The sequence below is a fragment of the Poecilia mexicana genome, unplaced genomic scaffold (assembly GCF_051168715.1).
Source record: "Poecilia mexicana isolate PSO_F unplaced genomic scaffold, ASM5116871v1 scaffold_2, whole genome shotgun sequence".
Classification (NCBI taxonomy): domain Eukaryota; kingdom Metazoa; phylum Chordata; class Actinopteri; order Cyprinodontiformes; family Poeciliidae; genus Poecilia; species Poecilia mexicana.
This window is the reverse complement of record NW_028263371.1, coordinates 14,270,354-14,414,532: the sequence shown is the minus strand read 5'-3', so window position 1 is coordinate 14,414,532 and position 144,179 is coordinate 14,270,354. Positions and strand designations below refer to the sequence as shown.

The 144,179-nt window shown below is 40.6% G+C and overlaps 2 protein-coding genes across 4 annotated transcripts; both read right to left on the bottom strand.

Moving 5' to 3' along the window:
- Positions 1-1,541: 1,541 nt before the first annotated feature.
- Positions 1,542-17,939, bottom strand: tent5c (terminal nucleotidyltransferase 5C). Of its 2 annotated transcripts, XM_088011411.1 has the most exons (3): positions 17,846-17,939; positions 8,589-8,670; positions 1,542-6,109 (listed from the first exon to the last, which is right to left on the bottom strand). In XM_088011411.1, the coding sequence occupies exon 3, from the start codon at positions 6,085-6,087 to the stop codon at positions 4,936-4,938; it is 1,152 nt and encodes a 383-aa protein (XP_087867537.1). In that variant the 5' UTR covers positions 6,088-6,109; positions 8,589-8,670; positions 17,846-17,939; the 3' UTR covers positions 1,542-4,935. The 2 variants fall into 2 exon arrangements, with proteins under 2 accessions (XP_087867537.1, XP_014852221.1); XM_014996735.2 differs by lacking the exon at positions 17,846-17,939 and having other exon boundaries at positions 8,594-8,772.
- Positions 17,940-29,028: 11,089 nt separating this feature from the next.
- man1a2 (mannosidase, alpha, class 1A, member 2) lies at positions 29,029-139,677 on the bottom strand. 2 transcript variants are annotated; one of them, XM_014996737.2, is made up of 14 exons: positions 139,033-139,677; positions 135,573-136,111; positions 114,409-114,670; positions 99,327-99,423; positions 80,478-80,596; positions 72,531-72,611; positions 57,122-57,216; positions 53,836-53,959; positions 52,515-52,608; positions 47,122-47,237; positions 46,807-47,026; positions 43,958-44,130; positions 33,101-33,216; positions 29,029-30,241 (listed from the first exon to the last, which is right to left on the bottom strand). In XM_014996737.2, exons 2-14 carry the CDS (start codon positions 135,884-135,886, stop codon positions 30,106-30,108), a joined length of 1,947 nt encoding a protein of 648 aa, XP_014852223.1. In that variant the 5' UTR covers positions 135,887-136,111; positions 139,033-139,677; the 3' UTR covers positions 29,029-30,105. The 2 variants fall into 2 exon arrangements, with proteins under 2 accessions (XP_014852223.1, XP_014852222.1); XM_014996736.2 differs by having other exon boundaries at positions 139,084-139,677.
- Positions 139,678-144,179: the final 4,502 nt, after the last annotated feature.

The window sequence follows — 144,179 nt, the reverse complement described above, 5'->3', positions numbered from 1 at the left end:
AACGGGGAGCAGAAAGTGAGTTCAGTGGACCGCAGCAGAAAGTGAGGATGAGGATGAACTCTTTATTAGTCGCACTTAAATGATCCGGCTGGTTTGGTTTTAAAGTGGACCGTAAATCCCGGAGAAACAAAAAGGAAGAAACGAACCTGCAGACAGCATTGCAAAGGCAAAGGCAAAGGCAAAGCTTCCTTCGCGTGTTTACATTGTGGGGAGCCGAAAGTACACCTCAAACATCTTGAGAGAAAAGCAACATTCAGCTTATTACCCAATAAAAAAGTCTGGAAGGGGGCCTCGGCCCTTTCGGTTCTTGAGTACTGCGGAGCCAATGGAGCTCCCCGCTAACCGCTTCTGCGGCGATGCAGACGGAAAACATCTCTGGTTTGGGTTCCCGTCAGGAGGCCGAGGAGAAGTCAGGACTCCGGCCAAGGCGGGAGACGCTGGAACTGGGATAAACAACGGCGGATTAACACCGTGAGGAGGGACGAGTGGCGATGAGCAGCTGGGATAACGTGGAACGAGGTCACTCAGATGTCGGCCAAATTCCCTGGCTTAGCTAATCACCAAGTCGACCTTAGGAAGATGAACTATTCCCATGAAGAAAGATGAGTCTGCTGAAACAACGTGAAGTCATTAGCTAAAGGCTCACTCTTCAGGTTAACACTTAGCAAAAAGTAGATTATTCAAATGTACGCCTAGTACACTTATACTAAAACTATATTTGATACAGAGGTGCAGAATGTAACATTTATAAAAGACACATACAGAAAACCTGATTTTTTACATATTTGTTAAAACCGTCACCACGTGGTGACAGTCTGGTTGTGAAAAGATCGATCTCCTCCACCTCTTCCCTGAGGCTATGCTAGCTGCAGCGTAGCAGAAAACAAAGGGGAAGAGAGACTATTCTAATGTGCTCAGTATGGTTTATTATTGAAATTCAGCTGACCAGGAAGTGTGATTTTTAACATTAAATTGGGACATTTAAAAAAAAATCGTATCAACGGAAAAATGTGGAGTTGCGGTTTCCATTGGTATTTGACAATCTTTAAACATCAGACTCAAGTCAGGACATTTTTATTTCAACTGTCTGATCTCTGGCGATTAGCTAAAAAGTAATGTTTGTAAATTACAGGATCAAAATGTGAGGACAGACGAGCTTTACTTTATAAAGCGTCTGGATAATCTTCCTAAAATAATCACTTCTGCTCATATTTCACCAGAAGTGATCTCCTCCCCCCCCCACACAAAAAAAATGGCGTCGGCACCGTTATTTTAGAAAGGTGACGATGTGAGTCACGTCTCTTTAACATCCTGCTCTGATTTTGGTGAAAGAAACCTTAGATCAAGAATCAGATTTAGAGATTTCAGAATATTTGTCAAATATTGACCCTTTTTCTTTTTAAACAAATTTAACAGTTTCAAAAAAATCCAATTTTATGTTGAATTTAATTTAATTCTTCAAAAAAAAAAGTCAACCTGTTATAGTCTATAGGACTTCAGTTTTGTAAAAGTCATGGGAAAAAAAAAACACCAAGAAGTAATGCATTTAAAAATCTTTTTATTCATAATTTCTTCTTCAAAACACACTTTTCTGGTGTACATTTACGTTTTCCGTTCAAAAAAAAAAAAGGAAAACTCAAGTGAGGTAAAAGTGCTGAAAAAAGAAATAGTACCATCGTAACCATCAGTCATCGTCTCCATCACAGAGCTGACAGAAATGCTGGTCTGCATTTACTATTTCAAAGAGAGAGAAAAAAAAAAGTGCGACAAATTTCATGTTTTTCCTCACTTTTTATATATTTTTTTTTAATTCACCACACCCATCCCTTCATACACACATGCTGACGTGCGCTCACACACACACACACACACACACACACACACACACACACACACACTTCCACGCATTTAGGTAAACACAGATCTGCCGGGGGGGGGGGGAAAAAAAATTATTCACAACTCTTTACAAAGAAACTGTAGGAGAGCGTAGATCCTCCCATCACATTCTTGAGACTTTCACTTCAGACAAGCAGAATCACTAAATATCTACACTGTAGAGCACTGTACGCTCCCCGCCCCCGAAAACAATAATACATCTACAGGTGTCGAATGAAAAACACTCTGTACTGATAAACAATGGCCCAAACAAAGGGAGGGGAGTGACACTGAAGTGACAAGCTTACAGCAGAAAGGTGGGAGCCAAAAAATTTACACCAAAAAAAAAAAAAAGCAACCTATACACCTCATTCTGTTTAATTCTCCTACAGAGTCCTTCACAAAGAGTTTCTACATCCAGATGCGTCACCAGCCCCCTTTAAGGAAGGGGCGCAAGACCCGACTGCTATGGGGGGAAAGCTTTCGCCGACGCCAACCGTAAACACAAGAAAGCAGACTGGCAACGAACCCCACCCCCCAAAAAAAGCACAAGACTGACATTCTAGGCTGTGTTCATCCTCAACTCAAAAATGCAAAAATTTAATTTAATGCATTTTCTTTGACTTCGCTTAAAAACGAGCGTTAACGAGCGACGCCAACAAAGGCCTGGCGCTCATCGGCGAGCAGGAGTCGGGCCGAACAATTATTCACAGAATATACGCAGACAGCGGAGAGATTTCAGGCTGCTGTTCGCACCCCCAACTTAAAGGTCTGTTATATGGGAAGTGAAGCAGTTTTAGTGATAAAAAGCACAGACTGTCCTCAGAGTAATGTCAAAGTTAAATCTGGGGTCTCCCACTGCATCACCGTTTAAATGCTGAGGGAAGAGGACTGCCACAGTTGAGGAAAGCTATGGACAAGAGTTAAAAGAAAGGTGAGAAACATAAAAAAATTAGTCACGATTTTAATCCAGAGACCGTCCCAAATGATCAACTCCCTCTACTGCGGCCATTAGCTACTCTCCATGCCTCACAGGTGGCTGGGTGTGAAGTACAAGGTCTCTGCACAACACGTCAGGCAGTTTGAGATCAGGAAACCAAACTAAGTGTTGGCTCATCAGGAGGCGCTCTGATGGAAGACTGACAGCTAAACAGAGATATAAAATATGAAACATTTCCTCTGTGAATGGAACAAACTAGATTTCTTGGCGCGTCCGAGGCTGAAGCGCAGCGTGGACCGTAAAACCAAACGACTGAAAGGCCCGGCAGGAACGGCTGTACAGGCGGGCTCGAGACCAAACAGAAAATCTATTTTTCTCGCTACAAAACTGGACAAAAACGTATGAAGTTACCCATAAAAGAAAAATGGCAACAGTTCTACGATAGTTTTGTTGAGTTTTAAGAAACAAAATACACTCCTGCCTCCTGATTAGCATTAAAACCCCTTTAAAAATATTCAGCTCTCCAAAAAACAAAACAAAAAAAAAAAAAAAACATGTGACAGGCACTTGATTGTTTCAGTTGCTGGTTGTGAAGCTGCCTTTGGTCCAGAGCTGACAGCAGGGAACATAATGATCATAAATAAACAGGAGCCGGCCTCCACGCGACCTGCAGGCGAGAGGCCGGTCGTCCTCCGCTACGCGAGCCTGATAAGGTTATCTGCCTCCGCCACCAGGCGCAGAGACGAGCGGCAGCAGGAATCTGACTTCCAAGAAACCGCGTGGATGTGGGCGTAGCCGCTGACGCGAGTCCGACTGTCATCTGCTCTGTGGCGATATCGGGAAGAGACGGCACTCTGCAGCACTCGGCTTCCAGCGTTAACAGCTAATAATAGGGGTCACTGGAAATAGAAGTGTGGAGGTTTGCAGCCGGTGAGGAGGGCTGCCTGTCGCCTTCACATTCATCAATACTCAAGTCTGAGAGGGGGAGACGTTCCGTCTGTCCTCCCACGACCACAAAAGGGGGTTCAAACGCAGCGTGCACCTGCCGGACAGGAAGTGACTCAGCACAGACGCATGTAAGGCCGAGCCGGTCCCCAGGAGGGCTCGGAGGATAATAATAGCTGGAGTCGAGCTGTGCGTCAGAGGAGGATCCCGTTTCAGGGAGCCTGCGAGGGACAAGCCCTGCGGGGCCCCACCGTGTGCGGCGCCTTTTAAGGGAAGAGCTGCCGGTCGGCGGGCACGTCACGCCGCTCCCCCGCTACGGGTCACCATCTGACCAGAACAGACTGCAGGTCACTCGCAACTTCTTCTGAAAGCAACTTAAAAACAGAGGCAAAGAAACGATGAAAAACAACAAGACATTTCCACTCCAAGCCGGGCTCAACTGGGAAAACTGAACCCCGTGATTCTGGGCCTGAAGTTCACAGTGGAAAATCTTAATACATAATAAAGTTTTGCATTGTGTACAAATATCAGGCACTGCTGGCATGTATAGGGCTGGCACATTGTCAAAGATGAAAACAAACCGCTGACTAATCCTTACTTCCTGTCTTTTAGCAAGCGCATCCCAAATCCTCCCCAATGTAATTTTGCTTAATTTTTTTCAGCCTTTTTCTGATTTTTTTTTTTTTAAACAAACAAGAAGGAACCCAAACTGAAGGCTACAGCATTTACATTTTCCCTTTTCTTCTAACAGTCCATACTCAAAACTCTGGAGGAGTAAACCTGATACCTCTAGGTTAAGGCACAAACACATCTCCATTAAGATTAAAGGCATATACCAAGTCAAAAAAAAAAAAAAAAAAGAAAAAAAAAAACACTTAAAAATGTTAAACACCTCTGCAGAAAAGGAATGGGAAAGAATAAAAAAAAAAGAAAACACCAAAAGAAAAAGAAAAAAAAAAAGCAAAACATTTGTCCACTGAAAAATGTGCCTTAAGAGAAACATAGCATTTATTGCCACTGGGTAATTTTTTTCAGACATTTTTCCCCCTTTTAATTTTTTTTTATATCTTTTTATGCCAAATCAATTCCTCCTCCTCCTCCTCTGTTGAAAAGCAGCATCCGCAGCCAAAACAAGCCTTCCCGGGTCGCCCCGCCGGAACCCTGTTTCCGTTTGGTCAGTTACACGGCAGCCATGTTGGAATGTTCTGGTTCGCCACATAGTAGTTGCTGAAGTTGTGGTCTCTGATGTAGGGCGCCGGCTGGTAGTAGCAGGTGACGCAGGACGCATCCGGGATGGCGCTCTGCTCCGCCAGGACCCGGAAGGCCATCAGCGACAGCAGGTGCAGCGTCTGCCGCCGCTCGTGGCCCATCAGGCACACGGTGCTCTCGTTCACCACCTTGCGGAGGATCTGCAGGTAGTCGTACTTGCTTTTCTCCTCGCCGATGAAGTGGCTCATCAGGTAGGCCTCCACCTTGCGCTGCTGCTCTCCGATGTCGGGAAAGTCTATGAAGAAGCGGGAGCACATGTAGCGCTCCAGGGCCTTGAACTCCTCCTGATTGGCCGGCCGGAAGTCGCGCACCAGCAGGTTGCAGTACTTGAGCAGGCCGCCGCCGCGGATCTCCTCGGGCCGCTTGGTGGCGATGAGCTTGTTGCGCAGGTGGCCGAGCGCGGCGTTGAAGTCTCCGTACACGCTCTCGCCTCGGACGGCCGGGTGGAATTGCTCGGACATGGCCGCCGCCGGCTCCTCGTAGTGGGACAGGACGGAGTCCAGCACGATCTGAAACGAGTCCACGCTGAACTCAAACTGCCGGCGTATCGAGTCGACAAACTTCAGCTCCACGTTGCGGCCGTTGTTGTTGGACAGCGAGATGAGGCTCCAGCGGTCCTGCTCTGTGTTGACCTTCACCAGCTTCTGGACGTAGGCCTCCTTCAGCGTCATGGGGGTGATCTTCTCCTTGTTGACGCCCTCGGGCAGGAAGTCCAGCAGAATCCCCAGCACCACGTCTTTGACCAGCCGGAACTCGGCCTCGGTGGGCAGGTCCACCCGGAAGATGAAGTCCAGGTCCTTGTAGCTCCAGCCGATGTCCTGGACCAGCACGTGGCTGGCCGTGGAGCCGTTGAGCCGGATGTCTTTGACCCGGATGCCGCTCAGCTCCAGGTGGGAACGCACGCGCGCCACGATGTCCTTCAGCTGCACCTCCAGGGTGGGGAAGTTCCCCCGGCCGTGGACCGGGACCACCTCTGTGAGAACGTCGTTCAGCCGGCTCACCTGCTCCCAGGTGAGGTCGCTGACGGAGCTGCAGCTGGATTCTTCCTTGTTCTCCATCCTCACGCAAGCTTCAAATTTACTGAGGTGGAGAAACAAGCGACTGTTAGCAGGAGGGTCAAAGAGGTCAATCAGAGCAAGCAACACGAAACGTACGAGCTGGATTCAAACCCAAAAACCAGACCCAATCAGCTGATCTAAAGTAAACAGGCAAAATTAACTTTTAGTTTTATGCCTTCAGTTTCTCAACTACGTCCCAGGTGGAGGTTGATAATAAAGGATTATTAGAAATCTTGTACTTTGACACTTGCAGCCTGTCATTTGTACTTTGCGGCCACATTTTATTTTATTTTGAAGGAGGAATATGTAGATCACACTCCATGTTGTTGGTTGTTGTGTTTACAGTGGGTGGGACTTAACATTTTTAATGGAGTTACTATAGGGTCTAATTAATCAATAAGATTTTAATTGAAAACTAAGAGAATAAGCAACATTTTAAATTCAAAAGCCAGTTTTAATGCTAAATTATTGGATAGACAGACGTATAAGAACAACAAGTGTACATGTTTTTAATCTGTTTTTTAGGTCATTGAACCATCAGATTGGTGCAAAGTACTACTACTACTAGACCCATTCAGTTTAGTATTTCAGGAAGTACTGATCACTCATGGAACTGCTTAATAAATGTGGACTGTGAGCGCCGACATCAGCGTTGGGGACGTCTGTGCTGCCACATCAAGTTTAGCATTGAGATGCTAGTTCAGGCGTGAATAGCTGCGCTGATAGGATAACTCCTGTAGCACAACAATAGTCTTTTCCAGCGTCCAATCAGATTGTTTTTTGAAACAAAAATTAACCCCCAGAGGGCCAAGAGAAGCAGCTTTGTCACTTGTGCATCAGATTTACAGACGTACCAGAAACACGCTGCTTACATACAAGGGTCCGGGCCTGAACCTTTGTATGTATAAAAAAAAAAAAGAAATTAATTTAGTTAAAAATCGATGTAATTATTCCAAAATTAATGTGCTAAAGTCTTAGTTTAATGCACTTAATGAAGCAGGAGAAAAAGAAAAAAAAAGCTAATCTGCTGATCACAGAACAGAATAATTGTTGCATCTCTGGCTTCCATCTTCATAAATATTCCACTTTTTTCTTTTTCCATGTAAAAAGAAAAAAAGGCCAATAGTGAAGACTCCTGCTACCTAAAAGTTCAAACTTTAATGAATTATTGGAAAAAATAAATAGAATTGAGCATTTCATCATACTTGTATTAACCCTTTTATCTCTTTAATCAGTTTATCCATTTGTCACTTTTTTCATCATTTTAGAATGTCATAAAATGTCGCATCTAAAATGTCTAAAGGTCGAAATTGGCTCGTTTTTAAATCTTGTTCTGCAGCTGTCTAACCCAGGACACTCTTTCAAATGAGATTTTTAATATCATGAGCTTTTTTCCCTCATGATATTAAAAATAAAAAGTTGAAAAGAAAGCTGCACATTCATACAACCCCAGTAAAATGCCTATCAGCACATGATCAGACCATGTTTTATTGATAGAGAGGAGCAGATCAGCTGTAAATGCAGCCTGGTAACGTAAAGTTGATTTTTGGATGTAGCACATTATGAAGCTCTGTTCTTGCTGCGTTTGATTGCCTCAACAGTTTGATGACATCTGACTGCGAGGTTTACCGTGTGGTTCATTCGCCATGAACTGCTGCCCAGGGAAGGATTCAATGTTACGCCGACAGATGGTTGACATTACATTAAAACATGAAGGCTTCTGGAAGATGTCACGACAGTTTACTGGAGTGTATGCCTCAACTGCGCAGCGCCGTTTCACATCAGAAACTAAACACCCAGTTTAAAAACACACCGACTTCAAAAACGAACAACTCTACCAGTTTCGCAAGTTAGCCTTAGCTGAGGTCGAAAGTTGTAAAACAAAACCCAGTCCGCACGAGCGGAGCTGAATGTGAGAACGACACGAGCAGCTCGCGCTCGCGGGACACACAGAACAGAGCTCGTGAGCCTTCTAGAAAAGTTCACCGCGCGAGCCTGGCTTTCATTCCAGAACGGCTGAGAGACAAACACGAGCTGCTATCAAACCATCCGCTAAACGACCCCGACGGGCTCCGTGGAGCCGCTGCGAGTAAATTCAACTCTACAGACGTTCACAGACCAACTTTAATACGTGGTGACTCAATAATGTCACGAGAAAACGCGCTTTTAATCAATTAAACCTGCTTGCGCACGACATATGCTAAAAGTATCAACGCAGACACCTTACTTTGAAGGTAGCATTGATATCAAAGTTGCTAATTATAAACTCAACTCCAGCCATATGGCAACGAGTCTGAAGCTGTTTAGCAAGTTAAGCGTAAGGAGCAAACCAGAGAGGGATTCTTATGTTAAAAATATCCAAACGGTGTCACATTTTATTGTCAGGGAATTGTTAAAGTAACCACACAAATTTATGTAAAGCATTTTTTGGAGGGTATATAAAGTTAGCACAGTTTCGCCTGAATAAATAAATAAAAATAATAAGAAAAAGCAGTACATACGTTACCAAGAGAGTGCAGTGGAAGCATTCAAAGTCCGAAAAAGATGTTGAATTCACCCACACGCCTCCACATAATCCACTATCTGAAAGAGAGGAACACGGTGAGCTTGCAAGTCAGCGTTTGAACCACAACCTCTCTGCACAAGACACGCCTATTTTATAAAGCCGAAGTACTACCCGTTGAAATAAATGCGCCGTAGTACGACACAGTCCCTCTTCCCAACCCGGCCGCCATTTGGTAACGCCAAACAAAGCTATGAACCACACAGCGGCGAATAATTTGTGTAATTAGTATAATTACCTAATAATCCAAACACTTATCTTCGACAAGTCATATCAGATGTTTGAGTTGAACTGTTCCATTATACCAATGCGCCAAACAAAGCCTTTGATTGGTCAAGGATGTTTTTTGCGTTGCCAAGTTACCAGAAGCGTCCACAGGCAGCCGGGGTTTGTGACGTCTACTGTCACGTGGTGCAAGTTAAAGAGCAGCTGTGCGGCTCGGGCAAATTACTTTTATGAGACTTTGCTTTTATTTGTTTGTTTCTTTTTCGCGCTTTAACTCTATTGCGTTATTAGCTGCTTGTTAATCATAGATATTTTGCTGCTAAAAGTACAAGTTCTTCCATTATTCAGCTAAATATTTAAACTTGATTGAAGGCTCTTTTTTATTTTAATTTCCCTTTGGGGTCAATAAAGTTTTTCAGATTTAATTTTACATATATTGAGCCATATTCATAAATCTATTCATAGCTATTTAGTTGTCTTAAACCCAGTATGTGTATATCAGGGGTGGTTTTGATATGGTTCATATGGGCGGTTGCCCAGGGCAGCATTAGAAAGGGAAGTGCATCAACACCAGATAACTACAAATGAAACTTATCTGTCAGATGTTCCTTAAACAAGTATTCTATTGCTTTTATGCACTCCTGATATTGAAATGCTTCTAGCAAATGTATTTTAAATGAAATTTCCAGCTTATTATGTCACCCATATTTTCACCAAGGAACTTGTTTTCATACATTCTTTTAGTTTTCACATAACTCAACTGTATCTCTATCTTTCTTTTTCTGTTACTATACACCATGAATTCAGTTTAGATGTTAATTTGACACTATCAAACTGCATTTCTGAATTTACGTGTAAAGTAAGTCTCTTCCTGAGCAGAAAATAAGCGCTATATGCAAACCTATGTTGTATTATGTAACAATCAAATATATCCTCGAAGGATTAATTTTTTTATTTCACTGCAAACAAATTAATTTGCAGAATTTTTCCAGACAAATAATGATAGCATGCTTCATTTTTACTATTGAACAGAGGACTGTCCAGGAGATTCTGCTGATGGCCCTGAAAAAGCTTTTTCTGACACACGGGAAACAACAGACCCAGAAACCTGGTTGTGGGGGAAACTCTTCACATTCTAAGGAAGACAGGTTGTTTCATTCGGTCACTTCCTCAGAACACACATCCAAAAAAACAAAAACAAAAACACAAACATAACTCATCTGGATTCACTTTTGAAACATAATGGTTTGACAACTACTACAGCTATAAAAGCACGATGGCTCAAAGTACTAAAACTTACTAGGAACTGTTCAAACACTTCCCAGTTGACACACGTGCGCCTCTATGTGTGAGTGAAGCAGGAAGTCAGAAGAAACTGGCCTCAGACAGGATGCAGTTTCTTGCGCAGTAATGGGAAAACCAGAAGGTGAGTTGAAACCACTGAGTGAGAGGGGGAAAGCTTGAGGCGTGTTGTGGTTGTGTGCTGTGGGGAGCCCCTAAAGGAATGGGTTACACACCATGTCAGAGTGCATAATAACAGCAGAGAGTGGGAAGTGGCCAGAAAGGGGATCCCCGCTCAGCCTCTCACTGTAAAACTGTTAGCACCAGCAGTTCCACAGCAAAGACATGAAGCTAACCTGCTGACATCATTGCAGTGTAAAACGAAAGCATTTCTTTGAGTTCTTCTTGATGAAGTGCAAAGAAAGGAGAAAAAAATTGTCTGGATGTGAAATTGAGTAAAATTATTTTTGTTTGCGTTTCAACAGAGACCGCTGCAATGTTCCTCTATAAGCTCCACAATGTGATTTAGGGATGAATGACTGTGTGATCAGCATAAAAATATAAATATTTGAAGTTAGTTATTGTTCTAACTCATTAGTAAATATAGAGAACAAAATGGGGGCCCAAACAAGGCCCTGTGGAACCCCCTAACTAAGTGGTTGTATTATTTTCTTACAGTAACACGCAGAGTTCTGCTGGATAAAGAATTTCCAAACCCACCAAAGATCATTTTGGTGAGTCCTTCAGAAATAAATCTTTCAAGGGTGCATAGAGTAACCACTGTAATAAATATCCTCAATTTCTACTCCAGTAAAAATCCTAAAGGGGTAATGTCTTCACTTCAGTCAAACCTTGGGTGTTGACGTCACACTGGACAAGAATACTCTGGTATACCAAATAGTTTATGGTCAGCTCCATGACTGCAAGGTGCCCAGGTCATGAGGCTGTGCAACAAGCCCAAGTCATTTCCCCTACACTTCCTTGCTTGCAGTAGCACATAGTTAGCTGATGTGCTACTGCTGCCTTCATATCGCCGAGTATGCCCGAACATGTTCTTATCTGTCCAAAGGACGTTGCTCCAGAACTATCGTAGTTCATTCAGATACTTTATCCTAAACTTGCCATGTTCTCTTTATGTTCATTTTGTAGCAAACAGGCTTTCTCCTGACAACCGTTTCAAAGATCGTACTTTAGTCTTTGTCTATCTTCATACTGTCATAAATCCTAATACTCACATACTAACTGAGCCATACAGAGTCTCAGTATGAGTTTTTGAACTTTTTCTCAGTCTGCCTTTGGGGCAAATTTGCTGGGAAGGATGCCAACTCCTGGGTGGATTGGGAACTGCCTCATTTATTTTGCACTTGCAAATAATCGCTCTCTTATTATAGAACAATGGAGTTTGGATTGCCTTTCTCCGGTCATTCCTGATGTCTTTCCACATTTGGGCAATATCCTAACACACACCAGTAAGCTGCAGCCCAGCAAAGTTGACAAAAGTTGACAAAAAGTCCTGCTTTTTGCTGATAATGCTATTTCATTTGATTAGCAGTACCTAGCTGCTACGATCCCTTGTGAATCCTACAGCAGGCCTTAACTGAGTTTGTCAATCTTGGCTTCTCTGGTGTTGCCCGTTTTTAGTTACCAAATAATGACAGGGTGGCGTCTTTAGTGGGTTTTCCATACTCAAGGTTGGATTTACCTAATTTTAAAACTGGGTAAAAAAAAACTTCATTTTTGTTGCCTGAAATGGTATCAAATAAAACGGTGTGTACCGTTTAACGAAGTCCATGTTAAAAAAGATTACAGTTCTGAATCCCAGTCCAAACCAAGAACAATCCGACCAATTCCACTTAAACCCAATTCAGATGAAAAAGAGCGCGTCACTTTATGTGAATACAATGCTGCATTGTGTAGTAAATGTACATAAAATTTAATAAAATATAAGAAACTAACAACTGGAATTGTTCAAACGTCAGTCCAACCATCATGGCTACCAGTGCGCGGTGACCTCTCAGTGGGACAAGGCGTGCCAGAACGGGGGACAAACTTTTATGAACTGAACTGTTCCCACAAAATCTGAATCACAACAGAGTCCAAGATGTGGTGGGGTCAGTCGGAGCCTGGAACAGGCTGCACATCATAATTTACGTACGAAAAGTTGTCACCGAAGGGAGGTTTGGGCCAGGCACTTCCTCCGTTTGCATGTTTGACTTCAACCAAAACAAAACTATTATGCACAAAATATAAATAATGAGGTTCCTGCACCACTGCAGCTTAAAGCGGAGCGGATTGTACAATCTATTTTTGCTCAACCGAGGATCTTTGCACAAACTCTAAACACACCTTGGTAAACGTAAACATATCTGTGAAAAGCATGCAAGTGTCAGCGCTGGCAGCAACATGTATACATTGAGTTTTACTCAATAAGTCTTAGACTGTATAAAGTAGAAAATAGTTTCGACATAAATAGATGTCGAGACTATAGATATCTAAACGAAGGAGTCCAGAAGGAGGAATTTGAAGAGATAGTTCAGGTCTTTTTAGGTTGGGTTCTGTAAAAAGGGTCTAGCTGACTTGAAAAACGGTGAGTATTCATACAATTACTTAATTTATGTTAAATATATTTTTGGGGAAATAATTTTTTGCTTTGACATTGAGGATGTTTTCTTTCTCTTTTTTTGCCAAAAACATAACTGTTTCTCCTGACAGATGTGTCTCCTTTAAGGACCTTTAGTGATCCCGTTCTCCGACTCCGACTAAGTGTAGTCCAGCAAATAGCAAGTTATATCTACAAGACAACTTGTTGTATTGTAAAAAAACAACAACAATACAAGTTGACTTTTTTTGAGCATCCTTTAAAAAGCTTCAGGAAATGGATGCCAACTTCTGAATTTGAAGAAAGTTAAAAGATCGTCTCTCCTTATTCTGGTGTTTATCAAGAAGCAACTCTGGTAATTTGGTAATCTGACCTAATCTATGTATGAAAACCACAACATACATCAGCCTACAGTAGGCGACTTTATGGCTCAACAACAACAAAAAACGATGCAGGTGTTACTTCACAGATTCTCCTTAGTGCCGTTCATTCAACTACCTGATTAGACATATAGATGTATTATACTGGTTGAGAACTAACAAATGTTAATAGACATTAGACCAACCCGAGCTTGGAAAGTAGAGTGAGGCTGCTCAGCTGATTTCCATGTCGTGTGAGGAACTGATAAAATGCAAAGTATGCAAAGGTTGTACGGCACCTAAGATGATTAAAACAAACCATAATGGCAGGCCAGTGCGGCTTCAAACATGTTTTATGTTAGATTTCCTAAAGTTTGGTAGTGAGGTACGTCATATTTCACATGAAAATACGTGGACAAACCAAAGCATGTCTTGTTTCCAGTAAGTCGTTCTCTGTGACATTGGCTAAGTCTTCCTTTGGATCCATCTAAGCTGCTTGCTGGCTTACATGTAGGTCCAAACCTCACGACAATACTTTTGTGATTTTATTGCAAACACATTATTGGTTGGGTGCTGCTTTGATCAGGTTCTGATGTCTAAATCAACATTTTCAAAGGCTTTTTTTTGGTTTTACCCTCATTGTAGATCAAAAGTGTTCAGAGATCTCAAAAGCAGAGCGCCGATGCCTGGCGTACGAACAAGCTCTTATTAATGTTTTCTTCACACAAACAGAACTCTGGGCTCGGTTCATATGCTTTAAAAGACTTGATCATAATTAGCAAATGTGGCTTGTGGTTTGTGTTTGCCAATAATATAACTTATCCAAAACCTCCCAGGGTTTTAGAAGAATACCTTCCTATGTTGTCATTTGCAGGTTACCCTTTGGTAATGATCTGCTCCTCTTGAGAACTGTTCCAAGCATTTATCTAATTTACTACAAGATAACAACTAACAATAGCAAGTGTTAGCTGTCAGAGTGGTAAAATACAAGGCATGAAGGAACAGTTTGAACCAGTGTCTTTTTGATGGTGCAACACATGAGAACCACTAATTGTCCTCTTGACTGTCTTCCAACTATTGATCAAAGAGGGTTTTATTACTGTTGGGAAAGCTTCCCTAACTTTTATTAACTTTGTTCTCAGGACCCAAGCCAAGCATGCTGCTGTAGGCCTCTTTCTTAAAAAAAAAAAAAAGAAAAACATACCTAGATCACTCAGTTTTATTTAATTTTAGACCATTTATCTCTTTAACCGAGGTTTTAGAAACAATATTTTTCATTTAGCTTCAACCTTTAGATCAGGACGTAGTACAGACTCTAGTTTATAAATAGTACACATTGTTGATCAAAGGTCCCTTGTGGTTCTGATTTCCTTGGACCTCAGCTTTTGACAGTGGGTCATTCAGTCCTGCAAAAGAAGCAGGTAGAACTCCTTCTGTCAGGGTGAATAATTTAGTATCTTCTCATGCTCCTGTTTCATGTGGGGTCCCTCAAGGCTTCACTCTCATCCCTCTTCTTTTTCACTTTACATGCTGCCATGTGTAGCAATTATAACTCAGTACTAGTTATCAGATATGCAGATGAGATCTTGATCGACATGTTCATGACCCATGGCTCAGGTAAATGCTCTCTAATCTCTACTAAGTTGGATTCCTGTTGTCGGACGGTGGTTGAACCTGATTTTCTCATGTTTCTAAACATGGAAAAGGCTGAATGTGTTTCGTCTGGCAGCAGCAGCACAACAGATGTCGGAGCTTTGACTTTTAATCTAAACAGAGTTAAAAATTTACGGGGTAATATTTTGGAAGGATTTTACATTTAAGAATCAAATCGACTCCATGGTCAGGACAAGGTTGTTTCTGGTGTGTCTTTTGTCCAAAGGTTAGCATTTTTAAAACCAACCCAACCTGAAGAAGGCCATCTATGCTTTTATTAGCTCCAGACTCGACTGTTGTGACTGAAATGTAGCCAGTTAGCTAAGACCTCCCAAAGTCTGGACACTGCCCGTTTGTTATCCTTCACACCGGCTTCCTGTTTGCTTTAGAACTGATTTTAAACTTTATGCTACTCCCTTTAAGCTTCTAAGGGCTTCGCACCTCCTTATTTGTCTGAACTTTTACGTGTTTGTGTGGGGCTCAGCTCCTTGAAGTCATAACTGGATGTTACGAGGAGAAAGCTCCAACACTGGGCTGAACGGGCCTTTCCGCCGGTGACCTACAAATCACCAGCTTCCTTTGAATCTTCGTGCCATCAGGAAATCTGAAGACACATTTATCCAATAAGAGCTTTAATGTTTTGTTTTTAGCAGATTCCTTTATTTCTGTGATCTTTCTGAGTGTCGTTTTGATTTTATTGTTATGCTCCTTTATCTCCTTATTTGAAAAGCGTCTTATAAATCAATAAAGGAAAGGAAACGACTCAACCGCTGGCAAACGGACAACAGAACTAACAGTGTGGTATATAAAACTTTTCATTGGCTGGTTTTGGGGAGATCAACATCTCAGTGTGGGAACGAGAGACCGACAGACAGCTATCAAGGGCTTGGCAGGAAAACTGAAATGCCACAAGGCTGTTTAGTTAATCTTGCAAAACGCTCACGCTATTTGGTTTCAAAGTAAAAGACCACAACAACATCAAACAACTCAGAAGGCATAAGTCGGCGTTTCATTTCAACCTGGAGCTAGACGTTTCCACCCTCGGCCTAGCCGGATTTCTGAACGCAGGGCCGAGCAGAGAGACAAGCAGACTCTAGCAAGCTGTTTGCGCTGAGCCATCTGCGTGGTGATTATGGAAATAAAGATGAATGGAGCTGCTCTCCGAGGAATGAGCGGGTGTTATTGTAGCGCTCCTGGTTATGGATGAGTGGCGGCAGGCCTGCGTTGGCTCTGTGTATTCCCATCCGGCTTCTGCTACCTGCAAAGCCTCTTGTGCCATTTGAGAAGTGACTCAGTGTGTCCAGGCCATGGCTCGGTAAGCAGCAGGGGCCATTAACACATTAAACACAGTGACACACACAAACACGATTGATTTGCATGTGCCTTGAAGCACATATTGTACCCATGCAAGCAAACAGACGGCCGTGGAGTGGAGTGCCATTAAAGGTTCCACTACGTCCGCCGACGAGAACACATCCTAATCTTTTCTGTGACTCAGACTCTGACATCATGTTTTGGCCATCACTTCCAGTGTAGGCCTGACTTTTCCATCATATAACACATCATCACAGGTCAAGCAAGCATTTTCAGGTGATCTGAATCGCTACTGAAGACAATGCTAACGCAGAAATGTTGGCATTTTTGCTAGGATTAGCCAAAAGATCACGTCTGTTGGCTAATGAAGTGTGGCACTGCTTGTCTAATAAAAAAAAAGAAGAAGATTCTGAGCCAAAGTGAGCATCCTGTCTTTAGATTTGATGTGACAATTTTAGCAAATTTGAGGACAATGGTTAGGTGTTTGGATCAGAGCAACCCCACAATTGCAGCTCTTACGATTTGTTTCCAGTGATCAGATTCCACACCGCCGGTCCAGTGAGGGAAAAACAAAAACGCCTTTTGGCCTTACTGATGCAAAACTTTAGCTGAGTTGGCTGAAAATGTTAACGCTGGATCTGATAGAAAGGCGAAAATTTGCTGCACATGTCCAACCAGTACTTCATAGAGCGTCACCATCAAAGTTTGTTCTGATTCAGGAGTTTAACTCCTTACTATGGTTTTCTACATCTCTTATCTTTCTTCCCACCTTTGGTAAATGTTTTGTTTCTCATGTTGTGTAGTTTTTATCTTAAAGTACTGTAAAGAGATGGAGGTGTCTTTCCTTTTTCACAGCTGTACAACTATTCTGAAACAACAAAAGAAACAAAGGTAGGAATTTCTAAAAGAATAAAGGTGCCTTAAGACAATTTAAACCTATCGTAGTGTTTTCCAACATTTTGTTTAATTTATTGACTTTAGTTCATATACAGGTACAGCTCAAAAAATGACTATAATCAAAAAGTTAAATATTTTTTCACTCAATTCAGAAAGTGGGATTCATAAAATAATAGAGGTCCGTCACACTTAAAATGAAATATTTTGCTCCTTAAATTTTTTGTCATTTTGATGCGCTTGACTTACAGATAATGAAAACTGCCAGCGCCTCAGAAAATGAGAATGTTATCAATAAAAAGGATATATTGCTTGAAATGTGAAAGTTGAAGTTCTCACATGCTTTTATATCCATATCTGCTGTAGAAAAGAGAGTAGTAAAGACTAGCACCATATTTGTTGGCTTTTCAGAGGATTTTTTTAAAAATAAAATGTTAAATCAGAAAAGCATCTGAAGTGATTAAAAACAATGCATTTCCTCTGTGTACAATCACAAAAGACAAAACGCCAAGAGAAACGTTCAGTGACCCTTTGACAGCCCTGTGTAGATCTCTACAGCATATAAACTGAATCTGAATGGAGTTAACTTTGTGACCGAACATTCTCATCATTTCCGCCAGCTGTAAAGCTGTCAAAGAAATAATGAACTTCATGAGCGGACGAGTTCAAAAAGCATCCAGATCCTAATCACAGAGGGTTTTTATTTATTTATTAAAATTTAAATATAATTCTTCCCAGTAGTGAACGTTTTTGGTTGACTGTCTTCCCTCCACGCCGTCATCAGAGCGAAGCACCACGGCTAAATAAATCCCCAAACGTCGCGGAGGCTTCTGGGAGTCGGCCCTGACTCACCGCTCAGTTCGTGCTCACCTTCAGCCCTTCCCGCTGCTCCGGCCCATCTCTCTTTGTTCGTGTAAACAGCTGAGATAATCCGTGACTCCAGCAAACCGCCGTCCTCCTCCGTGACAGAGACCAATCGCTGTAAACAAGCCTGAATAAGCTCGGGCTGTCATGAGTCAACAGCTAAATAAACACCTGAATTATTAGCTCTGCTGAAATCACGGCTTGCAACAAACAAACAAACAAAAACAAGTTATCCAACAAACCCTTTAGCAACTCCTTCCAAGTTTGCTACGACTCTAACGTCAATATTTTCTCTTAAAGTGTGGAAATAACTTTATAAAATTATTGTAATTTATTTACTGCAAACTCTAGGTGAGCAACTCCAGTCTCTATAGCTCTAGTTTGGTCTGAGTCAATGTTAGCCCCGCCCACTAGCTAACGCCGGCTAGCTAGTGCTCTCTCGTGAATTTACTGGAGATATTTCAGACCAAACCAGAGATATAGAGGTTAGAATTGCTCACACACCGTTTGTGGTAAATAAATATAAACTATTTAATTATTTTATGTTATTTCACAGCAAAGAAATTGATCTCAGAATTATAGCAACCCTGGTCGAAATTGTCTTTACTTGCGGCTTGAAGCAGCCAATCAGTCGTCGGGGCCTCTGCAGAAGTAGCCAATCAGCTGTCGGAGCCGCTTTAGAAGGAGCCAATCAGCCGTCGGCGCCTGTACAGAAGCAGCCAATCAGTCGTCAGCTCTAATCCCGCCTACAGAGTTTTAGATGGGTGAAGTTGACCATATAAATTAATTCATGATGTGCGTCTGCGCAACACGAAATCATTTATTAAATCGTTAAATAATTGTGTCTAGCTTTAAAATCAGATTAATACATAATTCTATTTTTAATCATTTATTTCTGTATTTAGTTCCAGTTTTTAAAAAATGACATTTAAATAATTACTTTATAAGCCATTTGTTATCGTTAGGCACTCTTTACTATTTATATAATGTAATGTGTGATTCACAGAGTCCCTTGTTGGGTAACAGAATGAGATGGAATCTCAGGCGGATGGAGGCGGTAACAGAATCCTCGGAGACGGATGGAAACATGTTGGTTTTCTGTGACATTTTTGGAATGACTGATTGTTGTGGTCGCGACGCAGGTGCCAAATGTCGCACAGGGACGCTACAGAACGTGTGTTGTTGTTGATGCATAACAAAAGCAGAGAGTAATCCTGCTGTGTTGGGAAGCAGAGCTCATAGAAAATCATTCTGTTGGTGCAAAGCATGAAAGCAGGGAAAGTCACAACTCAGGAAGGTTTTCAATATTAGGTGTCACAAAAACACTGGGCTTCGCTTTGATTAAAATGTAAAAGATTACAGATTAGTTTTTTTTTATCTTCCATGTTGGGCAATCATTTGAAGAAAATAAAAATGAAAATTAGACAAAAATTTTGAAAATAGACAAATACTTTCATATTTTGTACCCTTTGCTCAGAAACCTCTAAACCAAATAAAGTACAATCAGTAGCTTTAAGCATGGTGGTGGCTACATCATGCCGAGGGTCTGTTTTGCTATCAGTGGTGTAAAAGGTGAGTTGGTGGAAGAACAACACCTCAAACAGTTGGTTGAAACAAGACGATGATCCCAAACACATCCAAACTACTGTCACTTTGGATAAACCAGGCGGACATTAAACTTCCTGGTGAAGTTTGTAGGAACAGAAGTTACATTTTTTTCATGTAGATGACTTCAACAATTAACTTTTCTACAAGATCTTATTGGTCTTATGCAAATTACGTATGTTGCTATATCAGAAACAGAGTTTCTTTAAATCAAGTCTAAAGCCCAGTTTTGTTTAGAGTTGCTTCTGATTGATCAATGTTCCAGCTGCTGGTCATCAAAGGCGACGCAAAACTAATTGATTTAAAGGAAAACCTGAACAAACACCCCGTTTCTGGAAGTTGTATAAATCTTTGAGATTAGTTCAAGCTCAGAGAATAGACTTTAAAATACCTTGGTTAGTTTATGAATCACAGAACAGTTTAGCACCAAAATATATTAAAGGTCATCTGGTTCTGGTGGAGCAGAACCAGAACCAAACATGGAGAAGCACCATTCAGCATCTATGCACCACAAATCTGGAACAAACTTCCAGAAAACTACAAAAACACCGATTCCTTTAAATCAAGGCTAAACCTGTTGAAGTTGCTTTTAACCTCAGCATATATCAATATATCTGAAATATGTTTGCTTGGTGAAGGCATTTGACAAAAATGTAATGTTTACTGCTTGTTTCATTCTTGGTTACTTTATTATGTCTTTATGACGTAAAACGCTTTGAACTGCTTTGTCGCTGAAATGTCCGATACTTGACTTCTGGAGTGTTTAAAAGAGCGTCACCATTTCTGCCACCACGAAGGAGCACGTGTAAACGTTTACCCCCGTCAGGACTGCAGCGTGTCAGCAGTTACAGTGGTCGGTCCTCATGTGTGCAGCAATGTGCTTCAGTAGAATATTATGACAGGGACAGTTCTGTGTAAACAGCAGGCGTTCGGTGGTAAACCTGTCACCCAGATTATCATGATCAACTTCCAGATAATATGACTTGTCTCGCAAGTCTTCACATGTCAAATGTGTTTACTGTTGCTAAAAAGCTTCTTCCCAAGTAAGAGGAGGAGCCGCCTCACGGTCACTGAACCCTTACAGATGGAACAGCTTTTGTACGAAGACGACGTCAACAACTGTGAAATCACATCTTCATAAAAATGTCCTGTAAATTTCATAGCATTTCGAAAAGAAAAATAGTAAAGCAGGTTTTAGTTATTTTTGCACTGATGCCATCAGTCGGACACGTCCATCACGTCTTTAGAAACAAAATGTATCTAAATTATTCATGTTTTCTTTGCCCTAACTGTGTTTTTGACTGAATAGTGTTATTTTAATACTTTCTTTGGATTGAACATAATTCCAAAGTATTCGTGAAACATTTACTTATTTGTGGTTTTATTCACGGAGCATGTACACAATATCAAAAGAAAATGCAACTTAAGTTAAACTACATAAACATCATGCTATTTGACACACTGTTGGCTGGTGTTGGGAAAGCAGCCAATCCAGGAGCGACATTCATCTTCCTTGGCCCTGATTGGCTGCATGAGCAAAGATAAGGAAGGCTGTAGATATCATCTTCTGGTAATGTCAAGATGGCTACCACTGTGTGTATTGATGCATGTTAATTAACTGACAGTTCAAAGTGCTTTACATCATAAAAACACACAAATAAAAAACGTCATGAAAACAACAACCACCGATTGAGAAACTAGTAAACAGACTTTGATGAATATCATCATCAAAATCATCAATGCACATCTGATATGTTGGTCAGTGTTACAATTATTTTTGTTCAAAAGCAACTCCAGAGCAAACTATTACTGGAATTAACTCTGCATTTCCTTCTACATAGAAAGTATTCCTAGAACAATGCTTCTGATATATATAAATGTTTTTAATATGCATACCACAAATTGCCATCTTCCTAAAATAAAGGCCAAAGTCTTTTTTTTGTTGTTGCCAAAAGTCATTTTGACAAGACAAAAAGAAAGAAAAAAACAACACATATGCCATTATTTCAGGGCAGTGATGAAATGCAGGTTTTGACAAAAACTGCATTGGTTTTTCACAACAGAATTGCATTAAAAGAACCAGTAATGTATTTTAGATTAGGCTGTTTTTCGTATTACAGTGGAAACTGTTCTTCCAAGGAGCTTCCCCACAAAATTCTCTAGAATAAAATTTATAGGGCGTGATATTTTTCCTGGGGTTAAGAACATAATCCAGTTAAACAGGCTCCTTACGGTCTCTCTCCAGTCAGGGATCTAGATGTGGATCGATCACAGAGAAACCTGACTGATGTTGTGAAATCTAATGTTTTTCCACTGAAGTGCTTGAGAAAGGAGCAGCCTTGTCTCGTCGTTGAAGAGTGCTATCACAATGCAACACACACTGTTTGTTGATTTACATCAGTCAACTGTGAAGTTTTCACAAACGGCCCAGAACTGAAACAGCTTCTATTGTAAATGGTTAAAAACAGGAGGCATGATGGGTGTTTTAGGTTGAACTGACTTTTTGTGATTGCTGCTTCAAAAGCAACAGAACAATGAACTAAACCCACATGAAGAGAGTCAGTTACATTAATGATGTTTTTATTCACTGCATTTCAACTTTTATTCTCTTCGTACTGTGCTCTGTAGCATTTCACTTTATCTCAAAATTTCTTGGAAAAGCTTTTCTTTAAATGTGCTGCAGAAAGAAACGACACCGAGAATGAATGCGACTGCAGCATCTTTGATTTAGTGGAAAAAATGGGTTACTTTCTTTAATGAGTTGAACAAGGTTTATTTCAATATCAATGTTATCTTTCTAAAGTAAAGGGTGAAGTCAGAAGTGATTTTTGTGATTCAGGCAAATTTAGGACGATGATTTAAAGAATACATATAAAAAAAATCACTTGGCAAAAAATGAGTTAGGCTATTATTTTAGGAAGGTGACAAAATGTGATTATCCTTTTCACATTTAAATTTGCTGGAATAAAACATTAAAATCTACAACCAACCAATATATTCTTGCTCCTGACACCATTAGGTTGCTATGGGAATTTGTTAAACAGTCATATTAAAAAAACTAGAATATGCACTCCAATGAGACTGAATTTTCACAATAAACAAACCTTTTAAAAATAAAAACTGTTAAGCAGGTATTAAACATACATAAAGGCTACATTCTAGTAAAAACTGGATCGAAGAGCTTTTTCCATTAAAAATGTGTTATTTTTCTATTTGTCTGATGTAGAGTTGGAAATATGGCAAATCATATGATCATAATTGTGCATTTACTTTGTGGTTATTAAACCCCTTAAGGGTAGGACGTTTTATTACAATAGGCCAGGAGGCCAGACTTGTCGTTTGATTAAAGGACAAAATGGTTTGCCGTATCATGTGGCAGCATTAATCACCCAGCCATAAGAATTTCATTTTGCACGAAGCAAATAAAATTCTTCACAAAGATTTGTTGGATATTTGTAAAAACAAATTAGCTTCAAGTTGGAAAATGATCATAGTAAACAGAAATAAAGGCTTGAAAACGTCCATCTGTGTGTAATTAAATTATACATAACGTGTTTCACTTAGTGACAAAATTTCTGAAATAAATGGATTTCTAATATTACAACTTATTGAACGAGTCTGTGAACAGCTGTCTGTGAACCAGACGGTGGCGCTACAGGAAAGGTCCAAACCTCGATTCTTCCGGCGTTTTAAGCTCACATTCAGCTTGTATTGCATTAACATTTATTATTTTATTCCAGAAGTTAACATTTGTGTCCTAAAACGGCAACAAACAATGACATTTCCTCTACTCCACAGATACTGGAGCTCAAACTGTCCATAAAAGACGGAGCAATGTGCCTGGTTCAATTTTAACAAGTTTATCTCGTTCGTGACGGCCTCAGTCGATCCACACGAACCAGAAGTGGGTTTGGCGCCGATCCGCCGTCGGTTCTGTTACAACCGAGCCGAAGAGGCTTTACTCAGGAGATGCTTTGAGAAATGCTGCTGATATTCCAGCTGCCTGCCTGACTCAGCGATGCTCGGAGTTAAATAGCAGTCCTTCCGTTCTCATCACAGCGACTACGTCAGCGCCATCTGAAAGCTGCTCAACAGCCATCTCTCAACCATCAAATGCAGCTGGAACGACTGCAGATGATGTTTCACTTAAAAAGGTCAATTAAAGCGGAATTAGCTGCCTGGATTCAGCAGGAGACGCTGAAGAAGCTCAAACTGAGCTTTCCTTGAAACGAAATATTTTTCTGTGGTTAAAATATGATCTAATGTTGCTACCCGGTCGATTTTCTTTTGAAGTCCCAGAAGTCTTTTCGGGAAAATAAATTAACAGAGACGAGAACTGCATTAAAAACAAAACTTAAATGAAATGGTGGAAATTTAAGGATCACAAAAAACACAAAGAAATGCTGAAATGTAAATTTCCATGTCACAGCAATTGTAGCCCCACCAACACAAATACGGCTCTTGAAAAACATTTCCTTTTGTAACACGCTTCTTTAGGGCATCAGTCACATAAAGAAGTGTGATTTGTCTCCCCAAACTGCTCTGCAGTTTCACATATATTGGTATTGATTGATGCCTCCATTGAACAGACAGTGGAGAGAATAGCAAACCTAACAATCTTGACAATACGGACAGTTTTGGGTGGTTTTAAACATCATTAATAGGGATTTATTGTGGCAATGAACTAAAATTTCTATCAGGAGAAATTTATCACGATAAATTATACACAATACGATAAATACTCACTAGTCAAGAATATGGCACCAGAGTTCATCTAATAAAATTTGTTGTTTATAAAAAAACCAGCTGCAATGTTTAAATATTTACTGTCGAGTTTAATATAAAACACGAATGGGAAACGGATCACTTTTCATAACAGCTTTATTGGATGTGTCTCACTTTTAAACATATTTACAGATACTTTAATCTTACTTTGTAGCTCAGTAAAAATACAAATACAGAACACTCAGTTGTGTCAAAATCAACGTCGCTGCAGCGACTTGATGGTTTCCTCCTCAGCATGGACTCGGTGGTGATGATGTGGCGTTCAGGGGGAGGCGAGAGCAAAGTCTGCACTGCATCAATGAAGTGACTGATGGGTAAGATGAAATGAATTCAACTCTATCGACGTGTTAAACGATGAGCACACATGAAAAAGAGAAGGAAGAGACGAGTGGGGGAGAGAAGAAACCACCTCCTAATATGGTGGTTTCAACGCTTCAATTAAAACTTCAGAGGAAATCCTCAGCTTTTACGATGCAGCTGCTAACTTGTGTACATAATGTAACCACGTCTGGCTGCGCTGCCACCTATTTTGGTGAAAAAGAAAAAAAAAAATATTCTCAGCAAGATCTGTTCCTAGTTATCCGCAAAGGAAACGGCGATTTAGAGTTTAAATCTGGGCCAGGTTTACCTGAACCGATCAGAAGGAAAGACGACCCAAAGAGAGAGAGAGCAGAGCGGGTCCGGCTTGATGAAAATACTTACAGTGCCTTAAAAAAACGTAATCACACCCCCTGAACGTTTTCCACACGTTGTCACTAACTTCCAAAAGCATTTTACTGGGGTGTTTTCTGGTAAGTGTAAAGGGAAAGATATGTTATGCTTGGTTCTAGACATGTTTTACAAAAAAAAAAGAGTGTGCCATGTATATGTATGTATTCAGCACAGCTAAATAACAGTGGCTTTAAAGGTCTCCGTATCGGTAAACAGTCCATCTGATATTTATGTCGAGTATTAGGGCTATCCTGATCCGATACGGACATCGGGAATTGGTCCGATTAGATATCAGGCCAAGAAATATATCGGATTCCATCGTTATGCAGCTAAAACCTCAGATAGAAGCACTCCGCTCCAGGACTCCGCTCCAGGATTTAGTCCGACCCGACATTTTAAGTCAGTAATTACCCAATACTGATATTTTTAAAAAGTACTGGCAGATTTTTTTCACCCCCGACTTAAAACATTTTTCCCATGTGTTACGTGAAATAATCTGCCAGTGGAAGTGCCGTAGTACATTTTATTTTTTTTGTAAATCAAAGTAATTATTGACTTAAAACAAGCTCTTATATCTTGCTGAAAAGTGAGTTAGTTTTGTCTTATTTCAGTTGTACTAAGATATTTGCAATGGAAACTGGAGTAAAAATATTTGGTTAGATTTTGTGTTTTTAGTCTCATCTAATCAAGAAAACTGAAAACCCTGAAAAGGGAGCAGGATAAATCCGCCCCTCTCTCAATAATGATTTTCAGGGCCATATGCAATAAATCAACACCAGCTGAAACCAATGTATGGTTCTCCTTATTAAATCAGAAGTGTACAAGACTTGATAATTCTTCCTTATAAATTGTTTTGAATGGATTTATAGTAAACCATTTTTCATCTCCTCATCCAAACAGTTCTGTAATTTTACTCCATAAACCGAAACACACCTTTGTTGTAAACAGTTTCCTTCTGTTATTTCCATTTAAGACAAATAACTTTTTGGAAATTAGTTGGCAATAATCTCTTTCTAGCTTTAAACACAATTAGTCGCATTTTTAAATAAACCAAATCCATTAGTTTGACAGAATAGATTATTGTTAGTATGTTCTATAAGATTTACCTTATATAAAATTCTGACAGCTTTATTTAGTGTCACTAAGGTTTAGTGTTGGTTTTATATTAATTTGATATGGAACAAGAAATTAATATGTACGGAGTGTTTTAAATAAAGTGAAAAGTCTGTTAGAAGTCCTATCGTTTTGACAAGTTTTCGCTTTATGTATTTTATATAAACTTTTCAGACATTTATGATCCTAAATAATCTCTATGGATATTATCACAGAATCTGACTGAGCTTAAGAGCAGAAGGTTGTTTAAATGGCTAAAGCTGATAGCAACTCAAAACACCAAACTAAACAAAGTAGCATTTTCCTTCTACTTCACAATTTACACACTTAAAAAAAAAGCATTAAAGTTCACATAAAAGAGAAAATGTAAAAAGATTCAAGGGGGCATCAACACTTTTGGAAGGCACTGACTGACATGAACAGTGTGGCTGAAACAGGATGAAAACCGGCTCCGCTGGCCTGGTTTCACATCTGAATTTAAAAGCGGTTCAAAGGTCAGGACCTGACCGAGCCGGGCGTTGACGTCACACTGGTGTGAAGTTGTAGTCAGCGTGACGCGGGGCGACGGAAACCACGCGTGAACCTCCTGAGGTTTCATGTCGGTGCCAACACCACCAGGTGCAGCTGGGAAGCCGGGTGACCGGCTCCGACGTCACCAAGGAGCGAAACACTAATAATGAAAACAATAAAAATCCCAGCGTTGCTTCATCACTGCATTTAGTTTGCAGCTGTAGGAATGACATCGATCTGGACGTGCCTTACTGAAGTAAACATTATTTAGCATTGTTCAGCTAAACGTGTCTTCTGCGTGTGGAAAGCTTGAAATGGGAAAAATATTTTCTTTGGAGCTCTAATCAAAGGAAACATTTAAATAATAACGAACAGAAGTGAAATGATTTGATAATGGAACACATGTTGACAGGAGAGTTCCCCGTTTCTGTTTTATTTATAGATTCCTGCCTGGCGCTCGCCCGCTTCCCCCTGTAATCGGTTCACCGCGGTTCATTTTTGGCGGTTATCGTTCCGTTTTATTCCCCCTCTCGCATCGTTTTACACCATCTGGCTTGAGTCCGGGTTTCTTTTTATTCCATGCGACGCGTGTTTGTTTCTTCGCCTCCGTCGGTTTCGGGTCCGTTTAACGAGGCGGGTTCAAGCGCCGGCCACGTCGAACGTTAAAACGCTCGGGACGGGATTTACGAGAAACGGGTTCAGAGTTGAGTGTTGCATCAGCGGTAAAACGCTCTGGAAGGACGACATGAGGAAGAACTGAGCTCTCAGTGTGAGGTACAGATAGAAAAGGGGCAAATATCACAGCTAAAAAAAAAACAAAACTAAAACTTCTCAAAGTGTAAAACTGAAATCATAATCAGTACTGTTTAAAATAATTTTTTAGAGCAGAGAAGTAATTGTAAACAAAAAACTGACAAAGGCTTTTCTTAACGTGAATATGAGGCAGTGCAGGAAAAAAGATGGAGTGAGCGCTCTTGGTTTCCTTTATCAAACCATTTTAACACACTTAGTATCTTGGCTTCAGCCCAGAGCTGAGAGGATGGGGAGACAATACCGACCAAAAATAAAAAAGAAGAAAAGCTAGTGTAGAAAGCCAAGTGTTGTTTGTGAGCATAAAGTTCTCAAGCGAGAAATTTTGTTGTTTACTGGCGTTTACCACTTTTTATCTAGACAACATCTGATTTACTTTGATAGTATTAAGCTATATCAATAAATCTATTCATATAATATTCTTAAATCTCCCCGTAGTGTCTGGACCAAACAATGAATCATAAATCTGAATTGATTCTGACTTTCAGAATTAGGTGACATGTTGAGGGGGGGGGGGGAAACTAACTGTAGACAAAGTTTACAAGACTAACAGGAACCAATGAAAAATGCTGACAGCTTCACTGCTGTTCAGTTTAACCCTTACAAGTAAAACACTGGTGTTCTGGTGAAGTAGTCGTTTGGAGGAAAGTCCTTCAACACCCCTGTGTTTACCATGGCAACAAAGCTCGTCTGAACTATAGTAGAAAGTTTGGCTCCATCCAAACGGAAACAAATTTTTGTAAACGGTTAAGAAAACAATGTGCGTCATCAGCACCACGCGAAAGAAAGAATGACGCCATGTTTGTCATTTGTGGAAGTGAGGCGCATGCTGGATGGAGAGAGAGATGGAGCTACGCCGTCATAGCCTCAAAATAAATGTAGCTGGCACGGTCAGACGGAAACACAGAAATGACTCTGGAACCTGGTTTCAAAAATTATCGTCCACACAGATGTCTGGGTGGGCAGGGCCCAACTCTTCTTGAATGCTGCCAGAAGTTCAGTATTTTCTTATTGTAGTTTTCATCACTCTGTCAGGCCGGGCTCACCACAAAGTGCTTTGAAATCCCTGAGTCGGGTGCCAGTCTACTAGATCTCCAATCTACTGCTCTCAAAGAACATTCCTCCTTTCTTTCCCTTCTTTAGTAAATAAATCAGCTCCTAAATCTCCGCCTTATGAGTTCAGTGTAGCAGTCACTGCTTTTGTAATGGGTGACCATTGAGAGTTTGTTGTTCTGAACGCAACAACTTTTCAAAATATTTCTGAATTTTGAACATGGAAGTGGTCATGAACATCATGAGCGAAAAGCAAAGGAGAAATTGTAACAACAGTATAGGGCTTTCAGCATTTTAAATGGCACGTCAATACCCTTAAAGACGTAGTACAAAATATAGTTGATGTCTCCAGAAAAGTTGAAATATTTTAACTATTCTGGAGACAACTATATTTTGATGCTAAGCTGCATAAACGTTTTATGCAGCTTAGCATCTGTTAAAAGCAACTGAAGTTTGAATAATTTGACATCATGAGGATTTGAAGAGGTTGAGGTTCAAATCAAATCAAAAAACTTAGATTGTTTTCACATAAAGATGGAAACCAGCAACAGCATGACTGAGACGGTGGACGGACACAGAAAGTGGTAGATGAAAGCTCTGCGCCCAGGAGTATTGTAATCATTTATTCACCTCTTTCAGTGCTACACCACTCTACTCTTTTGTCCTTAGAGTTGTCCCGTAACAAAGTGCACAAACAAATGATTTAAAGCAGAGCCACCGACACAAACACGTATACCAAAAAGCGAGGCGTCGCTGAAAACGGAGGAAACGAGAAAATCAGAGAGGATGGAAGGAAAAAAAAGAGAAAAGTGACGGGAAGATGATGGGGGAACCTGTAGAAAACGGATAAAAGAGCAGCATCCGGTGAAGCAGCAGCTGCAGAATGGTTTTATGATGGGACAGAAACTGGTAAGACTGGTACATGGAGGCCTGCTGCTGTTCTTCTTTAATTACTCTCTCAAAATGGTCCATAATGCCAAAAAAAAAAACAGCTTTATATTAGGTGGTTACTGCTGTCCCCACCTGCTTGTAAAGAGGTGATTTGATTACAGTTTGAGGTCTTGGACCATCTGATGATCAAACAGGAAACGGGTTCGGGTCACAGGGGAGGAGAAGTGGAGGGCTTTCATACGACCCTGTCTCCATTAATGCAAAAACAAAAACCCCGACATCTCGTTAACAGACCCTGTAAAATGTCCACTAGTCCGTTAGCGTGGAGGGGAAACAAACCCTTCAAGTGTCCATTTCTGTAATCCTTCATTTTGCACTCCTAGGGCCTCGGCTCGAGTCAGTATGGAGGACGTTTGGTCAAATCAAATTAAAAAAACAAAAATAAAGCCTCTCGTTTGGAGCTCTTCGATTCAGAGCCGAGAAAAGGCTGAGCAGCACACCCACCGTCCGTCTGGTTGAAGCAACAAACACACGGATCTATAGTGAGAGTCAGAGAGGAGGACACAGAAATAGGAGAAGAAGAAGAAGAAGAGAGGGAGATCCAGAGAATCAGTCCGTTCCTCTGGGCTGCGGTCTCTCCGTCTCCTCTGGCTCATGTCTGCAGTCCGGACGCAGATGAAGAGTTTGTCCAGTGTTGGATGGGGTTGGTGGGCAGGGTTGAGCAGAAAGGTGGCGCCCCCTGGTGCTGTGGAGGAGGAAGAGGAAGAGGAGGAGGCGGGCGTGTGCGTCTACCGCTGAGCGGGCTCGCTGCCGGGCAGGGTGATGTTGCCCAGGTGGAGGACGGGCAGCGGGTGGGCCTCGGTGTTAAAGACCCAGCTCTCGAACGGCATCAGGTCGTCACTGGAGAACAACAGGTACAGGTACCTGAGGGCGGGGCATGGTGGAGGGAAGGGGCGGGGCATGGTGGAGGGAAGGGGCGGGGCAATGCAGGGGTAGGTAAAGGGAGCAGAGGGAGAAATGAATAATTCAACATGACAGCAAACCTTGAATAAAACAATGTTGTTACAAGGTGTTTATGAAGACGACATTTTTGGCTCCTTTATTTAGAAAACAAAAAGCAACATCTTCCTTTTTGTAATATTGAGATAAATCAAATTAAGATGAACTGAACAGAAACAAAACTAAAATGTAAATTTGAAGTTCTAAGAGCTTAAAATATTTTAACATTAACTTTGCCAACAAAATATAATAAGGATTTTAATGAAATGCCTGGAAAATACATTTTTAAAAAGTTTAAATCACCTGAGAGAAGCTGAAACCCTCCGTCATTCTTCAAATCAGAAAAAAATTACTATAAACTATGCTTCGTTTGTGCTGCCATCCGTTTTGAGATGTTAATAAATGTTTCCAAAGGTGACTGAAGGTCAACCGGCCTCTCCCACATTTATAAAATCAAACAAATTTGACTCCAAACCAGCTGTGTTTGTGCTGCAGTCACTTTTGTTGGTGCCGCTATCCTTTTTACGACATTGATTAAAGTTTTCGGAGGTCATGGAATGTCAACCGGCCCCTATTTTGTTTGACTGTGTACTTTATGGGGTGGTTGAACTTTTGGTATCTAAAAAAAAGAAAAAAAAAAAAAAGCAACACAAATGAAAATTTTAGCAGAACAAACGTAGCATAATGATTGGCACAAATTTTGTTTGCTTTCATAAATGTGGGAGGGGCTGGTTGACCTTCTGTGACCTCCAGAAATGTATTCAAATTTAAAAAAATTGTAGCATCACAAAAATTATTTTTGCTGCACAAACGTGGCATTAATTTCGTTTGATTTGAAGAAGGTACAGAGTGTACAACCCCCTATTTTAAAATGCCAGGTAGAAAACTGTTAGAGACAAAGCACCCACAGAAAAACACGGTGGTGGCAACATCATGCTCTGGGATTGGATTTCTTCAGATGGAATTAATTTTTTTTCTCAACAAAATTCATTAGCCTTAATCACATCCAAATCAACAAAAGATTTTATTCAGAGAAGCTGAAACAGTGTTTAAACTCATTTTCAAATACTGATTTGCCCAGTTCCCAGATTTATTATATTATTATTACCAAAACCTAAATTTGTCAACATTTCATTTGATTTTATAAACATAATTCTCACATCACACAGTTTGCAAACTAATTCCTTAATTGCTGCAACAGAAGAGGAGAAAAGGCCAAATCCACACGACTGGAAACAGAGCGATGTGGTTTCCTAAATGCTGCTTATCTGCCCATCAGAGGCGAGCAGCAGCCAATCAGAGCGCAGCTGCTGCTCTGATGGGACTCTGTCAGCTGGGACAAACACTGGAGGAAAAACAGACACAAAAGGACACAAAGGCTTCCAAACTCATAAGGATTGAAATGTCAGCGTCTCAGGGAGCGGGCGGCCGGCGTGGCAGCTGACATTTCACAGCTCAGACACCAAACACGCAGGCGCGCGCACACACACACACACACACACACACACACACACACACACACACACACACACACACACACACACACACACACACACACACACACACACACACACACACACACACACACACACACACACACACGCTGGTGGCATCAGAAGCCTCGTCGGTGTTCGTTTCAATCCCAGTCAAAAGCCGAGGTCTGATCGGCAGCTGGGAAATGTCACTTTAGGTTGTTTATTCACAGCTGGAGCTGACACTCTGGTTTAGAGAGAGATCCAGGTTTTTACAGGTAAAACGGCCAGATAGTCACAGATTGAAGTTCTCAGTTCTTTTAGCTCAGTTTGACATTTTAAATACAAAACATTATTATTTCCACCGGAAACACCACAGGAAAGAAGGACAGGAGGAAGTGACTAAGGAATGAGGGAGAACATAAGGAGACTCAGAAGGAAGGAAGAAAGGACAGAGCAAAGGAAGGAAAAACAAAGGAATGAAGGAAGAAAAAAATACAGAAGGACAGATGAAGGAAGGACAGAAGGAAAGAAAGAGAAGGAACAAAGGATGGAAGGACAGAGTAAAAGGTTGGAAGGGAGGATGAAGGAAAACAAGTGTAAAGGAAGGGCACGATAAATCAAGGCAGAAAAAAAGAAAGACAGAAAGAACAGAAAGAAGTTAAAGGCATGAAGAAAGGGATGAAGGCCGCAAGAAAAGAACGAGAGGAAGAATAAAATTAGGATAAAAGGGACTAATGTAAGGAAGGAGGGAGGATTAAAGGAAGGAGACAAAGTAAGTAAGGGAGGATGAAATTAAGGAGTGAAAAGAAGAAAGACACAAGGAGAAAAGGACAGAAATAAAGGATAAAGACAAGGCAGCAAGGAATTAAAGAAGGAAGGGAAAAGGAACAAATGAAGGACAAAACATTTAGCTCATGGAATAAAGTGAATAAAGTCTGAAAATACAAACACTGTTCCATAATCTATTTCTTTCATATTTATCCAGACCTGGAAAATAGTGAACTCTAATTCCAGACTGCAAAGGAAGCCTGAGAAACTGGTTAGAAAAGCAGCAGAGAGCCTGAAGGGGATCATTTACACCGAGCAGCCACCAGGGGGAAGCAGTGAACCACCAGAGCAATACTCCCCAGACTCTGAGCTGCTGTTCAACTGATGGGACAGAAAACCAAACCAGGGGTTCCCTCTGCATCAAACACACAGGCATAAAGCATCTACTGCTTTGGTTCTGGGCAAAACCCAACTTATACTGGACTTCTACAGGGGAAACCGTCTAAGTGTTAAGGAGGAAACTGCTTCAAATCAAACTTACTTGAGCGTCTCGGCGAGGAAGAAGCTCTGCTGCACGTCATCGTAGGTCGGGTTGGACGAGTAGACGTCCTTCACTCCGGAAAAGCCTCCACTGACCCGGCAGTACTTATCAATGGCCTGGAGGACACAGGATGGAGAAAGGGAAGAATGTAAGTCTTTTCAAACCTGATAGTGTGGCAGACTCCGTTCCATTGGGGACCAAATTGCAACATTTGTTACATTTTCGGCTGCTGCGGTTTGCTTTCACACTGCACTGAGTCAAATCAACCAAACCCTTTGAAAAACCTGTTACCCTCCTCGCCTGTGGTGGCGCTACACCAAGAACGATGATGACACAACATGAGAAGACGACACTGAGCACAACTTCCTTCCTGAGCACAACCATCTAAACCAGGGGTGGGCAATCCTGGTCCTCGAGGGCCGGTGTCCTGCAACTCTGAGATGACTCCTTGGTCCAACACACCTGGATCCAACAGCTGAATCACCTCCTAAGTGCAGTCAGGTTCTCCAGAGTCCTGCCAACGACCTCATTATTTGACTCAGGTGTGTTGAAGTAGAGACGCATCTAAAAGTTGCAGGAGACCGGCCCTCGAGGCCTGGAGTTGCCCACCCCTGATCTAAACAAAACTGGGGTAGCGTCAGATTTCAGTGGTTGTAGGATTCCTCTTTTGCCTTTGGCAAAACACCAAGAGACATTTCTCTAGCTAGCATTAGACTCGCTAGCGGGTTGTATTTACCCAGAATGCCTTGCATCATAGCCCGCTCCCTGCTTACAGAGCAGTCTCTGGCCACAAATGAATTCAAATTGCAACAGAGTTCACTTTAACAGAGGATTTCAGGCGGACCAGAGTTCGCTTTTTTGATTGCGCGTTCCCACTTCCCCAAATTAACCCAACATTCGAGGCAAGCAAACTAGAGTTCGATTAGAGAGGACTAAACAGTAATGGTGTGAATGAACCTCAAAAGAGCAAGAGGTTCTTTCTTGCTCTACCTCCTTCCACGCAGGGAAGGAGGTAGGGAAACCACAAATGTCAAAGGTGTAAAACAAATGAAGACTTGAACAGAAACGAGCGGTGACGTCTAAAAAGAAACGGTCAAAGGAAGGAACGACAGATCAGAGAGGACGACGAAAACGAGAGCAGAAAGGAGCAGAGCAAAGAGAACGCGTGGGGGAGGAGAGCACATTTTAATAAGCTTATAAAAGCTCGCTGTAATTAATTTCTTTGCTTTAGACAGATTAGAGCTGGTCCTGGGTGACAGTCGGGAGGCAGCCGCTCTACAAAACACAAACGCTTCCCAGCATTTCTGCTCTCCTTCCACAAAAAACGGGAGCAGTCACAGGTCTGCCCTCCTCCAGCGACTCAATCTAGTTTAAAATATGTCAGCCGACATATCAAAAATGACTTGCTTTGGGTTATGATAGTTTGAATTAGTGTCTATATATTAAATTTTGCATTGGAAGGACGAAGGATGTCACCATCAGGGAACAATGTGCTAAAGTCTGGAAGCTGATCCTGATCCGCGCAGACGGCCTGATGACGAGTAAATCAGGACGGCTGGTGGTTGAAATTCCTGACTGGTTTACATTTTATAGCTGATGTGTTAATGTCTTCCTACCATAACAGACTTAGGGTTAGGGGTCGTGACCTGCTGCCGGTGAAAAGTTTTCGTACACCCATCGTAGGATTTTGAAGATCCATTTCAAAAACTTGAGAGTTAGACGTCCAGAAAATAAAATCTGGGATACAAATTTGATGTAAGGATTTTCTTTAATTTATACAAACAGGCCCAAATATATTAGGGATGAAGGATATATCGGCATTAACATCGGTATCGGTCAATACTACTGGTCTTTTAATCTTTCAGTATCCGTCCAGTAAATAAAACGGGGCTGATATTAACGATCGATATTTATTTCCCTCTTGTTGCCGTTTGTTACTAAAGGGGCAGTGGAAGAAGTTGATCATGTGACACTAGCTGCGTCTCCATTGGTCATGTAATTGCACAAATTGGAATTCTGAAAATAAATTTGATTAATGGAAACTTGTTATATTTGAAAAGAAAAAAAAAACTGTTTTCTGATTTAAATGATTTAAACATGATCAACTACTGGATGTTACCACTGATGGAAACGACGAAGAAGATGACAGGAAGTAGTTGGATGATGATGAAGTGGCATTTTTTTTTAAAATGACATCGTGTGAACTAACATATTCACGTGTGATTTTAATTGTATTTCTCATTTAATGGAAGCACCACAATTTCATTTGTCCAATGTTAGCAGAATACCATTACAAATGCCCTCAGATCTGAGGGCATTTGTAATGGAAACACAGAAAAGAATTATGAGGAGTCCCCCTAAAGAAGCAATGGTTGGGTCAATGAGTTCTTTTTCTTCAAGGTATTGAAAGCGTTGTGAAATAGATGCATCTGTAAATATCAATTATCAGCCATTTTTGATATAACAGCAATCTTTATACCAAATTTCCTTATTTGTGCATTCCTCAGGTGTGTAGTGTAAACATAAATTCACATTGGTGTTATCAGTTGTAGATCTTGAAAAGCAGCTGAAATCCTCCACTATAAACCCACAAACATCCCCCAGCGTTCGATATACTGCGATAGGATTACTGCAATGTTTCCATTCGGTTGAGTTCAGAGCATCATTCTTTGAGGATGTTTTCATTTTCGTTCCCGATACGGACACGGATTATTTAACATAGCGAGCTGTAATATTCCTGAGTCTGAAGTAGGCCTGTGGTGATAAACGATAAATCAATTAATCGCACGATAAATTAAACCTATCGACCTCATTTTAATTATCAGCTTTATCGTCTCTTCCTTTTTTTTTTTTCTTTCTGTTGATGACACTGAATGAAAAAAGGCTCAACTCCGGTGCTCTGCACTGACCCTCCCTTCCTATTTCCTTAGTGTAATGTCCAGCTCACACTAAAAGGGTTGGACTGTCGGCCCATTTTCAAAACCTGAGAGACATTAGCTGACAGAAATCTACGGTATAACGGTTTGATCGGGTTCGTCGTGCCGTGTGGTGTCCAGCCACATAGGCACAAAATTATGGCTACAAGTCTAATTTTAAAATCAGGCATTAATCAATGCTTTACTAGAATCTACCTGTGATGCATGTGGCTAGAGTCAGCATAAAATCCTGACTGAATGAAAATCATTATAACCTATTTATGTCACGTTAACGAAGAACAGCTGAAAACCTACCGGGTTAATCATCTGCGGTAACAATTTGGCTCCAACTCCTCCTCTTGTCATTTCTATATTCTTTGCACGAAATGTTGAATAAACATTAATGTTTCCACATATCATCTCCAAGGACTTCAGGTTGCCTTGTCAGCTGTTTGGGATTCCCCTCGTAATTTCCCCTCAGAAAGCAGGAGGAGAATCCGTGCTTTCTGATTGGCTACCTGTCACATTCAGCGTTAAGCTCCCAGTCGGGGAAAAACCCTGATTTAGATTGGAGTGGCCACAATGATCTACCACACACTGCAGGATGATCGGTTACGAAATCACCAGCGATAATCTTAGATCGGCCAACAATCTAATATTATCGTAAAGGGAAAATAGGGGCAAAAAATCGTGTAGTGTGAACTACTGTGTTAGGTGGTCGGATGTGCCCATCTTCTCTATTTAAATTACTGAAGGGCAATACAGTATACAGACTTCATAATCTGCACTCTTTTGGTTGAATGTAGTATTTGTTTCCACTTTGGCTTTATGTTTAGTTTTTATTAAAGTAAATTTTGGGCAGCACTTTTCTTCTCGCAGCTCAGCACGGCGGCCTGGGGACTCTGAAACTGGACGAGCGGTTAAAGGCACACGAAACCAAAACTGGGCTCGGTCGGTATAGAAAAAGCAGTTCTGTTTGTCAGGCAGCAATCATGTTGGCTGCCTGACAGGAAGGTATGTAAACAAGAGAAATGACAGAATGAGGAGAGGTTATGATCTACGACGTGACATTTCCGACTTAGTTTGTTGGTGACAAGACCAGGGAGAAGAAGTGAGAAAACCAAACTGAGACCGACTGGATTAGACAGCTCCTCCAGCTCACGTCACATAAATAAATACAGACTAAAGCATAATAATAATAATTAAAAAGTTGGTGCACCAGCCTGCCCCTTCTCACACTCAATGCCATTAAAAGTTTATCGATCGTCAAGCGGGTGACGCCAACAGCCCGCTAGCACATATGAGCTCCATTGATTCCCAAAGGGAACTTATCACAGTAGATTTGGCCCCCGCTGACTAATTCTGGCTGCATTATACTGCGGGACACGGCCTATCGACTTTCACTATTAACACATGTAATTGAATAGTATTATCTCTGCCCCTCGTCTTTTAGCCATTCCTCCATCTCACACACACACACACACACACATACACACACACACACACACACACACACACACACACACTGATCCAGGCCACGCAGGAACGTCCTCGTGTGACCTCGTTGCCGTCAGCAGATTTGCTTCGCACAGAGTTTGGACCATAATTCCTGTTATTCATGGGCCGCTGCAGGCCGGGGTGAGCCTGCATTTTTTGATTCATGGAGCCGTGTCACTCTACTCCAAACACACACACATCTATATAAATATAAATATATTTTAGCAAGCTAAAAGGACTAATTACATGTGTTGCTATTTAAAACTAGCCTAACATGAGTTAAATCAGTTTTACGGCAATCTTTGAGCTGCTGTGAGGCGAGCGCACCCTTACAATCAGAAGGCATGACCATCTGTGCTAAATTATTTATACCATTAAACTGTCCACTGGTGAGGGGAGGAGAGGGGGCGGGGGGCAACAGCTGCCAAGGTGGGACATATTTCACAGCGCAGCAGCCGGGCCTTCACCTTCAAACTCATTTACAAAATGGCACAGAAAGCTCTCACACACACACACACACACACACACACACACACACACACACACACACACACCCACACACACACACACACACACACCACAATAAATTTTGCTAGACGATAAATAGGCCCAGAAATTATTGTGATAAATAATATCGTTGTTTTGGACAATTTTCAAGTAATATATTGATTGCACAATAATACAAATTCGTTCCCTCAAAGACAAACTTCAGTTTTGTAAAGAACAATAAGGAGGATATTTTAAATATCTTCACGACAAAACAAACGGGGGGGAACAAAATCCGAAACAACAAATAAAACAGATTATGTTTCTGTGAACAAAGTTGCTCTTCAAATGAATGGAAATGATCAAACTTATTTTAATTTACCATGCGATGAATTGATTAACTGCGACAGCCGTATGCACATACAAATGCAAACCAACCAGCATCACCAGCTCATCTGGACGTTTAAGTCGTTTTGTTGGACGCTCCTCGCCTGTAGCAGGTTGGACTCCACAAGTTAATATTACTTTTCTTTTTTAAACTTCCTTCATCTTATGATATTGTGCCGTCGGCTCCTGTTGCTTGACAACTTTAAAATCAATCCGTAGACGGCGGCGTCCATTATTACTTCCGTAGACGGAGCGCTCCTGTGTGATGCCAACGTTCTTCTTCTGCGAATGTGGGTGACTTTGGAGTTATAAAACCGGACAGAGTCTGGCAGCAACCAAGAGTTGCTGCCAGACTGGATGTTTGTGTTGACAAGCAACTGAACAGGTGCATCTAATCAAGTGGCCCGCATCAGTCTGACAGCCGTTTATGCAACACGCCGAGGCTCAGGTGTTTGCATGAGGAAGTCGGCTTGCTCAGCTATGTCAGAGAAATGCATTTAACTAAACCCACGAGCGGAGAAATGTAGCTGTGTGGAGCTGAGGCTGAGAGCGTCATCTGGAGAAAACTGCAGGTGTCTGCGAGACGTGAGTGGGTTAGAGTACAGACAGTACCGGAGGAGGAGAGGCGTTCGGAGAGAGCCTCAGGTAATGAGTGACAAACCTGATGTGAAGACAATTAGTGGAAAACCATGAATTCAGGGAGGAAAACGCAGAACTTTTAGCAACGATGAGGCGAAGTAAACGAAAGTGCTGCTTGTTAGAGTTTCGTCTTATGGGGAGAAAAACAACAAACCTGAAATACTAGGAAGTATTAGTACTTCCTAGTACTTCCTAATACTTCTCAGTAGGCTGAGAGTTTATTGTAGGTGTGCTCCATTAAATTACATCAGGGCAGTCCAAACTTTCTGCAACATGGGTAACAAAAATGTATTTTGCTATGAAAAATGTAAAAACAAACTAAACATACAATTTTTAATGAAACATACGAGCCTGATTTCTGTACAGAAAGAATCTGAAAGTCCTGGGAGACATATTCTGAGCCAACAGAATAAAATCCAAGTTGTTTTTTTTTCTATTTTAAACCCTCCAACGTAGCCCAGTTTGGCCCAATTCTAGATAGCGTAAAAACAGTTTTCCCACAGTAAAATTCAAGCACTTTTCAAACATTTTCAAATCAAATCAAATTTTATTTGTATAGCACATTTCACCAGCAAGGCATTTCAAAGTGCTTTACATCATAACTTTTCAAAGTAAGTTTTCAAAAATACTCTCCATAAAAACAATACAAATGAACCAAAGAAGACAGATTCAATTTACTATCATATGATATAATTAATTACTATTCCTTATAATGTATTGTGATAGTATTTGATATTTTACAACAAGATCAACTAAAATACAACAAAATGTCTCTCAAAATAGTTTTGGTGATTCTAACTGACCTTATAGGGGCAGTATTATATATTTTCCAGGTACATAGTGCTGGTTTGTAGCACAATCAGATAACTATGACGACTTCAGTTGTTAGAAAAATGCTATACATATCAAATATGATATAGAAATTTTACCTTGTACCTTGAAATTGGGCCTCTGTCACTTTAAGAAGCTCCTACTCTTTCTGGAACATCACAGCATCTTCCCTCTGTTACCAAATGAAAACGGCAGTTCCAGCAGGTGTTTGCTAATTGCTGCTGGCTAGTCTGAAGGAGCTGAGTGGAGGAAGGATAGCTCAGTGAGGTGGAAACTTGGAAACTGCAGCTCTGAGGAGGAGCTTCGTCTTAAAGGCGGAGCTAAGTCCACCCAGGTGTTTTGCACAGCTGAATGGTTGCCATGGAGACTAAAGGATTTCTCAAATATGCATGAAAGAATCCAGGTAACACTCCAGGTAAGACTGTTTATAACACTTTCCAAATGTATGTTTTTAATCAAACATTAGGTTGTACTTTACTACAAAACTTCACAGTTTGAATATCACTTTATACAAAAATCAAGCACTTTCCAAACCTTGAAAACATCTAACTGAAATTCAAAGATTTTCCAGGACACCAACCCTGTAAAAGTTACTGGATGATGCTCTGAAGCATCAAATTAAAATGTGGTTTATAAGAGACCAATAGTTTAACAGATTAATAATTTTTGCTTTAATTTTCACTTTAAAGCTGCTTAAAGCGTTTCAGAAAACATTTTCACTTAAAACCCACTGAAACTCCACACAGTCCAGATCAACTTGCAGAACTATAACCGCATAAATCTGCCATTAAATAAGAATCTCTTCCATCACATTTATAACTGTTTACCTATAAGGTTCAACCAAGCAAAAGGAAGTAAAGACGAGGCCTTCAGCGCCAGCTCTCTTTAGTGTCACTCAGGATCGCGGCTAATAAACACACCTGCCAGTACATTTGCTTGGCACTTGTGCTCATATGCTATTTACTCCCACTCAGAAAAACAAAAACAAAGAGCTGCTAAGAAGAGAGAGAGACTAAAACTAAATGACACGACGACTGGCAGGAGAAAGGAGAAAAACAAGAGATGGAAAGAAGATGAAAACGACGAGTCTCGCGCCGAGGAACCGCGCCGACTCATATAGACGGTGAGCGCTCTAATCCCCCCGTCAGAGGAGGCTTTCAGCTCGGTGCTATTTTCAGACGGCTTTTATCATAACACACAGGAAGAAGTAAAGGTTGTCTCGAAAAAACAAGCAGAAATAAAGCAGATCTCCTGCTTAAAAGACCACATCAAGCAGTCGCACGGAGGAGGCGGGTTCAGATGGGAGCAAACTTTAACATCCAGCCGTTAGAGACAGGATGTAGCCATGTGACGTCACCCCGATTAAATAAACATTTATGGGAGATGAGATTTATGCTGTGATTAAAAAGTCCTTGTTGTAAAGGATGTTTAAAAAATGTTTCAGAAGAAACTAAGAAATATAGAGCAAAAGATGAAACCAAGACAAAATACCGGTGTTGAACGTTTTCAACAACGTATGGAAGAGGAAACAAAAGTGATGAAAACTTTTCCTGTTTTCTCATAGATGTGAATCAAAGCGTCTCTTTAAAGGGGCAGTATGTATTTTATAACAATCAATTGTTATAAAAATATTTTTACCAGAGTTGCACTGAGAAGTAGCTCCTATAATGAGGTAAACAGATGTGCAGCTCCACCAGGTGTTTGCTAATTGCTGCTGGCTAGTCTGAAGGAGCTGATTGGGGGAGCCAGGAGGGACGGGGTGCTCTGTGAGGCGGAAGCTTGGAAATTTGGAAACTGCAGCTCATTCCAGCCGTTTTCTACAGGTTGCCATAGAGATTAAAGGATTTCTCAAACATGCATGAAAGAATCAAAAACTCTCCAGGTGAGTTTTTAAAAAAAAAGTCACTTGTACATAATGCTGCCTCTTTAACCCCATCCTGAATCAGAATGAGCTTTGGACGACACTGACTGCAGAGCACCTGGGAGTCACTAGCTGCTATATTTCACCTGCCTGCTCTCTCTTTGTGCATTCATCGAGGCAATCGTTTCAGACGCGCTCTATATTTCCGAACCTCACTGATTACATTCATTTCTCCCATTATGACCGATGTGCTGTTTTCAGCTCGTAATGACAAATAATAGCCGCGGCCCTTAATGCGAATTTTAGGCATTCAATAACGATAATTAGCCCGATATGAAAGGGAACTGTGACAGGAGCCATTGATCTCAGATTTAAAGCGGGGAGCTCTTTGAGGCGGACGACGTTCTGTTTGTGACGAGCTTCCAACACGACGAGGAGGCTGGAGGAAAACAGGTGGAGCCGTTTATACACCAGAGGCTATTTTAACTCCGCCGCCATCTTGAACACGCTGCAGAACAACACAAACGGTAGCTGACTGCACTGCAGGAGTGATCGTGCTCTTTGAATATTCACATCTTCTCATGCTGCAACCACATACTTTCACTTTTGGGATTTGATGTGGTAGACCAACACAGGTTAGTGCATAAAAGTACAGAAGAAGAAAATGTTTTTCAGGAGTTAAATTTCATTAATTGGAAGCAGCTAACTGCAGAAATAAACAGCTCAGGTGTGAGAATCTGTTAACGGAAGATGTGTACTCAAATTTATGCAGAGAAACGTGCTGTCGAAAGAGTCATGTGGCGAACACAGGAAAGATTTGGGGGGAAAAATGAGTTTTAGCTCAAATAACACTAAATATATATTTTTTGCTTCCACTCAAAGTGCCATCTATGGTGAACAAATCATTCCCACTTTGATAACGGGAGATTGAATGAGACAGAACAGCGCTGGAAGATTGATTTGTTAGAACGGCCCAGTCAAAGCAAACAAATAAGCAACATTTGGGAGGAGATCTGATTCCAACTGAGACTACAAAGCGACTGCTTATTGATGTTTTGCTACTTCACCGTTTTCCATCTGACAGAGGAAAACTTGGCAGACCGATGGGCAGAAATTTCATTCATAGACGTGCAGAGCAGCTTGTCGCATCAAAATGAGGTTCAACAAAGCAGCAACTCAGGAGGGCTGAACATAAACGCAGGCCGCACAGAGAGACGTTTATGATTTTACAAAAGATTGAGATTGGAGGGGAAACTAATTTTCCTTCCACTTTCCAATCAGACTCTCTGTGTGTGTTGGTCGATCGCATTAAGATTCAAATAAAATGCATTAAAGTTTGTGCTTTTAATGTGACAAAATGTCAAGTGAAGGTTTATTTGTGTGGCACATTTCAGCAACAAGGCAAGGCCACTAAATACCGTCACCGAAATCATCAATATCCATCCAATATGTTGTTCAGAGTTCCAGTTGCTACTAATCAAACGTGGACTTTTAGCCTGGATTTAGAGGAACTCAGTGTTTCGGGTGTCTTGCAGTTTTCTGGAAGCTGGTTCCAGAAAACTGCAGAGGCTGAATGCTGAAGCTCAGAGTATGAATACTTTTGCACAGCACTGAATCGGTGGCCTTAATGGAAGTAATGCAAAACCTCTAAAAACCTAAAATGCTCTTTGTGGCTTATGTACAAGGAAACAGAGAAGTGATAACGAGGGTAAAATGTTCATCTGTCTATTATGTAACTTTTATAAAAAATATGATTTTTAAAAATATATTTATTACATATTAACCCATCACTATGTCCTGACAGCATAAGATTAGACAGATAACAGGATAAAAATAGAGCTCCTCTGCCTCTTGATCCAAGGGCAGAAACAACCAATCAGAGCTAGGAGGAGGGTCTTAGCGCTGTCAATCATGCTTATGTACGCCCTCGCTCTCTCTGCCAAACCAAAGCCTTTCATCAATGCTAAAGCTAGTTAGCATGTCCACCACACTTACTGTGTTTTTTTTGCACAGTAAGCCGTTTCTCCGCTGTTAGCACATTTAGCAGCATGTATACTAGCTTGACTGACAGTGCTAAGACCCTCCTCTTGACTCTGATTGGTTGTTTCTGCAGAGGGTGAAGGAAGAGGAGCTCGATTTATTAATATTATTTTCACTGGTTATCTGGCATTCTGTAACAAATCTGTAAAACGTGAGACACTGCAGCTCCAGAATAAAATCCAAGTCAGCGTTGGTCCTTACCTGAGCCGCCTCCCAGCCCCACTGCCTGTATTTGGGGTCGTGGGTGAACCTCCACATGTACCAGTAGGTCTCGATGACCTCCGGCCGCAGGATGTAGTACTTCTCATTCTGCCGCACGGCCACCGCCTCCAGGCCGCTGTCGAACTTGAAGGCCTCTGGGCCCAGCTTCAGGACTGGGGTGATGATGATGATGGAGGGGTAGAGGAAGGAAGAGAGAGAGAGAGAAAGGTAGAATAGAGTGGGCGAGTTAGGAGGGTAAACAAAGGAGGGGAGAGAGTGAAAGGAACAAATTAATAAGAGTTGAAAGAGGAGAATTGAGATCAACATTATCTTTTGCTCCCTGTTTGTCTTAATGGTCCAGTTGCTGTTGATAATTAGACTCTGCATAGGAGTGTGTGGGCAAACACACACAGATACACACATGTGTAAGTAATAAAAAGCATCCAGCCGCATTGATTTTACTAGCTTTTTTTTGTTTTTCCTCAATCTTTTTACAACCAATGTCTTCAGCCAATTAAGCGTACCGAGTATTAGGAGGGGGGGAGGGAAACACGGAGAAGCTGACAGAGCAGCGTTTTCGTCTCTGAGCAGATTACGGCGCCGCGGCACAAGCAAGGCGGAAAGTTCCCCAAAGGCTGACCGCTCAATAACCGAGAGCCCAAATTTAGACAGCCTGACCGCCGCCGGGAACATTCCCCGCGCGCTTCTCTCTCACCTCCCCTCCATCTTCATTTGTTGCCGTGGCAACCCCGCTCTCCACCCGCTCAGAGTGACATCACAATTTTACCGACTTGCACATGATGCCGCATCAGACCGCTGACAAGTTTTATGGATTTATTTGATCTCAGTCAGGCTTCGCTAAAGGAGAGGAAAAACTAACAAAGTTTAAAAAATTAATAAATAAATAAGAATAAATTTATAGTCATAAACAGGATGTCTGATGACCATATTAGATTCTAAGCCCCGCCCCAAAATCATGGAAAATACAAGATATATGGCTGGGTCAAAAAAATAAAAAATCAACACCAAAACAATATTTCCTGTTATTTTAGCCTCTTTCCTCATTTCATACCTGTAGTAGCCCACTTACATGTCTATGGGTGGGACTCAGTTGTTTTATAGGTCTGCAATGTGTGGAATGAGATCAGCTGCCAGCTTAATATGCCAAATAGGCAAACTTATCCATTAATAAATCCATGCTTTCCCAGTAGCAAATAATCCAAGATGGCAGCAGGATGATTAATGGGGCTGGAAATGTGAAAGAAGGCCCGGAGCGCAGAACCCAAAACACCGCAGCACTGAGAAACTTTGGGATTAGAGAAGAAAACTGTCCACACATGTGTCTTGATCGTTAAAGATCTTCATTAAAATAATGAGCAATGTTGATGGAAATGAATTAATAAGCTCGCCAACATGTCACTGCCAATGTGTGTCACATTTAACATGAAATATGGTTCAGGGAGATGTGCTGGAATGAGACGTTTTACTGGCCAGGGAGTGAATTGTATGACGCACGGCACAGCATTTCTCACCTTTCAACCACAAATTACAAGTATTTCAGTGGCAACAGAAAGGAGTGCATTGACATAAAGTTGGTGGACTGTTTTCTACTTGTTTTTACAAATAAAAATCTGAAACATGAGGTCACGTTGGCACATGAGGCCAAATAAATATGTGCATTTGGCTTCATGTTTCGCAGCCTTTACGTTTTTCTGTCAGGATTTCCTTGCGTTTAGCTTCGTCACCACTTCTAGTGGTGGGCACACTTATGCTAATCCGCTAATAGCAGAGATAATTTTTCTTTTAGCGCTCTTGCTAACTTTGAAAACATTTAGCTCACTTAGCTTCATTTTTCCTGGTAATTTCTAAATTTACTCGACTGTCTTGTAAACTCTTAGTTGATTAAAGTTTGACATCAGAGTTGAAGTTTTGGCTATCGACTCCAAGTGACTAGCAGTAGATATTCATGCTTTTATTTTGAAGTGGGTGAAAATGGTTTAAGCAGCAGACATGTTTCCTCTCCTGACGCTTGTGATGCAGATGGCAAATTACGTTTACTGTCTATCCAAAATGCATCGCTGCAGTTCAACAGTAAAACAGACTAAACGCTTCAGCGCTTTAGCTTACACTAAATACCATGTTGGAACAGCATTTTAGTGTTAGCAAAGCTAATGTTTATGATTACTGCTTTAAGGTTAGGGCTCCTAACATTTTAGCTAGCATCTTCTCATAAACCAACCAGATTCCTCGTTTCTACTGGTCCCACCATGTTTTTTATTTTACAAACAATCATCTAAAGTGTGGCATGCATTTTCATTTTTAAGTCATAAATCTCTTTTTTTTCTTAAGCCTCTACTTTGTGTTTAGTCTGTGATGCAAACCCCCCAAAATATGTTATAGTTTGAACACTTTTCAAAAGCACTATAACCACGTACAGTTTCATTATTATATATTTATGTTGAACAAACTAAATTAGTGTTGTTTTTACATATTTGACCAAACCTGGGAAGCTATTGGTGTATTTCAGTGTGCTGTACTGGTGCAGAATTATTACATTAATATGCAATTCATTACATTTATGTCTGTGTTTAAAAGAAGAAACGTTTTAAGTAAATTCAGAATGTTTTTCTGTAATGGATCGCTATCGGCCGATGCTAATCCTCAGATATCGGTACTAGAAGTGAAAAAGGCAGATCGGTGCATCCCTTCTTCTACTACGTCTTTTATAAAGCATTCCAAAACAACAACATCAGCGACTAAGTGCTGAACAGATAAAATCAACACATTCAAAATATTGAAAGGACAAGAAAAACTCTGGATAAAAACCAAACAACTAAAAGAAGCGTCACCTGTCCTGTCGTAGGACTCGTGGCAGGTGTGGGCGATCTCTGCGCCGAGCTGCAGGTAGTGGCCGGCCTTGTCGTCCGGCGAGCCGTCGGCGCCCAGCGCGAACATGCCGCCGGCGAAGCAGGCCAGGTGGCCCATCTTCCTCTCCAGGTGGCCGTTCTTCCACTCGCCGATGAACGTCAGCCCGCCGTTGGATTTGCGGATGAGGTGGCGCTCGATGGCCTGGGGTGGAAAAACATTTAACTCTGGATTTAACAAACACGCAGACGTGAAGCGGGACGGGCCCGAAAGCTGTGCGAGGAGTCGCGGCGGCGCACCTCGATGGCGTCGTCGTAGGTCTTGCGGGCTTCCGTGTCGGTTTTGTCGGACATGAGCCAGGCCTTCAGCAGGTACTCGTAGAAGCTGTCGCCCAGTCCTCCCAGCGAGGTGTGATCTGTGGAGAGACGAGTTCTGAGATTAGCTGGAGACGGAGAGAATGAGCATGAATTATTCAGTTCTAATCTGTGCCTCAACGTCCTTGGCAAAGCGCAGCATCAACCGAAGCCATGTTTTGATTTATTTATTTTTTTCTCCCTTCACTTCTCGGCAGCCACAAAATACTGGCAGCACGCTTTCTGGTTTTCCTCGTTTTGTTTACCGTCTCATATTTCACTGTTCCCGGTAATAATTACTGAGGTTTACACAGCTTGAGTAGCTGGACGAAGCAGAGCGAAAACGGGACTCCGTTTAGAGTGGAAACGTTCCAGCAGAGTTAAAATGAGTTCTTTTCTCCCTTCATTTTAGTATTTTTACAGTAAAAATACGTATATGACGTCCACTGCAGGCCCACCTGCTGGAATCAAGAGGGAAGTTTCAGACTTATTCTAGTTTTATCCTTTAGTTATTTAAAAAATAAATAAATAAATAAAAAGGCTATCCCCATCTCTCTGTGGAGAAATGGGATTAATTTCAGACTCTCCTCCGCTCCAGGTAGCCACATCTGATATCTGAGCAGATGCTTTGTGTCTTATCAAGCTCTTGATCTGGAGGTGAATAACATGCCTTTAGGGAACTGGAGGGATATTCAAAGACAAAGAGCAAAAGAAGAGAATGAATTATTCATTCTGTCTTTGTCAAGCAGAATCGTGGCAACTCCACCTTCACGACACCGAGGCTGAGCGATGAGTGTGGCTCCGCTGTTTATTTCCTCTGGTCTTCTTTCAAACGTCTCCTTAAAAAGTCCGTTTTAACAGCAGTCATTTACAACAGATGGAAATGCTCTTAACTGCAGCTCAATGCAGCTTTTTCTCCCTCCTGGTTTTACGCCTGTTGAATTGTGAAACGCTTCGGAAGGTGTTCTTCAAAAGTTTTCAAGCGGAAGAAAGTCTGAGAACGAAACCATGTGGATGCGTCACCAGCAGGGCCGGATTTACAAGGATGAGGGCCTCTGGGCTGGAGCCGGTGCCAAATCCACCAAGGAAAAAATATTTTACCAATGCAAATTACAGTACAGTAACAGACAGTCCGTATGAATTGATGCATTGTAGGTTTAAGGCGATAACTCTGTGTTGTCCCCAAAGAAATGGACTATAACTTTATACTTTTCTAAGATTTGAATATTGTTCATTCATAAATTCATAAAAATCCCCAAAATATTAATACAGGTTACCTAATTTGGGTCAATGAGTTTTAAATATAGTACAATGTTTGCAAAATATGCATTCATAAAAAAAAAATAAAAAAAAAAATCCTTGGGCACCTCCCCTCCCCCCAAGTTGGCGCCCTGGGCTACTGCCCCTATAATGCCTATTCATCCCCAATTTTATAACTTTAATTTCCTGTTTATCCAAAGTTGGCTTAATATTACAATTTATCAAAGCTGTTTATAAACACAAAGATGTTTTTGTGGACGATTTTTAATACTTGGGAACAAAACTTACAGATGTAAAATGGGAGTTCAACGACTTTCAGAGCGAGTGACGCCGCCATCTGGTGGTGTTTCAAAGAACTGGTTCATAAACATCATGGACTCAATGGAAAGTAATCAGCTTTAGGCTACGCATTTCAAAATAAAATGTGGGACTCAGACGCCAATTCTATAGTTTATTATTGTTGAAGAATTGTAGTTTTACTATTTTTGTGTTTTAATTGTAAAACTACTTTAAACAATGTTTAAAGTAGTTTTACACATCATGCTGGCAATGTTTTTATTAAAAATAAAATGGTCCAGCAGCAAACTTAAGTTTTCACAGAGTATATACAAGAGATAAATATGAATGAGCTAAAACTGGTAGTGAATAATAATAAATTAACAAAAGGGCTTTTGAGTCGCTGTTAGCCGACTGCATTAAAATGTTACTTTTAGACATCAAATAAAAGTAAAGGAGGATCACTAAACCACAAAGAAGAGAAAATCCTACTGCTGGAGTGAGTTAGTGCAAAATGACACGATTCATGGAGGAGAGGACAAATTGTTATGCTAAACAGGAAATGAAAGCATGGGGGAGAAACAGTTTGACAGAAGAGTTTTAATATGGTCACAGAGGACTCCATGTTACTGGTGCTTTGTGCTGATTAGAACAATAGACGGCCCAGAGTCTCTCCCCAGCCTGAAAACCTACTGTACAAACGGAGCTGTAATGAATTTAAATGTGTAGTGAGTTACGACTCAAGTGTGCTTCACTGACAGGTGCAAACAAACAAACAAACAAACAAACAAACAAACAAACAAACAAACAAACAAACAAACAAACAAACAAACAAACAAACAAACAAACAAACAAACAAACAAACAAACAAACAAACAAACAAACAAACAAACAAACAAACAAACAAACAAACAAACAAACAAACAAACAAACAAACAAACAAACAAACAAACAAACAAACAAACAAACAAACAAACAAACAAACAAACAAACAAACACACACACACACACACACACACACACACACACACACACACACACACACACACACACACACACACACACACACACACACACACACACACACACACACACACACACACACACACACACACACACACACACACACACACACACACACACACACACACACACACACACACACACACACACACACACACACACACACACACACACACACACACACACACACACACACACACACACACACACACACACACACACACACACACACACACACACACACACACACACACACACACACACACACACACACACACACACACACACACACACACACACACACACACACACACACACACACACACACACACACACACACACACACACACACACCCTGTTCCAAACACTGGGGACTTAATGTGAAGGAAGGGTTTGGATGAGCCGTCATTTCAAATCAAGTTAATTTGTTGTCTCACAAAACAAAACGTGTTTTATTGGAGTCCTTCAAGAATTAATGTGGGAGAAGGAAAGAAGTAAAACCCAAATGAACAAAACAGATAAATTATACTGGAAAGCTGCTGTATTATAAAGTGGATAACGGGAAGAGTTCAATGCTTTCCACACTCTACAGTATGATTGATTCCCAAAGATGGAGGTGTCCACATTCAAGATGTGGTTGTAATGCAACAACATGAGGAAAAAAACATGTGTAAAGTATATACGAGTTTAGTTTTTGGATAAAAGTTCAGCTTTTAGCTCGTCACGCTGTTTTGATCAAATGGATTTGTTAAAATGGACAATGTAGGTTATAAAAACAAACTTCACATAGAACATAAAAAAAGCTACAAAATGCTTCAGATGATCAGATGTTTGAGAAAAGAAACATTATGTTGTTAGCTGCTACAACAAGCTTTGGATTTCAGTCATGTTGCTGTTTGCGCGGCATCAGCCTTTACACCCTGGAGGCCTCGAGCCGATTAAGGCTGAATTTTCATCCAAGATGGAAAAACAGAAAGAAAAAACCCTCAACGAACTTTGATTATTTTCTTGCTTTTGTTGTTCAGACTCAGCAAAGCTTCCAAGCTGCTACAGGCACCCACTTACGCTTTGCTTCTGGGAAAAAGCGTAGTCGTTTGATGGGGGCGTGATTACCGCACGGCTCGATTAGAAATAATTATTTCATATAAAAAAAAAATAAATTTAAAAAAATTATATCACCTTTTAAAGAACCATTAGAAATCATCTCGTCATTTTCAGTCAATTAAACGGATTGAGGTAATGATGGTAAATTAAAAAAAAGCGTGTTGCCGTCTGCGCTAGAACACTAATGAAACCTCCTGACGCAAACACAAACCATCCATAAGCATCCGTCTTCTGGTGCGGTCCGCCGGCTAACTTCCAATCCATTAATGTACTCAACCATCCCTCAATCAACCTGCCCTCCCTACAGTTTCCATCCATTTATTTTCCCCCAGCTTTTGGCTCAAACTCCACACTTATAAGCACATCAGTCCGACTGCCGTGCCACCTGTCCGTCCATTAATGCGCTCCTCCGCTTGTAAAGATCAGCAGTTTACCTCGTTTGAAACGTAAACTTAATAAAATTCTGAAGGGAGATATTTAAAGTCGATTCAAAAATACTTTACTTTTCACCCAGAGGGAAATTAAATGCCGTAGTAAGTTACATTTTCACAGCGTTGTGAAGCTTGACCAGGCAGCATCGCCTGTTGTGATAGGTGGCAGAGATTTGAACTTTAGGTTAACGTTAGAGTCGTAGTACAGAGGTTATTTGAGCTTTTGAGATGCTAATCAGCGGCTCCCAGCTGTAAAAAAAAGGTTCCTTGTTGCCACGGTTACACACTGTGAGAACTGTCAAAAATTAAAACAAAAGAAAAGAAAAAAATACTTCCAGCTGCACAGCAACGAGAAAGCAGAGGGAATAATCATCTTAACACTCAATTAGCCAAAATATTACAAAACAAAAGTCGACAGAAAGAACGAATCAGAACCAAGCAGAACACAGTTCTACATATTTACTATTTGCTATTAACTTGGTGGAACTCAATATGCTCAATATAGCCTAGCACAGTCGCCATGGTAACCTTTAGCCTACGCAAACATACGGATGCAGTGTATTGCAGATTTCATATTTTTATTTCCTCTCGATGAATATCAAGATGATATCTGGTCATCAATGATTTGTTTCAAATAAATCAACTGAACATCATGAAATAGTTTATTTCACTCTGTTTTGCTGAGTCATTGAATTAAAATGTTCAGATATAAACCGTATGTTTATTTTCAAACAGGAAGGCAGTGGAGCGTTTCTCAACAGCATTCCTGTCAAAATAAAGTCTGTATCTAAATGTAATAATATAAACTGGTCTACTTAGGATAGCGGTGTGAATTAGAACAAATAAATCCGTTTAATGGAAGCCAAAAAGTGCATTAGTTAGGAATAAAAGGTTCCAGAGGAAAACCTCTGTCACTTCTTCAATAACTTCTCTCTGAGAGCCGATCATTTCTCTGGGCAAACTGCCAAATGTAATCAATCTAGCGACAACGAAAAACTCCCCATCTTCAGTCTTCTGCCTGATTCAATTTGTCCTCATTAACGAAGATCCATGGGACTTTTGTCTCCACTTCTCACGGTGTTAATCTCTCGTTTTCCGTCATAACGGCACTTAGGAGCGAGGGGCCGTTGGAGGCTCGCAAGAACATCTTCGGACCTCTCCAAACAGGTTGGTCGGACGCCAGCGATCCAGAAACGTTAAGATTTAAGACCGAAAAATCAAGAAAGACTTCTATTGTGTACTTACGTTGGCCCCAGCGGCCTGTGCGAGGGTTTAAGTAGTTTGGGTAGAGGCCGTTGGGTCGGTCCATCTTAGCTAGCAGCTTGCGGATGTGCATCACCTGAAACAAACACATTAAAGAAGTTTTAGACTGTAGCAAAAGACAGAAAAGGGTTGCCCACAGGCAGAAGAACAGAAATGGACTGAACTAACTTATTGATAACTGATGGAAAAGCTCCGTCAGTGAAGAACATTGCCAATGATTGATTGGGAAGTAAGAATATCCAGGCAAATAATGGTGTGTGGTGAGTTTCCCCTCCGTCATCAAGATCCTGGAAGCCTCCATGTTGGTGTAGTGTGGCTTTTGAATGCTTGGAAATGACGTTGGCTACATTTCCATTGACCACATCACAGCGCAAGTTGGAATTATGAGGATAAATTTGCTTCACAAAAAACACAGAAATTGCAAAAAAAAAAACAAAAAACCCCCAAAAAAACCAAACATGTTTGCTAAAAAGTTTTTACGTTACGACGGCGTGTTTTTTTTTTTTTTTGGCTATATCAAAATTAGTGTATTTTTTTCAAAACGTAAAACACTTTCGCATCTCTCAAGCCGTGATTAACAACCGGCTGTTACTACTGGGGGAAAAGACAAAGAAGAAGACAGGAAGTGGTAGGAAGGTGACGGCACAACATGTTTTTAATAGCGTATCGCGTGAAGAAGCTTATTTACGTGTTTTAATTGTGTTTCTGATTTAACCGAAACACTGCAATTGTGAAAGTGTGTTTTTCTGACATTTGCGGAGTACCGACAAACTTTTGCGCGTGTTAGTTAAAGAAGACAAAGACGTTTCTCGCTTCTTGGCATCAGGAAAAGTTAGTAGAGGAGCTTTTCAAAGTTATTTGATGCCTCAAAGTTTAGAAGATTTGATAAACAGTTTCCAACATCAGTAAATTGACTGTGGTGGTTGGATCTAAAACTCTGGTTAGTCACTACAGGAATGCTGAACGCTGGCCAAGGTTCTGTTGGCAGAAAGAGACACTTCCTGATGTAACCAAGTCAACTGCTGTTGGGTCTGGATACCAACACTAGTCAGTTCTGGGCTGCTGTGACTGGGTCAGTAGGGGTAAGACATGTTTTCTTGACGTCATGGATGTGGAGCATTGCCACTTTGAGAGGCAACTTGAAGTCATACACGACGGCATCAGCATACCAGAAGTAATCTTACCACACAGGCTCTATGTGGCGAACACAAATCTGCTTTCACTGTTAGCTCAGCAACAACACAGTGAACAGTAGAAACACCCAGTCATTGAAACAGAGATGCATGCTACTGAACAGTGATACCTTCTGGTAGTAAACCGGGTTCCCAGTCAGGTAGGTGAGGTGAACGAACTCCATGTGGAGGGTCCCAAACTCAGCCAGGATGCTGCTGCCGGCCGACGCCCAACCCCAGTTACGACCAACGCCGCTGTAGAGGAGGCAGGAAAATCTTAAGACCTCGAATTCATACAATCAAGAACATTTTGTTAGACTCTCAGTTAATCCAACAACAAAATGACGAGAAGCTTCGGAGTTTTCTCCTTCTCATGTGTCTAAATGCTCGCACCCAGACCTGAAAATCTGTTTTCCGGCTAGGAGTAGAAAGATTGTGAAACCCTCCTGCTTGCTGAGGAATCAATAAACATCCCTTTTATGTGCGTCTTTCTAAGATGAATTTCTTACGTCATGTTCAAGATGTAGCCCTAAGTCCCGTAGCGCGTTTTATTTGCTGAGAGACTCGACTAAAACATTAAGCGTTGGTTTTCTGCCTGAGAATTACCTTGAGAAAAAAAAAACAATTCCCTTTATTGTGCTACTTAAAGCCTCAGGAGCTCGGTGCTTGGCAACAAACCATCCATTAGCTTTTTAAAGCACTGTTTAATGTCACAGCCTGATGTAATGCTTAATGATTTAAGTGATGTGAAGTTATTACGCGTCGATAGTGGTTAGAAATGAAGGAGAAGATGCACATGAATGTTTTTTTTTTGCCACCATTGTTTAGTTTATGTGGATGAAAAAGGAACTGAGTGAAGCTTTTCTGCAGGCTGTGAACTAACGGGGTGGACCAAAGGTTCATGAAGCACAATTTAACACTTTTCCACAGCCTCTAAGAGAATTAAAAAAAAAAGCACTCTCTGGTATTAAATCCCAATGGTTTGAGGTTGTGGGATTAGCAAACACGGTTCTGCCCTATGAGCACAGTTTGCATTTAACCCACGCTGGCCGGTGAAGAGGTCCAATCAGGCAAAGTAAGGGAAAACGCCTGTGTGGGTGGAGCGTGGACGTGTTTAAAACTCTGCCAAAATAATTGGCCGGCACCGTTGTTTGCAGCCCTCGGAGCATAATTTAACCGTCGAGCACGACGGCATTTCAGATGTTGATTCGAGTCAAATCTCTATTTTTATTTATTTTATTTGAACGATGAATAAGTCAGACGTAAGGGGCTTTGATCACCGTTGAGAAGCAGAAGTATGGATTTGTTTTGGACCTGCACTTCTTCACACAAAGATTCTTAGTCAACTTAGAGGCTGCTATCGAGTTCTGTCTCATTCTCTGATTTCACTTCAGCAAAGTTTGTAAGGATGTGGATATATGAGAAGTTAAAAACATGACAAATAAGAGAAGTCATTGTAATTAAATAATCCATGTGCTTGTCTTGTTTATAATCCATTTTAAAACCTAGAAAAATGGCATGAATGATTTACTATGTGGTCTGTGCTCTCTTTATACTTTTTCCATTCTGAAAACCAAAATCCTGCACATAAGCAAAATACCTTCTATTAACTGAAGCACGGAGGTGAAAGTGTGATGACTGGGGAATGTGAGGCTATTTGAACTTTGGATCAAAACCGAAACGGAATGTCTGAAAGAGAGTCAGGGCTTGCTTTGGCCTAGTCAAAGCCCCGACCTCATCCCGATTTAAGGTTTCTGGTGGGACCATAAGAAGGCTATGGATGGAAAAAAATAATCTAGGAAATGAAGAAATGTCAAAAAGAAGGAGCCGATATTCCCCTTGCAAAGTTTTACACATGCCAGAGTCCCTCAGGGGCGAGTCCTCGCCCCTCTTCTCTTCTCTCTACACAAATGACTCCATCTCAGCAGACGAGTCTGTGAAACTCCTGAAATCCACACATCACACCACTGTGACTGCACTACTTGCAAAGACCAGACACAATAGAGACACTTTCTTCCTCAAGGCTGTTTCTCTAAACAGCGTCTGCAGACAGATACCAGATTGCATATTTGTACTAATTCAACCATGTCTCTGCATACAGTTCATACGTATTTACAGGACAAACTGTCTTTTCATTTGCCTGTGTACGTTTCTATTTTAAACGTCACCACTGAAAGCAAAGCGAAACACAAACTTGGCCATAGAAGCAGATTCTGACTCTACAAGCTTTTCAACCAAGCTGCTATATTTACACACAACTTTTCTATTTCAACTTACTTATTGTTCACAAAACCTGCAGAATCTGTCCGTTTTGTACACTTAAAATGAGATCTAAACGATGCTATGACCGGAAAAAGACAGGCGACAACACTGACAAAAAGACAGATTGTGACACACTTTGGCAAGTTGTGAATCAGGTTTGTGTGTTTTCTCCTTTGAACCACCTTGCTGGCTACACTGCAATAATGAGCTCAAATAGTTACTGGGTGAAAACAGCACTGTGACAGAGTAACGGGGTGTAAAACGGCAGAGCGGGGCAGCACAGGTAACCCTGAAAGGTACCGATGTCAGGGGAACGACGTGTGCAGCAACATTTGTGCTTTAAAACCAGCTGCAAAGACGTGATGCACGTCTCCTACTTGCTCTTTGTTTTTTGTTTTTTTAACAAAAGCAGGTCAAACATTTGAGTAAAGCGTGGCAATTTTGTGGAAAGAGGTAAATTGTAGTCATGGAGTTGTTGTAGTTTCTTAAGGTACTGTTAACGTTTGGTTATAACTTGAATATCGACTCCTAAAAGTTACAGTGAAAACACTTGCTTTAATTTCCAGCGTTTTTTTGAGTCTTGTATATATTCGTATCCATTTGTCCTTTGGGAGCTCAAACCTAAGCAGTATTAGGGGTGCAGCACTGCAGGGAAAAAACAAAACACTGCTAATCTTTGAAACAGGTCTTGTTCAAAGTATCCATGGCAACCAGTTGCTCCCTCGGCTTCCTTAACGGTTTGTAGTTTATTTCACAGACCTATTCAAGGGACGCAGATTCAGACTATACAGCTGATTTACAGGCTGTTCTTGATTTTTTGCAAACTGCTCCTTTTTCCCTTCATCTTCAGTAAATACGAGCACCATGGCATGTGAGGTTTTCTACACAGATATATTTTTACTTCTTTGTATTTAAATGTTCTCCTTTTATGATTTTGATATACTTTGTGATTTTACGTGATTCATGTAGTGTGCGACTGTTCAGAAAAGTGCTATAGAAATAAAATGCATTATTATTATTATTTTGGTAAAGGTTGTACTTTCTGACTTTGAATTTGAAGTTCCAGTGAGCAACAAAACCAATCAACTCTTTCTGATTGAACCTGTGGAAAACGTAACTCTGGTTGACGTTCACGTCTCTGCTGGCGCCGCTCACCTCTTCAGGTTGACCATGGCCCAGGGAATCCCAGTTGGGGTGTTGAAGGCAGGGATGAGCTTCTCCGCCAGCTGGACCGCCTTGACTTTGAACACCTGGAGAAACAGACGCATGGATTGGAGTGTTTTTCAGTCTAGCTCAACACTGATAAATAATGATTATTCCATAAACCCTCAAATACCCAAGAGTTTAACCTGTGCTGCAGGAAAGCACGGGCTGGACAATTTTAGAAAATCAGCTTTCATGAAAAGCTTTAAGGCCAAACAGTGAGTGAAGAATGATAAAAGGACCAGGTTTGGGTTTGAATCGCCTCATACTGTCACATCCACAGAAGTGGACGTGTGCTTCTTTTATCTTAACTTTCTCAGTTTCCTAAAACACGGTTACTTCTCACTGCTTTAATACACTCATCTTGAGGTGTACTGGTCAAACTTTTCCAGTCAAATAAGGATTTGTCCATTTTAGACTTTTGCTGAAAAAGAGAAGTGTCAATTTTTTGAGAGAAATGGTCTTAAAACCAGCAGAAACTGAAAAATGTTTATGATTAGTCCCATTAATGGATAAATTTAACTCAAAAAGCAAATTAAAAAACAAACTGTTTGATGACATTTTAGACTGAAAATGGTGAGATTTTAGTTTTGGTGAATCTTATGAATGAAACATTTTCCAGTGTTGATCGAAACCGATTGCTGGCTGTTTCCATTTTCTTCTCGACATTTGAAGTTTTATTTAAAAGGTAATTCAAACTTTTTAAAGCCTGTAATGTTCCAGTCACATAATATGAGCTGCATCAGATAAACAGCAGTGAAACTCGTCCACACAGCGCAGATGTAAGCAACAACACAATCTGGTGTCTGCAGAAACACTTCGGCTTTCAGAAAGGATCTGGAGGTTAAACTGCGGTTAGCCGTAAAAAAAAAAAACAATAATAAAAAAAACAGATGCACAGATTGGTCTTAGTATGTTGAGAATCTGAAATGCATAAATCCAAAGTGAAATAAATTACAGAAGGACAAATGCCAAATCAATCCAGGCGTCTGTAGAATTACAAACAGCTGTAGGGTTTTGTTTTTTATTTTTCTATCTGCTGATATTCTGCTTCATTTAAGAAGTTCTGTCTTTTCCTTCAACAATCTGCTTCTTATAGGTTTCCAAAATATCTCTTGACATGAGAAACAAGAACCTCCAATGTTTGAATTGTAGATGGTTCACGAGGACTTTGTCTCCATTCTGAGACGCAGCATTTCATATTCAGATCACAGAACGTTTCCAGGGACGTTTCTGCTACAGAAGTGCTGCTGCATTCAGGTATTAGCTGAGTCCAAGGTGAGCGCTTCATAGAATTGCAAATTCTTTGTTTTGCCACTGCAGATTGTTAAAGCATGACAGGCATATATCTGCAGGTAGTGAGAAGCATTTTGTTGCACATACAACGTATCCAAAATTCAGGTGATTTTACATGTCAGGACTTGTAAAATTTAAATACACAACTAAAGTAATTCAGAGGTAGACTGCCTTTCACTAATATTTAAACTGTCCTCCAGTTCTAGTGTTAAGTGTTGTGTACAAAATTAAAATATGCTCGACTTTGACAGGGGGAACTTGTATTATGTCATTTTTAATACATTACTTGAAAACGGTCTCAAAACGATATTATCGTTTATTGTGATAATTTCGGGGCCAATTTATGGTCTGGGAAAATTTGTTATTGTGACCAGCCTAAGTACAGCATTCATATTTCTGAAACTGCACAGCATCTTTTATGTTATAATCTTTGTCAGCATATTATTATCGTTAATCTAGAGCTGGACGATAAGACTGAAAAACACGATGAAGGGTTTCATAACAGTTGCTATTGATAATTACTGATGAGTGTTTTTGTTGTAAATATCTGAAGTACTGCCAAACTGGTGGTGTGATCTTTCCTGTTCTATCCTCAGTTTTTACTGCACGACTCTGATTTTTATTTTTAAGCAGTTATGAGGCAAAACCTGAAACTGCTGCTGCGCAAGCCACTCAACAGGTTGTTGAAAACCAAAGAGAGAGTCCACTGATGCCACCAACATTTCTTAGTTGGCCGTGAGAGGCTGAACGTCTAAAGCTTCCCCTCTGACTACATTCCCCAGAATGCCGAGCGGTTCTGGATCGGTGTTCAATAAAACTATTCAAAAGTTTACCGAATGTATCCTCTATTGGTTTATCTACTATCGCAATACATATTGTTATCGATTTATTGCATACCCCTATGTTAAAAATATACACAAAAAAAACAAGACTAACACTTTTCAATCTTTTGTGTGAACCTACATACATCCTAAGCATGCCTATGCAGATGGCATCACCAGCTACATCCGAGGTCAGACCCCAGCATGCTTTTTACAAGTCAGCACACATGTGCTCATCATCATAAAACCCTCCATCCGTCGGTCGGTGACCTCCCGGTTGGGTGCATCAAGGCCCTTAAAGTTTTACTGCCAGCTCTGCTGCTGCCATCAAACAAGAACGACGTCCAAACGAGCCATCGGAGCCGACCGCCCAGCAGCCGCACGCAGATAAAACCGGATGGTTTATGATAATCTTCTTCCTGCAGTGATTTCCTCCAGACATGAGCATGGAGGGGGAAAAAAACAAGCTGCCATCGGGGACATGAATGGAAACCTCAAACAGGTATAGAGGGACTTGTCTAATTAGTGCCAGTGCATTGTCTTTATCTTGTTTATGCAGTTAAAAACGGTAATGTTTTGTAGTGAATGTTTCTTCTAACGTATCCCAAAGTTGGTGCTTTTTTAAACAGCCCTCTTCAGGAAAAAAGTTACTACAGGCACTTTCAATCTAATTAGGGAAATTAAATATTAATGAGCGGGAAGATGCTTCAGATCAGATGTTTATGTTCTGTCAAGTCTTATATGCCGGCCTAAAATTATTATGCAGAAATAATTAAAAAGCCTCAAGGCTTAGAGGAGGGCTGCCATTCACTCGTAGAGCACTTCCTCATTTTGCAGCTTTCATAATGGATGAATGTTATTCACGCCGACAATCTGTCCTACCCAACCAATAACTACTGAATCGTGAAATGTAACACAGTTACACCTTCAACCAAAACGAAAACAACGCTCGAGTCCTCTTTCTCCTTGACACGTCTACGCGGATTTGTTCTGTTGACATCATAACCGCCGCGGCGCCGAGACGAGATTGGGACATCGGGAACCGTCGGGGAGGACGGGCCCAGGCGGCTCTTTGTCATTTCCTAACTTGCTCCGATGGCTCTGCCTCCGGGGCTGACGGTTTGAGAGTCCAGCTCTGTTTTAAATGCATTACAGCGCTCTTTAAAATCGATCGGTCAGGGATGTGTTCGCGTGCGTGCACAAACCCACACGAGCAGGAAATGGAAGAAAACCGGGCAATGCAGTCGGTTTGCTTTGCAAAGAAGTTCAAGACAATATGTTTGCATTCAGTTATCACAGGTATAAAAAGTAGCAAAAAAAATAGCTTTTGTTTTAAGGGATGAACGCTTTTCTCTTCTGATACAGATACTAATATTTGAGGGTTAGCATCAGCTGATACCAATACGATACAGAAACGTAGAGCTGAATTGACTTAAAATATTACTTTTTTTAAATGCAGACATAAATGTACTCTATTACTAATTTATTTGGTAACTCTGCACCAGCACAGCAAACTTATATACACCAACAGATTCATAAGCTTAGTCAATCGTAAAAACAACACAACTTTAATGTATTCAGTCATTACAATTAGGAGTAGAACAGCCAATGTAAAACAAATAACCAACAAAAACAATAGGTTGACTGCTTTGGTCAAACATGTAAACAATAAACTGCAACAAACCTTATTTTAGATGGTTCAGAAACATTTTAAAAATACATATTTTTAAATTATTTAATAATAGAAAAAAAGCTACAAAAAGCATCTTTGTTATCTTTGTTAAATCTGTGTAAATATCTCATGTTGCAATGTGGACACATGCGTCTCACAGACAAGTGCAGCAGATACATGTACTGGTGGATGTAGACAGTATTATTCTGTTATTTCTACGTCGAGTAAAAAGATATTACAATTAGCTTGTTAAAAACGCAGAACCGTTTTCAGGATGTATACTGCCTCTTTTAATGTCAGAGGAACTCAATCTGAAAGTGATCATATCTGTAGGAAATCAGTGTTACGGTAGTAGATGTTAGAAGTAGACAGATGCTATGTTTGGTTAGCCAAACATAGCATCCTGTGTTAACCTGTAAAGTCAGAATCATTCGTTATCCAGCTCATTCAAGAAAGTGCTTTGAACGATTGAAGCAATTTCAGTGTCCAAACAAGAACACGTTGCCAAGTGAGCCACATTTGATTCCTTATGAAGGTCAATGTGATGTCAATGTTGCAAAGTCCTTCAGAAATGTCAAACCGAACACACCAGCTTACGAAATGCTTTGACTCGTACATTAAATCTGAAGACTGAACATTTCTCCACGATGATGGAGGGAAAAAAAAAATAACATACTGAAGAAATAGGCCAACCTTACCTCATGAACTTATGAGGATGTAATAAAGTCATTTCATCAACCAAATTGCTCCACCGTACAAGCAGTGCGTACCATCTGGTTACGTAGAGCGACTAGCGTGCTCTCTGGGGAACGCACTGGGCCACTGTTGACACGTAATGGCGCCTCCTAAACGGATTACAGGGTAGACTGTGAAATGTGCTGCCTGGTAGGAAGGGCCCCGAGGGGGCCGAGCAGACGAAGACAGGATTAAGTCACCCGCTGTGTGTTTGATTACCGTGTGTCATTTTTCAGACTTTGTTCTGCCACTTTCCGCCGTCAGCTGATCCATTTACTCGTATTGTTTAGCATTCACTGGCGCGGCATCGCAGGCAGGGCGAGACACAAAAGAGGAGGCTGGCGGGTGGGAAACGCAAAGGGCGTCATCGAATTAGCTCCAAGAGGACTTCATTTGGCCCAGTCACAATATGAGAAAGTGACAGACTTGACGTCTACCTCACGCTGAGTGTGATTAGAAGTGATGCACTGATGTCATGATAAACAAGACGTGACTAACGGGTCATTTTGGCTTTTCAATGGATTGTTGCTGCAGACATCCTTCATTCATTATTTAGTCAATCTACCAAGCTATCGCTACCTTCAATGTCACATGTTTTGTGTACGGTGAAAATGAACATGCAGTTTTTTTGTATGAACTCATAACCTACATCTGAACTGTTTCACATTTTATTAGTACATAAATAAAGCTGCAGGTCATTTCGAAATGTCTTTCTTTTACCCATTCTTTGCAAAATTACTGCATTTCAGTTAGTTTGATTGGACAGAGTCTGGAAACAGAGTAGGCTTTAGATCTGGACTTTAACTAGGCCCTTTTTACAATATTTCATTCCACCTTTGGCTCTACGTTCAGGGTTATAGTCCTGCTAAAAAGGGAACCTCAAAAAACGTTTTGTGTGTTCAGTCATTTTCAAACAAATTACACACCAGTGGACTGAATTTACTAAGTGGGTTCCTGAGGACAAATGATTGGATTTAGGTTTTATTTAGGGGTTTTATATTAAGTTGGACTGAAACAAATGCATGCATGGTCTTGCATTTAAGATATTTATTCACAAATTTGAGCTATTTCACTTTGGTTTATCAGACAAAACGCCAGAAAATAGGTTGAACTTTCATCTTCCTAAAATGTGCAAAACTGTTTTTTTCTCCAGAAAACTTGAATTCAATTAGAATGAGGTTAATTGAGGTTAATGCCACAAACCCAAGTCTAGTGGATATATAGCACAATAATAATTTCTATACAGTTTTCCATAAAAACGAGACCTTTATCTAAACGAGGAAACACTTTATCTGAAGGTGTGTGCATGAGACTGTCATAAACCTGACAGCATGTTATAAACATGAAGTCTTTATGAATGTTCATTACTGTTGTCATGAAGCATAATTTGGTATACGACACTTAATAAAACGTTGACTCTTTTAAATGACTTAATGCAGGTTTTAACAGAACTTTACATTAAGTGTAATTATTTACTGAATAATGCAAATTTGACACTTTTATTCAACTTTTAGTTACTTAGTTCCATTAAAAATGTCAATATTTACTGAATGACATGTCTTGACAACAGCTGTAAACATTTATGAAGAGTCATTCATGTTCCTAACAGGTGTTATGTCATGTTTATGTCAGTCTTATGTGCACCCCTTCAAAATAAAGTTACCCTACGATTCTTACATGAAATTTAACCCCTTGTGGTTTTACATTTATTTCTAAAGGAAACTTGCACGTCTCCTCTCCCTGGTCATCCTAGCCATCTTAGCTTCAATCCATTTCCCCAACTCCATCCATCCTTAGTCCTCTTTCCGATGATTTCCCTATTTTTGCTCCATTGATTTAATCTGACTTGCACTTCTGCAAGCTGTTTTCCCCGGCTTGTTGTAAGTTGTTTGTTTGCAGGGTGCAAAGCCCAAAGCGGAGATGAAATGAACATCCGGTCCTGTTTGTTACAGCGCCCTCGATTCTCGGTGCGTCTTGCACCTTGTGTGTTCCCTGCTGGCTGACGCAGCAGCAGCGCTCGCTGAGCACGACAACTGAGCTGGTTTAGCAGCTCAGGCTCAACAGCTGCAGCTACAAATTAATGGTTTGGCCTCATTATGTGCTCCTGTCTTACTAAGACGAGAGAAAAAAGTATTTGGCGTCGTTTGATGCTTTCATGATCAGTAAAGCCCTTCTAAACGTATACTTACCATTTAAAATCACATTTTCACTCGTTTTTCTGTTCGACTCAAAGTGCAGAATTACACGATTAACAATCATTTCACTCAATTATTTCTGTAAAATGATCAACACAGAAAATACGTCAAAATATGTAGAAACTTGCAAGTAAACGGCTCAGCTATGAGATTAGTCCACAGAGCAGTGGACCTCCTGAACTCTGACCTGTCATTGTCTAAAATCTAATCTGTTCTTCTTCATGTGAATTTAAAAAATTCTGGTTCTTTTTAGCTTGCACTTTAAGTTGTTCTTTAATGGTTATGAGTCTTTCTGTATGTCACATTGCTCCATCTTTTGGGGATGAATAAAGTTTTATTGAAATGAATGTTAGATTAGTGGAACACATTATTATTATTATTATTATTATTATTATTTAATTTTTTTCATCCGTTTATCAAAACAGAAATAAATAATTCTTCAAGACTGCATTACTTTTGGTAAGAAAATTTTATTTTTCTCCAAAATTAACACTCCTGTTGGGTTGTTTTATCTTTCGAGAGATATCCATCTGATTTCCTATGAAAAACAAACACCCAGGCTGAAGGAAAATAATTTAAAACCTAAATCTGCCAGGCGTATGAATAATTCTGGGCTTATCTGTAGCACCCAGAGAGAGAAAGAAGATAAGATAGCTTGCTTCAATATTACACAGAAATGGGAATCGAAATAAAAAATGTCAGTGCCGATTAACATCCAACTGAATATTTGAGATCTTTAATGCTTTTATGCATTCATTTTTATCGTATACAATCTCGTCTGTTGCTTTGTATAAGAATAAAATGCAAAATAACTTTAAAAAAAAAAAGCTAGGTATGTGTCAAATGTCAAAACTGTACAAAAAGACTAGAAGACCCGCAAAGATGGCCAAGAAAGACCGGAGGAAAGATTTTTCCTTTCCTCCGGATGAATGTCACCACACTCACCTGCCTGAAACCGTTCAGTGCTTGAAAGCATTAAAGATCTGCTAAGACAGCACATTGGCAGTCATCACAGAGACGCTCAGCTTCCCTGAAGGGATCCGTCTGCCCCCCTGCTGCGCCGCGGCGGTCAGGACGCAGTCGGGAGTTAGACTGAAGCCTTCCATTTCGGCTCGACGCGTTCAGCGTGTGCCAAAACATCAGAGGGAGCCCAGCGCTCCCCGGTGGGATCAAACAGGCCGGCGCGGGATACGGAGCGGTCCGGTCCCCGGCTTACAGCTAAACCGTTCCTCGTTCAACACGGAGCGGGTATAGAGAGAGAGGATGAGCGGCTTGTTTGGGTGGGAGAAAGGGATCTGATGAGAGCAATGTCATGTTGGAGGGAAACATGTGGGGGGGATGAGGAGGATACAGAAGGTCTCAAAATAGAATCATCCAGAAATGTGTTTTGGATCCATGGGAAATAAAGCAGGAAACAATCATCTACTGCTTTTTCCTTTCTCTCTTTTGCCAAATTGCTAAACTTTTGCTTTTCCACCAAGTCCCACATTAACGTCTTCAATCCGCCTCGGTCTTCAGTCACTCGCCCTTCCTTTCAACTGTTTCCCATCATTATCCCTGAACCTCTGTGTCTCTTCTCCGGGCTTCATGCGACGTTCCTTCGTTGTCGTCCTCCATCTCTTTAACTCGCTGCCTCCCATCTGTTCATCCACAGGACGGCTCTACCACTGTGTTTATGCCTGCAGAGTCTAGGCTTGTCTTTTAGATGCTCTCCGTCTCATTATGAGACGTAGCCAGACTTGGCTTGCTCCCCTGACCTTGTTACCGCTCGCTGCAATCTGGTGCTCTGCACTCGAGTCATCCTTTCTTCCTTCTTTCTGTGGCTGATCACTTCCTCAACATCTGGCTTCTTTTCTTGTTTCTCCACCTCTACATCCTCACTTGGGGTTTTCTGACGTCTGTCGTTTAAGCTTCCTACCAACTTTCTAGGGCACAACTCTATAAACTCCAGACTCAAACCTGTTCAGCCAGTTTCTAAAGTTCATATAAAGAATGTTTCTACTGTGGGTGGGAGGGATGGACAAACAAGGATGTACAAAGACAGACAGGTTGGTGAAAGAATGGATGGACGGACAGAGTGATGAATAGATAGATGAATACTAGGATTGATGGATGGCTGGATGTACCCAGCCATCCATCCAGGGTGGGTAACAGACAAACAAAGATGGATGGATAAACGGGGAGAGGAATGGATGGTTAAACCATGTCGGCGGTCAAATGGATGGATCAGTGGATTGTTGGATTTTAAGAATTTATGGCCTTTGTTGACAATAATCAGTCAATAAATGGGTAGAGGGAGTAGGACATGCAGCAAAGGTCTAAAGGTCAAACCCCAATGGTATAACGGGAACTAATGAGATGTCTCTGTGTTTGAGGTGCCCACTCTACTAATACGATTTGACACAGATTGATCTTCTAAAGACTGAGATGAAGGTTTCCTTACTCTACATTATTATTACACTTATCCAGACATGGAAAGGACTCAAAGTCCAAACTTTTCCAAAATGCTCATGAATACCGATTGCTGCTCCGTCACCATCATTAGCACAGTGAACTTGTAGCTCTTTTTGCAGTTCAGCCGCCTTCATTTATAGCAAGTTCCAAGTTCCAGTTTTAGGCTTTTTCACATCATGGCTTCATAAACTCTCTACAAACCAAATTAGGAGAGCACCTACAGCTTAAATGCAAATATTGCTTGGCTTTTTTTCCTCAGCTGAATAAGCCTGGCAGGGTGTGAAAATAAGAAGAAAGAAAAACGTTTCTAAAGAGTCGAGATAGGAAGATGAATGCTTCGTTCAGTGATTAAAAACAGAGGGACAATGAAAAACACCTCTTGTTTGGAGGTTTTATTAGAATCAGAGCCCACCCACACAATGTCCATGGATAAAAAACCAGATGTAAATCCTTTTGCTTTGAGAGATTTGCTCTGACCTCGGGTACAACATGCAGACATGCTGAGGGGAACACACACACATGCACACACGCACACACACATAAACACACACACACTTGAGAACTGAGTCATTTGTGCAAATAACAGTGCTTTCTCCAGTTCTATAATTGAAGCATTAATACAACACCAGAAGGCCTTTCTATAAGTGCTCTCCTCGCTCTAAAGAAACAATGCCTTAACTTCACGTACTAACAGTGGACGATTGTGCTGCCAACACAACGCTGCTGCAGACCGTTGTACACATCTGGTAGTCCAATTTCAGAACAATCAGCAGTGTCCTTACATGTGGACAACTTCTGCTATTAGCAGTTCTACAGTTCACCCTGACACAATGGAGCAGTACCTTTGAGGAACTGGACCTGTAACATTATATTTAGATTTCCTAGTTACACTCAACCAGTTGAAAGGTTTGTTGCGGTTTATTTTTTACATTTGGTGTTATGATCCTAATTCTACTGACTAAACAAATTAAATTTGCCGTTTTTACATGTTTGACAAAGTTTATGTAGCTAAAAAAAAGCTGTTTAAATCAATTCGGCACCGTCTTTCTGTATCGGATCGGAATCGGCCGATACTGAACCTCAGATATTTGTATTGGTATCGAAAGTGAAAAATGTAGTTCAATTTTTTGAAATTTTTGCACATGAACAACTATTAAGAAAATTGATGCATGTTAAAAAAGAAACTCAAACTGATTTTTTTTTCCAGTTATCTGAAAGAAATCATGTTCATAATCTTAGCTGACCCAAAACATTTCGTCTGATTATTAAACGATGAAAAAATGATTACCAATGCGTTCGTAGTGAATGAAAATACCTGGTTTCAACTTTAAATTTTGAAGCAGTTTTAAACTTTTACATTTCTCGTCTTTACAGAGTAACATAATTATAACCAGTGGAAATCAGCTGGTAAAATAGTCAGCTCAGAGCCGCCAGACGTCTGGTTGTAGTTGGGCAACTGCAGCTTTAAAACACAAACATTTCATTAAGATTAATGGGTGCCAGTCCTTTATTTTGCACATCATTACCATCTGTGCTTTCCTGACAGAACATAAATCCAAATTCATCCTTCTAGTATCCACGGGAAAAGCGATTAAGCTTTCCTTTCAGCCGATGTAAAATTTTAGCAATCTAAAAAGCTGTAACTTTTCACAACATGTTATACATCGATACAGGCAATCGTCCCATTCCTAGTTATAATCGTTTTACTGAAAATATAACCACAAATGTAACTATAACTAGTATTTGCAGCAAAAAAAAATCTGTGTTCTTGTCCTCAGTTTTAAAGTTTCTCTTTTTTCGATACTCAAACTTTAACTCTCATCACAGAAAGTGAAGCCACTTGTGATTTCTGTTGCCAATTCTCCACATTACATCTAAAAGTGGCAACAGGAACAATGTTATATTACGTTTAAATGCAAATGAGAAGAAATCTCTGATCCATGCATTCTGCTTTATGCAGGCAGGCAGGCGGGTGGAAAGTTCAAGATAGAAGTGATGAAAACAAGAGAGCGGAGGGAAAATGAAGCATGACCGTAGGGGGAAAAAACATGGTGGCGACGGTGGAGGAAAATAACACAGAGACAAAGGAGAAAAGCTAGAGAGACACGGGAGTAAACACAATCCATCACTGCTGCTCCGAGATCTCTCCGAGACCCGATCCACTTCCTCCTGAATACTGATCTCCTGCTCTTCCTCTCTACATGACGCCGCTTTTCTTCTCCCATCTGTATTTCTTTTGCCACAGCCAATCGGTCTCTGTTCTCCTCGTCCCTAATTTGTTTTCCCCGCTTTGCATCAGATCTCTATTTGTTCTAAAACAAATAAAACCATCTCAACCTTCCCGTTTGCCTGATGGCAGGATTAGAGCCAACCATTTGGGCATTTATTTATTAAATTTTGTTTTTTTGGAGTAGCCGCTGGCAGCTTTGGAAATGTGTGGTAGACCTGACTAAAACCTGCGAAATGTTATTCACATTTAATAATGAGCGGCTGCAGATGAAACGCAGCGCAGAAGCCAAAGGGGAAATTTGCAGATGGTGGCTGAAGACGGAGAGACGAGCTTGTGTGGGAGAAACATCAAAACTCTAAATGAGCCAAGAAGCCTCTCCAACGCAGAGCCGGACTCGGTTCAGCCGCTTCGCCCAAATCCGCCCACTACAGCACGGCTCCCTCTGGTTTTTAGACTCTTTAAGATCTGCTGTGATGTCAAAGACTGACAGGAGGCCTTAAAAAGTAGGACTCAACCCCGTCGACCTCCGACACATTTCATCACCTCAAACTTAAACGGATTTTATTTTACTGCAACCTCAGATCTCCAGGTGAGATGTTTTTATCAGTAGGCAAAGTTTGCTGAAACAGGTTTCGCAGAGATGAGCCATGTTTCCATCCAACTGTCATGCGAATTTTGAGTGAACTTTTAAAATGTTGCAAAACATTTTAAAGAAAATGTTAATTAGATCATTAGAATGGAACACACATCCCAGAAAAATTTAAAGTGATCCCCCCGGAACTGAAGGTCTGGATTTCTAAAATAGTCCAAGTTTGGTGCCTCTGGTAAGGCGCAGACAAACCAGTTCTTGGGAATGTTAAATACACTAAGAGTTATTCGCAAAATGTGTTTCCATGTCCTCTTTACTGAATTCAGTCGTTTTCAGAAAAGCCAAAAATGACCTCAAGCAAGTGTAAAAACGTCTCAGCAAAGCTGAGAAAGTAGTTTTGGATTTTGCCGTTTCCAACAACCTTTTCGAACGTCGTACTTCAAAATGCGCATGGATCAATTTTCCTCTGCATACCAGGCTGGCTCTAGCGACAAATGTCGCTAAATTTCATTTGAAAACAAACAACAATTTTTGAAGAAAAAAGGAGTGATTTTAAATTCTGTGTTGGTTCTTAACTTGTGTAGTGACCATTTGTCCATCGAATAGAACTCAAATAGTCACTTGTATTATGGATTACATATACATAATGTTATTTCATAGCATAATCAAGTCATTATGCTACATTCCATTGTCATAATTAAAAGAAAATATTAGTATTTTCTTTTAAGTATTTGTTTACAAAAGTCAGAGAGTTCAACTTAGTCTCAGGATTAAACTATCGGGCCAGAGTGATGACAACTGACAGTTGCTGTTCTTAAAGGGACAGTGTTATTTATTTTCCATGCATATAGTTCAATTTAATAGCACAAGTAATTGTTACCATCATTAAAAAAATCTAATATGATTTGAAAAACATCTGACTTTGTAATTTAACGCCTTGAAATTGGGTCTCTGTCTCTTTAAGAAACTCCTGCTCTTTCTGAAACTCCACTTTCAGGAAGTCGTCACAACATGGCTCCTTTATCAATCCATTACCAGCGTTTCACTAAGAAGTATCTCCGATATTGAGCTCAGGAAGCTAATTGCTGCTGGCTAGTCTGAAGGAGCAGACTGAGGGAGTTTATGAGGTTGGGCTGCTCTGTGAGGCAGAAGCTTGGAAACTGAAGCTGAGGAGGAGCTTTGTTCCTGAAGATGGACTAGGTCCAACAAGGCGCTTTGAACAGCTGAATGGTTGCCATGGAGATTAAAGGATTTCATGAATATAGGCAACACTCCAGATCTGGTTTTGATACGAGAACAACACAACGACATGATGTAAAGCACAAAAACGTAAACCTTACATAATACATGTTATTTCAGTAGGTCAGAGCTAAATTATCATATGCAATCAGCTGCTGCGTCACCTCCTGCAGCAGAGCGCACAGCCTCTCACTCAGTTCGAAGCCTGACCTGGCAGTGTGTAACCTGGCTGAGTAGGTACGCTCTCCAGGGAAGAGTGTGTTGCCAAGGACGTGTTGCCAAGGATGCTTAGAGCGGTGCCTGGCAGATTATTACCACCGCTGAGGACACGAGGCCCAGCGCCGGGGGACTGCTTTAACAAGGTCGGGCTGCACAACTTCAGGAGCGCTGAGAGTGTGGAGCCCAGCGGAGAGGGAGGGGGGGAGTGGCAGCTTCCGGGTCGCTAGCTGATCTGGCTCACATTTGCTTACTGTTTTTTTTTTTTACTATTAACACAGGGGTACATAACGACTCCCCTGAGATGAAGCCGTCTCTCTGCTGCAGGCCGACTGCACCAGTTGGGAGGGCTAAGTGCCTTGCTCAAGGACGTGTCCACTGAGAGTGAAGAATCAGTTCCTCCTGCTTTTATCGTCCCTCAGCTATTCATCATTGTCATTCCCTCATTTTTTTTTATCAGTAACAATCACCTCCAAACATCCTCCACTCATCTTCACAGTCCCAGCGCACCTCTCCCCTCTGCTCCCTCCATCACTGTCTTTACCTCCCACGCTTCATATCCTTCCTTTCCCACCACCCACTGCTTCGGTTATTACTCTAGTGGGCAATGATGAATGTTTGGGTGAAGAGGGCGGAGCTGACTGAGTGAAGGAGATGGAGGTGTGGGGATCTGGTTTGCAGGGAATTGGCTAATTTTTGTTTGTCAGTTCAAAAAACTCTAACCTGCCACAGTAGGCAGGAAATGCCTGCTGTGAAGGCATTTCCTTCACTGCATACCTGCGCAAACTGGAATTACAAAAACGAGTTCGCCTAATGGAAACACGACAATTTCAAAAAAGAAAACATGTTTTTCAATAAAAAGTTTTTGCGCTAGGATAAAGTGGCTATTCGGATGGATCGAAATTAGCATATTTTCCAAAATTACAACATTAACTTTTCTGGATCACAAGTTACATGATCAACGACCAGATGTTACTACTGGCGGAAAAGACGAAGACGACGACAGGAAGTGGATGGAGGATGATGGCGTGGTATGCTTTTCTAACGACTCATCACATACAGGTGTCACTTTAATCAAGTATCTTATATAACGGAAACATTGCAATTGCGAAATTGTGCTTTTTTTTTGACAAAGTTCTGCGCAGTCATAATGGAATCGAGCTGTTGATTGGTGAAAGGCTGCAGAGCCTATAAATGACTGAATACTTGTTTTCATGTCAATCTTCATAAATTTAAACCAGTTTAGAAGATAAAGATGCAATATCTACTTTTAATTTTTGATTTTTCCAAAGCAGAAAAGGTTTCCGTTTGTGAATAAATAATCGGTGCTTTAGATGTTTGATCCTCAACCATTTACAATACAGCTAAATAGTTTTATTTAGATGTATGTTTCTTTCTTTCTTGTGGGGAAAAAAAGGAGAAACATTCATTTTAGAGGGAAAAAATAAAAATTGCAATAACTCTGTAGGTAACTTCCTGCCTGGTTTTTTCCCATGTAGACAGTCTCTTTCAGAGCAAATGTGGGTTTAAAATCTGCAACAAGATGAACTTCAATGTCATTCAAGGTCTGGGGAGACGACCTGAAAACATTTCTTCTGATTCTTATTATTTCTCCAATGCTACTAACGAGGACGAACGCAAAATCTCATTTATTTCAGTATTGATTTGGCAAAAAAAAAAAGAAAAAAAAAAAAAAGATTGCATTTATCAAGTAACGTTAGTGGGACAAACTTCACTATAAATCTGTTTTCTCCTATAATTTTGTTTTCAAATCTCAGAGGCAAGTAGAAAAAAGAAAAAAAACACTCAAGCTCCGACATTTTCACCCACTTACTTGAACTGATCACATTTCTAACAGATGCAAAGACGATAACATTTGAACCAAAGTCGCAGTGAAAAGCGTAAGACACTTACTTCCTGTCCAGAGAGGTAGTACGCTGCCAAGAGTCCCCCGATGAACCGAATGTTGACCTCGAATACAGACACCTCGGCATTCTGGGAAAACGAGAGAAACAAACTGAAGATACAGAAAAATCATGGCGAACATGTAAACACTTTAGCTCGCTGTGAGTGACAGGAGCATCACAATGGCAACAAATATCGTCATAGCAACATGCAAAACTATTGTCGTCCAACGTTTTCACATCATTTTGCAGCTTTGGAACGCATCCCTCCAAAGATTTAAGGAATTCATCTTCACATACTGAAATGTAAAGTTGCTCGCAGAAGATAGGCGCTTAGGGTTCATGAATGCAGCTTAAAGACCGATAAGTGTCACTTCCTGTTACCTAACGCGGTTTCTGAAGCTTCTCTTGTCCTATATTCACTGACTGTGAGATTTCTGCCCTTTTATGTCAGGACTTGTAATAGGCTGCTCGACGCTACAGCTGCTAAGACACCTTTACAATAAACTTATCTAGTGAAAAAAGGAGTTTCTTGTTAACCTCCATCTCATATTCAATCATTTCATTATCAGTAGATTGCCGTTCTCTCACAGAACGGAGCGGTTCACCCGTTCTTCCTTTGAACAACCTCCCTCTATTCTCATGATCCGTGAGCCGTTTGAAGCAGGACTGATTCTGGGCTTTTGACTGGAAGAGATCAGAATCGCTCCCTAAACAAAGGAGACCTCTTGCCTTTGATGCTCTGCTAGATTTGGGTCTTTTTCTTCTTCTTGCATTCAATGAGCAGAACGCAGACACCTTCACCAAAGATGCAGCTTTAACTTTCCTTTACATTCAAAGTTAAAGAAGGACTATAAAAGTACAAGCCACTTAATTCTCTTATATCCTTGCCTTCATAGCAAATCAGTAAATTTTTGGTTGAGAAGTTGAAGCTGCTCTGCATGACAGTGTATTAGGGTCACTGTAGATGGAAAAAAACTAAAAATCTGAAATTAAGTGTAAAAGTGTAAACCTTTTGACTTTTGGAATGTTTCTCAGTTTAAATAAAAAGTTTGACTTTTGAATCAGAGAAATTTCCGAGCTTTTTCCTAGAAAATACCTGAAATCAATCTCAAAATGTCTGAATTTCTCAGCGGAAAGTTTCTCTTTTTTTTCTGTCAACAATCGCTATAATATGCCGTCATAGCTCTGTTAAGCAGCCCGGCTGAATCAATGCTGATAACTTAAGTAGTTTGTTACGTGTTTATATTTCTAACCACAGCTGCATAAAATGCATTTTGCATCCAACACCGAATTCTGTTTGGACAGTCTCTTTCCCATTCTGGTACGGCCCCGCCATCTTTATTTCTGTACCAACTGGTTCTGTTTAAGGACGACCAGCAGCACCCTCTTCTGTCCGGAGGCCAAACTACAAGACTAAAATAGGATCAGAGCGGAAATTTTTAGTTAATCAAAAAATTTGAACTAATTTTAATCTACCAAACCATTAAATCGACAAATAATTGTAAGTCAATTAACTCATTCAAATATTTAAAATGGAGTAAAAAACTACAAAGAATGATGCAGAAATATGGAGACTACATTCAACATGCCATGTCTTTTTTATACATCTAAAGTTAGGTCTCCTTATTCAGTTCAATCAGTGTTGTCCACAGATGCATTCAAGAGTGGAACAACCTCTAATAGACCTTTAAACGTAATGACGACGGGTTTTTTTTTTTTTTTTTTTTACATGATAAACTCAAAGTGAGTTCAGCTCTAAGTGGCTCTAGTTGGAAGAGTAGGTCACATGAAAGTTGAGAAAGTTTTAGAGCAAATGTCTGCAACATTTCTGCTAAAGGCAAAAAAAAACATGGTGGCTGCAGTGTGTCTGGGCGTGTGGCTCAGTCTGTTCTGCTCACACTTGTCTGTCTCTGTGGGGATGTTATTGATAATGCATGCCTGCTCCCTCTCTTCTAATTGAAGAGCTTACGCCCCAACTATCCAAACTGATAGAACATGGGACGTTCCGTCAGCACCACGGTTGGTTGCTCCTACATGGAGCCTGCTGCAGGCGGGGAGTCGCACCAGCTGTGGGCTTGCAGGCGCACTAGAGATAAGCAAGGGAATGAATTTGCTCCCAACAACCAAATAACAAATAAAAACCCACAAAGTGGTGTCATCTCCAGAAAACAAAACTAGGACTACTCAGCAGTTTGTGAGGACCGAGTCCTTAATGAATGAACCTCCAACCGTTTGCCAATCATGGAAACATTGTAGGGAGGCAGAAAAATGGGGAAAGAGAAGACTATTCTGGGATATGAGAGGCATCTTCTCACCACCTCTTCTTAAATCTACCTCCACAAAGACGAAGAAAGAAAAACAAAGACAGATCCAAGGAAATAAAAGACAGAAAAAAGACAGAACTGCATATAATCAAAGAGATAGAAAGAGACAAAAATAAAAAAATACAACGATAGACAGACAGAAAGAAATAGACAAGGAAATGGGCAGAAAGAAAAATACGGCAAAGACAAAAAAAAGCTTTTATGTGAAAGAAGAGACTGAAATAGCAAACTGGCTCGCACAGTATACAAAGGCATAATTAATATGTCATATGATACCTGTAAGTTTTACTTCATTTCATGAAAAAAGATTATTTCAGAATATTTAGGTGGTAAATGATGAACATGAAAGGAAATTGGAGGTTATTTAAGGTGAACACACGCAGTGATGTGTCCAACAGGTTGAATCTTCTATAGATGCACCGTCAATTCGCTCTGTAGTGTTCCTGAAAAGTCCAGGAAGTACCATATCTCTCATTCATAACTAGAAGACTAAATCTGACATAAGCTCGGTCAGATTTGATGACAACTGAGGAATGTGTCAGCCAGGCGTCTCAGCCAAAATACTCAATTCAGCAGCAGCTTATCAAGCCAGGTGGCAAGGAAACCAAGCAGACTGGGGATTTTTTTTCCCACTGACAATCGTCTGTCGCAGGTAACGAAAAGCTGCGAACGGAAAGGGGAATGACAGGGACACGAAGCTTAGCAGAGTCAAAGATTACAGCTTTAAATGCGTCAAACCATCACAGTTCATTTCAGGGGCGCCGAGTGGCAAAACGGTTAGAGCAGGAGACCCGAGTTTGGTTCCTTTACCGTACGTCTTTCCCCCCTTCCTGGACTGGCAAGAGTGGACTCGACAGCTAGAGATAATTTTTCCTGATCTACTGCTTTGGCCGATCTAACTCCTCACCCTCAGACGGGTGATTGATGAGATTATTAACCAAGTCTATTAACCTGGAGGCTGAAGGTGGATGCAGACCTCCTGCCGACGCATCCATCAGGTGAAGTCGAGCTACGGTGTCAGGGTCCAACCTGGACACCTGACAGTCCTCATTGTGCTCACTGCCAGCATGGCAGCTATTCAATCAATCATGATTTGTAAGGTTTGTGGACGGGGTGAATAGCAGGTCTAATTCAAATTTAGTGATGAGACAATATGATGTTGTTGGTTTAAAAATCATCAAAATACATTAAAGATCTGCTGCTGTTGTTTCAACTTCCAGACCTCTGAGGTCTTCTGGTTCTGGGGATGCAAAGCAGAACCAGAACCAGCATTCAGCTTCATTGCACCACAAATCTGGAACAAACTACCAGAAAACTGCAGAACACCCAAAACACCGAGTCCCTTTAAATCAACACTAATAACCAACCTGTTTAAAGTTGCTTTAAACCATAATAAACGAAACATTAACCAACATGTCTGATCTGTACTGATGATTTTATTGATGGCACTTGACAAAATGTTACTGATTTTGTCGAGTGTTCACGACCGTTGACTATATGATTGATGCTTAGGATATTTTCACAATGTGAGCACATTGATCTGCCTTGTTGCTGAAATGTGCAATACAAATAAACTTGACTGCACTGATGAAGAAGGTGGAAGACAGTAGGTGGATAACTGAGGGACCACTGCCCTGCATGTTTTATGTGTTTCTCTTCTGCCACACACCTGACTTGAATAAGTGAGAAATTAAAAGGCTTCTACAGCAAGTGAGACAGAAAACATGCAGGTCCGTGAGGACGGACTTGAGAAACACTGGCTGAGACCAAAATAAGATTAAACAGTTTAAGGTCACAAAGACACAAAAGAAGAAGCATGAAAGTCGGTAGAATCAAGAAGGGGAACGCTGCTAGGACTAGAGGTCCTGTTGGTGGAGAAGACCAACCAACCAATGGAAAAGTTTGGTTGGTACACAAGAGAGATGGATGGAGAGAGTAAAGCCAGGACAGAGCCCGACTTCAAGGGTGATTTTTCAAAGAAGCAGAGCTGAAGGAGTGAAGGTCAGAGGTTGATGGTGAGACCTGCTGAAAGGCACCAACATAAAGACAGAGCTGGAGATGTTCAGAGTCCCACTGGGAGCAAAATGGACACGAGTCCATCAGAGCAAAAGTTCATGTCAAAGAGACTGGAGAGGAAGTTTGAGAAGAACGGCGGCTCATGCAGACGGTTGGTGTGACAGAGGAGGACGCCGGCAGAGAGAGATGGAGGCAGAGGAGTTACCGTGGCGACCCCCTGAAGGGAGAAGCCAGGAGAATTACAGTGCCTCTTGTGCAGGCGCAGAAGAGTAATTAAACTAGACTAGGAGTGATGCTTTCAATTGCCTAAATGGAAATCCAAACTGCCAGCCTTGGAGCTCTTTAATGCGGGCCGGACACAGCTGCAACCTTTAGGGCTCAAACGATCTGTGATGCAAGAGCTCAACCTGATGCCATTCCTGATTACACTGCCAGGCCTCTGTGGCTGTTCAGACTGCTGTCCATCCAAACCTGATTAGCAAAGGACCACGGCAGCAGGAAGTAGCTCTGTCGCAACAAGCAATTAATCACACAATAGATTAAAATGAAATTTATCATTTCCATTCTGATGGCTGATACTTTTGTTGAAGGGTAGTTTTCCTTATTTATTGTTTTTGTTTGCTGTGCTTTACTTTGAATATTTAAAATGTCTTCTAGTTTTAGTGTGGATTGTTCTGTACAAAAATAAAGGGTAACACTTTATTTGAAGGGGTCTTCATAAGACTGACATGACACTGTCACAAACATGACATAACACCTGTCATGAACATGAAGGAGTCTTTATGAATGTTTGACTGTTGTCATGAAGTGTCATTCAGTAAATAATGACACTTAATGCAAAGTTCCTCTAAAAGTTGCTTTAAAAGTGCCAACTTTGCATGATTTTGTAAATTATAATTTAATGCAAAGTTGGCATTTTTAATGCAACTTTTAGAGGAACTTTGCATTAAGTGTCATTATTTACTGAATGACACTTCATGACAACAGTCAAACATTCATAAAGACTTCTTCAAAGTAAAGGTCTTAAAACTACAATATTATCATTTATTGCAGTAATATCTGGGGCAATTTATGGTCCAGTAAAATCTTTTATCCTGACAGGCCTAGAGGTCGAGTGATGTCATCCTAATAAACCCAAATCTTTCCATCATGCTGCACCATCTGAGAGAAACACCCAACTCTCCTCTGCCTAATGCATGCAGGTATGAATCCGAGTCCTTAATGAACGCAGTGACACGCCTCCCTCCTCCTCCAGCTTAAGCTTCAAGCCTCATCCCTCTCTTCTCCTCCCTCTCCATCCCCTAATCTCTCCTCTTCACTCCCTCTTGTAGAATCAAAGAGGCTCTCTTCCTCTTCTGCTGCCTTCTTAATGCTTCACACCAGAATGTTTGCATCCCTCTCCACTTGCGTCCTCCTGTTGCTGTCGGGCTGCCACCGACCTGGGTGCTGATGTTTCCAGAAGCAAGTTTTAAATTTTAATAGATCTTTCGATTTGACTGCCAATCCAAGACTGAAAAAACAAGTCTTTCCCTTCAACACATTTCTATTCCTTCCTTTTTAGTAACTCTCATAAGGCTTTTCTCTCTCTGACGGCCAATAGACAGCATCTTTGACCTTTAAAACCCAACTGCTGGAGTTTGTGTCAAACCCACCCTCATCAATGTTGACTCATAGCACAAAACTGACATCTTCTCATTAAAAAAAACAAAAAAAACTCATCCTTGGCTATGTCTTGACCTTGCTCCTTCCATTCATGGCTTCTTTTTATTCCACAGCTTGACCACAGTGATCTGGAGGTTAATTAGCCCTCCAAGTGTCAGGCTGGTAGAGCCGCCTCTGCCTACCTGCCCTGCCTCAGGAGGGAGACTAACAAGCTCGGTAGTCAGTCGATAGAAAAGGAGTGATGAAGCGGAGGCAGAGAGAGGTGAAGAGATAACCAAATGTGGGCAGTGAAATTGTGGTTGACGGATAGGGGGTAGTCGAGAAAATCACAGGAAGAAGCAAAAAAAAGATTCATGTGATTTAAAATGAGATTTATTTCCACACAGGTGGACTCTGTTTACCAACTACATGTGATTTCTTGCTCTGGATTACAGTGTTTTTTCACACCTGATAGTCGGGTAGACTGGGTTCGATTGAGAACTAAAATTGCAACATTTTTCAGTTGGTACGGTTCGCTTTCACACGGCACTGTGTCAGAAGAACCAAACAATTTCAACAACACATTTCCTCCTCGCCTGTGGTGGCGCTGCACCAAAAACAACATAAAACCTCTGAATAAGTCACAGAGTCCAACTTCCAGTGTGGGACTGTGTGAAGAAATCACAACAGGAAAGTCATCTTACAATGTCAAAAGGAAATGCATGCAAAACTGTACATAGCAGTTATTAATATTGGCTATTTATACTGGTCCAAATTTTCATGTCGATGTTCCCCTAAAATAAGCTTATTTTTGCCCCACTCAAAAAAAACTTCACAACTATCTGAAAACTTAAAATCGCAATAAATCAATTCAAATTAAAAAATAACAGATTCCAAAAGGAAATTTAATTGAATTTTAAAAAAACAAAAAATACGTAAATAAAAAAGAAACGCATTAAAGTACATGCTTTTCATGGACCAAAATGTGAAAAAGTGTGAGATTTGTAAGTTCTCTTAGAAAAGACTGCATGACAGGAGGAGAAGATAAAAAAGACACATGAGTTTAGGAACAAGACAGACCGTAGGGCGGAGGAACAAAGAACACAATGCAAAGAAGGACTGCTGTTTGTAGAGGGGGAAAAAACTGACAGTCCAACAGATGGAGAATAAAAAGACGAGACGGACGTAGCAGATGAGGAGGGAAAAGAAATAAAAAAATCAAACTGTTAACATTTAGTATTACTGAGAAGGAGAAACGGTAGGCAGAGTGAACATTACACCCAAAAAAAAGAACATTCCAGCAGAGAAAAGCAACTATAAAAGGTTAAAGAAAGTTATAAAAGAGAAACATAAAAAAAAGGAGACATCTGGTAACAAAAGGAGAACTGGAGCAGGAAATAAATCAGATGAGCCGGAGAGAGGATTGACAAACCCTGAAAATTTCGCATACCTACAATACTGATTTAAAGCCTAATCAAAAATAAATATGACTAAGATTTGTCTTAATGGTTAAGCAGCCCAAAGTGATGCGTCTTATTGTTTCAGTTCTTCATGACAACATGACATGTCATTGAAATGATTCTACCCTAAGTGGGGCAGATTACCTCAGAGGTGACGGTGGGGTGTTAACAAGGGAGAAAACAGAGGCTTCATCCATCACAGCCTGGCAACATCTGCATATTATCAGATAATTGCACAAAATGGCTTGTTGCAAACCCAACAAATTAGCATGAGTTAAAGTCAATCAGGCACGGCTCCATCACAGCCAGCAGGTAACTGAATAGATTGGCAAAACGAAAGGAGACACTTGGGATTTCATTTCTTTGGCGAAAATCCTCTGAACCAAACAGCAGCTCGTGTTTCTGTAACAAGCAAAGTCTACGGCTGAATATATTCTCCCAAAAAAGGAAGTCCCCAATTTAATAAAAGCTCCTAAGACAATTTTGCAGAGTAAAAGGAAGGTTGTTGCTCACCACACTGAAGTCCAGATTCTGCTCGATCCACTCCTGGCCGTCCTTGAACTCTTCATGTAGACCCATGATGTACAGGGTGTCCAAGGCGTCCACGATGGTCGCCCCGAGCTGGGAATTACCTGGACAAAACACACCCCAACGTCAGGTTCACCTGGACAGTCACACCTGGACAGGACATGGACCACTAATGCCAGGGGTGGAAATTGGCACCTGCCACTGGTCAAATGTGAGGATCTCATGATGTAATAAAAGAAAAAGTCTACTGAAAATATCCATCGACTGGGACGGCCCATTGGTTGATTTTACTGATGGACTTTGGGCTAATCCATTTCATCTGACTGGAGGTGAAGAGAGATGAGTGGATACCTGGTGGGGCGGGAACAGAAAAGCTGCAAGAACAAAGGCTAAAAAGAAAAATAACTAGAGACACATCTTCACTACATACCATCTGGGAACGTTGTACCCAGAATCTTTAAATGCTCAATATAAGAAATTATTACCAGACTTATTTTTAAGCTGCTACTGTGATGAAGAGTTCCTTTTTACACGGATAAATGGTCTTAGTATGGGCATACTTAAGGTCTTGCATAAACGGTGTACTCTATAAAACAGTGAGAAGACATGTCTAGCAAAGTTTCTTTGACATGCACTTTCATTTCAAGATGAGAACTGTGACACCGACTCCCTCCCCCAAGATAAAGAGAATGGTGAAAGAACGTATCAATTTTTGAACATGGGTACTCCTCCTCTTTGTGGGCTGTTGTGCTTTATTTTAACTTTTGAAACAAGAAATAGAAGCCAAAAATAAAGAAAAAAAGTTTGGGAATGTAAAGAGTTCTGTAACTTGTTAAAATTTGATGTTAATTATTAAAAAGGCGATATTATGTGTCTTCAGAGCACAAAGTGTCATTAGAACTCCACAGATATCTTTTCTGGTTTAATCTTTATAGTAGGTCCCATCATATTGACGTCTGCCTCGAGGTTTTGTCTCCAGGCTTTTCTTAGACGGCCTCTCTTTTGCTTGCCATGGGGGTTCTGTCTGAGAGTCTGTTTGCTGTTGGTGGTTGGTGGATCGCAAAGGTTGTCCTACCCAGTGTACAGAATCCTACTGAGACGACTAATCAGGAATGTCTGGGTTTGTCTATTTGAAGCTTTCAAATAGACAAATCCTCCAGATTTCAGCCTCATGCAGCGGTACTGAAGTCACACGGGAGTTGAAAAGTTGGATCTTGGGGGTCAGGGTCAGCTCTCTGGATGCCCAGACATTCTTGAGCTGAACAAAGGCGACTCCTGGTTTGCCGGATGTCTTGACATCTGCAGGTGTTCCACCTGGCTGGTTGATAATGAAAGACAGTACTTCTTCCTCCAGAGGACTACCATTTAGGGTGATTGGGTTGATGCAACTGGCGTTGATCAGAAGGATTTTGGTTTTCTCCTTGTGGATGATGAGACCAATCTGTGCCGATATGGCTCCTGGAATACCGGTCTCAGACCCATGATGAGACGGGTATTGTTTTGTGATAAAAACGTAGCGAGAGTGATCCTATCAGATCAGCATTTGTTACATTTCAATGGTAAAAGCTGCAGGCATTGCCCGTTACGTCCTCCATCCTTTCCTCTCTGCTACTGTATGCAACACTTGATTTCCCAAACCTCTCCACCATCCCTTCTTATCCATGACTCCATTCAGAATCAGAGCTCCCAGCTTCATGCAGCCGCTGCAGCATTATCGTCGTCATGGAGCAAAGCCTCTAAATCTCTAAATATACACTGCAGTCAGGCAGGCGGCGATAATGGCAGGATGTCCTGGCTGTCTTCTTGACTGATTGGCTTTGGGTGCTAATGGAGCAGATACCCCTGTTCTGCGGCACAAAATCCCGCTCAGTTTCCATCCAGTCTGTTGCTTTCAACTGCAGCTACGCTTAAAAATCAGAACCGTGACGAAGATATGGAGTTAGAGGACTATGGCTTTAAGTAAAAGGAGTGCGGCAGGGCTCGTAAAACCTTTTGTTCTCTCCACAAACCTGGCTTTCATGGAAATGTGGAAGGAAGAAGACCACCTTTCCCATGTTGAACTTTTTAAATCAAAGCCCAGTGAGAATCTGTGGCAAGACCTAAAAACAGATGTTCACAGCACCAGAGTTTGAACTATTTTGTGGAGACGAATGGGAGAAAACGTGATCTCTGGATACACAGAGCCAGGGAAGACAGAGTGGAATGGAGAGGTTCACCTCAACTGTGTGAGATGGAATCTAAAGAAATGTATAATGTATTCATTTTTAAATAATTTGTTTTATTACATGAAATACGTTTTTGATCCAACAGAAAAATAGAAGTTACTTGAAAAAGAAAACTTTGTTTATAATTAAAAAGGTGGGACATTTCCTGCAGTTCTTGACCAGATTTGGATTCACTGCAGCAGAGATTTTGGTCCAATCCAGATTGTCTCCAGATCTTTCAGGTGTCAGGGACGTTACTGGGTTCAGACTCCTGCTACGTCACTCCAGGACATTGAGGTGATTCTTACAAAGTCACTCCTGAGGTTTCCAGGTTTTGTGCTTTGAGCCAATTTTGCTGGAGGACCCACCTTCAAAGGTTTGTTGAGGGAAGGAGGTTGCTGACCAAAATACCATCATACATGACCCTATCCATACACTACTCAATTTCTAGATAGTTTCTAGTTTTGTAATACTTTCTTACGCAATGATACATCCTCATTAAAGTACTTTTGCAAGACATTGACCGGGAATTATTTCTATGTTGAAATTGGTTGAAATGAACGTCTATTGTACATACCAAGCATTTCGATTAGATTCTAAAAATAGCAATGTGCTGTCTAACCTTGAGAAATCCTGCAAACTTGGCGTCTTCCAACAACCTTAAGATCGCACGTAAAACAGGAATTCCTCTCTCCGTCTCCTTTCCGCTCCATCACTCACTCCGTCTTCCCATAAGCCCCTCCTCCTACCTAACCATCTGTTTGTTCTCATTCATCAATGTCAGGCTGTGTTTTCTCTAATCTTCCTTTGATTGCTCCATCCAAACTCTCCTCTTACCATCTGTACGCACGTTTTCCACACGTTTCACACTCTCGAGCGCTCGGCTCTCGCCAACACTTCCCTTTTGTCACGGTGTTATCCACCGTACTCTCCTCCCCTTCGCCCTAAACGTGGCCTTATCTCGCGTTGCGGTGCTTCTCTGCCCATGTTCACAGCTGCTGCTTTCCAAAAACGTCAGGTGCAGAAAGCCGTTGGTGCAACACGGCCTGCGTCACATGACGCTGGAGCGGCACTAATCAGAAGGCGCTTTAGGGAAGCCAGGAAGTGCTTATGTGGAACTAATTGGCCAAAATGAGGTGGATTTATTCGGGAAGCGATCGCGTCAACCTCGTCCAACACCGACACTCAAAACATAAACCCCCACTACCGCAAAACACACCGTTGTCCTTTCACAGCCTTCACTCCTTTCCCTCTGGCTATATTTGCACCATCTCACTAACTAAAACTGAACTCTAACTCAATTCATTAGTCTCCCCCCCCTTCGTTCCATCCATCACAATTTCACCTGCCTCTCTCTCCATTATCTCCCTCCCACTCTCTCTGTCTCCAACACTCACACCACTCTCTGGGCCCTGATGCCAGTTTCATTAGACAACAGGCTTCTGAGCTCTCTGGTGTGAATTCACACAGGGTTGAGAAGCAACGGAGAATTATTCAGGCCCCGTTCTGCCCGTCTGTTAAACCGGGGACGACAGCTGAATGGAAAGCAGAGACAAAGACCGTGATGGATGTGTCTGCGTGTTGCACGGGTGTGTTTGTGTGCTGTGAACACGGGAGGCGTGGAATATGAACCCCTTCGCATGTAGCTGCATGAGAGAAGAGGTGATCCTCTCCTCACCGTCATCCGCACTCAAACCTACACAGTGTTACTTTCTCAGATACGTTACATCACTGTTACATCCCACAACACAGCACAGTTTTACAGCCTTATTCAAATAAAAATCAACAAATGGATTTGATTTATAATTCTTTGGAAAGAAACAGACAAGGAAGGAAAGACAGGAGAAAAGGAGAAGAAGGGCAGATGGAAGGAAAGGACAGAGGAAAGAAGACAAGGAGGAAAGAAAGAAAGGTAGAACAAAAGGAGGAAAACAAGGTGAAACAAAAAGGAGGAAGATAAGGACAGACGAAAGAAGAAAGTAGAGGGTAGTAGAACAAAAGGAATGGAAGGAGGACAAAAGAAAGCAAAGAAGGAAGGACAGTAAAACAAAACGAGGGAAATGTAAAGAAAGGGAGGAAGGAAAGGGAAGTCGATTAAAAGGACTGAAAGAAAGACAAGAGAAAGAAAAATGACAGAAAAAGAAGAAAGGATGGACAAAATAAAGGTATTAAAGTAGAACAAAAGAAAGGAAACAATGGAAGAAAAGAAAGATGGAAGGAAGTAAGTAAGGACGGCCCCGGTAGGGAAAGGAAGACGGATGGACAGAAGAAAAGGAGGAGGAATAGAGGTGGAGCGCACCCCTCAAAGGAAGAAAATATGGAAAAAAGGGATTGAGGAATGTGGTCCTCATATTTTTTCTTCTTTTCCAGGACTGAAACCAGATTCCAGACTTTTCCCAGACAGAACCAGAACCCGGTCAGAGTGACATGTTTATTTACATCCACTGAACAGGCTCAGCTGTAAACTTGTCTGTTTCTCCAGCCTGTGTTTCTACATGTCAGCTTCTCCTGCAGAGTGAACCGACGGTGGTGCTGCTGCTGTTAGCACACATCACTCTGTACCTGGAAGGAAACAAAAACAGCCAATTTATAATGAAACCTCACTTTAAAGAAACACTTTTCACTTAAACACATTTCCTCCTGCTCATTCATTCAGCGTTAATGCTAACCTTTAGCCCCTGCTAAGCTAACAGTAAATGGCAGCATGTTACAGTCAGAAACTCCTGTGACTCCTTAAGCCTGTTTTCCTAACAAGCCAAGCTTCCTGTGAGAGCCGCTACGTTTTCTCTCCAGGCCGATCCAGACCCGTGTCTCTGACTGATAACCCGCTACCAACGTATTTAGCGGCACGGTTCAACATGTGCTGGCTTCTGCTTTGATCCTCAGAGGGTCACCGGTTTGGCCGGGCCTTCGGCTCAACAGCAGCTCCCTGGCTCCGGTCCACACCGGCCGTGTCCGGGCCCGGAGCCAAACTCAGAGCTGTCAGCGCTGATTTAACAGTAAAAGTCTTCCGATGGCGTTCTTTGAGCTGCGCGGGGAAAATGAAACTAATAACTCTGAAGGAAAACGGAGACAGCCCAGGCACAGGATGAATAAAGAGTCACAACAAAAAGGCAGACATTAGTCCTGAATCCTAAGGCAGAATTAAAAGGGACTATTATACAATGTGTGAAATTAAACGTGAAAGCAAAATGCCAGAACCGGCGCCAAATGTGGCATTACGCTGATCACAAACAGGAACTAATTAGAGCAGCTGATGCCGAGTAATGGTCTCCAACGGTTATAAGCGCCTTAACTTCCTTGTTTAGCACTTGAAGACAGCTGAGTTTTATGATTATGTGCGTATGAAAATGGGTTTTGTAATGTAGCGGCGTTTGAATCTTGATCTCGTCACATCAGTTCATGTTCAAACCAAGGCTCCTGCCCATTTTACTTCAAAAGTCCACACTTTTCAAGACTCGGTACATTCACAGATGTTTCCAACATGTTAAAGGATTTTCTGAAATCACAAATATTTGGAAGAAAAACACGAGACAAGCTGAAGCAGAAACCCCCCAAAAAGTCCTTGATAAAACACACGTGATGGGGAGAAAATGAAAATTTGATACACCGTTGATTTTTAAAGTTCAGCTCATTTCAACGCAAAATCTAAAGATTAAAAAATCACTTTGTATTATTTTTTAAATACCATTTCCTCACTAACCTGTTAATTCCTTTTTAAGAGCCCAATCTGACCTCTGAAATTGTTAAAAAAAAAGTTTATGCATCAAATAACTTCCATTTTCTACTGAATAAAATATTTGTCCCAAAATAAATACATTAAACAGTGTGATTTTCTGTATTTTTAAAAAGTCAGTTTAATAATTAAAAATGACACCTCTCCATTCGTTATAAGTGGAAAAGCATTTAATGAACAAAAATCTCTCCTTAACATATCAAATGATTATTTTCCCCACTGTAGTCTGAAGCGAGCTGAAAGTAGCTGAACGTATGTAGCGGTTCAGGCTGCACAGTATATTACAACTACATTATTACTCTATTAGTGTAATTAGTATGACTGAAAACAACTGCTTGGTTGCAATAACTGCTGGCCGTTCCAAGTGTCACGAGTTCACACCCTGCACACTGCCAATGTCATCCCCAGCCTGGTGGAAGGAGCAGCAGATACTCACGTCTGACACGGATTACAGTAGCCAAGACGCCAAAGGTCTGGAAGCAGAGATGAGAAGGAGCAGAGAGAGAAAAAACTGCATTTATCCTGACCGCAACATCTACCAACTACATACTATGGTATCGGTTGTCTGCGAGTCAAATTTAAGACCTTTATAATGCCATCTTGAAAGAAATTTAATACTGAATAAACTAAATACAGGAGACATTCGACTGGGTTACAGTCAAGTGAAGCAAAAACTGATATTTCTGCTGTCTGCTTGCCGCTCTTGGCAGCAGTTTTGTGTGTTTTTTTTTCCCCCACAGCTCATGGTGCCTAGCATCACATGGGTTGGTGACAGAGGACAGCCAGCGGTGAAAACGAACCAACCGGCTGGTTGGTTCGTTTTGCTAGCAGCTAGCTAGCAAACTAGCTAGCTGCTTTTTTGCAGCTAGCTAGCTGCAAAAAAGCTAGCTAGCTAGTTTGCTAGCAAAACATATTAGCATCCACTTAGCAGTAGCCTTAACAGGTCAAACACTACAATCAAGATATCTGCGTGCAACTCAAACTTTTGCCCGACCGAAAAGTCATGTCAGGAAAAATAAATAAATAAATAAATAAATAAATAAACTACATATGGTCAGCCTGATAGCATAATTGTCCAAGTCCCAATTTAAAAAATAGGACCTAGGCAGAACTTTACAAAAATAAAAGAACTGGAGGTTAGACAACTATTTAATTGGTGGATTTAAATATAAGGTAGAATATTACCTATGTTTAATTTTATAAAGCAAATACCCAACAAAAAACAAAACAAAAGCAGCATTAACATTGATAGGACTTAAAGTAGGACTGCACAAAATGTGGCAAGTACATCAATACCGCACTGAACTGCAATAAGAGTTAGAAAGCCTGTATTTATTCTGTGCTCAACACAAAATAGACAGTTATATTCATTCATACTTTCATTTTGAGGAAATCTCTTCACCTGCCACACAGTAGCAGGGCTGCAGGACTTCAGGCAAAGTTTTACTGCAACACTATTGGTGAAAACAACGTGGGTTATAAATCAACACAAATGTTTGACTGTTTACGTTCTGTTACATAATGTCACCACTACACTCAATTGGCTTTCGCATCTCATAAAGAAAAACACCTGCTGTGGAAATTAACTGTACATATAAAATATGCAGATCTGCAAAATGTGAAAGCATTACAGTTGAAACAGCAGCTGTTTGTAATGCAATATTCCACCTGCTGATACTGAGATAATGAAACCAATGTGAGATATGGTGCATCTGAAGCTGGTGGATAACAGAAATGAGCACAACTTTTATCCCTAAAACAATAAAACCTCGCCCTCCTTTCTCTGCTGTTTGGGAGAGTTTTTGGACGACCCCGCTGCCCTGCACAGCAGGAGAATCCTCAAACTTCCTGCTGTCTAATTTGGCCACTGCAGGCCTACTAAAAGTTTAATCTGCAAGCAGGTGGTAAGGAAGCACCGCTCAGGGAAACAGGAGGAACCTAGAGTAGAAGGAAACCAACCGCCAAATCTCTAAAGACTGACAAGTATGATATAAATGTATTTATTTTGTAAGACCAAGTTATTTGTATATTAAGGTGAAAATAGACAATTTAGACATGAATCACAGATAAGCAACTACAATAAATACATTCTGAACATGTCAGAATTTGACAAAAATGCAGCGGAGAGGTAGGGGAGGCCATCTATCGCATCATTTATCGCATCATTTATCGCTATAAATTTCTTGTAAGAATATTGATTTATCGTCACAATAAATTCCAATTTATATTAGAAATATATTTTAAAAACCCATAACTGTGTTGAGATCGTTACTTTTACAATTTTTTCAACAGTTCAATAGGAGTATCAACAAATAGCAATACATTTGAAAATATGATTAAGTGATACAAATCATACTTCCCTGTGTGACTGGTGTCCTAAAGAAGAGAGTTACAAATATGTTTTTTCTAGAGCTGTATTTGTGTTTGTGGGGCTATAATTGATGGGCCATGCAGTCTTACAGTTACATAAAAAGTAATAAACAGTTCTCATTGTTAATTTTATTGTTATCACAATCAGACCACAAAATATTATAAAACTTCAAGTCCATATTGCCAAGCCCTATAAATAAGAATGGATTTTCAGTAGATCATTTCAAGGTGATAAATTTGAACCTTGAAAGAAGGTTGATAAATCGCTAATTTAATATGATTTTGCTCTCGTTTTAAGTCGAGGCCTTGTTTTCTTTAACAAATAATACTTAAAGTAAAACAATACTAGAGCTGGATGACAGGGCTGAAAAACTTATCACAATTTGAGCATTTCATAAGTCGATATAATTATTGATTCAAGTTTTTTTTGTTGTTTGCTTTAAATATCTAAAACACAACCAAACTGGTGACGTGACTTTTCCTGTTTAATCCAATTTTCACTTGACATTATTTTTTATTTTTAAGCAGTTATGAGGCCTGGTGGCAAAACCTGAAGCTGCTGCTGCGACAGTTACTCAACGCGTTGTTGCTAGGTAACCAAAGAGCGGGTAAGCCCGTTCTAGCTCGCTGTGACGGTTTAGTGGCTAAAGCCTTTTCCTCTGCCTGCATCCCCCAGGATGCTGAGCGGTTCTGAAACGGAGTTCAGTGAAATTATTGAAAATAATATGCCTGGTACATATTGTACCAGGCATACAATATGTACACATATTTAAAATATGTGTTAAATATGTGTCTATTTTAACACATATTTTTATTGATGTATTGTATTACTGAATTAAACTCAAGTGAATTTCCTTTTTCATAGCTATTCAGAACTGGAAAAATGCCAAATTCAAAACTCCACCAAGTTCCTCAGATTGTAGAAACTCTTCTAATAAAAGGAACTTTCTAGTATATAACATAAAAATAGGAGAAACATCAAAGATAAACTGTTTCAGGAGCACAATCTTGAAGGAGTCTAAACCTCCGACGCCTCAACTTGCGCTCCACTTTAAGCCGTCAGTATTTTTGCTGGACAGCTCCAGCCGGATGGTGGAGGAAACCGAGAAGGATGGAGCTTAATGAGAGGCAAGCCGCGCTCGTCTCTTGTGTTCTCCCCTGAAACTATGATCTCTGCTTCCCAGCGTCACCCCGTTTCTCCCTCGCCTACACAGGAAGCCGCTTTGCTGCCTCCGGCTGTCATTATGAAGTGATCATTAGTCAAACCTTCATTCTCTTCCAACCCTCCTACTGCCACGGCGATTAAGACATCAGCTATGTCAGTGTGTTGTCATTTTCACGCGAGCGTGTTCCCGTTTTATTTAGTAGACCCTAACTAACGTAATTATACCATTAATTGCAAATGTGTTTTTATAATGGTAGATTAGATCTGGAGGCGGATGCGTACCTCATGATCCGGCAGGTAGCAAACACGAGGCGAAACTACAATTTTCTAAAGGAACATAGGAAAACATAGGGATAAAAAGAAAAAAAAAACAATGGCTGGTATGTTTTTAATAATACGTAGAACTGAATTATATCTGGGTTAAGAAATCAGGAGGGAATGGCCTTTAATACAATGAAATACACATACTGGTCCTCCCCCCATTAAACTGGCAGAGTAGCTCTATGAATAAGCTGTATTGTAGCAAACAGCATGTTCCAGCACAGTTCAGCCATGAGCCAAACAACTGGACAAAGAGCCAAGACCAAGCAGCAGGGCGCTGGTGCGGGGGTAATTAAGGTTCAAATGCAAAGCTTAGGCTAAGTTGGCCAGCATGGGCGAAGCTGTGAGTGAATTATTTACTAGATAATCCTGTGGTGTTAACTGGAAAAGCCAAAATAAAAGAAGGAAACGGCTGAGAGAGGAGCAGCGTCTGCATTACGACGCATGAGGCCCTGTTGCCTTCCTCCGTTCCACCATCGCTTGTGAACAAAGCAGTAAGTTAAAGTTCAAGTTATGGTCAAGATTTGACCTGAAGAGGGAATGTTCACATTTCCAGAAGGGAGCTATGGGAGACCGCTGCCCAAAACTGACGGTAGTTTTGGATGTTGATTTGGAGAAAGTTCCACCTTTACACAACATTGCCAATACACCTCGAGTCAACTGTAGTTGTCATGCCAGGCCACTAGATGGCGGTGTGACTTTTAGCATGTCAACAACATGCATGCAATTTTGACCCTTAGCTTCCATATCATTGCAACCCGTCTCCATTTCCCTTTAACAAAGTGCTCATGTAACACATATGTTCCTCATCAAGAGTTGTTATAAACTGAACAGATTAAACAGCACAACACACCAAATATCCGCCATCGTTTTTGTTTTTATCTGCCCATGGATGTGTAGAATAAACCCTACAGACATGCGTTTTCACACCAGAGGAGGACTTCACATCTTCGAAGTTGTTTTTACAGAAAAGTTTCACTCAGACCTGGTTTAAAAGTGACGGCGTGAGAGACTCTGGTCGCTGATGTCGTGCAAACGGGCCTCCGGATCGCAACAAAAATGTTACAGCTGAACTGAAGAGTGGTCTCGTGTAGAGAAGCTGGCACTCCTCTCTGCAGAATCACCTCTACAACAAGGTGATTGAAGCACCGCTTTGGCACTGGGGGCTATGTCGGCCGAGTTTTAGGCCTCGGGCTCTTCTTTTTGTTGTGAAGCACCTCATCATCAAGGCTTTGATCCTTGACTTGGTCTGGTTTTGTCTGAAGAGGCAACAGAAGGCCTCTTCACCGAAGGCAGGTGAAAGGCATGTCGACTCCTGACATTATGATCTGGCTCTGAGGACATGGAATGTCATCAAGTCCAATCAATCACACAACCATTCTCTCCCAAAGAATAAACCCCCCAAAAAACTTTAAAAAGCAAGAAATCCAGGAAATGGATGATTCACACTCCTTGAATCATCCATTTGCCTTGACAATGTAGGGGAGAAACTATCCAAGCACAAAAATGTGCTAACAACTGAATTCACAGATGAGTTCAGCGTTTCCTACAACCAACCAGGAATGAAATTTGACAGTTTGGCTGGCAGTAGAATAAAACTGACCTTTATCTTCACTAACAACTAATCCTGGCTGAACTCTTAACTGGGGCACAATGTGAAACCTGTATGTGGGGGGGGGGACCTACATCCAACATCCCACTGGGCACAATGGTACTTGACATGCTATTGGCTGGCGTACGCAAAGAAGCCAGTATAGAAGATGTATATCGTTTCCTTGGAGTTGATTGGCTGTACTCACAAGAGTGAAGATAAGGAAGACTTGGTGCCAAGACGGTTGTCACTTTATATATGAATGCATATTAGGCTATATTTAGTGTTTGAACAATTAATAAATAGGCAGTTTTCAGAGGGGCTCCATATATTAGCTATTTGTGGGCAGCGGTAATCCCTAATCCCGTCGGCAGATGATGCGTCTACCGTATCGTCAACAGATATGGATTGTGAAGAATAGTCATCTTCAAGTTATCTACTAAATCAAGGAGTTAATCCTTCTAACTGATTGATTTAGTACACAGCGTTACTAATGCAGATCTACAAACAAGAACTAAAACTACAGTTTTGATGCACATATCCCTAGACATTTGAGGGACATACTATTAAGCTCCATTGAAGAGGAAGCTTAATACAAATTTTAAGCAATAAAACAAGGAAAATAAATTTGAAATGCGTAGAGTTGTCTTTTCACCTCACCGTGTGTTAATTAAACCAGAGTTCAGGCATGATATGTCTTCAACTACCAAAGCAATCTCGTAATGGATGAGGCAGCTGTCATGAATAATAAGTTAAGCTACTCCAAGTGCTGAGCTGACGGGGAAGTCAGGTGTCCAGAAACGCATCCCAGTTTGCATCATCTCCAACCGTCCACCTCTTACATGCCGGAGGCGCTCAGAGATATATCAGTTACCGTGAGCCTGTTACACTACCGGTGGGAGAAAGCCAGGAGTCTGAGATGTGCAACAGTCACCAGCAGCAAGTTTAGATTAAACAGGCAGTGAGCTTTCTGCAAATCCAATAAAACAACAAAAACAAAAAAAGACGTTGGGTAAAGTATGGAGGACACGTATCCGGTTCACCAGAGAATTCCCACGTGTTTTAGGAGACAAGGCTTGACCCACTTCAATAAGGTCTGCAGAGGTCAAAATGAATTCTACAGAAAAAAACAACAACTTGAAAGATAAAATAAAAAAGAGCCACATCCTGTGAACCGACAAGATCAAGCTCAAGATGTTGTAGAATCCAAACGACAGAAAAATGCATTGGGATTTAAGCCTGTAGTGATAAGCAATTAATCAATTAACTGCATCATAAAGTAAATTGAGCTCATTAATTTACATTCTGACGAATATTTCTTTGAAGGGTAATTTTCAGGGCAGCTGTCAGTCCATTTCATTCATGGTTTCGATTGAGTGTGGGTTTTTATTTCTTTTCTATTTATTAGAAAATTAGTGATTTTTGGTTTTGGACGCTTAAAATGTTTTCCAGTTTCAGTGCGGAGAGTTCTAATAATCAAAATTAAAGTTTGTTCGTCTTTGAGACGGTATCAAAACAATAACGTTATGGTTTACTGGAACAATTACTGGGACAATTCATCATCCAGTAAAATCTGTTAATCTGGCAGGCCAGGTGTACTTGCACCGTTATGCTGTCTTCATTATGTTACTCCAAAATGGTCTCAAAACAACAATATTATCGCAATAATTAACTGGGACAGTTTATCCCAGTTAAATAAAAGTTAAATTGTGGCAGGCCTGTTGGGATCGTCTATATTTAATCTTTAATCTTACAGGGCAAACATAAATGTTAATTTCATATCAGTTAAATCAGGACATTTGAAAGTATAATTCCATGTGAATATTGTGTATGAATAGTTGCACCATTTTCTGTTAGAAGAGTATTTTGGTCTGCTTGGCTCCGACCGTACAAGCCGTCCGTCCCTACTCGTATGCCTTTTGAGGGTTAGTGCGACTGTCTTAACCCGTTTTATACTATACTTCCTCTACAAGAGCATGAGTCATCTTTGCTTGAACCATGTAGCCCCGAGATAAAGCCACTGTTAGTATCTCTGCTCAATATCTGCACTCTGTATTCTCCGCAGAGCAGCTGCGGAAAGAGAAAACAAATCAGGACCAGGCAGTGAACTCAAGGTTATCTGAGCCCAGGGTTGCAATGAGATCTAAAGCCCTCTTGTTACCATCCTGGCCTCTCCTTTTCTCTCTGGACAGATAAAGGCTAAACAGCCAGGCCAGCGGTGAACCCGCTGCACATTTTTCTTCATAATAACTGCATCGAGGCGGTTTGTAAAGCTCGAGTCAAGGAGGAGGACTGGTTGCCCATCGGCAGGAAACGCTGTTCTGTGAAAGTAAATAATAATAATAATAATAATGATAAATAACTACGTATGACCAGATCTTAAAGGGAAGAGAAGTGCTGAGTTTGATTCTAGAGCAATACGAGTCGAGTTTGTTTACCATTTAAAGACACTGGTTAGGGTTTTCCTTGTCAATTCAGAGCTTCAATTTTCTTAAGTCTGACCTGTCGATTCAAATTTCTTTCATTTACAAAACTATAAGAAATACAAGAAAATCTCAATGCAGAATATTGTTGATAGAGGAACTACTCCTTATTCTAATAAAAAAATGACAAAACAAAATTTTTTGTAGAGATTCACCGATCTGATGTTGATATCTGTATCGGTCTTGGTATCGACAGAAATTCTAGATTGGGTATCGGTGACGATGTGCCTGATAGATAAGGGCAGATCTATTCATATTGTATCATTTATTTAACATTAAAGTTGGAATACCTAATTCCACTTTCTAAGCCATTTAAAGGTTTGTTGCAGTTTGTTTTTGTCAGTTTCCGTTTCTTTATAATATATTTTACATTGGCTGTTACTCTCCTAATTGGACTGACTGAATAATTTTAATTTGTTTTAAATTGGTGAATTTAGATGTGCTGTACTGGTGCAGAGTTATCGCATACATTTATTCAGTGCATTTACGCCTGTTGAAAAAAAAAAATATATATATATATATATATATATATTTTTTTTTTTCAACTTAGGATTTATGTTTTATGTAAAAAAAAAAAGTTAAACTAGAAAAAGGCTTGCAACAGTATGTTGTAACACATTGCACAAAAAATGTGCAAAAGGATAAAAACAGGTTTCAAAACCATCTTTGACCCATTATTTTTATTCTTATTGCTTGTTTTTAGAAAAATTGCTAAATTAACTTGAAAAAAACTATTAAACCAACTCTATGTTATAACACATATTGCACTAAAAATGCACAAAAGGATAAAAATAGGTTTAAAAAAAAATATTTGCCCCGTTATTCTTCTTAGGGTTTAAGTTTCTAGATATAAAATTGTAACCTTATATTAGACAAAAGCTTGCAACGAGCTTTGACACTCAATCTAATTCTATGTTGCAACACATATTGAAATGAGTTTTATAAAATGCGTTTTACAAATAGCGGGGCTAGCTGCCGCTCTGTCAGAATTAGTCATTGTTGCATCTAAAATGTATCCCTCCGTCTCCTTGTTCTACTATTTCAAACCCAACCACACACACCCAATCAATACGGCCACTATCTGACAGCAGGCAGGTCATCGCTCATCAGTATTGGAAGTGGGTTCTGCGACGAGTGTAACGCTTTACTCATTGCCCTCTGCCTTCGCGACCCAACCTGTGAGTAATTACCAGCAAATCCCCCCATCAGCAGCAAGTATGGAAAACAAAAACAAGAAAAAACTCTTTTAGACACATTAGGAAAGAAAACAGGACACGCTCGAGACGAGCAGCGAAACCGACAGGAAAACCAATAAATGCAAAGACTCACACAAGAACACATCCATCTAGCATTTAGCAGCAGCTCATAAAAGCAACATAGGCGCCTGCAGCCAATTTAGCGGGCGAAACATTCCAATTTGACACAAAGGCATCATGACGCTGCATTCACACGCCGCTATAAACAGTCTGCTAAATTGGACCCAAATATACACACAAAATTTGGAAGGTCTAGACTAATGTGCAAAAACAAACAGTAATAAGCAGTGAGTAATGCGCTGGTAGTAATACGTGTCCAGGAAGTATTCACGGTGCTTCAATGTTTCCATATTTTGTTACTTTTTATTCCCCAGGTTGTAAATCTGGGGAAATCTGCAAGAAATTTTGAGGAAAAAGATTAACTTAAGACAATTTGGAGTTTGGATTTAAATACTTTCTAGATGCACTGATCCAATCCACAGAAAAAAGACAAGCATTTAGAGCCACAGATCCAACAGGTGTATTTGAATTCCACTTGATGAATAAACTTTAGTTCAGCTGGTGCTCATTTAGACAAATATCAAGCACCAGAAAACACATTTATTCACCGAACAGAACAAAGACGTGATTCGCACCAAGAAATTGACTAATGACCAGGATTAGTTTGACCACCCTGACTCGTGACCATCTGTTCAGAAAGTCATAAAAACAAACTGAATGCAGCTCATACGGGTACTAACTGCTTGAACTGACAACATGAAGAAAGATGACTCAAACTCATTTTCAGCATCAGTAAAGCATTTAGTCACGAAATCTGCAAAATCAAGAAGATGTAAGGAGCCAATTGTGGTTGATACATGATAAGGAAGAGAGCAAGAGTTTCATGAAACAACAGGAAGGCCAGGTGCAAAACAGTAAAATCAACTTTGTGATTTACATTACAAAACCCCACTTTCACAGTTCACTGTGCTCTGTCACACAGTGTGACGTCGCCTCTGGTCCTAATATGAATAATTACTGAGCACTCACTGAAAAAAAACTAGAAAAAAGAAGATTGCAACTCAAAACCAAAATGAAATAAAATGATCAGAAGGGCAACACTTTTCAGATAAAGGAGCAAGTCATCAAAATTGTCTTAAAATTTGAGAAAGAGAGAGATACAGAAAAAAATCTGGAAAAAATAAGTTTAAAGTCTTTCATTAGTTTTTTTCTTTACCTTAGTATTTGCATGATTCTATTTACATTAATCTCGCTTTCTCTTACACTTGAATTTCTCCAATGTGGGTCATTAGAGCACATGTCACATTTTATTCTAATATCCTTTAAGGAAGTGTGACTCACTTGTGCAATCATTGTGTCTTATTATACCTTATGACTTTAGCATATGCTTCCATTTGCTTATGAATTTGAAGATGATGATAAATACATTTTCCTACTGACAGAAAGGATCATTCTAGATTTAAATAAGTTGCATTTCAAAAACAAATATGGAGAAGATACCAAACGTATTTTTTACAGTGCAAGCGAGGATTTGGTCCATGCAGGTGTATTCAGCAGCAGCGCTGTACAATTTCTGTCTTTCTGGACGTTTTGCTGAATATTTTCTTGATTGGTTAACATTTTCCTGTGTTAATTCGTCCCACAGAAGAACAGAATGTTGCGTGGTTCTGAACTTTGAAGTCTGGACTGGACCGGCAGAACAACGGCTGGGCTGTTCGCGAAGCTAATATTTAAACAGATAGCGTTAGCTTACGTCAACCAGGACGTTTACTGGCTCATTGTTGCGGACAGAGAGGCTTTACAGACCTAGCGTAGCGTTAGCTTGTAGCGTTAGCACAGCTAGCATGTGACATCCTGGTTTGTATAGAAAATACGTCTGAACAACGCCTTTGTGTTAGCTTTTTCAGCTAACGAGGCTCACGTTTTCTCGTAGTACTTGCCATGTTGGCAAATATATAAAAGTCAGTTTGTGTGGATTTTCACGCAAATGAGTATCTTTTCATTTTTCTAATATCATTTATAGACAGACAGACATAGATTATACTGACAACCCTAATGACGAGGGTGTGACCCGACTGGATTTATCCGACTTTCATTAGAAACACCAAATGGTGAACACACTGTTAAGAGTCTCACTTGAACTTCAAGGTCCTTTTTGCTTCACTAAAGCTTGTAAATAAGTTTTATTTTTCTGTTTGAAGTGTCTTTACATAAAAGACTGCCATAAAAGCCACCGCTCGTGTCATAGTTTTATACTTTTATTCCCGTTCTTTTTTCAAAAAGTAGAAAACAAATCTCTCCTTCCCACTTCAGGTTTTGTGATTTGTATCATCACAAGAGCACAGCTGCAGGGGAGGATAACAGAAAACAGCATCTGAACTTCAAACCTCAGACATGAGAGGCTGTATTGGATTGACCCCTCAGTGGGAAAAGGAGCTCTGCCAGCAGCAATTTCTCATCAAACAGGAAACCTCTGGTGACAGAGACCTCGCCAGGTCACCGCAAACAGAGTGGGTCTCCAGATAAAAATATTAGTCCTGCGTAAAATAGTCACTGTTTAAGACAACAACTGCTCATAATAATCACTGATTGTCCGTTCCATTTATGAATATTTGAAAGGATGTAATTTGATATGCGGCCTCAAAGCTGATTTAGCCTCACTCCTTAAACCTGTTCACATTTTTTTTTATTTCTGTCACAAATAGATACATTTTGCTGATGTTTTATGTACTAGAACACAAAGTAAAGTTGCAACTGAAATATCAAAGGAGACTGAAATTTCTGCTCCCCTTCTTCCCTCTACAATGTATCTGAACCTCAGATGGGGTCAAAAGCGTAATTTTCAAGTCAAGACATATTTTTAATTGGATGCCAGTGGAAAAGGGCACATTTTAAATCTTTAGGGTGACATTTTAACAAAACACCTTCAAATGTGGTTTTTAATTAACCACATTTTGTAGGGCTCTGCTTTATCTTCTGTTGCCTCTTTGCTATAGGGGTGTACCTCAGGGTTCTATCCTGGGCCCACTGCTTGTATTTATTTATTTTTAACAATCTCTTGATGTTGGGAGCTATCCTTTGAAAACACAGAATTCCTGTCTATGCATGTGCTGATGACTGTCAGCTTTATCTACCACAAACACCCAAGAAACAATGCAAATGCAATGTTATTAAAGACCAGGAAAAAACAATCTAAAATTATAAAAAAAATAAATTAAAAAAAACATGTACCCACTTTATATGGCAAAAAAATATACATTTTACTGCATTTCTATACTTCATGTTGCTTCATCACATAATATGCAATGAAAATTTGTGGCTAGTACATAGAATGTTGCAAAGTCTATTGACAGTTTTGCAAGGATGTGTAGAAATAAGAAAGAATCACACAGACGTACAAAAACATTGACATTCATGTGACTAACATAAAATGCAGTGCCCTTCAAAGTAAAACCACTTCTGAATCCAAAAGTATCATTCAACAAACTACAAAATGCTTTTTCATTCACACCGACTAAAGTGATGTAAATCCTGCTGCAAGCATTTCATGTGAACTTCTACATATAAAAAGAAAAGAAAAATGTCTGTGTGTGTAACTGTTTAAAACAGAGTGTGTGTGCAGTCATGAGTGCATCCGATTGTGACGTACAACAAAGTGCCAACGGTTACGGACGGCAGAGGAAGAGAGAGGGTATGTGTTCGACTTACCGAAGATATTTGTGGAATGTCCTTTCTTAGCGAGGGGCTTCAGCTCGTTGTGACCCCATCCGTATTGTCTGTAGCTGTCCCAAGCGTGCTTCATCATCTGACAGAAACAACAAGCACAAGGAAACGTTACAGAAGGTCCTGATGTGGGAGGAATCGCAGCTCTTCAATCCAGCAACTTGACTGGGTGTTGGTTACAGATTTATTCTATTCCAGGCCAGTCACAATAATCAACAAATCAATTAATTGAATCATAAATTAAAATGAATGTGATTATTTCCATGTGGACAGTCGTCAAAGAGATGCTGCTCTTTAGTAGTGTTGAAAAGTGAACTTTTTGAGAAACGGTCAGTACAAAGCTGTTAGTTTGCTCTACCTGCCTGTTCTCCGCGTCTAAGCTGAGTATTTTTTTGGATGTGATTTTGGTTGCAGAAACTTCCAAATCCATTTTAATTACTGTTATTTTGGTTATTTTAGATATTTAAAATGTTCTCCAGTCCCAGTGTTAAGAATTCTTTACAAAACTAAAGTTGATCCTTATGATGGTATTACGTGAAAATAGTTTTAAAACTTCATTATTATTGTTGGTTGCAATATTTTTCGGAGCCAATTTATCGTCCAGTAAAAATGTGTTATTGTAATAGGCTGATTAAATTCCTAATTTGTAGGGATGCACAATATTATCGGTACGGTATCAGCAGATATTGGCTGTAAAATTTAATATCGGACATCGGTCATTCCGTTAAAAACACAACAGCATAAAAGGCAACGTTGTTGTATGACAAACCAGTGACAATGGCGCCTGCAGCACAGCACAACATCAAATTTGCACTGTTTGATTGTCATCATCTTAGAGCAGGGGTGTCCAAACTTCTTGCAAAGGGGGCCAGATTTGGTGTGTTAAAAATGTAGGGGGGCCGACCTTGGCGGACATAGAACAGCAATATATTTAAACAAATTTCAGCAAGCCATTCTGTGTTTTACATTTACTTTTTTTGTTTTAATTTCAGCGATCTTAAGCATGTCTTTTGGTTCATTTGAAACATGCATAGCATATGCAATTGAATATTCACTTAAGACCTCTGTCTAAGACCTCACCTTATTGTTGGGGTTGATTATTTAAATATTTTCTCTATACAGTAGCTGTGTTTTAAAATATGGTTACTGTGTGCAGTGACTGGTGTCCTAAAGAAACGTATTGCAAATTGAAAAGTTTTTCAATAGTATGTGTGTTTGTGGAACTATAAATGCCGTGACACACAGCCACAGCCATAGTTACCCAATAAAAGATGTAATAAATAGTTCCTAACAGGCTTGTAACAATAAAGTTTGGTGGATGATCAATTGTCCCAAACGTGATTAGGATTAACAGTAATGTTGCTTTGAGAATATTTTGAAGTGATGAAATGGTAACTGCATAATGCACATTCTCATGGGCCAATAAACTTTTAATGAACATTCAACACTGGAACTGGAAGACATTTTAAATATCCAAAATAAATAAAACGGAAACATTAAGTAAAATGAATCATGAAAGAGAGAGGAAAGAGAAAAACATACAAATCATGCAAATGGAAATTATTCAGCTGTTTTAATTTATCATGCAATTGATTTGTCGCTCGTGACATGGCGTCCTATCATCACCGTTATCGTTATCAATATAGTACTGCAAAAGTTTTTGTGTTAAGACTTTAAGTCCATGGACTAAAATCAACAAAAAAGCAAAAAAAGAAACGTCTTCCCTCGTCTTACTAGTGAAGAAGAATAACGGCCTGCCTTTCTCAGCTAATTCACTGACTACATAGACACAGAGGAGCTCTTGCAGATAGAAGAGTCAGTCTGAGCTGGCAGCCATAACTAGGCCAGCAGAATCTGAACCAGCCTCCAGCGCACAGGAGCTGTGAAGAGTCTGACACGGCAAGCCTACGCCGATCAGACCCTCCGTTCTCCCATCTTCCCTTGCAGGCTGCCTCTGCCACGCAGGGCGTGGCGTACCCAGTCCCTTCCCCCCCTCCGTTCAACCCAGTCTCCTTGGAGCAGGCTCGAAGCCAAGCTACTACCAGACGATGCACAGGAGGAGCATCACTGTGTTCTGAGACTCTAGGCTTTTCTGTGATTATAAATCCAAAAAACAACACACAGCGTGACGCAGACACTTTAAAAACGCCGACAGGCTCGCGCTGATGCGGCTTGATTGGCTGTGTCATCGGATTTTGATTGGCCCATATGCCAAGGACAAGCAGTACAGAACTGGGCGTTTGGCACTGTTGACAAACTGCTTATATAGTAAGGGGACTCCAGCATACTAATTGGACATTAAGATACCATATTCTAAGATTGATTCTGACAGCCCACCCGCTTGCCGTGGCTGCGTCTTGGGAGCCACATGGAACAGCTGAGGGGGGGTAAATTGGTTTGAGGCGGCCCAAGTGGCCGGCTCGTTCTGTAATCGGAGCCAAATCTCATCAGGAAGCTGGCAGCAGAGCAGACACAAAGACAGAATAACCTACAAGTCTTAATATTGAACTTTTCCACCTTTTGGATTGGTCTGAACCTACAAAAACTCACCAGCAATGTGCTACCTCATGTATTTTTTGTGCAAAGTCAGTAAAAAGTTATGAAAATGAATGTGTTTTTTGGGGTGGGTGGGGGTTATATCGGCAAACTTCCAGCATTAATCAGATTTCTACCTAGCGGTAGAAGCCAAAAATGAGGGTATTTGTATTGATGAAACATATTTTGAGCGAGAGCAGAATGGCACTAGGAAGTCTGAAGGGACAAAGATTGCTCCATTTCTTCTAAAATGATTACAGAAGACAAATCAAATTTCAAACTCACCACAAAATACCCAGTTTGGCCAAATTTAGTGATTTTTCTGTGAGGCCAAACAAAATGTCTAGGAAAGTATCTTTAAAGGGGCAGTATTATGTGAAATCAACTGTTTTTCAGCTTTACATCATGTTATAATGTTCTTCCGTCATCAAAAAGATACTTGAAGTGTCTTGATTCTTTCATTCATGTTTAATAAATCCTTTGGCAACCATTCAGGTGTGCAAAACGCCTGGGTGGACCTAGCTCCGCCTTCAAGTGTGTGTTGAAGGGACTGAGCACAGAGCGCCGTAATACAGCTCAGCCTATTGGAGACGTCTTGTTTGGTTGTGCCAAGCAAGGACACTTTAAAACAAGCCACAACTGAGTTGAGTAACCAGAGACATTAATGTTCTGAATATAAAAGGATCAAAAGGGATTGTTGATTCAGTGCCCTGCAGTGTTGACCGCCAACCAGATGATTATGGTCAGGAACGCTTGACGTTGGACGTTTTGTGCCACCAACAGATGTTGCCTGTTAAGCAGCCGACAGCCACCTGAACAAACTCTTGAGGTAATGAAAAAAGAACAAAAGGATGAAATGTTATGTTCCAGTTTAGTAGTAGTTCTGTATTTTTGCTTTGTTCCACGTATCAGAATCAAAACACAATAATATATACATGTTACAAATTAAAACTAATTATTTTTGAAGCCATATAGTAGCCAAAACCTTTTACATGTTTCAGGATTTGCAGATTCAATATTTTGAACAATTTTCTGTGGGATTTAAAATTTGCAAATTTATTTGTAGAGTATACCTAAAATATATAAAAGGCAGCTTGGAAATCTGCAAAACTACTTGACATACTATTGATTGTCATTTACAAACCACCCAATCCAAAAGCATCAATTACTTTCCTTGGTGCTGATTGGTTGTAGCCCCAAGAGTGGAAATGAGGAAGACTACAGATGTTAGCTTCTGTGGTAGCGCTAAGATGTGTGTTTTAATGCGTAATAAGATGTATTTGGTGCTTGAACTAGGAAAACGGCACTGGTCCCCAACTCCTTCGAATATTGGGGGTCTACTGTAACTGCTGCCATTTTAAAATGCAGTGTCTTTTTTTATTCAAGGTTATACCAATGACAACTTATTGAAACGCCTACTTTTACATTAAATATAGCATTTGTTTCAAAGACAGGTTTCTTAAAGATTTTTCAGTTCCTGCATAAATCTAATAAAGCAACGCTGGACAGCTGAGCTGACTGGCAGAAAAGTTAAAGTCCAGGGGTGACCTGATGTTATTAAGGTCAGGATGAGCGAAATTTAGTTTCCTCCATCACCAACGCGGGTGATGTTCATGAAGCTGAAAGAGTAAGAAGCCACAGATATGGATGGCGCTGCACTGGATGAAAATAAGTAGCCTCACGTCATCTCATGAATGCATTTATCCAAATCTAAGTACATTCTGATTGTTTTTGCTAAAAATATTCTTCAGGAATGAAACTTGCAGACTGAATTGGAGGTAAAAATTAGCAATGCAAGAAAAATTCACAGTTCAAGAGCCTCATGTTTCAAGGTAGCTATGAAATTAGTTCTCAATAAGTTTTCATTAAACTCTATGTAGTGTTGCTATGCACCAATCAATCGGCCTGTTCTACAAACTGCACTATTTTTTCTTGATCAACTCCAATCGGTGGTCAGTTTACAAAACAATGAAAAATGGAAATTTGCTTTGTTTACATTTAAAAAACAAAAATGTAATGCTGACCTCAGAATACAAACACACCAACAAATACTTGATGTACCTTGTTTTGACTTCAACAACTGGATAAAGTTCAGAAAATTCTAAACCTAATGTAAAATAAATGATAATGCACGGCATAGAATTAGACCCTATAGATCAGGCACATTGCCAACAATACCTGAATACCAGATCAGTCTGGAAATGTACACATTTTCAACATGAATGAGATCTCAGCTGACTTCAAGCAGAACTAGGAGGTAATCCTCCACTTAGCATAACCAGGCAAGAACTTCAGCGTAAGCAGAGAGCTACATGGAAATGAAGGCTAGTCTAGGCTTTTCCGCCTCTTTCCCCAAAGGAACAGCAATGAATTAAACCCCCACGTATTCCTCTTGTGCCGCACACTCATATACAGACACGTTTACAGGGTACGGAGCATGGATAACCACGGGGCCGGGGAAAATTCATAAATCCAACCAAAAGTTGCAAACCAAGGCCGTTACTCGGGTGGTTATTAGGAGGAAGAAAAATCCATCTGACAAGCCGTTGGATGTGTGAGGAGCTGAAGAGCTGAGCTGGAGTTATGTGGCGCTCTGACTGACCTCCGGAGTCACTGTGACTGATTTACAGCCCCCGTCCCCCTCTGCCCTCATCTTTCTCATCTCCCTCCGACTCACCCCTGGAGGCTTCCTATCTGGGCTTTAGCGGCCAGGCTCTTTCACAAGATGCACAGGGGTGGCGAGAGAGTGACGTGAATTGCTTCTTGCAGTAAATACATTCAGAGCACTTAAGCAAAGGGCAGCAATAGACTCACCGTGAAATTGAGGCAGTGACGGAGTCCGTGCTGGCTGGTTTCAAGCTGCTCTCAATCTAAAGGCTCAGTAAATATGAAAAAAAAAATATATATTTTTGGAGCTCATTAGCATTTCTGAACAGTTTTAATCGAAGAACAAATGTGGGATTGGAACTGGACGATAGAAGCACCATGACATATACCCGCTGTCCTGCTCAATTCAATCTGCTGATGGCTTCTCTAGCTGGACGCTGATTAAAATTTGGCCTGATAAAAACTACTGGCATCATTACACAACGTTATGGGAGATCTGCCACTTCCAGGCATGACTGAGTGAATATTAAGCCAAAGTCCTTATTAAAAACAGATTCTTTTCTTCCAAGGAGATCTTTGCTGGAACTCTTGAGTGATGAGTAAATAATGAGAATCTATTACCACCCTGGTTCAAAACTGTTTAAATAAATCACTGGATAAATAAAGCCTTTCCTTGCTCTAGATAACAGGGGAAAGCTGTAAAAAAAAATACAAAAGCAGAACGCTACAAATGAAAACACTTGATAAGCGGACTGCAAGTGTGAAAAAGCAGGACGTGTGGGTTAGCAGTTTGCCATCGTGGAGCTTTCAAGACTTAACAGCATGGCAAGAGAAGCAAATGTTGCCAACATTCAATCTGGAGAGGTTCACAAGAGCATTTCCAAACAATTAAAACAGTTCTACAGTGAGAAACATTGTATGTTGGAAACAAGTAGGATTGCTGCCAGTCTTCCTAGGAGTGGATATTCTGGCAAATTTACAACATCCAACTGTGCCAACCTCAGAGAAACTGTAAATTGGAGATTAAAGTACAAGACATCCAAGAGAGCCAAACCACGCATCATCTTAGTGAGCTAAATGTGATCCCATTTGAAAGATAAAGCTTGACTGTTGATACAGGACAGGTTTCCTAGGCCCCCTTCATTCAGTACAATATTACAGTACTGAGATCGCCCAACAAAGTCCATTGATTGGTGAACAGAAAAACGCCAATCAAAGGTCTTGCGTCAAGTGCGAGACCTCCTAGTGCGTCATGTTTGTCGGTGCAGTACTATGACATAAGGTTTGGGTTCAACCCTGCCTGTCCAGAGACAGTCCAACTTGTGGTGGAATCACTCTCTTCAATACTCCGGATCACAAAACAGCCTACGCAACCAACCCATGCTCAGTGAAAACAAGGCAAATGTGTTCCAATGATCCAGTCGAGGTCCAAATCTCAACCTGATTGAAATGCTGTAGAGGAACCGTACAGAGCTGTCTAGAAACAAATGCTTCCAAACTTCAAGAAAATGAATCAGGCATATAAAGAGCTGTGGGCCACAACAATGTGGCAGACTGGTAATGCTAACCACTTCATGTTGACCTATGAGTCTGAACAAACCAAACAGGAAAATATGCCTTATAAAATAAACAGATGAATTGATGATTTGAGCTTTAGAGGATTTTAAAAGCTTTACGTCTATTGTTAAGTGCCTCAGTCAGAGCAGCATCGTGAATTGTCTTTTGATGGCTTTATGCTCTGCACTCAGCAATAACAAGAGGTCAAAACGTGGAATCTGAAAACACAAAAAAAAGCCAGTCTGAAAAGAGCGATTATCATCATCATTACTACTCTGAAGGTCTCCCTCTCTCCGTCTAAGATTTCCTCCAGCAAATTAAGAACACAGTGTCTTGACAATCAATATACCCTGATAATGTCGTCCTCTGAAATCCCTGATCTATTACACCCAACAGAGAAAATGTCCACCATCAATCACAGGCTCCCAGTTCCCTGCAGTGCCTTTTTCCTCTAACAACTTATCAAAGTTGTAGAATTCAAGAGATGACTTTCTTTTCCTTGTCAAGAGAGAAAACTTTACCTTAGTTGATAAAACTGTCTGGGCATGTTGGGAAAGTTTCCTCCTTCTACATTTTGAGCAAGAAGACATTTTTCAGCAGGTCCAGGTGCAGAAATGTTGACACATTTTACAGAAAAACCCCCACACACATACTTATAAAAATGGCAAAAATGCATGCTGGGATTTTACCCAAAGAGAAATCCTACTGAATATAGTCATATTTTGTCCTTTTATCGGGCTAATAACAGAGAGAGAGAGAAAGCCGACTTGGAGAGAGAGCTGTTGCACCGAGGCAGGAGCCCAGAGGGGGAACACGCCACCACAGGGGGACTCCGTCTTCTGCCAGATACAATGTCACTCTCTCTCAATCACCTGAGCTCTTATTGGTGGAGCTCATTAGGTCTGCCCTGTACTAACGACAATCAGGACTCTCCCAGTTTTACAGCCTCAGAAAGGATTAAGTAGCAGCTCTCCAGTGAAAGACAGCCCATCTCTTACTTCTTAATACTCTAATAAAGATCTATGGGCTCTAAACAAGGGCTAAGGCGAGTCTAATACAGTGAGACTTCAGACAAAAACATAGAGATGCCTGGGAAATTCAGCTGGTGATGAAAATCAGTTTTCACCCTAATTGGACTGATGAGCAGTTGGTCTGAAACTCAAAAATCCAACACTTTTTTGATCAGTCAAGATCAGAAAAGAGTGCTACAGAGTCCCGCTGAGAACACACTTCGGTTTAGAAGTTGTTACTCACTAAATAACACTCAAAGTTAGCTTTTGTTAGCACCAGCGACATGTTTATCACCAAGTCAGAAGTAGCACAGAAATGTGAGGAAATTATTTTCCAAGAAGGATGTGAGTTGTTCACTCAGAGTTTAGCACAGCAGAGTTTGACATTCCTCGATCCTGGTCATTTCGCTTCTTCTCCGTTCTACTTTGGTACTTTTAGTCATATTGTACCCGAGGTTTTGGGAACAAAAAGCAGCCATCCACCACAAACACCAATTCCTACCATGGCTATACCTCCTTAATTTGTGAGCAGCCCAACTTACCAGAAGCCAAATGCAAGAGGGCTAAACACCCTAGAATCAAACTGCTTTATTTTATCATTTAGGCTTTCTGATGTTGACTATTGTTCATCCGACCATCCATTGACTTCCTCTTAATCAAGAGCAGGTCACGATGGCTTTGAGTCTACTTTGGCAAAGGGATACATCCATAAGGTGCAGGATCTTGAGTACTGGACTTGGCCACCCAAGTCTTTGACTAACTTCTTCAGACAGGAAGTAGCATCATCTCTACTGCAATTTGCCCTTTGATGACTATGTTCATCACCCTATCTGTTCAGCAGAAATAGATTGTTAATGTTAGATTAGTTTTATTTATCGGACTAATACTGATATGTTAAAAAAAAAAGGCCAATACCAATGTGTCGTGGATCCCTACTTTCTATTATTGTTATCCCTCAGTTGTGAGACAATTGACTAATACAACAGGATGTCTCTAGATGAAACCTTTAATGTTCTGCAACTAAATAAAAGAACCTTGCAGTGACTAAAGGAGAAGAGATTGTTTTAGTATTCCCCTGGAAAAACAATGAACAATAAAAGTGTACATTTTAAGGAGCCACACAGCAATAATCTATGACTGAAAAGGGTAAAAAGCCCAAACAACTAGAAGGGAAATTGTTAAATATGATGTGAAAAGCGTAAATGAAGAGTAAATAAAAGATACAATGATGGATGAAAATATAGCTGCACACACACAAATAGAGTCAGGATGGAGTAATGTTCAAGGCCGTCGGTCAAACATCGTTACGAATCCCAAGCAGAAAGGAAACGGAGTGACTGACGATTGCTTGGTGTGAGGGCTGAAGGAGATGATGTGGATATCTTTCCCTGCAGATATCTCATTCTTTTATTGGAAACCACTGTGGTCTCCGCACGCACCGACACCTCTGGATAGTACCTTTCAGGCTGTGCAGAGATGAGGCCGCTTCGGCCATTGATTTTTCTGGACTTTGCAGCCACAGTCCATAGCTCTGCGGGGATGCGGCGTATGCTCCAGCGCCAGCCGCAAATCTGTAAATCTCTGCCTTTCTCGCTGTGAAGTCACAGCTGAGCGAACGGTGAGCCAAATCGACAGGCAAGCTCCAGGGAGCTCCAACAGAGCGCCCCCCTCCTGATGAGCCAACCAGGATCATTTATAGACTTTTTTCTCCCCCCCTCCCCTTTCCTCTTGCCTTTGCAGCGATTATGCACTGCAATTAGCCGTAATCACCCGCCAATTTTGGGAAGGCTGAATAACTTCGCTAAGACAGACTTAATCAGAGTGGGTCTGTAAAGGTGAAAATGTTCCATTTAAAATTTGTGTTGGGAAAAGAAGACTTCTTTATTTACTAAATTATATTTAAACAGGATTTGGCACTTCCATAAGCACATGAACATAAAAAAAATAAAGCACTGCAGATTGAAGATAAGCCCTGATCAAAAGCGCTCCACAAAGGAATTGTTCCTATCACATCTTTTTATGCATAGAGGGTGTCTCATAAAACAGCCATATCGCTACACAAGCTGCCTCTGACTATTCATAAATTACTAATCGAGTTGGTCAAGTTGGGTTCAGATGGGTTAGTGCGGAGTGCTACCCATAAAATGTATTCAGAAGTGAAATAAGAAGCACAAACATGTATGAAGCTATTTACAGGGGCAGTATTATGCATTTTCCAGGCCCGTAGTGTCATTTTATAACCGATATAAATGACTATGTTACCATCTGTTATAAATATGCTGTACATATCAAATATGACTTTAAATATGACTTCATGATTTAATGCTTTGAAATTGGGCCTCCATCTCTTTAAAAACTGCTCTGATATAGTGCTCTTCCACTAACCCTTTAACATTTTTACCAGCTCAATATAACTTGAAGGAGCTCATCAGGCATTCTACTAGGTGTTTGCTAATTCCAGCTGGCTAGTTTGTAGGAGTTGAATGGGGGAATTGTGGAGGAGTGCTGCTCTGTCAGGTCCAAGTTCTGAAGCTTGGAAACTGCAGCTCCAAGGAAGAGCTACGTCCTCGAAGGCGAGGCTTGGTCCACTAAGGTGTTTTCAGTTGCCATGGAGATTAAAGGATTTCTCAAACATGGATGAAAGAATCTAGGCATCATTCCAGGTGTGTTTTTGATGAGGAAATAACATTACAACGTGATGTAAAGCAAAAAAAAAAAAGTCGATGTTACATAATACTGTCCCTTCAAAAAGAAATAAATCGAAAAAATTGCAGACATGTCTGATTTATTTTGGCTTTCACAATCACGTATTCACAAATTTTATTGTGGAATGCAACTCCAGATTATTTGTGGAGAAGGCGCTTCCTTAAAAAACATAAAATAAGCATTATTCATAAATTCATAGAGGCAAGCTGTGCTTTCAGAAGGCCATTGTTGAAATCGGTGTTTTCCAACCAATCAGAAGGCCTCTAAAGTGAACCCAATTGCTGCACACCTGCAAAATAAAATGGCCAAGGCTGGGAAGCTCTGCTTTCTGTCAGCTTAGCCACAACACAGCTGCTCGAAAGAGCCGGGAGAGTAGAAGAAAAAAAAAAGAAAACACAGTCTGCTGCCATGAAGCGTTTTGTCACGATAACTACGATACAAGCAGCCTGCAGAGTGGCAGTGACAATCAGAAGCTAAATAAGTCTCCATCACCACAAAATGGGAGAGAAATGAAAACTTTTAGCAGGATGTCCATAAAAGCAAAAGGTTTTATAGATGGATGATCAGATCACTGCTGCTGTAAACCGTTTTCTTCTTCTTCTTTTTTCCACCACTTCAGTGTTTCTGGAGCTGTTGTGGAGCCGTTCGGTCTCCCACAATGCCGACCAGGCGTTGTACGGGGATCGCCGGGCCCCACAGAGGGACGGACCCCAGCTGCTTCCTGAAGGTGAGCTGTGCTATGTGGCACCGAGTCCTTTCAACATGTGGGCTCGGGGGTGGTCTCCATGGAAACGGCTCGTTTGCTCAGCACATTAGCAGATGCGCAACTGGATTGAGATCTGGGGTCATTTGGAGGCCAAATGTGCTTTATTGTACTGCCAAGAGAGAGTAATGTGATTCTTACTTTTGTTCTGCTTCTATGCGTCGTCTGTATTGTGGGGGCGCCGTGGGGGAAAACCCCCCCAAAAAACAAAAAAACACAAACGCTGTATGCGCTGGGTTTTTACCTTAGAATGGCCAACTCTCTGTTATTCCTGTCAATTTGATACAGTAGAGGCTTCCACACTTCCCATATCTGTGTCCTCTGTCACTTTTATCAGCAGTTAAAACTGTTTAATCCGTTATTAACATGTAACCTGTTTTTCCGAGCCGCCTTTAAACGCAACATGGGCGCTACGACGCTCGCGCTGGGTTTCCACCTGTGAAGGAGACCTGCTGCTGCTGGGCGGAGCTACGTAGGTTTGTGTTAGAATCACGGCAGCAAACCAGCAAAACGCAAAGAACTTTTCACAGTTTTTCCCTCCAAACTAACCGACTGAGTTGAGTAAAGCTGTTGGATGCAGGTAATGTTAGCTAAAAGATGACTAGCTAATATCAATACAGAACCTTAAGCTTGTTAACAAGTAGCTTGTAGGCTACCGATGTTGTCTATGTTCAGCTACGATTCATTTTGCCCTCAAAAAAGTTGATTTAACTAGTTTCTACTACGAATATCTTATACAACTGAAATAAGACTGTCTGGAAGATATGTTTGAAAAACGTATCACAATATAAGGATTTCATGTCAGTCGATAGTTAATTATTGATTGTTTTTGTTCGTTTGTTTTACGTATCTGACATGATCCACAAACTGGTGGTGTGAACTTTCCCATTGTTTTTTTCTTCACATCTTCTCGAGATCTTCTGCTCGTTTTCTCCTTTCGCCGCTCTTTTAAATTTTTAAGCAGTTATGAGAAAACAGGTTGTTGCTAGGTAACCAAAGAGTGAGTGAGTTAGTTGATGCCACTCATCGTATTTAGCTAGCTGTGAGCAGCTAATCTTTCTCCTCTGCCTACGTCCTCCCAGAATGCTACGGGGTTCTGGATCAGAGTTCGAGGAAATTATTGAATATTCCATCAGATGTATTACTGATTGATATTTATCATGCGTTTACCACAATACATATTGTTATTGATGTATTACACAGACTTAAATAAGATCAAATTAACTCACAAGTAACTTTTAAGCAAAATACAGGAGTTTGTTTTAAGTCAGTAATTCTTCAATATTGATAAAAAGTTGTAGTTCAACTGGCAGATTATTTCACTCATAACATGAGAAAAATGCCTTGTTAAAAGTGAAATGAGCTGCCAGCAAAACTACAATGTTTCCATCAATATTTTTTTTATTCAAAACAAACTCCTGCAACTTGCTGAAAAGTTACTTATAAGCCACTATTCTTGAAATAAGAGAAAACTAATATATTTGAAACTAGATCTTGTATTCTTGCAGTGATTGTTCAATAAACCAGCTCTGACTCTGGCGCCAATTGCAGACACTTTCTGTGGTGAACGGTGTTGCCAGAATGGGCTGCTTTTGAACACATTTGGCTGGAAAAGAAAAACAGCTTTGGGCCGGCTGTGAAAATTTGGGCTGCTTTTCACAACATTTAGTGGGATTTTAGAAAATGTTCAGAGGAAAATGCTTTTGAAATAGTTGTCATGTGGCAGCAAAGCACAAAACATGATGTTCCCAAAGCAGCGTTGTGAAATAAAAAGGACACAGTGCTACAAAACAAACTCAATTCTCATTGTGTCCGTAGAGTCAAGTCCTTTACCACTCCAGTTTTATCTGGTTCTGGTCAGGAAATAGCAAAGGACAACCAAAAATTGTCAAAAGAATCAAAGTTATTCACTCAACCTGTGAGTGGTCATAATGTTATGCCTCTTCATACTTGTAATCCAGTGTACATTTTCAAATAAAATCTCATTTTAGAAATTCCCAATTATGCTAAAATGTAACAGCAATATGCAAATTCACTCTTTTTTCTTTTTTTTTAGCTCTGAGTCAACAACATTTCATAATGCGACAGGTTAATAGAGCTGGTAGCGTCAATAATTACATTTATTCCACTACAATCGTTTTGAAGAGTTGTGTTTTGATTTGGCTGCTGTCAAACATTTCTCTGAAATGTTGCTAAATATGGCAAGAAAGTTGTTTAGTTGGCAACAGTCGACTGTAAGCGTGCAGACATGAGCTGGAGGGAGGGTCTGCTGGTCAAACGCCTCTCACAGGAGCAGAAGACGACTGTGGTAGATAAGATTGTTGAATAATATCTGCTTCACAAATACCGGTGCCGATAAACTGGTCAGCTGATAAATCAGTGCACCCCATCCTGATTATGCTATGAAATGCCACCAAAAATGCACATAACTAAAAAGGAAGGTTCTGCTCCATGGAAGTGATTTACTGCTTTCTATCTGGATGCGACGCTGACGAGCTCATCGATGCTGGATCATCTCAACATGCGAGCCAAAGAGCAGCCTGCAACCCGGATAGGAAAGAGGAACGGCTCCCATATTCCACTCACTCAGACTCTTCTGCTGCGTGTTATGAGGCTTTCTCCTTGGATTTGCCAGGCAATCAGGAAAGGATGGTAGGGAGGAAGGGGGAGGAGGGGGAAGGATTGTGCTGCACTGTTGCCCATACAGCTGCCTCATTCTTTCTCATTTGGGGGTGTACGGCATTCTCTCTGCATGGCAATTATGAAAGGGAACAAAAGAGGCTTTTAGAGACAAAGGCAGTTTCTGGAGAGGAGAGGGCCCGCTCCTCGGCACAGCGAGCGTTCCGACTCCGAGTGCCGTTTCATGAGACGCGACACGAGGCAATTATGCGAGGAAACTTGCACAGAGAGAGAGATGGGGGGGAAAGGAAGGAGAGCAGAGAGGAGAGAGATACGCTGGGGCTGGCATCGCGTGTAAAGAGAGCAGCACCAGATAGCACCATCTGCATTCTGCACATGCACTGTCTGTCTGGCCTGCTGCGGCCTTCACCAGGCGCTGGCTTGGAGACAGGGCAGCAGGCGACGGGAGGAATTCAAGCGTGAGACGTACAGTCGGATGCGCTCTGGCTCTGTGGGTCGTAGGTTGGGGCTGAACCGCACCGCACCACTCTGAAAGCAACGTTCATTAGACGCCCGTCAATCCCAGAGAGGAGTCTCAGTGGATGTGAGGATTTAAAAAGGATAAGATATTATTTTTTTTCCAATTATTCATCTGAGAGAAATAAATGGGGAAAAAACTTTAAATAAAAGTGTGAGTAGGCCTTCTTATCCCAACGTTGACAAGTTATACGACATACGAGGAACAGGGTGCCCCAGTCAGAGCACAATTCTGTTTTCCTGACTACTGTATTTTCCAGAATATACTGCAAAACACATAATCTTACTAAGGATTTCTTTTCTAGTTTCTAGTGCAAAATATCTTTGAGCACTTGAAATAAGATAAAACATGAATGACTTAAAACTAGTGCAGCAGTTCAGCCTGCAGGACACAGGCAGAGCTATAAAGGAACGGTGTAGTTCTGCAGAAAAAGCTGAAAATTGATGTCCACAAATATTCTCCGTTTAGTCTGACGGAGCTTCAGCCATGTTTTAAAGAAAGATAAAACCAGGGAGGAAAAATTGCAAAGTATTGACCCAGGAAGACTGAATATAAATGCCAACAACACCTTTTCTTTTCTTATAAAACCCCCAAAAAGCAAACTCTAAAACACAATAATCATCCGACAATTCTTCACTACCAAAGCTTCAGTCTGCCAACTAGCCTCCCAGTAAAACGCCGAAGGTTATCGCTTTAACACATTACCACAAAATCCAACAAAGACATTCTTACCTCTCTGATCTTATCCCGCTTTTCCTTGGCGTCCGCCTCAGGCGGCTCCCCGTCGCTGACTCCGACGACCTTGGGCATGGGGACGGGCGGTAAGGGTTTGGGCCCCGCCTCCTTTTTCTTCAGGTCCTCGATGATTTTGGCCTTTTCCGTCTGGATCTCGGCCTTCACCTCCTTGCGAGACTTGCGCAGCTTCTCCTTCGCCTCCTGCAGCGCTCGTTCGTGGTCGGCGCGAATCTTATTGCGTAGGCTCTCCTCCTCCTCCCTGTGTGGGGAAAGGAGAAACAGGAAGGTAAGTCCTAACCGCCACTAAGTGGGTTTGCAGATTGTACATCTTAGAAAAGCAGAAGTGGAGCCTTCTGCGCAACTGACAAAAATGCAGTAAGTGGTTTCTGGATGGTAAGTCAACATAAAAACTTGTCTTTTCCAGCAGCCATTGTACAGAGCAGACAGCAGTAAAACCAGCTGACCAAATGTGCTGGAGCTCAGCTAGAGTTGCTAGGTAACAAGCGCAGTGTCCATCAAATGTGACTTCATGATCGGGAGGATTTTGAAATGCCTCATTTTCAAGACACCAAAAAATATAAACTTACTGTCAAAAAATGTTTGGGGACGCACCGATCCACTTTTTTCACTTCCGATACCGATATCTGAGGTTTAGTATCGGCCAATACCGATCCGATATGGAAAAGCAGAGCTAAACGGAATGTTTGTTTTTTTAAACATACATAAATATACTGAATTACAAATTTGTTTTAACTCTGCACCAGTGCAGCACACTTAAATGCACCGATAGTTTCACAAGCCTGGACAGACATGGAAAAACAACTTTAATCTGTTTAATCAGTGATATTAGGAGAACAACAGCCAATATAAATTAAAGAAACTGACAAAAACAAAAGGTTGACTTTCTTGGTCAAAAGTAAATAAAAACTACAAACCTTGTTTCAAACAGTTCAAAAAGTATAATTAGAAATTCTAAATATAATTAAATAAATAAATAATATAATATAATAAATAGTAAAATAATGCTCTCAAAGCACAAAGCGTAGAATTAGACCAACTAGATCTGCTCCTATGGACTGGGCATCAACACCCAATCCACAATTTTTTTTTTCAACATTGTGAAAAATACAAATATTATCGGATTGAAACCCAAATGTTAACGCAAAAAGCTTCCATGTTCATCTCTCAGTACAACCTCAGGCCCTGTGGGAAATTACTCTATCTGCGTTCTCTACAAACAAACATTTTGTGCACCGGCTTTAAGACGAGCGCATCTGGAGATAAACATTTAATAAAGAACTTCCTATTTGCCATTTTCGATTGTTGAGATGCTCCATGAAGCAATCGACCGCTGCAGAAAGCAGAATGAAATTCACACACTTTTACTTCAGATCATTATGAAGAAAAAAAAAAAGCCCCAAAAACCATCACTTCCTCCTGGGAAACCGAGCCTCACTGATCCACGTTGGCTCCAGGAAAGACGATGAGTCCAGATGAAACCCAAACGGGGACCGCCACGACGGCGAGGCACCCGGCTGCGCCTCCGTGTGGCGGTGCCGCGCCACGGGGCTGTTGACTTTGCAACTCCAGTAATGAAAAACAAACACGGCAAAGGTGTCAGCGGGACGACGGCGCTGTGCGGTTCTGTTAAAGGTCACGGAGGGAAAGAGCGGCTCCGTTTGCTGGACTTAAACACACGGCTGCAGATAAACGCCGGGAGATCGGCAGGGGGGAAGCTTTAGACGTCACTTATCATGTTCCTCCTCTCTGCTCTCAAAGCCGTGTAACTTCTGTTAATAATCTGTGACTTCGGAGCTAAATGTTTCAAATAAATACTTTTCTGGCTACAAATCTGAGCGGTGCTGAAAGGTCCATTTCATGATTGAAAACTCTTATCTAAAAAAGAAACGAGACTTGCCCAGTGCAAGTCTGCAACCGTTACTATGAGTGTCTCCTTCCTGCTATTTATTTCAAGACAAATAGAAATCATCAAATGAAAGGGACACTAAATTTCTACTAAGTCTGGGAAAAAACTAAGTTTGTCCAAAATTAATTTTTTTTTTTTTTTTGTGCTGTGTGGTAGAAAATGTCACTGCAGGAGGAGAAAACTTGTGATGCTAGCCAAGAAAGATGTATGGAGAGACTGAAGTTTGCTTGTTGTTGTTATTGTTTTTTTGTTTGTTTTATTATTTGCTTTTGTTAGAAATATTCCAAAATTTTGCACTGTCGAGTTTTGTTGGAATATGGAAGAAAAATGTCAAGATATTCACAAAAATGTGTTTTTATGAAAGTTCACAGCTCAGCTGCTGTGATGTGTTTGCATCCTCCTAGTGGAGGAACTCAAGCTTTTTAATCCAGTTAATTCCAGAGTCTGTAATTAATTCATCACAATTAATCTCATTCCAAGTCGCTATTCAAAAACTGAACAGAGACAAAATAAGCAACAGGTTCAAATCAAAAACCCTTTTTGATGCTAAATTACTGAATAAATGCACATGTGAACCGAACAACAAAGACATTTATTGTTTCCAATCTGTTATTTAGGTTTTTTGGCCTTTAGTTGGTACCGTTGGTGCCGTTATACTCATTCAACTTTCAGGTATTTCAGGAACAACTGATCATTCATAGAGCTTCTTTAGAAACGTGGACTATGGACGCCGACATTAGCGTTGGGAACATCTGTGCTAGCTGCTACATGTTTAGCATTGACATGCCATTATAGGCTTGATTAGCTTTGCTAACTCCTACTAGCACAACACTGGTCTTTTCCAGCGTCCAATTAGATCATTTTTGGAAGCAAAAATTAAACCCAAGAGAAGCAGATTTGTGGTCCATTGTTATTTGTGGATGGCAATTGTGCGTCAGGTTTACAGGCGTACCAGAAACACATGATCTCAAAGGCTCTGACTGGAAGCTTTAGTTTGTTAAAGAAAAAATAAAATATGATTAATTGCCTTATAGATAGGTCTTGACGTTACATATGTCAGCAACAACAACTTAACAGCAGTGAAATCTATTGGCCTCGTTCTAAATTTATATCCGTGTCCAAAATAGTTTCGCAAAAACAAATGCTTCAGAGCTGCGGTGTCACTTAGGACTGTCACTTGAAAGCAAACATGTAAGTTGATGTTTTAACGACCTTCCAAGTGACCCACACAGGAACTGAAGACCTGCTGAGATCTGTGTGGACTCAGCTGGGAAAGGTTCAACCTCTAAGCGGATGAGGAAACCCTGCCGATTTCTGAAAATGCTAGTCGGAGATCTTTGCTTATGTCGAGGAAAAAGTCGGACAATAAGCAAGCAAACAAACAAAAACCAAAAAAAATCAGATTTGAGTCGAATTCACCTGCTGTGTGAAAGCAGCTTTAGTCCCATTGTTTTTAAGGTAGAAAGTAAGACATTATGTTCACTCTTTGTGTTGCCACTTTCCAATGATGGTAAAAGTTGTTCCTTCTCTTCTCACAGAAATAAGCCTTTAGTGCTGCGACATGATGAGCAGATATGCTTGAGTAAGAACTTACCCCAGGTATAAAATGAATTTTAAAGCAAGAAATTATGAAATTTGATTCCGTATAAAATTGGTCAAATCTAGAAAAAGAAAAAAAAAGGGGGAGGAGGGTCTCACAGAGCGATAACCAGGCACACGCAGTAAGGGAAGCTGTAGTGTACACACCGCTTTTATGAAACAAGGTGAAACAGATTCCCGTTTGATACGAGGCTGCAGCTGTAGACGCTCAGACCTAATGATGCCTTCATGTTCACATCAATCAGGGCACTCGCCGGACGTTTCAAAGAGACGCTGCGGCAGCGGGGAGAGGTTGTAGCCTTGCACTCAGGCAGAGTGATTGGGGAGACGAAGCGTTCCCTCCGAGACAGAAACGTGTCTGTCTTGACAGTGTTGCTGTGGCAACGTCCGGGGAGCTTTGGTGTTTTTGTTGGTTTTTTTTATGATCCCGAACAAACTCTGCTAAAAATGTAAGCAAAACTCAACGGCACAGGTACCATGAAGCCACAACAACAATGGTTCCCAGAGACTAAAGCCCGACATGATGAGGTTTCTGCTGAGGCAAATCTGTGATTCAGATCAGTAGGGACTGTTGGTTTGTCTTCTTGTTTTATAAAAATAGAAATAATGTTTTTCCCTCGTTTATAAAAACAGTTGAACACCAGGACGTAGTCTTCACTGGGTCTTCAAAGCCCATCCATAATAAGTTTCTGATCAAAATTGTGGCTAATCAGGAAAAAGAGCAGAGAGCGTCATCCTGCATTAACATCTCTAATGTCTGTCATCTCCACTGAATAGCTGTCTGCTATTTAAAGCTGTAAAACCAGCAGTGATGTCAGAGCAGAGGGAGCTAACAACACCGACTGTGTTTCCATGTTCTGGCTTCATTCACACAGCGAGAGCGTTTCTGTAAAAACCAACAATCATCTGAGCAAACATGCAGAATGTTGAGAATATATTTAACAGTTTTCCACTAGGGGTTGGGATCCTGACTGAAAGACATTTTTCTGCATGTTTTAATCCCATTTGATTTAATGGAATTGCACTGGAACATGCAGCTCTGGACAAAATGAAGAAACCACTGCACTGAACCTCATTGGTGCTTATTCCACCAAATATTGATTTCTGAACTCTTCCCGAGTTAAAACACAAGTTTTGTTGTTTCTAAATGAAAATTAACTTGTTTTCTTTGCATTATTGGAGGTCTGAAAGCACTGCATCTTTTTCGTTATTTTGACCATTTCTCATTTTTCTGCTAATAAATACTAAATATTTTCTTGGAATTTCAGAGACATGCTGTCAGGAGTTCACAGAATAAAAGAACAATGTTCATTTTACTCAAACATATACCTGTAAAAAGTAAAACCAGAGAAACCGATCATTTTAAGAGGTCTCTTCATTTCTTCCAGAGCTGCATAAGCCAAACAATCAAAGAGTTGTATCAAAATTAAGGCACAAACCTGCCAGTGTTTGCCTTGAACTTCAGACAACTGCTCTGCGTAAAAACATAAGTAGGACTAGGGCAGGAGTTTATTGAACTCCTGAAATATAATAGAAAAAAACTTTTCTAGTTTTTAAACACAGACATGTACTGAATTACATGGTTTTGTTAACTATGCAGGAGCGCAGCACACTTGGATACATTAATAAGCTTCACAAGTTTGGTCAGACATGTAAAAACAACTTTCATTTGTTCAATCTGTGCTATTAGAAGTAGAACAGTAAAATAAATGATAAACTGAAACAATAGGTTTACTACCTTGGTCAAGCATGTAAAAAAAAAACTGCAACAAATCTTCCAAATTGTGCAGAAAGTGCAATTAGGGATTCTAAATTTAATGCAAAATAGATAATATAGCATGACACCGCTCAAGAACACAAAGTATAGAATTAGACCGAATAGATTTGCCTTTACGGATCTGGCACTGTTACCGATATCCGATCTAGAATTTTTATCAATATCGGAACCAATACAGACATTAACATCAGATCAGTCCATCTCTACTTAAAACACATGGTTTTGATTTTAATGATGTACCGCAGTAAAGCTCGGCCCCAGCAAATGCTAACTTTTCATCACTAGCACTGGTACTGTACAATACATGAATCGTTTCCAAGTCCCCGAGTTACACAGACTCCCATGAAAAGGTCCATCTTTCTTTGTTCCTGTGAAAAACATTCACACAGCGAGGAAACCCTGAGTGTGAAAACCTGCAGGTGTCTGGAGGCTTTCAGAGTCTGTACTGGTTTGACATTAAGCACAGGCTGCACTGTGCACACGTCGGTCTAGGCACCAGTGCAGTAACACGATCTGTCTCAGTAAAAGTACAATTGGAAATATAGTTTAAAAAGAAGTCTGGGGAGAAAAAAAAAAAGGTTGGAGTAGCAATGTGAGGCTGTAAAATGTGTGGACTGAACTGTGAGGAGAAGAGGCGAGTGTACATCGCTGTGGGAAGAGTGGGTTAACCAAAAAATCCGGCCTGCAACAGATTTTAATGTGGTCCTCTAGACTCTAGGGGTGTTTTCACACCCAATAGTCTGGTAGATTTGGTTGGATTGCATCATTTGTTACATTTTCAGCTGCTGCCGTTCTCTTTGTGTCAAACGAAACAAACCTTTTGGAAAAGCTGTTCACCCCCTCACCTGTGGATGGAGCTGCACTAAGAGCCACTGAAGGAAACAACACAGAAACCTCAGAAGAAGACACGAGCGCTACTTCCTTCTTGACAAAATGTAAACGAAAATGGAGTGGAGTCGGATTTTAGTGGTTGTAGGATTTCTCTTTTGTCTTTGGTAAAACACCACGAGTCGTTTCTCCCACTAGTGCTACACTCACACGTTTGTTTTTGGTTTTATTCACGCAGAATGCTTCCCGCTCTTGGATCCGCTTGCGTCTACACCAGAGGTCACTCCAACCGAACCAAGACCTCAGTTTATAGGCGTACCAGAGTTCAATTTTTGGTCCACAGCAGAATTTGATTGCGTGTTCAGACCTCAAACGAACCAGACTTTCTAGGCAAACGGACTGGAGTTTGTTTAAAGCAGACTAAACAGGGCTTGTGTGAATGCAGCCTAGATTACATCCATCAGTCCCTCCAGTTTTATGCAATTCTGTGTTCACAAAAATTCATGCAGAATCAACATATCACCACATTTCCCACACCAATACATAATTGTGAGGGGGTTTGTTTTGTAAATGTTATACGAAAATGATCAAAAACATTGTGTCTAAGTGACTGTTAGCTCCCACCTGCAGGTGGCAGTATTTCTTCAGCTGTACTTGAAGTGAAGTTGGTCTGTGATTGATACGTCGAGTAAGAAAAAGTCACATTTAACGTCACGCTTATGTGGAAATATTGCAAAATTTCTTCGCAAATGTCTCTAAAAATTAGCTTCACAAATTTTGATTGGAATTTTTTTGTTGTTTTTTTTCCAAGTTAAGTCCTGGAGGGGCTGTTTGATGTAAAAAAGATTAGCAATATTATTTATTTTCAAAAAGTACTTACTGAATGCAGACAGTTGGTTACTAATATTTTTAACAGGTTGTCAATGGGCTGTATAAATACATTCTGGCACAACCAGCCCTTCAGAACAATTTTGATCTCTATATGAAAATAAAGGTTTTACACCCTCATATACATAGATAGAAAACAAGTAAACTGACTGCTGAAGAAAAAACTAAAAGAAAATAAAGTGAAAAAAAAACAAAGCTTTTACGCTAATGATGCACAACATGGAGATCATCAGGTTTTTTTTTTTTACAATGTTGGGCCAACTGTGTCTAAAATAAACGGCTTCAAAGTTACGCAACATCGTCCTGGAAACGCCTCATAAATATTCATGCTGCCACTCGGCGTGCCTGACGTTAATTGATGGAAAACAGATTTTGTAGCATCAAGATGGCAGTTGCTGCATGCTCGTGTGATTGAATGGATGGATTTGCGAGTGTGCTTCCAGTAAACAGCACCGTGTCGAACCGCTGCGCATCTGTGATGAGAGTGCGCATGAAAGCATTCCTCCTTTAGTTCAGGTTCTTTGATTGAGTTATTTTGCCAACATTGTGACAGTTACTGCGGCTGTGTAATTGTCTCTAGAACCGAGGAGGTTTCCTTTTCCCTCCCAATGAAAATCCTCTCTGCCCTTGAGGGAGAGAGCTGTGGGCAAAACGCATTTAGATGCCCAGATCTGAATTATGGCCATCTTTGTGGGTTCATTGAGGCGTGAAAGCTGACCTCTTGTGCATGTGGGGGATTTTTAGGAAGCATTCGCAATACAAAGCGTGTTCCGACACCGTAGGTGTTGATGCCGATGCACGACGGCAGCTTGTTAAATAATTCATGCCTCTCGAACTTTGTCACAGTTTAACACACCTGAGCTAACCTAGCAAACTGTTACACTTCTTCCAGCGGCAGTTCTGCAATTATAGACACTCAACGCCACCGCGTCTGCTCAGCTGATGCTACCAGTTTTAATCTCTAACTTGGTCAGAACATGCAGAAAAATTAGCCCATAAGGCAAAAACAAAAGCAGAGTCCAGAGGAACTGATGCACCGATCTGATACAGATATCCATGCTGGTATCGATATTGGGGGGGAATCTAGATTGGGTATCTGTGGCAATATTCCTGATCCGTAAGAGCACATCTATTCAGTCCAACTCTATGATTTGTGCCCTGAGGGAAGTCACACTTTATTATTTACTTTACATTATGGTTAGAGTTGCTAACTATCGGCACTTTCTGAACCGATACAGAAAAACAGAGATGAATTGTTTGTCTTTATTATTATTTTTTTTACATGTTATACTCCTTAATGAACTGACTGAACAAATTAAATCTGGGTTGTTTTCACATGTTTGTGGTTAAAAAAAGAAAGAAACATTTTAAGTCAATTCAGCTCTGTGTTTTGGATCGGATCATAACGGCCAACACTAAACCTCAGATGTCGCTATTGGAAGTGAAATAAGTGGATCGGTGCGTCTCTAGCAAATATGTGGCAGGACGTAAAATCACTGCTCACAAACACTCAATAGGCAAATATTTGACAAAGCTGGTAGAAACATGACCCAAAAGACCTGCAGCTGGAATTAGAAAGAAAGATGCTTCTAAAAGTATCGTCTATTCAACACTTTATTGATAAAGTGAATATCTTGAATCCCGCTCACTTTCCAACTACACAAAAGTGTGTTAATCTATAATGTAAAATCTCAATTAAAATAAATTCTAATAAAAAAACAAAAAAGGCAAAGAAGCTCAAAGGGTGGGTGCCGTTTCAAGGCACTGTACACAAATGTACCATGAAGCCAGCAAAGCTCCTGATTAGTCAGTCCAGTCTGGCCAGTCAGGCAGTAATCACTTCCCCATCCCATCAAACCTCCTGCGTCTCAGTTCTGTTTAGTCTCCGGTGGCATCATGTAACCAGCTGCTCGTCCCTTTCCATGACAACGGATAAGCAGCAGCAGTCGCCTGCCTGCTGGGGTATCCATGAGAAAGTCGTTTGTTTTTCATAAGTTGAGGAAATGAGGTTTAGCGGATTGCGGCGATAGAAAGCATGCATGTTACCATAGCAACACAAAAACCTGAATCCAGCCAGTTTAGTCGCAGCATCGATAAGCATCTTAATTCCAGAGAAAACTCATGACATCCAACATGCAGCTCCTATTTTGCATGATGCCGACGTAAATTTCTCGTGTACATTTGCTTCTGCAACCACAAACTTCAAACAAACCCTCCTTTCAACCAGATCACTCAATTACATGGAGGTTATTTAACCAAACTGTGCAAAAGAATTCAGATATAATTTTTGGTTTTGGAAAATAAATAAGAGAGCTGAACAACTTGGAGAAATGTGTTGCCTGCATGTTAAAGAGTTTTATGGCTACAACAGAAAATGTTGGTTATCATTTATACCTTCAGTGACAAAGAGTCACCTTTATTAACCTTCTAACTTACTTAGCGCAGCAGATGTCATGGTTGGACAGTGAATAGGGAGCAGGGCTGCTCCGTCAGACCATCAGTTCACAAAACAACACACACACACGCGTGTGCACTGATCGCATGTGGGATCAGTGCGACCCTGCCAGACCACGCAAAGGGTAAAAATCTCACGGGATCAAAATGACCGTGGCAGGGCTAACAGTATTTGCTCTTAGTGTTATTTTCCTAACGGAGGTGAAGAAACATCAAAGTCCTCGGTCCAGTTCAAGACCGAAACGTTTACTTTCAAGTTTTAAGCCAATTGGTCAAATGTCCTTTAGCTTAATTTAAGATTCATAAATTATTTTCAAAAGATGTTTTCATTTACCAAAACAAGTAGCAATAAAGATGAACTTAAAAAACACAAAAAAAAAAGCAATGCTGATGTTGCATTTTAGCGTATAAATTCACCAAAACGAACAACCCAATGCTCTCGTACATCTCAACCAACCACTCAGCAGCACTACTGTCCGCCTCCAGGAATCATCCTGAGACTGTTGATTGGATTAATATGGGCAACAACTGGGACGCCTTTGGTGTTGAATTATATTTTCAAAGAGATGAAGCGAAAAAATTCCACCAACTTCCCTAAAAAGCCAACACTGACAAGCAACTGAGCAATTTTTTTTTCTCATAAATAAGCACTAAATCCCAAAATGCATTTGAATGAAGAGCGTCTATAGCCTTAATTTAAGCAACTTCAAAGGTTAGCACCAAGAATTTGTCCATTTGATTACATGCTTCTGCAGCAAACACTTTGTACACACAGCTTGTGCAATGGCAAAACAATTTTAAACCTTTTTAACTATTTTGGAAGGTCAAAGTTCATCCTTCCTGAGAGCATAAAAAGTTAAAGACTTTCAAATGAATTGAAATGTCAGAGGAAGTTGGGAAGATGCCACAAAATCAATATAAAAAGAGATGAAGGTAGGCAGATGATAGAAGATCACAGCGGCCAACTGGTTGGGGAATTCATAGACTGAATTTTATTTAGTCTGATTTCCCTGAGCAGCTGATTTCCCTGAGCATCTCTAATCAAGACACAAAGGACAACACATGCTACAAGTTAGCCATAGCTTGTTTCTTCATGAGCAATGAAACAACAACAACCCACCTCTCTGCTTTCCACTGTATTCTTTAGAACTATGTCTTTTCGCTAAGAAGCTACCATGACACACTCTTACAGCTCAGTCGATTCTTTTTCTTCTCTGGCCTTTAAAGGGCTGTAGTCCGTAGAGATGATAAATGGGAGCAGGAGGAAGGCACCACCCCACATGGACACCAGTGATGTTTCACACCTTCCTCACTAACAGAAGGCAGCCTGATAAACAAAACCAGCACAGACAAACAACGCATCATCACGCGTCCCTGCTTAATATAGAGGAGATAAATACTTAATCCATCATCGCAATCGCACGTTTAATTTTTTGCAGGTACGAAACGTGGAGGACCGTATCGGTTGTTGGGCGTGTCCCAATCAAGCTGTTAAGTCGTTTTACTCAACAAGCTCCACCCACACCAATATATACATAGAGCTGTTATTTTAGACAAATATCAAACTGCTACGCATGCAGAGCTGATCCTTTTGTGTTTTTGCGGCCTGAGGTTGGAAAGCAATTTCACTCGGAGCAGTGATTCATTACATTTTGTTCTACACTGTTACGCCTTTCAAAATTTGCAATTACTTTCAGAAATCTGGAGGGGGCTTCCTCCCACACACACACACATCCACACACACAGACGACTGTTTGAATGATTGCACAGCAGTTTCAAAAGACCAGATGACACTGGAAAACAGATCTACCACACACACACACACTCAGCAGGAGAACTCAGCAGAACCCCAGGGGAGTGACACATTTGTTAAATATTTATTAGTGAATGCAAATGTTAACTTGGTAAAATCTCAATCATATCTGAACAGTTCAACTCTAGAGCCTAATTCTTGTTAAACAAGCTGTAGGTAACCAGGTCTGCTCAGTTGTTTTTTGCAGTCACAACATAACTTATGCTACCATATTTAATACAGAATAGCCCTCTAATGAATTGACTTTTCAGTTAATGGTTTCTCTGAAATCTGTGTTTTAAACAGGCCATCTGCCACTTTATGTAGTCACACTTTCATTGTTTATGATCAAAAACATCTTCAAAGCAGCTTTAATATCATAGCAGATTTTCACTTATTCTTACTTTGCATGTGGCGGTCCAAACTTAAAGAAAAAATATGGAAATGTTACAAAAAGACTTTGGGTGTGAATGGCATTTTTACGATTTTTAATCTCCAGCATCATCAATTTATTCAACTTAAAGTCAAAGATCTTAATTCAACATCATTTTTGTTTTTAACCATTGTCCACTACCATAAAACCTGGACAAGCACCGATTTGCTGGTTCTGACCACCAACCCTCACTTTTCTTTGAGGTCTTATTTTCCCCATTTCAATTTCAGGTGGGTTTATGGTGTCACATTCCTGCCAAAAACCCCGAGGAGTAAATTAAACAATCACAACAGCGCGTTTATTAACAGAGAGTGCATAGCTCCGATCAAAGGCATTTTCCTTTATTTGCTGTGAACGCAGCACAGTTTGCAGTAAAATGTGCTAACTCCACCCATCTGGACGCTCTCACCAGTAACTTGTGCTCGTTCTCTGCTTAATGGGTGTATTTGTCAGTTTGGTGGCAGCAACTCGTTCTGATTGGATGGAATTTCAACTCAAATCCAAGACAGCCAATCAGATCAATCTCAAGAATTACTGCCCGCAACTGACAAATATGCCTGCTAAACTGAGAGAGCACATTTTACCGCTATTCGTGCTGCGTTCATGGACCTGCGTACAAAAGAAAATGCCCATGATCAGAGTTATGCGCTCCCTTAGGTTATAAATGCATACTGTTGTGATTGTTCAACATACTCCTAAGAGTTTTTACCAGGAATATGACGCCATATTTTTTAAATACAAACCACAAAGAAAGATGTTGGTTCTTTAACAGACCTGGTAAATCTGAAAACAAAAATAGCAGATTTTACAAAATGACCCCCTTTATGCATCAACAAACATGTTATTTTCATTTCGCCCACCAAAAAAACAGACTGATTCTGATTTCAGGCTGGCGTCCCGCTTCTCTACTAACAAGTGTGGAAAATGTTCTTTTTGTGATTTCATCAACAGAATAAAGCGTTATTGAATGGATGATAGACTTCCCTTTGAAGGGAAATAGCGTGGTGATATAACATCACAAGATCTAGTCCTTTAGATCTGCCAGCCCAAGAACTGAGCTTTTATCACTCTGAAAATCTGGAACCAGGGTGAATGGGTCAAATCAATAGTGATACAAAACAGGAATAGAAAAGCAACATCATAAAACACAGACGACATATTTACAAAAACCAGGCCGGATCACATGCTGAGCTCCTACTTCTGCTTGTGGTTTTGCCGAAAAGTAGCTTTGTCGCCTAATTCCTAAAGACTTATTGGGGTAGCGTTCCCATATGTGGAAACTTGAAAACAATTAGTTTAATTTTTTTGTTGGCAGCTTAAATATTTTTTTATTCTTGCTGAGCAGTAAAATGCAGCTTCTTGTCCCTAAATAACATTTAAAACTGTATGTTTGAAACAAAGTGGTTCAGATGTAAACTGTGTTCTTTTTACAGCCAGGATGCGTTTCTAATACGGAGAAAGTGATCGTTTTTGTACATTTCAAGTTTGTAAAATGACAGGAAGCAAGAATGTTGGAGATAATAGGAATGGATTTTTTGGCAGCAAGTGAGAAAATACAGCTGTGACGACAGCTTTAGAAAAAACAAGACAGCTACACCACAGAAGAAAAAACAAAAAAAACGGTTTGCCAAATTCCTGCCGCAGCTGGAAATTTAGAAAAGCTCGCCACCCTCAAGCGACTGCATATCATTTGGTTCCTCTGCTGTTCTCAAACTCCAGCTGGCGGCGAAAACAGCAGAACGGATTTTTCCTCATTTCACAATATTACAGTAGAAGAGGAGAGGATATCCATCTTGTTAATAGCATTGAACTCCTCAGGGAGCGGCCAGATCTCTGATGACCTCATCTGACCAGGAGGAGACCAGACATGTTGAGGAAAAAGAGCCGACGTTTTCATGCCAGATACAATTTTAAACAGAGTTAAAAAAAAGGTTTTTCTAAAAACAAAATGACAGAGATTTTCAAAAAGCAGCTTTTATTTCAATAGTCAATTCTTGTACGATGGAGCATTAGGGCCCGGTTACAAGAATTTTAATTTAATTGGGGTTTTTTTAAAAACAGCTATAATATTAGCAGATAAAAGATGTGCAAAAAGCAACAAAAAAACGTTTTAAAATTAGAAAAAAAAAGTCTTGGAGTGAAAACGGTTAACTATCAGGACCTGAAAGGAGCAGCTCAGTTTGTTTCGTCATAGTAGACGGTTGTTTGCATGTTTGTTGCAAAGTCATTTTATAGATAATTAGTTGATGCTGATGTATTGAAAGATTTTGTATCTTAAGTAAAACATCACCAGATGCTAAACATTCCACGTTTTTAGTTTTTGGTATTTTTCTTGTAGGAGTTCTCATAAAATTGCAACTTTAAACTCCTAATATTACGATGTTATTCCCATAAATAAAATTGTAGCTGGCCCTGATGTTCCATCAGAGTTGACCTGGATTTAATGTCCAGATAAACAGAAACTGTAAAACAGGCTTGTCAAACAAGATGGCCGCCCTGGGCACACAGACAGTGTGTCAGTGGGGAAAAAAAAATAAAATAAAAACTGTAATCTTCAAAAACTAAACGTTTGATTATTCAATAAAAAGGATTTATCGTCTATCCCCAGGGACTCTTCGTGACCCCTCAGTGAACTTATCGAACAGCTGTCGTCAAACGACCTCACCATCAGCAGAACGGTCAACAGCTTTCTGCCTCTGGTCGTTAATAAGCTGAACCGCTGTTAGGATGATGCACTTCATATTTTTGAACTTATATGTTCATAGCCTTCCGATGATTTTTGTGTTTAAGGCTATTTTCAGTGATTCAAGCCATCTGGGTTTGTGAAGTTCCTTCACATTTTGATCCAGAGTTATGTTTCCAGATTTCCCAGACCTTTTATCTCCTTTTGGGAGAATAAATGAAAAAGTTCCATTTAAATTTATCAGCTGGACTGATTGATTTTCAGATAAATGATGGGTGTGTAGTGCAGTGTTAATTAGAAATCAATCCCTCAGTTTTCCAGACTGTGCAGGAAGGCTGCTATTGGGTGTAGATTAAAATTAAAAATACAACCGTGGTTATTAAACAAAACCAGGAGTTTACATTTACAGTCTGGACTTGAATGAGACCAAATTTCTCTTGCCAGCATTATTTCAATTTGATAAATGCAACAATGAGGGACTGAACGCGTTAAAGCCGCATTTTTTTTTTTTTAAATTCAGATAAATGAATTCCGCATTTTCTTGAGGTACGTTAAATTCTATGGTTTTCTTAAGATAAGTTACTTTCCTGAAAGCTTTCGCAAGATAACGAATCAATTTCCTGAGAAATTCACCTATCCCGAGAAAATGACAAATTCACACGTCATCTCCAGATAAGTGAACAAAATTTTCTCGTCGTCTCGAGAAAACGTCGGGAAATTAAATCTCTTATGGTCATGAAAACCGCAAGACAAAAAGCATTTGTGGAAACTATCAGCTCTCTGCTTCCATACATTCATGTATAAAATTAAAGGCTGCATCACTTACTCTGTATTTACATCATGTCTAATGAATCATTTTACCGTCATATGGGGAGGTAAGAGCCAACCAGACTGAGGCTGCATCCATGTCTGCAGGTAACAGGTGTGTGTCTGATGTGTGTTTATATTTCCTGGCTGGTTTCTTGCACTCGTACAACGTGTCGTGCTCCAGAGTACAGAATGATCTTCATCTGGCCAGAACAACTGTGTAGAACAGCTAATTTCAAGCTGGAACATAATCTTACGCTCTCAGCAGCTCTTTTGCAAAGCATTATGCTTGTTTCATACTGAATGTTTACTCAAAGTGCCATTTTCTGGTTCGCTAGCTTTGCGGTTATTAATGACCTCCGTCTCTCGCTGCCGAGTGCTCCAGTCGGCTCAGCGTGTCAAATGTTTAGTTATTCCTCTACCGCCACTTATGGGAACGATCCTTTTCAAAGATGATGTTTTCGGCTAGCGTTGGAGGAGTCGCTCTTTGGGCTGGAAGCACGGCTTTACGCCACTTACAGAAACCCATTAGCCTCAGCGCGTTGACCCGACTGCTACAGGTCAGGGAAAAAATAACATGTGGGAAATGTAAACAGCTTGGGGAGTATTTATGTACTGAAGCAAGCTGTGTCGACAAAGAGCTTTTCACCATAAGACGCATGTTTTAAATGCTAAAACCTTCAATAATTCTAAATATTATTGTTTGTGCTCCAAGTTTTAGCTCCTTTGGCTTGGGATCATGCTTTTCTTAAAGATTCTTTAAGATTATCACCGATACAAGATCAAATCATCTGCTCCTGTCTTAACTGTGCTACCAGGCGGCTGATTACTGCAACAATACAGAAACACCTGATCAACCATGACAAAAAAAAAAAAAAAAAAAACAGGAATGAGATCGAAAATCAAACTAAATAAATTAGAACTAAATGCTAAATTTAGGCGCTTCGATGTTCCTGATTAATCCAGCACGTCTCCTGGGCTGTGATGATTTATCACAACAGCAAAAAAACAAAGGCTGGGTCAAGCGTCATTAACAATAAGCAGTGACACCAAGTGAGGTGCAGTTGTGCCTTTAAAGTCTGTAACAAAAAAGCTTGGGCGTTTTCATTCTACTCCAGCGTCCAGTTCTCTTTTTAAAACCATGTTCAGTAAATGGCCAGGATCCTAACCAAGCAAACGCCGTCCAATTTCTGACCGTCGCCAAACTGTCCTTCCTAATCCTGGCAAAAGCAGCGCCATAAATCAGTGTGCTTTGATAGCCGACGGTTTAAATGGTGTGCTGTTGTCCCTCCTATCAAACCAAATCAACTGAGTTCATTATTAAGAATTATTTTAGCTAGCCTTAATTGATGTACAGTGGTGTGAAAAAAGCTTAACTATACACACATAACAGGCTTGGTTCAGGGCAGTTTCAGGTTTTTCAGAGAGTACACTCTGAATAAAGATGGAGCTGATTCAGTCCCATTCTTCAACTTCACCTTAAATCAGCAGCTAGATTTATGAAAGCTGGACACAAGTGGGTGTTCCAACAGGAAATCTGTAACCAGCCCTGGTTAAAAGTTTGCAAACTGTGTTTAAAAGCTAAATCCATGGTAGTCTGAATCAGTGCTCCCGTTTCTGATAACACCAAACAGAATCATAGCAGAAGCTTGTCGATGGCTACCGAACATGTCGTTGACATGAAGGGACATTACAGTTTAAAAAATTGGCACAATAAATCAAATTTTCTGCTTTTACCAGCTCAGTCTGTGCTTCACCACAACTAAACGTCTGTCTTTGATGGATGTGGCTGTTCTAAAAGCTTTGGACGTAATGAGATTAATGTTATGGATCAGACTTAATAAGAAAGCTTTACATCAAGACCCTTGTTAAAAATAAACCTGCCGTCCAACTACATGCATAATGGAAACCATAACACATGAAATGTCCAGCTCAACAAAATACTGCAGTCCAGGCAATGCTTTGCAATGTAACCGAGTGGTTGACTGGTAGCTGGCGGGGTCAGAGACTCAACAATCTAATCCTTTCTCAATCAGTTATATATTCTATGAATAAACAATGCAAAGGTTTAAAGGCAACAACAATATTTAGTCTGGATGCTGCTGCTGAGTCAATGAGAACCAAAACAAGCAGTTTTCAGTGTCATTGGCTACGTTTCCGTCGGCCGTAAAATTGTGCAAATTGAATTTTACAAAATTAAATTTCGCTTAATGGAAACAACAATTTAAAAAAGAAAAATAAATTAACTTTTTGACAAGTTTTTATCTTTGTGGTTTTTTTGGCTGGATTGAAATTAGTGTATTTCGCCCGTCATGTGATCAACAACTGCAGAGTTTTCCCTCAGTGTATTATAAGCCTGGCGGGCCTCCAGGCTTTTCTTGTGCCCTCACCAGGCTAAACATTGCTATTCATTCAAGTCTTTTTAAAATGTTTGCATTATTTAACACTTTATATAGTTGGTGTTCAGGCACCAATCTTCCAATAACCTAACTATCAAGTGATATTTTCAAATTTCCTGTCAAATTAACATTTTTTAACTCAAAAACACAACGAGCCGCTGTATGAATGACTGCAGTAGCACCCAACCACCAGGGTTAACAAGTTTTCTGGGGGAAACCTTTTCCCCCTTGTTACCGGCAGAAAAGCTGAAGACGACGACAGGAAGTGGCAGAAGGATGATAGAGCCATGTGTTTTTTTTAATGATTTATCGTGTCAACAAACTTATTTACGTGCGATTTTAATCACGTTTCTTGTTGAATGAAAAAAACGGCAATTGCAAAATTGTGTTTTTTTCGACATTAGCGGAATATCCACAAAAGTTTTGTGTGCTATGTTCTATACGAGTGGCAGCCGTACTGGATACTGGACTCTGACTTTTCCCAGTCAGGATTCTGACCTCAGCTCATCTTCTTGTTGCGTTCACGGCTGGAAACAGGAAAAAAATCTAACGTCTGAGAACAAACGGAACACAACGCTAACGCCACATGTATTACCGTAGAGACCCAAGCATCCTCAAGCTTTATTATACTGAAATCCCAGAGTCTCAGCTCAACATAGAAGACAGGGCATTGTAGTAGGGCTGCAAAATATTCAAAAATCAAACGACAACATTGCTTTTGAATACTGTAATGATGATATCAGTTGCGATAAATCCTTGGCTTCCTCATGTCTTTCTTTCTAAGCTGCAATTAGGACGCTCACTCTGTGACTGTCAGCACTTAGGAACTATCACATGTTGCAGGGGTGGACATCTACTGTAGTGAGACTCCATTCGATAGGCTGAATATTAATATGCATGCAAGATGTGAATTCCTGACACACTGTTTGATGCGACTTGATGCAAGCAACTGGACGTCCAGAAAACAGGAACTTCTCACCAAAATGCATTATAAACACCAATAACTCTAGTAGTGCTGCATGGTATTATGCAAAAAATGGTTTTGTTGTAGGCCTGCAAGTAACAGTTATTTAAGTATCAATTATTCTAAGCATCTGTAACTAAAACCAGATTTTTATCAACATGTGAAAAGCTCAGGCCTTTCTGCATGACTTATCAGTACAGTGTAGGACTGATGTGTTGGTCATTTTATCAACTAAACCATTAAAAAACTGGACAGCAAAAGGTGCTTGATATGAGATTTTTATTTAATTTTTTCTTTTTACAGGATTTGAACCAGGTGAAACAAACTCTGCTACTTGAGGAGTTCTATGTAGAAAATATTTATAAAAATAAGTTTTTCGTTTCATCTTAAATGGAAAAAGTATACATTTTTTGTAAAGTTTTGGCTTAATTACTGCTAATTCTGTTCACTCCAGTTAATGACTAATCGATTACTGAATTAGTCGATTACCATTTCAATAATCAATTCATCACCATTAATCCTATTAGTCGTTTCAGCCCTTGTTTGTTGTGAATCAGCACTATATAAATAACCTGATTTCAATAGATTTTCCGGATGACATCTGCAGGCATCTCCTCCATTGCAACTTCACAGCATTTTGGTAAATTATGCACAAAACAAGCAATTCCACACTAGAATTCCTGCCCTAGTTTCTGCAGGAAAACCCTCTGCACTAGTAATTTTACTCCTCCAAGAATAACACTTGACAGACGACGTGTATGCACATCCTCCAGGGCTCTGGGTTCCAAATAGCACAACATGCTATTTGGAAAAACCCTGAATATCATCTATAAGAGAGGAACAGCAACAAAGCAGCAGAGACTCCGCCACACCAAATCACATATGCAAATGCAACAACAACAACATCCAGCTCATAATCAACAGATTTTAAAGCCTGTTTTAAACAGACAAGTGTGCGAGCTCGTAAACCTCGACACGATCTGCCAGCAGGAAGAAAAAAAAAATATTTGAGAACAGGGCCGAGGTGATAAAATGTCTGTTGTTTCAGAACCTGAACAATAAAACCCGGAGGAGACACAAAAGGTGGCAGCGCTCACAGGAGAGCACAGATGTGCTGAGAGGCGAGGGAGGAGGGAACACCTGTGTTGACGTGTCTGGAAAGGTTCAGTGGAGCGTGCATCCTTCTGCCAACAACGCCACACCTTTCAGCCGTCGCAGCAAACCTGTATGTCTGGTGATAAACACTTTCCCGGCTGAGCTTTAAGCTTTAAAGGCCCCTACACACTTTAACCGAACCTGGGCAGTTGTTGTTCGTATTCGCACATATATTTTCTTACAACAGCGTAGACCACCTGTGGGACATCCCCTCCCGATCTGTGTACGTCGGCCCCCTACCCTTGGGGGTTCCCACTTCCTCCCTTACAAAGCGTTCACAGAGCTAGCGTCACACGTCCGCCTCCTCCATGAACAATGACGTTACAGTTTCCATCAAGGAGTTATTAATCGTTCAAAAGTCCCATTACTGGGGCCACGATTTACATGCTAAATGGAGTAAAGCAATGCTATCCATCATGCTAGCCACTCAACATGCTAGTGTCTGTCCTCAGTCACTAGTCATTTGCCTAATTTTTTTTACATATTAGCTACATTTAGTATGGTGAATGGAGAAAGTGAATGTAAGCTCACATGTTTGTGATGCCCCCCACACTACTGACATCATTTAAGCTAACTATGCTAACATTAGCATTTCATTTTAGCTTCTACATTAATGTTTGTATACTGAATGGACCAAGTCAGTGTTAGTCAACATGCTGGTGATAACCCACATCCTACTGGTTGTGCCAACATGCCGGTTGCTCAACATGCTAGTGACAGCCCTCATGCTAACATTAGCATTTCAGCTAAATTAAGCATTTTAGCTATTTTTTATGCATTAACTAGATTTAGCATACTGTATGGAGTTAGCTGACTTCACATGATGGTGATATCCCACATACTACTGACAGCTAACCTTAGCATATTAGCTAATTTAAGCATATACACTAATGTTTGCACACTGAATGAAGTTAGTTAGTGTTGGTCAACATGCTAGGGATAACTCGCACCTTACTGGTAGTGTCAACATGCTACTCGCTCTACATGCCAGTGATAGCTGTCATGCTAGCCATACAGCTAATATAAACATTTGAGCTACTTTTTCCATACATCACATGAATGGTGTCCATGTTAGTCAACATGCTAGTGATACCCCACGGTGCTGACACCAAGCGAACCTTAGCACTGTTGCTAATTTTCAGCATCAGAACGCTTGATTCAAGTGTGACCGATGCACTTTAAAATTTCTTCTGAAATTTTACAGTTACAGTAGGTAACTGTATTTACCTTTAGTTAAGAATTAGTGAAGAATTTTACAAATGTACATAATTCCTCATTATCTCAGTTAATCATTTTTCATGTCACCTGCGGATACAAAGCCGTATAGTGTTGAAAAAAAATATCAAAATTGCTGTCCGAGCACATTTCTGCATAAAACACGGCAACAAACGTCTGACCAATCACACAACACTTTGCACAGAGCTAGCAGCCAGAGCGGGAAGTCGTTCGACTCACCTGTGCCTGTTCTCGTCGTGTCCTCCCTGTCCGTGAATTATCACCTGCCCTGAGCCGTGCTTCCCCTCTTTGGGCGAGTCGATGTGCGGGATGAGCACATCCTCCAAGCCCAGGTCGAAGCGCTTGTGCTTGGAGTTGTCCGGGAGGAAAAAGAAGGCCCCGAAGCATAGGGTGATGAAGGCACTGAGAATGAGGAGGAGGATGAACTTCTCCGACAGCCTCAACGTGGCTCTGTGGTGCGTGAAGGAGGAGGCGCCTGGCGACAGAGTGGGTATCCTGCGGCCCGACAGCGGCAGCAGAGCCGGCGTCGTCATAGTTTCTGGGTCGGGTTAAAAAGTCAACTTGGGGAAGGGGGCGGGGCGGGGCAGGGGGGCGGGTGTTGGTTTCCAGGTGCCACAGAGGTGGTGGTGGTGTAGCGGCATGCGTCGGCTGCTGGGCGTTATTATCTCATCCCTGCGTTGGGGCGTCGGGAAGCAAAAGGGGAACGAGGCGCCTCGGCAAAGAAGCGACTGGTCGGGACGGAACGGGTCATGGTGAATCTGGGAAGAAAAGACAGGTGTTACTAATGGCCTCCACTTATAAAACAGCTACCAGATGCAGGAGCAGATCTGCTGGCACTCATGACAAAAGGTAATTAGCTTTTTTATTGCGGCAGGATAACCTCACGCTGAAAGAAATGTGAAAAATCCAACGTTCCAGTTGAGAACATTTATCCAATAAATAACAGAAGGGCACCGTTGTTGGTAATCTGAAAAACAGCTATTAAAATTCAATTCAAAGACACTTTATTCATTCCAAAGGGAAATTAAATATCACAACTCATATCATCCAAGTATCTCTGTAGATGGGACTGTTGTGAGCAGGAGGGTATCTCTGGTAGCAGTCAGTCCTTTAATGGGCTGCTGCTGTGTGACAGTCTCATGACTGCAAACGCTGCTAATCCACCTCGTCTGTTTGTGCTGCGCCTCCTTAAACCTCCGTCTGGTGGCATGGTTAGAAAGCCGTGGTGCTTTCTAACCAGAGAGGTGCTGGAGTTGCGGATGTCGTCCTTTCCTGTTCTATTATGATGGATGGAAGAGATGGTTTGACTATAACTGCACTGCAGCTGAAACGATTAATCGGATTAATAGTGATTAATCGACTAATGACGTAGTCGTCAACTAATTTAGCAATCGATTAATCTTTGACTGGAGTATGCAGACTCATGTTTATAAATATGTTTCATCTAGAACTCCTGAAGTTGTATAGTTCAAACTCTGTAAAAAGAATATAAGATATATTGTGCAGTTGAGCAGAAAGGGCTGAACTGTTCATATGTTGTTATAAGTATATAATTTTAGCTGCAGATGCAGCCTTTATTACAAACGATCAACTGTAGAAATGTTATTGAATTTTAGGCAATAAAATTTTTATTTTTTTTCATTTTAAAAAGAAATTTGTTTATTTTTATCTGTTAATGTATTTCTGAATACTGAATAAAAAAAGGCTTAAGAGAAATCTGCAGAATTTGTCAATTTTTATCTGATTATTCAATTAATCATAAGAATAATCAATTACCAAAATGATCATAAGTTGCTTCCCTAAACAATACATTACTTTATGATTAGCTTTAAAGAATTTCTATATTATTGGGGTGAAAATATGTCGTTGACACAAAAGCCCCATTAATTTAGGCTATTAGGTTAAAGGTAAGGGAGATCACCAAGTGGAGCTTACTAACCTCTACTAGGACTTTAACTGAAACCCCTTAAATCAGATGACAACATGAGGCTTTCACTACCTCACCTGGTCGGCAGGTGTGTGGAGACTCAACTGAACTCTGCTGCAAGCCGGCTTACCTAAAAGCCTGGGTTTTGTTCTGCCTTCAACTGAACCTCGATGCGGATCGCTGATCGCATCTGAAACGATCAGCGGCCCGCACTCTTTGATCCACTGTCAAAAGAGCCACTTGAAAATGAGCCGACCCAAACGAGGGTTTTAAATTTTCATTTTTTCCCTCCCAATAGAACAGAGTCTAACAAAATACCCTGGTGTGAAACGGCTTCAAGCTGAGTTTTTTGGCAACCGACGACCCAGGTGGTTTTGGTAGGAATCAGAAAGAAGAACTGCATAGAAAAGCACTTCATGTTGCACGAAGTACAAGAACATGAAGTGCTCCTTCTCCAAGTATGCATCTCAAGATCGAGTGTTGCACCTTTCAAAACAGAAATTACACAAAGTACCAACAGCAGAGGTGCCAACAATTGTGCCACAGATTTAGTTAAGAATCATTTCTCAATTTTTAGACATTTTCTCAATGAGGTTGCACATTTATAGGCTTTATTTGGTTATTCCACAACTTCTCCAGGTAACTATCGGTATCACACAGCGACACGCATGTAGAACGATCCTGTTCAGAGTTTAACACTTTAAAATTACAGAAACACGCTGTGAAAAGTCAAGAAAAATCCACCCTTATCAGATGAAACATCAAAATAGTAAGCAATCCTTTCCTGTGCTGTTTGTCAGATTCCCCTCACACACACACAAAATAATCCTTAATCCTCCAGCAATGAGAAAAATGACAAACATATTTCCAAGAAGCTTAAGGTATCAGGAGGCTGTGCAACAACTGTGTGATCAACAGTCCTGGACTCCAACATTTTTTTTTAGTCGATTTTGTTGCACTTTGGTACAGATTGTAATCTCGCCTGTCATTAAATCAGAAATGCAATTAACAGAACTGGAGAATCGAGATGTCCAATCTCCTTCGAGAGGGGAAATGCGGTTGTAACGTGCATTAAAATGTACCAAATATTCCCAATAAACACAACGCGGTCGTTTTCACTCTAACAGACGACAGATTCATCGAATATCTTCGAATGTGCACTTGGAAAAAAAATGAGGGGGGAAAAAACATCATCCAAGGCTGTGCCCGATTGTGTTGATGGGTGGGCAATGTTTGACTTCGAGGCAAAGATGAGTGGAAATCAAACAAATCAGCCCCGCGATTAAAAGACTAAAACACAACCAGTGAAAGTGCTGTTAACACAAACGATTATCCGCAGACTGTGTTTGCTCATACCGCGGGTTTTTGTTAACGTCAGCGTGGAGCAGCGATGTATCGGCGTGTTCGCAGGCTGAATACCAAGTTCATTTTGTGACAGTGCCAGCCTGCGAGAGCTGATTAGCCTCTATAGAAGCTAACAGCCAGAGAAGCTAACTTCTGCTGCTAATACTGGCTAACAGATGTGGGGAGGAATGTCGACTAACGCCAGAGGAAATACATGAATAAAAAAAATTAAATATTCCGGTTTTGACGTATAGGCTTCCTGTTGTGTTAACTACCCAGCTGATGGTGTAAAACGCTGAGCTTTAAAAGCCTGCCGGGGACGCTAGCTGTGTGGCTAGGCTGCTAACGCTAGCTAGCTGTGAAGCTATGGAGTGACCGAGGCGCCTCCTCGGTGTGCTGCATCACCACCTTTCTCGTTCGCTCTGCGAAAAAAGAAGCCGTGCGGGATTCCCGGTCCACCTTTTAGACGCTGTCCTCATGTCCACGAAGGTTCCAACGCCGCTGTCGTAACCGGCTGCGGGGGGCAGCACGGCTCGGAACCACAGAGCAGCGTTCCGGCCAGCTGAGTTCCGCGGACGTTGAGGAGGATGTTGATGACCAGCCGCTCCGCTCTGATGGACCGCAGCGACGGACTGACTGAGCTGCTGCTGCCGCTCCGCGATCCAGCATCAACTACTCAGCCTGCCTCCTCCGGTTAGGGACCGTCTGACTAAAACGAGGCTGGCACAATTACTCAGAGACCATATGGATTCATGATGTGCAGAAAATGAAGCAATGACCTTCTTCCGTGTACAAACTATAAATATTCACAAGACAAACCGTGCTTTATTTGTTCTCCAATAGCGATAATGTTATGTACCCCAGGGAAACACAATTAAGGCACAGCTGAAAAAGTGCCACCATTACCTAATAAGGGGACATGCTCGTGGATTATTTATTACTGCAGGGCAAATATGACTTTAATACTGCTTGTTTGTCCGAGATAAGCTACTGCGAAATTCACTTTAATGAAATGGAAAGTAACTACACTACTGGAGAAATTATTACAGTATATGTCTGCTATAAATTTTTACCTGTACTTTGGGTCTACATGTGTTTCCTAGCGTGTTTGCTCTGTCCTTTGCTGCGCCCTGGACCAGACTTTAGAAAGGGCTCACAGGGGCGGTAGCCCAGGGCAGAGAGTTTTGAGGGGCAACATTTTATTTATATATTTATTTATTAAATACTGTGAATGTTTTACAAACATTGCACCTTATAATAAATTGATGCTTTTAGAAAAAATATAAAATAAATATATAAAATAATTTAAACATTATTTATAAATCATAAATAATTTAAATAGTAAATATTTAAATTATTTAGATGTATTTAAATTTAAGAATTTAAATACATCTAAATTATTTAAATATTTATTATAAATTTATTTCAATTCATACATTTAAATATTTAAATTTATATTTAAATTATAAATGATTATTTAGTGTAATATTTATTTCATACAGTTTTAAAGCAACCATCCATCAATTCATACTAGGTAATGTTTAGATCTGTATCTGTGATTTGTAATTTCAATGAGTAAATATACATATATATATTTTTTTTTTATTATTTTGATAGGGCACCAAAACTGACTCCAGCCCTTTTCCTTCCATACGTAAAAAAATTTCAAAACTGAATTTTGGATGATTGCTGTTTCCAAACTGTTGCTTCTCGTCAAGACAAAATAGCATCACAATGGTGTCACACATAAAGCTGAGCAAACCAACAAAACAGATTCATTTGTCTTTAGTGGTTCATTCATCTTGTGCAGGAGGCTCAGCGTCAGCAGCAACCCTGCGGTTAATTGCCACGTTGCATTTAAATAGGTTTCCTGTGTTCTCTGAATCCCTCAAAACAGCGAACCATAAAACAAAAGTCCTTGTAGTGATCACGAGGCTCATCGCTCCGCCTCATCAATAGCCTCTTAAACACTTTGGGGAACTTAAAAGGAAAAGAGAGTACATGCTGTTTGCTTTGTTTCTGTATTTCATCTGTCGAGCTCGGCACATCAACAGCTTCATTAATAAGAAAGCAGTGAAAAAAATTTTTTTTACTGAGCTTAACTTTCCAATTGTACAAATCCTTAACAAACAGAAAGCTGCCTTACTGGTAAAAGAAAAAAATTAATCGAAACGGCTGGGGAAAGTAATGTAATTAAGCTATATGCATTCATCCTGCAAACTGAACCGTCTGGGTCGATACGCTGTAAAGGTTTTGTGCTTCAAATTGACAAAACTTGGCAAATTCTGTCTGTTTAATCAAATGCAGTGTGGGTTGAGCAGCCAGGCCAGGAACCGTCTTGCAGAGCAGTCACCCCACTTAATTTCTTCTTTATTTATTTTTTTTGCATTTTGTCCAAACCCTTCCAAACCTTTCAGTGTATTTTGGGGGGCGGGGGGAGCATTTAACGTGTTAACCCAACAGAAAACAAGATAAAATGGAAGGAGAGTGAGGCATGTTTTGGGTTTTTACAAATAAAAATCTAAAAACGTTTGGCATGCATTTGTATTTAGCACCTTTTCACCTATAACAAGTTTACTCACTTACTGTCAGCATTCATTTAAAGCAGATGTGAAATCAAAGTAGAGATATTCATTTTGCATACAGCACATACAATACACTGAGCAGTTCCTACATGGGGATGATTGACAGCGCTAAGTCCCTCCTCCTGGCTGTGATTGGTTGTTTTTGATCGAGCAGTGTGTTTCTGCAGATGATGGTGCGACCACAGCAAGAAGGCGGAGAAGCTTGATGTTTTCACAGATTATCAGTCTCATGTCACACTGTCACAACATAGTGACAGTTCTAACATATATATATATAAAACTATTGTTTATAAAACAATTACATACTGCAGCTTTAAGTGTGCAAGAGCAATGAATTAATATAATAATAATTGTGCATAAATCCACCTTCGAGATGTACATTGAATGCAATTGTTGGTAAGAAAAATGCATCAACCAACTTTAAGGGGAAATATATCACATTTTGAGGCAATAATCTATAGGAGCTAAATTTATATGACACATTTATGACTAAGATTAACCAAACAAGCAACCAAGAGTCATAGGTAGACCTGTCACAATTACTAATGTTTCTGGACAATTCATTTTCTAAGACGTTATTGCAGTAAACAATAATATTGTTGTTTTGAGACAATTTGCCAGTAATATAATGATAATAATGGCATAATAATGCAAGATCTCAAAGACAAATAAACTTTAAATTCAAATGAACATTTAACACTGGAACTGATAGACATTTTAATTACCAAAATAAATCAACAGAAACAACTTGTAAAATGAAGTATGAAGTCTCAGGAAACAAAATTATCCTTCAAAAAAAGGTTTTAGTCGAGACCAAAACTTCCAGACTTTTATCATCCAGTTTTTGATAGAAAGAGAAAAACAATAAATTGTGAAAACAGAAATTATTAGAGTTTGTTTTAACTTATGAGGTGATTAATTGATTTATTGATTATTGTGACAGGACTAGCCATAGGATACTCTGGAGGAGCTCCAGAGATTCCCAGCTAAGGTTAAATAATCTGTTGTCAACGGGATGACAAATACGCGCCTTAGTTTTCTGAAATTTCCTTGTAAAAATATTGGAAATAATAACTTTTCCATGAAAAAAAACATTCAAAAAGTGTAAGTACTTTTCCAAGACATTGTATTACCCCCTATTGTATCATGTAAATATTTTTTAGGCAATGAGGGAAGCGTCAGGCGTCACCATTGTCTTCAGAAGCGCTTCCACCACTCACCCAGCAGTTTTCCCTTCACCCTGGCCAAGAGCACAAACCCAGTCAGGAGCTTGGCTTTCGCCACTAAAGAAGGCTGTAATTTGTCAGCAAACCTCAGCGATGACACTTCTCTAGCTGGCTGACATGCGTTGTGACTTGGGTCTGGGCCACAAACCTTGTTGAACCACAAACTCTCACACCAACAAAGGTGACCATGATTTGTTCTGCCGCGCTGCATCTCAGAGCACTTAACTACCACTCTGTCAGGGGGAAAAAAGAAAAAAAAAGGAGTGCAAGAGGACCACATAAACTTTAAAACCACCCATTCAGCTTAAGTATATATACTTTAGATAACAGATAACCTGAAGCAAAATCAAGTGTTCAGAGCTTGGGGAGTGTGATGGGAAAATGCAGCCAGTGTAGCACAAATGTGACCATTTAGAAAAGATTACGAAAAGCAAACCATTTCACAGTCTAAGAGCTCCTGAAGCAACTTTCACTGATAACAAAATGAGCAATTAAAACCATCTGAAGCTCTGCTGCAAACGTAGCACCTTGAGGTTATTCAACCCACACTGTAAATGAACTTTACTGGCAAAATTCAAACTTGTGTTTGCTATAAACAGAGCCCACAAAGGCGGGGTTAAATGTTAAACCCTCTCGCAGTCCCAGCTCGAACGCCGCAGAAGAGGGAGGCAGATGTCACGGTCGGACAACAGGGATGTGATGGGAGAGTGTCCCGTCAGTCCGTCAGTTCCCAAAACCGCAGGGGGAAAAAATGGGTAAAATGCTGACCCAGGATCCACTCCAATGGGAACTGCAGTCTAAAAATTATTCAACCTACGGAACAGTGTTCTCTTTATAAAACCATTCCTTTGTAAATCAGGTGCACATGAAATAGAACACCTCAAATACCTAGTAAAGATATATAACATGATAGAAATATGGCTAAAAGTGAAGATATCCGTCCTGAGCCGACAGACAGCAAACAGACAGCAAAGGTCCTGAATGTTCCCTGATGCACAGATGGAAATGTTGTTTGAAGGTTTAAAGTTAAAAAACAGCAGCTATGCCACCTGGTGGCAGAAAATCAATGGTTGCCACTAGATTACCACCGACACAGGTGATCAAAAACAGGCGACTTCTGTTTGATGGTACGTACTAAAATGTTTCAGGAGGCAAATACTTTTTCACTTCACCGAATGAATTCAAAAAGGTGGACTGCATTTCTTTTGCTTTGTTTTCAGAAGTCTCGTGATGAACGCGCCGCATTGCCATCACCACGCAACAACCTGTGATCTCCTCTGACAACGACAGTGACAGCAGTATTGTGCTGAGTTTGGCAACATCGGTCCGTTGAGTCCATCAGCTGGTCCTCAACTCCTCCACCCGATTGGGGATAACAGGATTTACAGGACAACCCCGCCGGGAGTGAATTAGAGGTTTGTAGCTACCACAACCTTAATATCGCTGCTGAGATCTGATATACCACCGTCCGTGTTCAGAAAGAGCTGAGCAGTCACAAAAAGGCCGACAGTTTCCAAATCAAGAGCCGAGCTTCAGAGAGACGGCAGTGAGGGATGGGAGGGTGTCCTTCACGTCAACGCATCTTTATTCATCACAGACAGGGATGGATTTCTGGACTGTGAATGATTTATCACACATTTCACCCACCACAGACATAACAACGCAGCAAAGAGAAAGAGAGAGACAAAATAAAACACGGTGTCCTCTTTGTGATAAATAGGAAGGCTAAGCAGAGAAAAATACC

Excerpts from the sequence above, each read along its gene's own strand:
- tent5c (XM_088011411.1), bottom strand. The coding sequence starts at position 6,087 with ATGGAGAACAAGGAAGAATCCAGCTGCAGCTCCGTCAGCGACCTCACC.
- man1a2 (XM_014996737.2), bottom strand. The coding sequence starts at position 135,886 with ATGACGACGCCGGCTCTGCTGCCGCTGTCGGGCCGCAGGATACCCACT. Across the intron at positions 53,960-57,121 it reads GCCATGGTCAACCTGAAGAG|CGGCGTTGGTCGTAACTGGG; the intron begins GTGAGCGGCGCC and ends CCTCCTCTACAG. Across the intron at positions 47,027-47,121 it reads CCTACGACGACGCCATCGAG|GCCATCGAGCGCCACCTCAT; the intron begins GTGCGCCGCCGC and ends TTTCCACCCCAG.